The sequence below is a fragment of the Neolamprologus brichardi genome, chromosome 10 (genome assembly GCF_056152115.1).
Source record: "Neolamprologus brichardi isolate AB-2024 chromosome 10, ASM5615211v1, whole genome shotgun sequence".
NCBI lineage: Eukaryota > Metazoa > Chordata > Actinopteri > Cichliformes > Cichlidae > Neolamprologus > Neolamprologus brichardi.
In genome coordinates this window covers 19,192,983-19,337,161 of record NC_142113.1, presented here as the reverse complement: position 1 = coordinate 19,337,161, position 144,179 = coordinate 19,192,983, and the positions used below count along the sequence as shown (strand labels likewise).

The 144,179-nt window shown below is 38.9% G+C and overlaps 7 protein-coding genes across 12 annotated transcripts; 5 read left to right on the top strand and 2 right to left on the bottom strand.

The window, feature by feature from the left end:
* Positions 1-40,357: 40,357 nt before the first annotated feature.
* On the bottom strand, positions 40,358-85,908 carry LOC102785766 (replication protein A 70 kDa DNA-binding subunit-like). Its single transcript, XM_087847354.1, has 17 exons — positions 85,767-85,908; positions 85,249-85,296; positions 83,396-83,474; positions 83,120-83,228; positions 82,935-83,026; positions 82,742-82,843; positions 75,999-76,206; positions 72,149-72,251; positions 71,955-72,023; positions 66,292-66,484; positions 61,864-62,000; positions 61,125-61,273; positions 58,077-58,206; positions 48,913-49,089; positions 48,668-48,775; positions 48,464-48,550; positions 40,358-41,116 (listed from the first exon to the last, which is right to left on the bottom strand). The coding sequence occupies exons 1-17, from the start codon at positions 85,797-85,799 to the stop codon at positions 41,015-41,017; spliced, it is 1,926 nt and encodes a 641-aa protein (XP_087703480.1). The 5' UTR covers positions 85,800-85,908; the 3' UTR covers positions 40,358-41,014.
* Positions 85,415-93,983, top strand: smyd4 (SET and MYND domain containing 4). Of its 4 annotated transcripts, none has more exons than XM_035915785.2 (11): positions 85,415-85,652; positions 86,780-86,940; positions 87,149-87,293; positions 87,747-87,836; positions 90,105-91,074; positions 91,659-91,925; positions 92,028-92,215; positions 92,876-93,023; positions 93,122-93,238; positions 93,401-93,524; positions 93,792-93,983. In XM_035915785.2, the coding sequence occupies exons 2-11, from the start codon at positions 86,807-86,809 to the stop codon at positions 93,913-93,915; spliced, it is 2,307 nt and encodes a 768-aa protein (XP_035771678.2). In that variant the 5' UTR covers positions 85,415-85,652; positions 86,780-86,806; the 3' UTR covers positions 93,916-93,983. The 4 variants fall into 4 exon arrangements, with proteins under 4 accessions (XP_035771678.2, XP_006808733.2, XP_006808734.2 ...); XM_006808670.3 differs by having other exon boundaries at positions 86,777-86,940; XM_006808671.3 differs by lacking the exon at positions 85,415-85,652 and having other exon boundaries at positions 86,625-86,940; positions 90,105-90,463; positions 90,557-91,074.
* A 14,473-nt stretch (positions 93,984-108,456) lies between these two features.
* On the top strand, positions 108,457-110,395 carry tpbgl (trophoblast glycoprotein like). The gene has a single exon (XM_006808676.3). It carries the CDS (start codon positions 108,627-108,629, stop codon positions 109,686-109,688), a length of 1,062 nt encoding a protein of 353 aa, XP_006808739.2. The 5' UTR covers positions 108,457-108,626; the 3' UTR covers positions 109,689-110,395.
* A 14,101-nt stretch (positions 110,396-124,496) lies between these two features.
* On the top strand, positions 124,497-126,109 carry coa4 (cytochrome c oxidase assembly factor 4 homolog). 3 transcript variants are annotated; one of them, XM_006808673.3, is made up of 2 exons: positions 124,497-124,621; positions 125,206-126,107. In XM_006808673.3, the coding sequence occupies exon 2, from the start codon at positions 125,242-125,244 to the stop codon at positions 125,485-125,487; it is 246 nt and encodes an 81-aa protein (XP_006808736.1). In that variant the 5' UTR covers positions 124,497-124,621; positions 125,206-125,241; the 3' UTR covers positions 125,488-126,107. The 3 variants fall into 3 exon arrangements, with proteins under 3 accessions (XP_006808736.1, XP_006808737.1, XP_006808735.1); XM_006808674.3 differs by having other exon boundaries at positions 124,503-124,621; positions 125,241-126,109; XM_006808672.3 differs by having other exon boundaries at positions 124,503-124,621; positions 125,209-126,106.
* Positions 126,110-128,348: 2,239 nt separating this feature from the next.
* LOC148100915 (olfactory receptor 2AT4-like) lies at positions 128,349-129,494 on the top strand. Its single transcript, XM_087846868.1, has 2 exons — positions 128,349-128,372; positions 128,490-129,494. Exon 2 carries the CDS (start codon positions 128,532-128,534, stop codon positions 129,492-129,494), a length of 963 nt encoding a protein of 320 aa, XP_087702994.1. The 5' UTR covers positions 128,349-128,372; positions 128,490-128,531.
* Positions 129,495-133,241: 3,747 nt separating this feature from the next.
* On the top strand, positions 133,242-134,400 carry LOC148100914 (olfactory receptor 2AT4-like). The gene is made up of 2 exons (XM_087846964.1): positions 133,242-133,265; positions 133,378-134,400. Exon 2 carries the CDS (start codon positions 133,420-133,422, stop codon positions 134,398-134,400), a length of 981 nt encoding a protein of 326 aa, XP_087703090.1. The 5' UTR covers positions 133,242-133,265; positions 133,378-133,419.
* A 7,219-nt stretch (positions 134,401-141,619) lies between these two features.
* LOC102786335 (olfactory receptor 8G17-like) lies at positions 141,620-142,630 on the bottom strand. Its single transcript, XM_006808677.3, has one exon. The coding sequence runs from the start codon at positions 142,628-142,630 to the stop codon at positions 141,620-141,622; it is 1,011 nt and encodes a 336-aa protein (XP_006808740.3).
* Between the last annotated feature and the right edge of the window lie 1,549 nt (positions 142,631-144,179).

The following is a 144,179-nucleotide window of genomic DNA, read 5'->3' as shown; positions in this document are numbered from 1 at the left end:
GGTTATTGTCTCCCCAGAAACATTTCTGTTGTCTTTTTTCCTATTTCCGTTGTGCTTTGTTTGCTTTTGCAGAGTTTTTCTTTTTGCAGCGTTTTTCTTTTTGCAGCATTTTTCTTTTTGCAAGTGTTTTTCTTTTTGCAAGTGTTTTTCTTTTTGCAGTGTTTTTCTTTTTGCAGCATTTTTCTTTTTGCAGCATTTTTCTTTTTGCAAGTGTTTTTCATTTTGCAGCATTTTTCTTTTTGCAAGTGTTTTTCTTTTTGCAAGTGTTTTTCTTTTTGCAGTGTTTTTCTTTTTGCAGCATTTTTCTTTTTGCAGCGTTTTTCTTTTTGCAGCATTTTTCTTTTTGCAGCATTTTTCTTTTTCCAAGTGTTTTCTGAAGTTGCAGTCCGTTTGGCCTCTCAGGGCCACCGTACATTATCCCTTTGCACTGTGAAGCGCTGTCTGATCAGTTTTGCAGCATTTGGCTGTATCTTAACAGACAGTGTAGCCCTGCATGCTACACAGTTCATCCTGCGACTGCACAACCGGAATTTCTAAGTAGGTGCTTTCTATCTAACATTCACACTCCGATGGATGCTACTTGGGGTTATTATCTTGCCCAAGGATATTTGGCATGCAGAATAGGAGCAGGCAGGGATCGAACCACCGATCAGAAGATGACCTGCTCTACCTCCCGAGCTACAGACAACACCATTTCCATTCATTATAATGTCTCTTGACTCGAGACCTTTACAGTGATACTTCTGCTGCTTACAGAGTGTTTTGACTTGGTTATAAAACCCACATTTTAAACACAAATTCAGTGCTTAATGCCAGATTGGCTTAAATTGGCCACAAAACTGTTCATCTGTTAATTGTCCAAAAACTTTTAATCCTCTGAAAATGTTCATTGTAGTGACTAACAGAGGCAAAAAAGTATGGGTCATTGTCCAAAAGCTGCAGTTCACACAAAACTTTATGGTTATATAATCTTTCAGGCAATTAAATTGAGACTCAGTCGCTTTTGGTGGAGACATTTAGAGAAGAAAGTAATTCTTAAAAAGTGATCGACTCTAAGAATATTAGGGTCTTGTGTACTTTTCCAGATCAAGGGAACAGTGTATTTATCCACTTTAATCTAACTATACACATAGTTCACACCTCATAAAGCAGAGCATTTATTTTTTAATATAACCAATATTATAGATGATAGTGATAATCAAGGAGAAAACTAATCAGTGAGTGAAAACAAAGTAAAAAACAAATAAAGAAACTATTAGCTCACACAATATTACATTTAATTTTAACCAGTGTTTACAATCAGTTTCCCACCAGTAATTAATGTTGTGCATTTTTAAACTATGCAGAGTATTTAATTTAGGTTAACACAAATAGTTTCTATTATTTAACACAATCCTTTTACTCCATAACTGTTTTTTGTTTGTTTGTTTGTTTTGTTTGTTGGTGTGTATGTGTGAAACGTGGTGGTAGTTATGCAACACTCACAGGATTCACACTCACCAACTGTTTCTCCCAGCCGTTAGTGTTTGTTCATAAATGACAAAAAGAGTAAAATATAAATTACACAAGAACAACAATAAGAAAAATTGCAATAATATTATAGAAACAATATTTAAATAGACTGAAATGTAATTCTATTCATATAAATCATATAAATACATATAAAATATTTATATAAAATAACTTATATGCATGCGTTGTCCTTTTGAGTGAATATCTATTTTTAATTAAAATTAATTAATTTAAACAAAACAATGCAGTTTAACATATTTCCAATACAGAGCATGAAACTTACATGCTACTCATTGAGATTATAGCTGTTACTAATTTCCATCCCTTTCGCTTTCTTTGCTTTTACATTCACACTGGACAAACAAACTTTACAACATTCGATCACATAAAATTATAATACACTACAAATACAAAACTACAACATATACACTCGGTGTAAAATATATTGTAAGGATGACAGAGAAAAACTCAGATAGAGAAATTACAACCAAATTAAAATTCTTTCTGTCTGTGATGTAAGACTGTGAGTGAGGCTGCTGCTTCCTGCATTGAAGACCAAGCTTTCAAGGAGCTGAGGAGGAAATAAAAGCATAACAAGTTTGAACTTTGCCTTTGGTGGAACAAAAACCAAATATAGCACATAAAGCCCCAGAAGTGATGAACAGTGACTGAATCTTAAGCATACAGAGTTCAGTCTTGACCTTGGTATCGGCACGTGACTAATCTCAACCTTTGGTCTTATTTTGTGTTTTCATTATTTCCCCAGCTAGTAAGTGCATTGTGAGTCGGGATTATTTTGTCACACAGCCAACTGATTAGTTGTTGTGAGAGTGATTTATGACGGCTTGGAAGACAGCTAAAAGGGAGATGGCATCTGGAAATGCTCCAATGAAGCATTTTCAGAACAGTGACAAATTATCCATTTTGTCAGTTGACATCTGCACACTGAACAGCACAGGGTCAAAACCAACCGGGTGGTTGGTTCGATAGAGCAATTCAGACACAAAAATGGGTTAACTTGTTTCCAGCCTTGACAGCTCATCGTCTGAGTCTGCGTGTGTGTGTTTTTTCACGGCAAAATTTGGTCTACTGGCGTGTGAAGTACCACAAAGGTGGTTTATAGGAGTCTGGCAGGTGTTTAAATGACTGTGAACAGATTTTGTCAGCTGCTGGTGGCACAACTGTGCAAGATGCTGTGACAGAAATTCAGGTGTGCAGCTAACATCCAAATGAAAGCTGAGCTCAAATCTGGGAGTAGTCCAACAACTCACTGGCATCTCAGATGCTGTGATCTCGTCACAAGGCGGTCTAGTTTGACCTTTTGGTAAAACAGGATTATTCTGTCTTGTTTTCTGCAAATGATAAACATTATAACAGCAGGAACCATGGAAAATTACACTGCATCATACAGTCCATTGCAATGGTTTGTTTCTCTCTTGGTAAATATGCCCTGTAATATTAAGACAAATATTATGCATGACCAAACTAGTACTTAAAATCTGTATGAACTCATATTAGTTAATGGTCATTATGTTAACAAAACATTAAGTTCTAAATGAAGCTGAACTTGAGTTCAACCTTCATTCAAACAGTTACGCTCCCAGCAACAGCACATTCAAGGGGAACCTCACAGTTTAAGCTCCCCCGTGCTCCTTCTGTATGAATATAAATGTGAGTCATGCACAATTACATTCTTCCTGTACTGTGAGCAAAAGACTGACTTAATCACAGAGAAAGATTTTTTCCAAAAATAGCAGGAATTGCTCCATAACTTTCTTGTATATCATCAGAAACAAATGGAAGCTGTAAAGTGCTCTTAAAAACTCCCCCCTCCAAAAAAAGGCATCCAGTGTTGATTGTCACTGTTTCTTTCTAAAAACTGCTTCCAGCCCTTGAATATCTGAGGAGGGGAATAGAAATGAATTTTTTCCCCTTTTTTTTCCTCCACTGGACAGAGAAGCTGTCAGGAAATTATGTGGGAGGACAGCGAGTTGACAAGATTTGTCAGTTTTCACTCTTTTTCTCCCTCCCCCTCCTCTTGCTCACTTTCTGTCTCTCACACACACACAAACGCATACGCACGCTCGCTCCCACACAAGCAGGGGAAGCCTACTTCACTTAGAAGCACTAACCAAATGCATAAAAAAGCCATGAAGGAAGACATAAGGATAAACATACTTATTTGCATGTATTACACTCTATTTGCTTCTCGGTCCTTCCCCATCATCCCCACTCAATTGTGGTTTTTTGCTCTCTCCATCAAAGTGTCTCTGCTTCTCAGTTTCTCCATCATTCTGTCTACTTTTGTCTTACTCATCCACTCTCCAACTCTGTCACATCTCCTTATGTCTCACATCTCAGTCTCCACCTCCCTCTCCTTTTCTGCCAGATGCCTATGATTCACATTCGAAGTGTTTATACCTCCTGCTGCTCCTCTTTTTCCTCCCACCTTCACACTTGTACCTCATTCTCATGGTTTTTCCTTCTCTTTCAGTCACTTATGTCTTCTTCTTCTTCTTCTCCCACTGTTTTTCTGCCTCCCCCTGTGCCTCTTAGATAACTGTCTTCGCTGTTGACACTTTCATCACTCTGAGACCAATAGAAATGGAGGAGGGTGCAACACCCATCCATGTCACCCTGTCAGTCCTTCTTCATCCCTCCTTGTGGATTCCCCCCATATTTTCTCCCACAGAGCAGCTTTCTGAGATCCATCACTTCCCCCATCCTTGTCAAGTTAATCACCTCCTCCCCTCCCTGTTACTTTGTGAGACTTTTTCTTTGTTCTGCTGGGACAAAGTCACTATAAACTAGTCTCAAGTTGCTAGGAACCAATGTGATTGCGTATAAATAGCATGCTACTTCAGGCACATGCCATGTCTAAACATTTTAAATCTTTGTGTGTCATTTTATGGAGTTAAAAGTCTTGAGACACCCCTCATTTTTTATATTTTGCTTCAGAGGAGCCAAACTTGTACATTTTTGAAGTCCTTTTGAGCAAACATTTTTCAGGTGTTCTGAAGCTCTTTCAAAGTTTTTCTTTGGACATTGGCTGCTTTTTTTTTCATTTCAGTTAAGCGCATGTACCTGACCATTTTCAGTAGAATAAAATTCACTGTCATAAATTATTCAAGCATTTTCATGTGTTTGCAGGTAAAAGTTAACTTGGCAAAGAACCCATTTTAAATTGTTTCTTCAGGCACTTTTTGCTAGTTTGCTGTGGCAAAAGCATATAATTTAGTATTTAATATAGTTTAAAAAAAAAATTCTACAACAAATAACAAAACTAATGCTAATAGTATTTTAGCACTTGACTTGAAAACGTGGTATAGCTTGACATGGTGCCCTGCAAAAAAGAAGTGGCAGGACTAAAAAACTGCCTACAGCAGATGAAGAGGAAATAACCAAGTAAAGATCTGACAGAGGCCTGCAGCTGGCCCTAAAGATGATCCTTTAGCGTTCACTGAAGCCTCACCAGAAAGGGTCTCAGTGGAAGGATGGCTAAGAGGACATCAGCAGAGAGGTACAACAGTGAGTGTCTGCAGCCAACTGTGAAACACAGTGGAGGCTCTGTCATGATTTGGGACTGCATTTCAGTCAGTGGTTTTGGAAATATTGTTAAAACTGAGTTTATCTAGACAAACCTTTCCACAAACACGATCACACATACACCATCAATTAACATCAATATTTTTTAAAACTAAAACTCACAATTTTTTATATTTTCATATTCATCATCATTCCCTTGCAAATTCAATGTTACATTCTCCATTTGGGTATGTTTCACATGTCACGTCATATATAACAGACACCAAAATTTGTATGTAGAATGGATCATTTAAAAACATGCCTTATGGTCGGATTTTGCTAGTATAAAGAAATGAAGCGTGGCTCAAGACTTTTGCACACACATTGTATTCGATATGAAATGATTCGATTTGAAAAGTTAGGCAGCCAACTCTTCAACTTTTATTTTGCAACATGTCTTCCTTTTGAATTATCAACCCACAGTTGGAGCTTCTCTTCTTTTGCACTTCTGTTCAAGATTTGACGAAAAGAAATCAAGAAACCTTTTCCTAAAAGAAAAAAAAAAAACTTTCATGTTTGAGGTTTTATTCAAAGTACAATTTCCAGCTGCTAATAGTATGACTTTCCCATGGATATTTTAGATTAAAATTGAGGCTCATATAATCAGTCTACCAGTATTGTGAAGTAAGGAAACACAAGGAGCTTTTAGGAAACATGGGTCCATAATGACTACAAGAGAAAGCCACTTTCTGTGATTTGTGCTCTACTTTTTCTCCCATCCTCTGAAACCTCCCCTGATTTATTACCTTCATGGTTATGAACAGATGCTGAGTACGACGCTGAGGTCTGTGTATTTGTCACTGATTTAAATTTTTTTAAAAGAAGGTATCTTTAATTTTATCATTTTTTGATACCAGTTGATGCCTTGTATCATGTCATGGACTAACGGTAATTTATTTTGTATTGTTTACATTGAGTACTAAGGGTTATCAGCCATTTTTTCCCCACCCTAAAATTCAAACCAACCAAATACCGTCTTTTAACACAATCTCTTCTCTTTCGAATGATTCTTTTCAGAGTAAAAATAGTTGTTCTCGCTAACAGTCTTTGTTTTTAAGCTCTTCAGTCCTATGTAATGTTTGGCCTCACAGCAGGCAACGTATTACAGCATCCAACGGCCGCATTCAGAGTCTCCACAATCGCTTCATGCTATGCGACTGTGGTGTGGCTTTAGCTCACATTTTACAGAGAGCTTGCTTTTCATACAATTTCCTGCAATTCACAGTGAGTTCAGGCTTAAGTCACACAAACGAGCACACACAAGCGCACATACACGCACTTGGGTGACTCAGACAATGTGCTCTGGTGATACCAGATTGGAGGGTTTACAGCAGACAAATACAGCTGGCCATGCTTGCACACTCCACTAAACCATTTGTTCTGCAAGCACACACGTCAGTGCTGCAGACACAAAAACAAAGGCGCACATCCACACATGCCCACATGCACGTGAAGATGCTCACATAGGACCAAGTTTTCTCAAAAACAAAAAAATACAGCCGGGTCACAATCAGTTACATAACATCTTTCAAGGGTATTAGAATGTTTCGGGGCTTTTTTTTTTGTTCATGTTAGATGAGAGCTAAAATAAAGTAGAGTCAAGGTCAGACAGGTATTTGAATCGACAGCCATTTGTTAGTCTTTTTTTTTAATTTATTTTTTTTTACTTTTTTTCTGTCAAGAGTGATAAAACTGCCAAAATGACCAGGTGCAAAGCTGTCCCTTTGTGCTGGCTGCTAAACCATCCCTTTGCAAAGATATTCTGTTGTTCCAGATCAGCATTTTTAGCACTAATGAAAGTCCTCTATTTTGGGCATAAGGGACAACTGAGGGAAAACTGACCCAAAGCCCTCAGTTTTTTTCTTTCACATTACAAAAAGCTGTCTATTAGAAAGTCGACCAGAATCATGCTGTGTGAAGTGAAGCTCCATCTGGCTCCATCTTCAGTCCTCATTATTTTTGCCTGCCCACTGGCCCAGTACCACACAGGCAGCTATTTACTGATGACAACTAACTTACTGCACAGGCTGGCAAACTTTGGCTTGTGTTTTCTCTTCTGGGTAGCAGGGCCACACACATACATCCACATATATGCCTCAGAGAGACTACTCTTTAGGTTATGCACACACACAAATAGAAATACACACAAATGCAGACATTGTCTCTGGTGAGTTGTTCGAGACAGATAGTCCTGCTGCCTCATAAATGCTAACCTACATTATTTGTGCGTCCTACTTCTTCATGATAGTCTGTATAACTCCCTGCTACCACCACCCACCTAAATAACACACAGAAAATAATACTGTACTTCTAACTTTTGGATATAAAACATGTAACTTTGCAAATCCCTGGTGCCAGTAACCTATTTTTAACTTTCAATTTTATTTATAAATCACAAAGACAAAGTATTTGTGCACTCAGTTTAAATTCATTACAGATAAAACATCACAACTAAGTTAAACTGGACCTATCATGCTTTTTCTTATTTTCTGTCATATATAGAGAGGGTGCTTTATAGAGGGTGCTGCTCTTATTAACCATGGCCAAAGATTCAAATAAGGAGGTCAGCATATCTGCAGATAGTCTTAGTGCGTTTTCACACCTATAGTGCATTTACTCTGATCCAAATCAGTCGATAAGTTTGATAACTTGTAGCTTTTCCCTGTGTTTTGGTTTGTTTTCACCAAAGAAAACAAGTGAGGTCTAATCGAATCAAGACACATCACTACAAACTACATATGACTAGTCAGTGTGCAGACTGACAAAATGTGTCTGGGGTGCAAGTAACCAAAGTAAATACAGGTAGAGGGTGCTGTTATCTGGTCTTTTTGAGAAAGCATTTATGCTCATTTCACATATAGGTGCTAGCTCTTACAGACCTTTGTACATCTATAATACCTTACTTCACTCTAGAATACAAAGCATACATTGCTACAGGACGTTTTTTTGGGTGTTTTTGTTTAGCTCAAACTAACAAGCATACTTAGTGTTTGGGTGGGATTGAGGTTGGTTCTCATTCACACCACAGACGAGCCGTAGTTGTAGTTTTGTTCTGCACCCGGGTGGGTTTGCTGTGTTCTCATCTGCTTAAACAAACCGCACCAAACAGGAAATCAAACTAGAGTTCAATTTAAATGCACTAAAGTCAGCAGGTGTGAAAACACCCGTAGTCACGTGAAAAAGAAAGTATCAAGCATACAGGATGCGTGCAGTTTGTGAAAAACTACTCTCGTGCTGGTTCCATAGGAATCAAGAAAATAAGTAGGTGCCAAGTGCTGATAATCAAATGCATTTGATTAAATGATCTTCAGTCTGCGATCTGTTAAAGATGTTTTGAGCATTCTGGCGTGTGTTAACACAATGCAGCAAGTATCAGTGAGAAACAATTATTGTTGCTCATTAATCTGTAAAAGTTGTAAGGACATTTCTAAACTATTTGAAGTCCATCATTCTGCAGTTTCACAAATGGAAAACAGTCAAGGCAATCTTTCCAGAATGGTCTTCCTGCAAATCCACTGAAAGGTCAGACTGTGCAATGCTCAGAGAAACTGTGAAATGCCCAAAAGATATGTCTCAGAGTCTACAGGCATCAGTTAGCATGTTAAATGTTAAAGTTCATGACAGTACGTTTAGAAAAAAGACGGAACAAGTACGCCTTTGTTGGAAGAGTTGTCAAAAGATATCCTTGTTTCTCTAAAAACACAGACAGACAACATAGCTTAAGTTCCGAAAGTTCCAACTGGACAAACTACAAGACTTCTGGAACAAATTTCTTTGCACAGATGAGACCAGAGTGGAGATATTTGGCTATAATTCACAGGGCTGAATTTGGAGAAACCCAGACAAACCCCCCATAGCGAATGTCAACATGGAATAGTTCTTATATGGCACTTTAATCCTCTACTCAAGCATTCACACGACTTTTTTTTAGCATATTCACCCGAGCACTCTTCTAGCTAACACACTATTTAATTCATACGCCAGTGAATGCATTGGAGAGGGTTCAGTGTCCCGAGGATATTTGGCACACAGACTGGAGCAGCCAGTGATCGGACCACCAGCCTTCCGATTAGTTGACTTTACCCCTACTTTACCCCCTGAGCTACAGCCACTCCATAAATAGTGATTTAGGCATGTTTTGCAGCCATAGGACCTGGGCACTTTGTAGTCATTGGTAAACGATAAATGGACTGGTTCTTCTATAGTGCTTTTAAAATCTACTTAAGCACTCAAAATACTTTATACAACATGCCTCATTCACCCATTCATACAAGCACTTTTTTCTCCTAACAGACACACACTCTATCAGAAAGCAACTTGGGATTTAGTATCTTGCCCAAAGATACTCTGGTGTGCAAACTGGGGCAGGGATTGAACCACCGGTCTTTAACTCATCAACTCAAGTTGACTATGAACTGACTATTTTAGCCCTCGTGTGGCATTTGGGTTTTCAGTGTTTACCAAAAGGAAAACTTCTGGGATTTATTATTATTTCAACTGAAGCCTTCTTGCCTATGGCCCATTTTTTTGAAGAACATAAGAAACACACATTTACACATTTGTTGTTTGTGTCCTGTGTGTCATAAAAGTGTGAACGTGCTATGTCCCTCACCTTCATCCTCCTCCAATGTAGCCTGCTGTCAGTGTGTTTCTGTGCTCCTGTATATATGTGTCAGCCGGAGTGTGTTTTGTCTTTTTGCACCTGTTTTTTCCACACAAGGTTCAGACATCATTACACTTCAAGCACCTACACCTGGCTGTTCCCTCATTAGTTCACATTATAACCACTGACTTTCAGGAACTACTCTGTATTTTCTCATACTTTAGCCTAGCTGAAAATCAGGGGTGGAACACAACAAATAAATAGCTTTGCCTTTCTCGCTCCTTCTTGATCAATATGGTGAAATTCTCTGCTCAGAGAACCTTAGTGCTTTTTGAAGAGAGACAAGACATGGGAGATGATGAATAGGAATAGTTTTCAGAAAATTAGGGCTTTCCCCTTCCTTGGATAGGAGGGCAGGGGAAGAGTGAGGAGGAATGACACACAGCAAACTGTCTGGGTCACACTCAGACCCTCACAGCGTGCACTCTGGCCTTCAACACATGGGTCACCTGCTCAGCCAGGTGAGCTATAGCACCATCATCAATTCAGACTCTGACAGTGAGTTTGAAGATCAGGCAGCTCCAAAACAAGCTCATCAGCAGCCAGCAAGAGCCAAAATATGGATGTGAAAAAATTATGAAATTCTTGCCCAAAGAACAAGTCACACATGGCTGTCAGCATGGCACTTCTTCATATCAGGAGAAGTTCTCTGATCTAGTAACAACAAAAAGAAAAGCTGCAATATGTGTTTATCCAAGATGGCCAAGAAGACACAAAATACATGCCTAGGTTGTAGTTCTTGTAACAGGTGCAAGAAATTCATATGCAACACAGCAAAAATGCCCCTAGTATATTGAATAGACAGGCATGAATGGGCTTTTTGTTCAGTGGGACTGCTGTGTAGCATATGTTCAACTTCTAATTAAATTCAAAGAAGTAAATAATAGCAGTGATCAAAAACTTTATTTATATTCTGTGATAGATTTATCTGATTTTGTAACAAAAAAAGTAATATGGACTTTTATTTATACGTAAATAGCTTCTAACAGAGGTAAAATATTATCCAAATATTAACCATATATGTGCTCCGTATTACTTTGAATTGTTATGTACTTAGCAGCTGGTAAGTATTTTTTACATAACTTGTGGGTGTATTGATTTAATGAGCACATAATGCAGTGGGTTCACAAGACCCACCAGCATTGGCAGAGTAACAAAAATATGAACACCACACAAAGGCTAAATGTGTGTATCTGACACTGACCATAATAGATCCCCTTTTATTCATAGATAAAAGGTAGACTACAATAAATTCTGTGTTGGACTCCACATGAAGCAAAACACATCAAGATTGATATTTATTTCATATTTATGGAGAATATAACTGTGAACATAATTCCCATCAATCCATCAGGTCACCAGGTTTGCGTTCTCTTCCCAGAAGCGAACCTGAACATTTCTGGAGCCAATAGTACAGAAAAGAGGATATAGGCTTTAATTTGTTACCACATTTATTAAAGTCAGTGTGGGAGTATTATTAATACATTATTAATGTCTTGGGTGTCTTGCTACAGCACTTCAATTTAATTTATTCTTCTGTTTAATCTGTCTCAATCAAATTTGCTGTTTTTTTTGTTCTGCTTTTTTAATAACTGTGATTGTTTTATTTGTGATTGTTTTATTTTTAAAAATAATAATAAGAAAAATAATACATTTCTTTGAAGAAAATGGATAGATGGCATAACTCCAATCAATTAGTTTTTTAAAGGAAGACGGAAAAATGAATGAAATCATGTTTGACTTCTGTGTGGTAGATATAAACATGTTGATCTTAAAGCAGGACTTGAACTTCACATTCATACATGTTTAATGAGTGTCTTGCATAAATAAGGCATATAGTTTTAAACCCCGCATTTTAGTATATTTATTATTTTAGTATTTATTTTTCATTGTAAATGTACAGTAAGATGGAGCTACTTTCAGCTGCACCCTTATTCACAGAAGGTAGCTAAAGATGTGATGTCCTTCCTGGTGCAAACCCAAAGATTCATGTCTCTTCCCAGGATTAAATTGATGTTGATGTACAGTATTATTTTCTATCTTAAGAGTGGGCTCAAACGCTGGTGACACTGCAGAGCAGATTTACATGCTAACAACCTTTAGTCAATCAAAACATTGCCTCAGATTTTTTAACGAAGCGCTCGCACTTATTCAAACAGCCCACTCAACGTTAAGATCAATTGTAAACCAGAAACTGCATATCTCTACTGTTTTGTGCGTAACCTGGCACTCAGTGAACTCTTCATAATCACTTGATGTTAAGTAGTATCAGCATCTGACTCTCCACAAATTTCTAAATGTGTTGCATACTCCACAAATGATTCACATTTAGCTGATGGCTCCTATTGAGATGATGAATTGATTCACTTAAGACTGAAGCTACCGCTCCAATGCTGTGCAAGACATAAAAAAAAAAAGGGGGCATACTTTAGCAAAATAGATGATCAGTAAACGCTGCATGTTGATCTTATTTTTGAGTTTCTTGTTTATAAATAAAGAATTAGGGTAGTAGAGTACATCTTCCTCTGTCTGCTACATTGAATAAACATCTCGTTCTTATTCTTTACCTTTCTGTATTTTACAAACCCACATTTAGGAAAGGTATTTTGTGCCCCGGTAAAGCATATTCGCAACATGTTGCCCCCGGAGTCAATGTATTTGGAAACCCAACAGAGTCATAAAGTAGCCCATCATTTGACCTCCTGAATGCAGTACATAAAATGCATTATGTATGGTATGACCTCCACTTGCGCTCTCTGGGTCTCTTTTCTTCAGGAATGTGGTTGAAGGGATGGAGGGAAGAAACGATATCATTTGTGAGCAATGTCCACCCGTAGTCTTAAGACAACACAATAAGTCGCTATTCCCTTGAACATCCTCACTGCAAGACTTTCTGTAATGAAATATGTTATTCTAATGTGTAACACCTCTTTCAGCTTGCCATCCACAGCATGATAACCTTCAATCCAATTATGTCCAGAAACATGCTGGGAACAGAGAGTTCTTTGTGTTGAGGTAATACACTACGACTCTTGAACAGGCACAGAGTCAGCTGTACTTTTTTTAAGAGAAAGAGGGAGATGAATTTTTTTTAAAATGAAAACTCCTTGTGAATGATCTCAACATTTCATTAGTTTCTAAGTGAAATGGAATGCCTGATTAGGTTGAACTCATTAGCAGAAGGTGCAGGATAAATGGGAAGGCATAGAACTGAGGAGAGAGTGATTCTAATTAGACTGAAGACAAAACGACCAGAGAGAATCTCTGTTATGTTATTACAAAGAAGGCTAAATTTAAAAAGGAGAAAAATGAAAAAAGATGCTCACTTGCGGAAAATTAAGAACGCTGGTAGAGTTAGAGGGTAAATCCTCCCATTGAAGCAAATCCAAAGCTACTTTTACCTTTTAGAATAAGTGTTGACATCTAATTTTGTGGTAGACATTTTATTGCAAAAATATTTTTGCCACTTTTTGGCACGAGTTTTGATTAAATTGGTTTTGTAAGGTTTTTAAAGCAAAAAATGTCTAGGATAACAAAAAAAGTTCTTTTGTTTTGTTTTTTTCAATTTTTATAGCATTAAATCACAACTGTTGCCTCAAAGTGCTTTGTAAAGTAAAGACTCTAAAATATTAGAAAGAAGCACCAACAATCAAGCAACTCCCTATGAGATAGAACTTGGTGACTGTGGGAAGGAAAAACCTCCTTTTAACAGGAAGAAACCTTCAGCACCTGGGGTAGCCATATAGGGGCCACTAAAAATATTGGGGTGGCAACCCAAAAACAGAATTTCCAGTTTTATTATGCTGTTGTCAAATGTGGGTTACTTGAAAGAGAGTGCTAAGAAGAGAGAAAGAAAAGAATAACATGCCTAGTTAATTTGCAGCTATTAAAGTTTATATCACTGTAATTTAATTACAGTGATTTGAAAACCAAATAAGATTTTGAAATCCATAATAATCTGTTTTAAATAACAAGTTCACGTTTCAGCTCATTGAAGGGTGTCTTCCTCTCTCTTGTGCTCATATTTATTAAAATTATTACCAACACAGGACAATTTTTTTTTTTTTTATCTTTTTTTATTTAGTTATCCCTTGGTGGTGCCCCTGTCAGGCAGAATCCATTGACAGTCAATGGCAGAACCAGACTCAGAGAGGGGCACCTACTTTAATAGGAAACAAGTGTACTGTAGCCAATGTTCCCTCTAAGCTGCGCACATGCGCAATTGCGCACTGCTGGCATGGTCTCTGCGCACAGAAAAACTGTGTTGCGCACAAAAAAAAAATCTAACCTGAATTGAAATAAAAATAAATACGTTAACGATTCATTCTGTTTTGCAGTGTGAGTCAGTAAGTGACCGGTGACTGGCTGCTCCAGTCAATGATGCGATTCACATTCGTATGTACATGACAGCGTCCTTATGTGCCGACACCGGTGTTTTAGCTAGCAAAGCGGCGTGGCTGATATGGAGTGAAGCCACGTTAATGGTAACGTGTACAACCATTGGAGATGTGAGCAGGACAGACGGAACAATAGATGGAAAAAGTGTGGACTTTATACCAGTTTTTATACCATTGTGTTGATAGGCCATGTAAAACCAGAGTTATTTTAAAAAATATATGCAATGTTTGTTTGTTTTCCTGAATACTATCGTTGTTTATATTTACTGCGGGAAGAAATGGCATTTTATAAGGAAAACGCTCGAAAGCACTCTCTGCCTGTGAGCAAAACCAAAACCAAAAAAAACCCCACCCTTTCCTATAGGCGGAAAAATGTACCATGTCGACCAATCAAAAAATGATATGGCAAAATGGCATTTAGTTGTTTAGGAAGGGGGATGTTTTTGGAGTGACGGCGGTGTTTTGAGATGTGAGAGATTTGCGACGTTTAGCACAAATCTTGTGTAGTTAGTGTGTAGTGTAGTCAATAGTTTTGTTGTGTGTGTCAGAACAATGAGGCGACTGCTGAATGTTACAGGTGTTACAGCAGTGATACATCTCCTGCTGTCAGGCCTGCAGGTATCAGGCAAATTGGATGCAGAACAGCTGATTGTTCTGTAAATAGTTTGAAATGTTTATTTAAAAAAAACGCCTTGGCTGCATTTTTAGGTAAACAGCTGCAAAAAACTTTGTTGTTTGCAAAACTCAGTAACTTTTTTTTGAAGAAGTAACTATATAATTAACTGCCCAACATTGGTCACTACATACTGTATTTTGCAGACACTCTCTCCCAGACCACAGACTCATACTCATAATACAAGTCAGAGCTTTATATAAAAAAAAAAGAAAAAGAAAAAAAAAGTTTTGTTTTCAAAATTGGAGTTCAAGTTATTTTTACTTCCAATAGTGTTAACTATATAACACAGGTCATGAACAAGATTTTTTTTTAATTTTCACTGTAAGTGGGCTAAAGCACTTAATTAAAAGTAGTTTAACATAAATGCAAATGCTGTAATTTGATTATTTTAATAAACCATGTAACGTGGATGGATTCGATGCTGGCGTGACCACAGTGCACACGTCTACTGTTGCTCACAGTGGTCCAAGGGATCGCTCAGGGAGTTTGTGTGTTTGCTCAGACACATGAAAAATTAGAGGAAACATTGACTGTAGCTGAGCTAGCAGTTACTCTTTACCTAGTGGAAGTGCTCTGAGTGGTCTTAATAGTTTCTGTCATAATTTCTGACTTTCACATTTTGTATAAAAAAATATAGTCACTCTCAGTGTTCAGGGACATTTACCTTGTTGTAGAAATTCTGCTTCTCTGCGTTATGGAATAATTTTGTACAGTTTTCTGTCTGAGATTAAAATGCGAAAAAATGTGTGTGTGTAATACACAATACAGAAAAAAAATCACAACCTGCAACATGCAAGGGAGAAATGAGCAAGTGGTAACGCTGCCACTAAACCACCAAGGGTGAAGGGAGGCTGGCTCTCCATTCAAAGTTTAATGGAATCAATCACAAAAAGTAGAATTTTTCAGAAATGGTATGAAACTGAAAATTTAAATAGAAGCACACAGTGCACAGTTGTTTTCAGAAATGAATGGTCTGTCTACAGTTTTAAATTTGATTCTGGATTTAACAGGGAGCCAGTGAAGAGAAGCCTATATAGTTCCTATCAGTACTCACTGCATTTTGGATCACTTGAAGGCTTTCAGGGTTTTTTAGGACAACCCGATAACAATGAATTGCAATAGTCCAACCTAGAAGTAATAAATGCATGAACTAGTATTTCAGCATTACTCTGAGACAGTGATGATTATATACAGTGTCACTGGAGGCCAAGGTAATGCCATTCAGAGTAAGTATCTGGTTAGATGCCATATGTCTAAGATTTTTAGGGCTGAGTAAAATTTGATCTGTTTAGTAATTTATAAATAAATTCAGACAAAACTGAACCATTTAATGCCTATTTTAGTTTGACATTTTCACTCTGCAAATTTGCCATTAACTTTCACTGAGCTCACACTGGGATACACAACATCTGATGACTGTCACTACATATTAAAAGTCATTAATACGTAAAACTTACGCTGAAAATCTCCTTCAGGAAGGACCATGTTATTTGTGAGCAGCCAGAGCTCAGCATTGTTGTGTGTTTATAGAGATCACCTACTGAGAGAGACAGATTTAGGATGCAGAGCATATGACATAAGGATGTTGGGAACATGTGCTTATAAAATGACTTAAGCGCTGGTCTGAACCACAGTAGGGCTCCACTGATAATGCTGCATGTAACACTTGACTTGCAATAAAAAAAAGTATTTTTTCCATAATGAAGGGTGCAGATAAACAGCCCAGGAAGGAAAATGCATTTTTCTTAGAGGGGATATCACAGTCCTACAGCTTGTGTATACACAACAGATTGTTCAGCCAAATTTTCATGCATATCATTACGTGTGTGCCATAAATAGCACTACATGTGAATTTTTGGATTTTAAAAACTGCAAGTTGTGTTAAATAGACTCATTTTAAAGCAACAGATATGGTTCTTTCTAAAATCCTTGAGCCATTCCTTACAACCATTATGCACAACATCTTTCTAATTTGTACCTTCTTCAGAAGGATCATGCCTTGTTGCATTTAATTACAAGAAATACAAACAGAAAAGATTCAAGTCTTCAGCAGTACAGGTTGCAAAACTAGAGTTGATACATAAAATACTTTTTCATCGCTGTATTCTTTATTAATACTGCCAGGATATCATGAAAAAAAAAAAACAGTTATATAGGTCCATATTATATAGGTCTGGTTTATATATATAACATCTACCTGTGGGAAGAGGGAAAGAGCAGAAAGACAGTCACAGTCTAATGGAGCTGAAGTTGTTAAGCCGAGGAAATTACTGTTAATATGCAGCTTCATACAGAAAAGTGAGATTCCAGACCTTGCCAGTACAAACACCCATGCTCCAGCCTACGAGTTTGGAAGAGGAGGAGGTGACAAGAAGATAGATGAACGTCCATTTGTCATTTACAGGGCTTAATCATATACAGGTTTACTTTATTGGGAGTTTAGCAATAAAGCTAAGCTAAAGCTTTATTTATACAGCTTGAGGTATGGCATCTGGAGGCACCTACAGGATAGCTAGCTAGCTAGCTAGATAGATAGGCTGTATGTAAATGGTTTCTTCTAAATGGGTTTGTGTCAGCAGGTTTTCATATTCTCAGGAATCTTTTCACAATCCTTGTGCTGTGCCCAGTTTTTGTTTGCTGTTTGAAGTGAAACCAATACCACCATTGATGAGAAATGATAAGGTTTATAAAACACATTTCTCTCCTTTATGTCACACTTGTCACACATGTGACATACACTTGTTGTCTGTGTGAGTGTTTGCAAGTATTTCCCTCTTCACACCACAGAGTTTGTCCTCTGTGCCAACTGTGGATCAGCTGTGGATCATGCCACCACATGACATATGGACGCATTTCAGTATGCTCATATGGCCTCTTGTATGTGCGCGCGTGTTTGTGTGTGTGTTGTGTGAATAGCTAAGTGTTCCTTAACTATTCAACACTGATGGTGGTAATTTATGGCCTCACAGTGCCTTAGTTTTAACCTTTAAAGTAGCTGCAGCTGCCAAAATACTGTACTTGAGGAAGGAAACTTTAAGAAAGGAGACTCGATGTGTCCTTCAGTAAAGGTGACACTTTTTTTTTCCCTCTTCTTACAATATTGGGACGGTCAGCAGGATGGAGGGGCAGACTTAAGGATGTATGGGACAAAGAAAAGAGAGTAGTACTGTGACATGACACACCCATCTGTCTTTTTCCTTCTCTCTCTGTTGCATTGGTTTGACCAACACGTTGCTGTAACCTATTTTCGCATGAGCACTGTAATTGTTTTTCTATGACACAGACCAAATTTCCCCACAGAGACAATTGCTCTCCTCACCTCTTTAACGTGAGCTGAAAGGTTCGGCTCGAGCACTCTCAAACACAAAGAAGCGATTTTACACTTTACGTGCGGTGATGACAGCATTTTAATCTGAGCTAACAGGTTTAATTCTAATTCGATCACTCACTGTTGTTCCAGTTTCTATTTCTGTTGTCACTTATGTTTGTGTTTTTTGTGAAATTCATAAATGCCTCAGCACACACAAGACTTATAAATAATAATAATAGTTGCGCTGTTGAATAACAGATGGCTACATGTGTGAACAAATACATATGTTGGCAAAATTCATATCGATATAACAGAAGACAAGCATAAGATCATTTTTACATATTAACTCCATTCTGACAGCCTTTACTCTCCAACCCCCTATTTAATAACAGCTTTCTGCTTTTTTCCCCTCTTTAAAATCTAATTTAATAGAAGGTTGCAAAATCTTTCAGCTATCACCACCTCCTGAGGATGTGTGTTTAGGAACTGGGTCTGCAGCACTGTTTCTGGCTACCTCCTGCACTGATAATCGGGCTAAATAACTGAGCTTCAGACATGTGGTGCATCTGTGATTAGCTATTTCCCTCTGGGAGGGAGATTTATGAGCTTCAAGCTGCATTGTTTTATTCTAAGTCAGATACGAAGAATTAGAAGCTCACTAGAAAGGCAGCTATGTTGTGTTATTTTGGCCCTTTCAAAAGCCTCTTTTCTTTTTTTAATAATCCTGTTTTAAAGGGTATTTGACTGCTTAATTAAATATTAAACTGGGCAGAAAGCTTTAAGAGGATCCTCCCAACAACAATCCACTGATGTACCTGTGACGAATCCACAGATACGCACACACACTCACACACATGCATAGAGTACAGAGCTTCCACCCCACTTCCTTGAGTTTAGTGTGCACCACATACTCAACGTGTAACTTCTCATAGGGGTATAATTATGTTTGTGGTGTAAACTGGGTAATTAGCGGCATCACCACTTAGAGCAAGAAAAGCAGCAGACAGAAACATCACATCTGCTGACTCTGATTCTGCAGCAAGTTAATGCAGTTCCTAAACAAATCATTCACAACCACATGCCAGTGCAATGAAAATTATTCATATGTTTTCGTGTTTTGAAACATCCTCTGAGAAACCCTGTGTTTACTGAACAGTGACTGTATAAAAAGGGGTGTTAAATTCACTTTACATAGCGGGCCACATATAGTACAGCCCAGTTTAGTCTTCAGTTTGCCAGGCCAGTGAAACTTTTCTTTCAGTGTCAAGACATTTAAGTATACTTATGCGTCATAAGAGTCTAAAGAGGAAGAAGTGCAGTTTCAGAAATACTCTACATGTTTTTCTCCGTTATAAAGAAATGCTGTAAGTTGTAGAAAATCGAAGAACATTGCCAGCATTGCTCTCTGGGCTTACTTTTATGCAATTTTCTTTACGTTAAATAGGGAAAAAACATCCAACAAACTGATGCATCTTCATATAAACGCGTAATTCATGTATTAAATACATAGGAGTGAGTTTGCGGTTTATGGAAGCCGCAATGTTCTTTAAGCATATTTGAACATCTCAATACATCTCATTACTGCAGAGGCAGTAATGGTGTACTACGTATGTAGCAAGAGACTCCATATATACTATGTCAGAGATGTCGAAGAGAACTGACGGGTGTTTGCCTGCTGTGGAGATCATCACTATTTTTTATCATCAGACAAGGGGTTCCATTCACCAAAGAAATTAAAACATGAAGGGAAAGAGACAGCACCACTGGCATCTTAATAAAATATCTTCTTCCTCCTTGAGCCTCATCTCCTGAGTAAAGTCGGGGTTCTAACACATGAAAGCGTGCATAAAGGTGCTCATTTATTCACGATAGTGTCGCAATTATTATTGCAATCAGATTGGGCATGTGACCCTCCTGTCTCCAGAGAGCCAGCTAAACAACAGCAATGGCTGCTTAGAAGCTACCATTATGCCAGCTCCTCTGATAAACAGTTTTATTACATTGTCAAATCATATGTGAGTTTATTAAGTTTGAGGCACACAACAAAACTAACAAAGTTAAATCAACTTCAAAGATAGTTTCACTAATCCCTGCAAATAGCAGCTAACAGAGGTTAACAGTAGCTAACAGCTAACTCAACTCAGTACCTGGAGTAGCTGTCATTGGTCAGAAGTGTGCTTCTCTGACTCATTGACCTGTATCGAAGACCTTTCACAAAGTTTTACAGCCTCTTCCAGAGTAAATAAAAGTGGATGTTTCTCACCCAGCATTGACAGCTGCGGTAAACTGGGGACTGACAGCCGCACAGATAGAGAAAAACTCGGGATCTGGATCTGTTCCAGTGAGTAGTAGAAAAACACAATGTGGCTGCAGCCATTATGGGGTAGAGTCTAAATGTCATGGTTTTAACCTCTCTCCTGATTAATACATATTTGTCACATAGCAGACACTATAGCTAGGATTATGCACTTGCATTAGGAGGGGTAAGAAAATAAACCTCAGTTGACTGCAGTCTGCAATGTACTCATATCTAGTGGTGACAAAATTTACACGCTGTAACTTTAAGAAATAAATATGTTTCACTGCAGAAAATTCAGCTCTTTCTGTGGACTTTTATAACATTACATTGTTTTGTTAATTCACATAGCATGTCTTATTTATTTATTTTACTGGGAAACAACAGAAATTCATATAATAAATAGTGAGAAACAGAAATGTTTCCACTATAGTGCCATTTTTTTAATCACTTATTTACTTTGATGATGTCTTTCTATGTAATAAGGCTATAAAATTGAGAGAAATACAATTAAAAGTCTAAATTTGTCAACTCTAAATTTCACATTTTCTAAAGCCATCCTGTGGACCTTATTGGACCCTTTGGAAAACCTGTTTAACAAATCTAGTCTAAACTATTTACATATGAGGCAAGTACCTTGTATTTCACTTCTGTATCTTGTAATATTGTTAAGATTGAGGACGATTTTGAGTGTTAACTGATATAAACAGTTAACACTATGCACTAGTAGGCAGACAACATTTGAAAAGCATTTACAGCAGCGGTAGTGCTCATGGGCTGTTTAGAATGGTAACAGCAGAGGGCACAAGGGATTCAAGGAGTTGTAGTTATGGTTATGCACTCATCTTATAGGTCCTGGAGGTGCAGCTGGTTGTTTCCAAAGGTCTTGCTGACATTCTTGATCACATAGGTCAGCTTATTTTTGTGCTTACATACCAGAAAACAGTGTTAAGAAAACTGAAAACACATCCTGAACATCATTTTTGGTTGTGTTGAAGCTTCTACTTTTCCCAAGGAGAAAGAAAAGATGGCCAGGTTTTCTTTTAAATTCAGTGCAGTCTGCATTGATCTTAAAGGTGTGTTTATTGTCAAGGATGTTTCCCAAATACTTAAATTGAGTGATCGGGCTGACTTGCTGCTCTTTTAGGATAACTGGTTCGCAGACAGCTCCTTTGCTGCTTGCTCCTATCCTCCCTCCCAGCCTCAGCTCGTTGCTACCTGCTGACACTAAGTTCAAGGAAGCTGCTGTCAAACCAGGTGACAAGGTGGTTGATGTGCTAGGAGTAGGAAGGGCGGGTGACACTCACAGACTGGCAGCTACGGCCATTTCTTCCACATACTTTATGAGAAGGTAGTCTTGGTGTTACATTTTATCTTATCTGTATATATATGGAGTACAAACGGGGAGATGAAACACAGCCCTGTGGATCACCGGTGTTCAGGCCAAGGCAGCTGGAAGTATTATTGATACACGCCTGTGTGATTCTCTCTCTTAGCAAATTTGTGGTCTACTAATGACATTTATGTCACAGGCACCTTGGAAAAAGATGGGGCTTGAAGAAAATTAAAAGCAGGGAAGAACATAATAAAAAAAAGTTCAAAGTCATATATATTGGCCTTGTCCAAATATGCATAATCCCCAAGGAGCAATTAATGTTCTCCATATGTGTGGTAGGCAAACTGCATGAAATCATTAGTTTAACTTTGAACCTTTTATGCATTTTTTGAGAAGACTTGTGTGAGTGATGGGTCTATAATCATTATTTTTAAATTTTATAATTTTTGATTTTCTAGCCCTGGAGGACAATACTGGTGTTGGAAACCATCTGGAACAGCTGGGGAAAGGCATACACTTTCCAGACGCATCCTTGAGAACATGTCAGCAGGGAGCTCTGTGGAGCTGACTTGCTGCAAGAACAAAACAACTTCCTTTTCCTTTAAGGACAGGTGCCACTCCTGCAGAGACTTGCATATGTCACAGAAATCAATCGTATCTAGAGCTAAATCTTCAGTAAAGAAAAGGTTGTTGCATTTGGGCGCTGTTGTATTATTTTCCCCAGTGGGTTTAGCATTGTTAGCTGTTTGACAAGCATGCAGTATTCTCATGACTCTTGCTCCACACATGTTTTACTATCAGATGAAGGCTATTTGAGCCGTGGAAAACATGCTGCTCATTTATGAATTTATTATAAGATAAATGACAGCCATTTGTTGAGATATCGCTAAAAAGGCTCTCTCTTTTCTTCTTCTCTCCACCTAGTAATGAAAAAGTAGAGCTTCCCCAGTAGGTGGATTTAATCCTCTAGATAAGCAAAACAAACAAGTGGGAGTTATCCATATCGTATCTCAGTGATCAGATTCGAGGGTATGAAGATAGAGGCTTAAGACAGTTATCTACTGGCTCATCCAGCAGCACTACAGGCACACGTGGATGGCAGCCCCACCTGATGGGTGACTCAGCAGAGAAGAATAGAGAATAAATGTAAATTTGAAAAACATATTAAATGAAAATCTTCTTCTTGTACCATTGTCTTCTACATTGTTGAACAGAGTGGGGTATTAAAATTTTTGGTGTGGTTTGTTTTCCTAGCAGGACTCACAGAATAAAGAACAATCCAATGGAAACCTGACACCAGGAACCTTCATATAGAATACAAATCAGATGGTAGGTTGTAGTGGATGGGCAAACATGGACAAGTCAGGGTGGACAATAAAAAATACCAGCAACTGATATATATATATATACAGTGGGGCAAAAAAGTATTTAGTCAGCCACCGATTGTGCAAGTTCCCCCACTTAAAATGATGACAGAGGTCAGTAATTTGCACCAGAGGTACACTTCAACTGTGAGAGACAGAATGTGAAAAAAAAATCCATGAATTCACATGGTAGGATTTGTAAAGAATTTATTCGTAAATCAGGGTGGAAAATAAGTATTTGGTCAATAACAAAAATACAACTCAATACTTTGTAACATAACCTTTGTTGGCAATAACAGAGGTCAAACGTTTACTATAGGTCTTTACCAGGTTTGCACACACAGTAGCTGGTATTTTGGCCCATTCCTCCATGCAGATCTTCTCAAGAGCAGTGATGTTTTGGGGCTATCGCCGAGCAACACCGACTTTCAACTCCCGCCACAGATTTTCTATGGGGTTGAGGTCTGGAGACTGGCTAGGCCACTCCAGGACTTTCAAATGCTTCTTACGGAGCCACTCCTTTGTTGCCCGGGCGGTGTGTTTTGGATCATTGTCATGTTGGAAGACCCAGCCTCGTTTCATCTTCAAAGTTCTCACTGATGGAAGGAGGTTTTGGCTTAAAATCTCACGATACTTGGCCCCATTCATTCTGTCCTTAACACGGATCAGTCGTCCTGTCCCCTTGGCAGAAAAACAGCCCCATAGCATGATGTTTCCACCCCCATGCTTCACAGTAGGTATGGTGTTCTTGGGATGCAACTCAGTATTCTTCTTCCTCCAAACACGACGAGTTGAGTTTATACCAAAAAGTTCTACTTTGGTTTCATCTGACCACATGACATTCTCCCAATCCTCTGCTGTATCATCCATGTGCTCTCTGGCAAACTTCAGACGGGCCTGGACATGCACTGGCTTCAGCAGCGGAACACGTCTGGCACTGCGGGATTTGATTCCCTGCCGTTGTAGTGTGTTACTGATGGTGACCTTTGTTACTTTGGTCCCAGCTCTCTGCAGGTCATTCACCAGGTCCCCCCGTGTGGTTCTGGGATCTTTGCTCACCGTTCTCATGATCATTTTGACCCCACGGGATGAGATCTTGCGTGGAGCCCCAGATCGAGGGAGATTATCAGTGGTCTTGTATGTCTTCCATTTTCTGATGATTGCTCCCACAGTTGATTTTTTCACACCAAGCTGCTTGCCTATTGTAGATTCACTCTTCCCAGTCTGGTGCAGGTCTACAATTCTTTTCCTGGTGTCCTTCGAAAGCTCTTTGGTCTTGGCCATGGCGGAGTTTGGAGTCTGACTGGTTGAGGCTGTGGACAGGTGTCTTTTATACAGATGATGAGGTCAAACAGGTGCCATTCATACAGGTAACGAGTGGGGGACAGAAAAGCTTCTTACAGAAGACGTTACAGGTCTGTGAGAGCCAGGGATTTTCCTTGTTTGAGGTGACCAAATACTTATTTTCCACCCTGATTTACGAATAAATTCTTTACAAATCCTACCATGTGAATTCATGGATTTTTTTTTCACATTCTGTCTCTCACAGTTGAAGTGTACCTCTGGTGCAAATTACTGACATCTGTCATCATTTTAAGTGGGGGAACTTGCACAATCGGTGGCTGACTAAATACTTTTTTGCCCCACTGTTTATATATATATATATATATATATATATATATATATATATATATATATATATATATATATATATATATATACACACACACACATACACAACCAAGTTTTTTATAAGTAATAGAGAGGGAGAGACAGAGAGAGAGAGAGAGCTATAGAGCCTATACATATATACAGAGAGAGTGAGAGATACACATAGTAAAATGAAGTGCAAAAGGTGAGACAGGCTGCAGGTCACATGCACTGAGGCTGTTTAAACAGGGCTGCAGAGGCAGAACCACAAAGGAAGAGCCTGGTGGACAGGTGAGGAATCACATGTGAGAATAATATGGCAAAGGCTTATCCAGATTATTAAAATAAATGAAATATATTCTCATATAGTACCTACCTAGATTATTTGTATAAACCTAAAGGCTATGGTTCCACACACCAACATAAAACCATATCCTCATGAGGACATACATAGGATCTATCATTTAGGTTACACATATAAACACATAGCCGACAACACAATGTTTAAAACAAACCTAAAAAGACTTAAAAGCAATCACCAGAGTGATTCTACTGTAGAAACATAAGCAGATAGAAACCTACGGTGGCCCCTAGAGACAAAGCAGTGTTTGTAAGTGTTTTGGAGTTTGCTCATGTTTTGGATTTTGCATGTGTTTTGGATTTTGTACGCGTTTTGGAGTTTGCATGTGTTTTGGATTTTGTACGTGTTTTGGATTTTGTATGTTTTGGATTTTGCATGTGTTTTGGATTTTTTAAGTGTTTTGGAGTTTACATGTGTTTTGGAGTTTGTAAGTGTTTTGGAGTTTGTAAGTGTTTTGGAGTTTGTAAGTGTTTTGGATTTTGTACGTGTTTTGGATTTTGTATGTTTTGGATTTTGCATGTGTTTTGGATTTTGTAAGTGTTTTGGATTTTGTAAGTGTTTTGGAGTTTGTAAGTGTTTTGGAGTTTGTAAGTGTTTTGGATTTTGTAAGTGTTTTGGAGTTTGCATGTGTTATGGATTTTGTAAGTGTTTTGGATTTTGTAAGTGTTTTGGAGTTTGCATGTGTTTTGGAGTTTGCATGTGTTATGGATTTTGTAAGTGTTTTGGATTTTGTAAGTGTTTTGGAGTTTGTAAGTGTTTTGGATTTTGTACGTGTTTTGTATTTTGTAAGTGTTTTGGAGTTTGCATGTGTTTTGGAGTTTGCATGTGTTATGGATTTTGTAAGTGTTTTGGATTTTGTAAGTGTTTTGGAGTTTGCATGTGTTTTGGAGTTTGCATGTGTTATGGATTTTGTAAGTGTTTTGGATTTTGTAAGTGTTTTGGAGTTTGTAAGTGTTTTGGAGTTTGCATGTGTTATGGATTTTGTAAGTGTTTTGGATTTTGTAAGTGTTTTGGAGTTTGCATGTGTTTTGGAGTTTGCATGTGTTATGGATTTTGTAAGTGTTTTGGATTTTGTAAGTGTTTTGGAGTTTGCATGTTTTTTTGGATTTTGTACGTGTTTTGGATTTTGTATGTTTTGGATTTTGCATGTGTTTTGGATTTTTTAAGTGTTTTGGAGTTTACATGTGTTTTGGAGTTTGTAAGTGTTTTGGAGTTTGTAAGTGTTTTGGAGTTTGTAAGTGTTTTGGATTTTGTACGTGTTTTGTATTTTGTAAGTGTTTTGGAGTTTGTAAGTGTTTTGGAGTTTGTAAGTGTTTTGGAGTTTGCATGTGTTTTGGAGTTTGCATGTGTTATGGATTTTGTAAGTGTTTTGGATTTTGTAAGTGTTTTGGAGTTTGCATGTGTTTTGGATTTTGTACGTGTTTTGGATTTTGTACGTGTTTTTGAGTTTGCATGTGTTTTGGATTTTGTAAGTGTTTTGGATTTTGTACGTGTTTTGGATTTTGTAAGTGTTTTGGAGTTTGCATGTGTTTTGGATTTTGTACGTGTTTTGGATTTTGTACGTGTTTTGGAATTTGTAAGTGTTTTGGATTTTGTAAGTGTTTTAGAGTTTGCATGTGTTTTGGAGGTTGTACGTGCTTTGTCTCTAGGGGCCACCGTAGGAAACCGAGGCTATAATGCTGCAAGCCTGACTGGTCATCACTGCCTTTGTTACCGGTTGAAGTTCATGCTCTGGCTGTGGACACCCAGCTTTACCATCACTCTTGGTTCTTCAGTAGCTCTCTATTAGCATGCTGTCTGTGCAAATGGTGGCAGAAAGTGTTAGCAGCATTATGGAATAAAAATAAAAGTAATGTCCATATTGCCTCTCCACAAATGCTGTAGACTGCCTGACACACAAACTGATATCAGCTGATTGAGTGCGGGGGAAGAAGAAGGTATGTTTGTTTGAATTTTTTTTGTATCTTCCCAGCCTCCAGATAACCAAAGAATCGCTGTGATGCAAGTAAGGACATATTATAATTATAAAGTAATTACTGAATTTAGTACAATAGCATTTTTAAAAAGTGCAACGTGATTACAGTAACATGGAACACAGTAGCCACAATGCTAGCCTAAAAGCATTTTTTTGTACCAGGCATTAAACATGTCTGTTTCTTCTGAAGAGTTGGACAAGTTGTTAGTATTGACTTGTTTTTAGAGTCAACCTGAAGTTTAGAAATTGCAGTTCTTGGCACATCCATGTTTTATTTGGGGGGATTTATCTAATTAAATAATTGTATTCAGTATTGTTATTAATATCATTATTATTTATGTAGTAACTTAAACAAAAGTAAGATGTTACTGATTAGCCCAATTAGCAGGTGTCCCAATGGAGCATTATTGAATGGCCATATACATCCCTCATGTACAGTATATGTTCAACAAGTAGGAGGAAGCAGCTTTTGTAGTAAGACAGTCTGTATTTGATGCCAGTAAAGTGACATTTTCTTTAGCTGTACACAGTTTCTTTTCCCACCCACTGATATTTTGCAGAATTACTTTGAACTTGGCTGCAGCTTAAGCGAGAAGAGGTGGCTGAATAGCTGTGGCGGTGGCAATCATGAGAAGCAGCGCAATTTGGATGCCATGCATCACAGGTGTTAGTGCTCATGCCACCCACCTTTCACACAGTAGCACAGCATGCGGTTTTGTTTTGATCTTTTTTTGTGAGGGGGGGGAGCGGTTCACGGACATGCTTCAGTGGAACTTAGCACTCTTACAGGCCCCGAAGTGGAGGGAACATCTGCATTAGTGTTTCCAGGATGAAGGGCACATCCTGTCAAACATCTCCTGGAGGTATTCGTCTGAATTCAGGCGTGGTGATAAAAGTCATAGGTCATAGGAGTCACCTAATTTTCATACCCATGTATTATTGTTTAGTAAGATAACACAGTGTTCACTCCTTGGTGCACTGGTATTCTGCACTGCTTAATGGTAGGTGTAAATCAGCAGAGCACATTTCTGATCAAATGCATTCTGTGCCAAAATGTAGTCAAAATTAAAACTGAAACTCTGAACTCTGAAACCTTTCAATTTAATTATTAGGACTATTTAAGCCTTAATCCAACAAAGAACAAACAAACAAACCCTGTGTTTCTTAGTTTGTTTGTCAGTCAGAATGTTTAAGCTTAACTGACTGAATGATGCCTGTGCCCACATATCCATATTCACTCTCGAGGATTGTAATGGTCCAATGTCTAACAGCTCCAGACCATATATACTAATGACTGACTTTTCATGAAAAGAATTAGTGAAAAGAAATGTGCATTTTACGTTTTATATCATACACTTTTAAAAGCATTAGCTGTTGAATAAACATATGAACCAATGTGTTATTCAAAAGAAGAATATTTTACTGTGTCTTCAAAAAAAAACCTCGAGGGGATGTTTAATTTTTCAGGACTGAAAAGCAAAATGGCACACAAATTTTTCCAGAGAGATTGCTTATTTGTTTTGCATCTAAACTAAATGGCTCTTTAATAAATAACTAGCAGTTTGTTGGTACATTAACCCTATAAGGTAAAAACTGGCTTTTCTTTTATTATTTTTTCTTCTGTAACACTTCATAATAATTCATAATTTATAAAGGATTCCTCCTCCTTAGTATAAAATTTATATTTAATTCTTGATTAATAAGCTCATTTATAACATGTTCATGGTATCATTTATAAAGTTTAAGTAGGTAATTAAAACAGTATTTAGTTGCATATTTATTTATGTAATGAGCTTATTGATCGTGAGTGTGTTAATATTTTATAATTACTTATTTCATTGCAAATTCTAATTCGATAATACTTACAGGTGCACACTGCAGTCTTTCTCTCATGGCCTCTGCACTACATATTTTTCCTTATTTGCACCACATCACTCCTATGTTGTTTTGCTATTTTCAGATTCCCTCATGATCATTCAAAGACCAGCATGTGCCTGTCCTTGCAGGAACCTGGCCAAATGTGGTAGGAGCACAGACAGGTCTCATGACAGTGTCAAAGTCCCCCTTGAACTCTGTCACCACTGTCCCATAAAAAATACACACAGACCTGTCATGTATAGCTTCACAGTTTCAAGATTCCTCAAAACCCCACTTTTTCTTGGTTTGATGGATCTAAAATCCATCAGTCAACAGATGTGGGTCTAATTTGACCCAGAACAACCTACTGTATAAAAAGTTGTAGCATCTGTACAATAGTGTAAAACTTTAAGATATTTGAATTTTTGTGTATTTTGGGTCGCTTTACAAAAATAATCAAATTTCAGCCCAAAACAATGCCATTTAGGGTATTTATACTGCCATCAAGTTTCACAACAGATCAAAAATGGACAAAAAACAGTATGAGAGGGTTTAATCATGCACCCCACTGAAGCTTGCTCTGTGGGCGCAGCGCACTCAACTCCACCACAGTAACTCAGAGAACTTATTTGTAATGGACATCCATCTGCCATAAGTGCTCTGTCCTGTGGTCCTAGCACATTGCTAAGTGAAAAGGTTATCTGCAAACAGTGCTGGCGTAAGAATTAATCTACCTGACACTACTCCCTGAATGGCTGCCCCACCTCTCCACCTGCACTGTGCACTGTTAAAAAACTGGGCTAGGGTAAAGGAACGCTTTTTAATCAGAGTACAGCATCAAGTCAGTTAAATTTCTGGTATATTGATCTGGTCAGTTAAGTAGCAGAGATGGTTGTTAATCACTTTCAACTCTTTTGGTTATAATGAAATTAAAAACAGGTGCACTGGGGTAGGGTCAGTGTCACTACTGGCAGCATGAGGCGATACCTGGATCCCACAGAGCTTGCACAGACAGTCCAACTCCTTCTGAATGGTACATCATTACGTGCCATTGCTGGAAGGCATCCAGGCGCAATAATTTTTCCAGTTTTTGCCAATCACATATGCAATGTTGACAACATCATGAGTTAACCATTGGAGCGTGTTTTTGATCTTCCAAAAATCTCAAATATCATGAGACATCTTCTTAAAAGAGATATTCAGGAATAGAACATTTTTATATTTTCTAAGCTAATTAAATTTAATGTGTCGCATATTCACTCACAGCAGTTCTGCACCTCCCACACAAGCACATCAGTCTCCTCTTGAGAGAAACTTTTGCTGTGAATCCACTCCTGACTGTTCTCTGTGCCACAGACTTGAGCTCCATGAAGCAGAGACCAAGCCTCTAGAAATGAAAGGCAAAAGGCAAATTTGATTGACTGAAGTGAGTCTCTACCACATCCTGATAATCACGCCCTGTTTCCAACTGCACTTCAATGGTACCACATGCCTCCAGCAATAAAATATCAAAAAAGTCCACCACCACAGCATGAATGCAGCACTCTGCACCACTGACTCTTTAGAGCAGAGCCCAGAGACACCAATTTGTCCATCAACAGCAGCCACAACAGACCAAACTACAATGCAGTGTTTTGAGTAATGTGTACCATTCACACATTTTTCTTATTCTGCTACACATAAATTTCTAATTCTTCTGCTCTCCCTCTCTTTCTCTCTCTCCTGCTGTCATTGCTCTTCTTCTACATAAAAAAGTGCAACAGCTTGTCAAGTCTGAAGGGTTCTGAAATGTATTCATTACACTGTTAACCAAAAAGGAAGCGGTCTACACTCAGTTATATAAACTATAACTCTATAACACTCTATAACCGTACAGCTGAGCAGGTTGTTGGCAATAATTTCAGTAAGAAAGATTGTATTTTGTCATGTTCTACTGTCACTGCGCTGCTATGTAAAATGTGTGTAAAAAGCACAAAAAGTCCTTCAGACTAAATTTGATTGGCTCATTCAATCCACAACATGTAAGCATTTCTAATAAAAGAAATACGTATCGTTGCTTTAGTTAGCCCTCATCACAAAACAATTAATGCTAGTTTTGGGGATTCTTTTGCCTTATTTTTGCAGTAGTAAAAGTCTTGCCTTCTGTTAACTAAGTAAACTGAGGTTATTTTATTTGCCCCTAAGAATGTTAGAAACGTGGTGGCTAACCAGATATTAACATGGTATTTATTAACTTGGCCTCCAGTGATGTGAGAAAAATCTTGGAGTCATTTTGTCCTTCAGTGTGGATATTAAGTAAATATGTAGGACTTTTCTTGCATTTGCGCAATATCTTTTAAATTAGAAACATCCTGTTTTAGAGTGATGCTGATAAGATAGTTCATGCATTTATTACTTCTAGGTTGGACTGTGTAATTCACTATTATCAGGTTGTTCCTAAACCTCCTTGTAAAGTCTTTAGTTGACCCAGAACACTGCAGCAACCATATTTCTCCAAAATTAGCTTCTCTTCATTGTTTCCACGTTAAATTTAAAACTAAATTTGATATCCTGTTCACATAAAAGGTCTTGACATATCAGTAATGTTTTTGGTCTTACAACACAAATGGGAAAGTAAATTGCTCTCCCATTTGAACATATGTCCAGTATACATTATGTACTGCTCACAAAAAGTTAGGCAAGACTGGGATAACACATCAGATCTGGATGAATAAAATATTCAACTTCTTTGAATTAAATGTTGTAATTTATTGAAAATAAAGTCACATAACAATGAGAAATGTAAACTAAAATTAACAACCCTCTGAGGCCTGGATGGTAGTTTACACAGAGGCTACAATTCACAGATGATGATCATTGTTAATATACATTGCCTGGTCTGATGAGTCTCGCTGTCTGCAGCAACATTCAGAGGCAGAATCTGGTGTAAAACATGCATCCAGCCTGCTTTGTGTCGACAGTTCAGGTTGGACCGTTTTCTTGGAACGGTTTGGACCCCTTAGTACCAACTGAGCACTGTTTAGACACCACAGGCTACTTCCCTTTATGACAAAACTGTACCCATCTTCTGATGGTTGCTTCCAGCATGGTAAAGCACCATGTCACAAAGCTCAGATCCTCTCAAAATGGTTTCTTGAACATAACAATGAGTTTACTGTTGCCTCCACAGTCACCAGATCTCAGTCCAACAGAGCACCTTTGGAATGTGGTGGAACAGGAGAGTCACATCATGGATATGAAGCTGACAAATCTGCATCAATTGTGTGATGCTGTCCTTTCAACATGGACCATCATGTCTGAGGAATGTTTCCAACACCTTGTTGAATCCATGCCACAAAAAATGAAGGCAGTTCTAGCAAGTTGTACTTAATACTGTGTCCAGTGGGTGTGTACACTGAGATGAATGTGCAATGAAACAAATTTATTTCCAAAACAGATCAGAAAGATGAGTCATATGAAGAAAGACATTCTCTAAATCAAAACCAGAATACACCTGATACAGTCATACACGTATATTTGCCCTACTCAATTTTCGAAATGCTGTATAAATGCATTATAATTGGATAACAGGTCTCAATGTAACAAGTGCTTGATTTAAAGTCTGTGTCACTTCATCTGATGTTATCTTATAAATTCCTCAACTGATCAGGTATGCACACCATATAAACATGTCAGTGTCGTTTCAGTTTTTTCTTACCTACTGGGATTAACCAACAATAGGCACCTAAAACTTTATATCATCACTGCACCCAGTGATTTAAGTTATGATCCATCAAATTCCTTGATTAATGTTGTTCACAGAGTCGTAAACATGCTCATGCTGGCAATTTAAAATCTTTCCATCTCTGAAGAGTTACCATGCATAAGTACGGACACACCGTGCTTGCTGGCCTTGGTGTTGATATGGCCTCTGGCTCCTCAAGAGGAGCAGAAAAAAAACATAGATGCCCTCAGGCCAAATCTGTTTATGATAGTGAGAGAGGGCAATAGGCAAGGTTTATTTAAGTGGTGGTGGGTAGGAGAGAAACAAAGACAGGAGAAGATGAGAGGCAGCGCAGAGTGAAAAAAAGAAATCGATGAGGAGCTCAGAGAGAAATGATGATGGTTCTGTAGAAATTGTATAAAAAACAACGGATACTGTAGGTGGACAGGAAGGCAGAAGAAAAGACTGATGAGGAGAATAATGGAATGAGTAGGGAGCTGAAGGGGGATTGAGTAATTTATGTAAAGAGTGGAAGGAGGCATGAAGGGAAGACTGAATAAAACAAAGAATGGCCTCCTACAATAGAAAAAAGTTGACACCGTTAATGAGAAATCTGGATCTACAGCTCCCTTAAACGAACATATAGCATGAATGGTGAGACAGTAGAGCAGAATACCTGTGCCGCTGCCTCTGGAGCTCCATTTGACTGGGATAACTGAGATCATGCATTCATGCTTCAACACACACACACACACACACACACAGAGCAGAGCCTATAAATACCCTCGCGAGCATGAAGTGTCCTTGATAACACTGTGAAATCCTTGAACAGAAACAGGCAGTCAAACTGTCTATTAAAATGTTCTGTAAGCTCTGCAAAGAATTAGTTGGCAAACCAAAGGGGAACGTTCGCAGAGCTTCGGAGGGGGAAAAAAATCTTCTTCCTGCCAGCGGACGCATGTTGTGGATTAATCAAAGAAATTTTAAGTTATTCACATCAAAGCACAACATGTAGATAGTTGATGGGGTTCTGTGTGCAGGCTGCTTTTATATTCTTTATTTTTTTTTTAAATCACATAATCAATCAAACATCCATAAACATTCTATGAACCAAGTATGTGAAATTAAAAGTTCATTCTTTTTTTGGCAGAGACAAAGAAATGCCTGGTTCACTCTTATTGTGTCACCACAGCTTTCAGGTACAGACTGTCCAGCCGATTTAAACATAAAGACTTTCATTCTAGAGATAAAAGTGTTCTGATTGTTGACTCGGACACATATTTTACCTGGCATGCTCTGACATTTTGGTTCTGTGTTTTGTAAATACTCTTCATAGAGTGTATATTTTTGTCTTTGCAAATGGTAATAAGATATTCACTCAGTTTCAAAGAGACAATGGTACTGCCAGTTACGGGTTAGGAAAGTTATTATTAACCTAACTGGAGACTGGAGGAATCCAGCCATATGCAACTACCATACTAAGCCTCCTAGGTGTACTAGTAATCAGTATGTGGTAGCAACATATATGCCCACAGCAGCACACCATCATTGAAACCAGTGATGGACTGTAACTAAGGTTACTCAAATAAACTGCTGGTCAACCAGAAATACTTGCATACATGCTTTGAGTTTTTCAGTTTTATACCCTAGAGCAGGAGTCCCCAATCCCAGTCCACGAGTGCTGGTGTCCCGGCAGGTTTTAGATGTGTCCTTGATCCATCAAAGCTGATTTAAATGGATAAATTACCTCCTCAACATGTCTTGAAGTTCTTCAGAGGCCTGGTAATGAACTAATCATGTGATTCAGGTGTGTTGACCCAGGGTGAGATCTAAAAAAACCTACAGGGACACCGGCCCTCGCGGACTGGGATTGGGGACCCCTGCCCTAGAGGAATATGCAGTTAGACCAATTACTTAATTACTTAATAATTCACAAATGTCCAAATTTAATTGATTTGAAGTTTTTGATAAACAGGAAGACTGAGCTCTTGAGGTAGATGTAAAATCCATTGTCAGAGAACAGAAACCAGGGCTGTTATAGAGAGACTTGGTTTTCAAAGAGTAGCAATGATACAAATATAGTCTATGTTCATCACACAGATGTTGTATGAGTATAAAGTATAATACAACACTGAGGATTAAACTATCCAATGCTTTAGTAGTTAAACATAGATCAATATATACAGCAGAAACTTCAATATGCATTTTTTGTTTGTTTTGTTTTTTCCTAATGTTGCCTCTGTACACCACTACAATGAATTTTAAACCAAACAGTCAAGATGTGATTGATGTGCAGCGTTTCCGCTTTCATTCAAGGAGATTAATAAAGTTGTTGCATTAACTGTTTGGCCAGCGCCCCATTTTAGGGGCAAAATATGGCTACAAAGACTCCTATAGAGAGATCTGACCCTTCAGGTGCTCCAGCTACTCTTCACTGGGGCCTCATAATAAATGACCTCAGTTTAAGGGTGACTTTGAACAAGAAATTCTTAAGGAAGGGTAACAATGAGGGCATCTGAGGTATACCAAATTACTCAAGAACTGTAAAGAAGTCAGGAGAGAGGTACAGCAGTGAGTGTCTACAGCCAGAAAAGACAGTGCTGGAGACACAGTGTCAAAACTGATGGAGTGATGAACACATAAAAGTACTAACAGGTTTTGAAACATCACGCAGTACCATCTGAAAAGCATCTGATTGGCAGCAGCTTCTTTTTTCATCATGACAATGATCCCAGACACACAAGCAATGCAATTCAAATGTACCTAGGTAGAAAAAGACACAGTCAAACACTGTGAGTCATGGATTGGCTTCCCCAGAGCCCAGACATCAACACTGAAGTATGCTTGGATCATCAGGACAGAGAACAAAACAAAAAACAGCCAATATCCAAAGAAGAGCTTTGAAACTTCATTCGTGAAGCCTGGAGAATTATTCCTGAAGTCTATATTACAATGGAGCTCAGGCTGAGTTGAAGAAAAAAGATGGTCATAAAAACCTTGACTCTTTTTCCTTTTTTCCTAGCAAAAATATTTTTAAAAATGAGAGGTGCCTCAGGACTTTTGATCAGTATTTACTTTACCAGGACTGTCCTGCAGCAGGTCAGGAGACTTCCTCAAACATTTAAGAACAGTCCATTATTTGCCTTAGGTAAGTTCTTAGGTTACTTTCCTGGAATGTTTTGCATCACCGTCTGTCTGCAATGCAACATTTGTCCTTGACTGAAGCAAAAAATATCTCCGTACACAACAGAATTCATCCCTGCTACTTTAGTCAGCCCTCGCACTGTCAAAAAACACCAGTGACACATTCGACTGGTCCCAGTTAATTAGCTGATTTTAGAGGTTGTTCTTTTGTTTTAGTAATTATGCAAGTTTTTGATGTACTTCATTGTAAAGGGTTACTCGTACAATATTTGGTATTCAGCCCAGTAATAAAAAAATAATTTGTTAAACACTTATTCTGCAACTTAGACAAATAGGTAAACATGTCTCTCTACAGAAAAGGGAAACAAAGGAGGAGGAGGCTGGAGCAAACACAGTTAGAGGTGCATTATTGAATGATGGGTTGTAAGCAAATTAATGCACAATATACTTGAACTGATCAGATTAGAGGGCTTCATTCCAGTTCCTGTTTTTATATTGCAAGATAGACTGCCGTAGAATGAATGACAATTGTGTTGCATGATCTATTAAACCTTTACTACTGTGAATTTCATGAATCCAACGATATTTGACAATCTTGTCACACAAGTCCCAATGAGTTTTCCTTTAGGCATCAGATGAACCTGAAGAAGACAGGGGGAATTCTGAGTTTTCTTTAAGGATGTCGGACTAACAAACATGTTGTGTCACTTCACATTTACTGTATCAAATTGTGGCTAATTGACAGCAAATTCCAGGGCTGCTTTTGTTGTTGTTGTTGTTGTTGTTGTTTTTCCAAAATTGGAGTCCTGTCTATCTCTGCATGTGTCTATGTGTGTATACACACACACTCAGATTCATAAGGAGAGAACTGAGCCAACACGCTTTCATTTACTGCGGCTGGTAATTGCTGCTGTCATTCTGTCTGTCTTATTAAAATGACAAGAAACTGTGCCTTGAGTTTAACACATACACTCGTGCAGACTGCACACAGAGCTGTGGCTGACTTGTTTTTACAAGACATGATAACATAGCTGGTATTTTTTCACCTTGTGTGTGTGTGTGTGTGTGTGTGTGTGTGTGTGTGTGTGTGCGTGTGTGTGTGTGTTTTGGAAAAATTGTCATCTAGGAGATGCCTACAGCATGCCAACACAAAGGAGGCTTTGAGTACTGTGGACAGATTTGTCTATATAATAGAGTCACAACAGCACAGATAGATACAGTCATGAACATTCAGAGGTGTGTAAGGTGAAATCAAAATGATAGGTGGGTGTGGTCCAAGTAATGAGAACTCCTGTAATTGTTTAATTGTCATTTAGTTATCTCTACATAGTAATCATGGGTTGGAAGCCACAGGTTTACAGGTATCAGTGATGTGATCTTGATGTGTTCGTCTTCGTGAAATTAGTTGTTCTTTTTTTCTAGCTAGCTAGATGTTCCTTTCAGCAGGTATCTATATCTCAAGAGCTGTCCACTTCTAATTTCAGCCCCACGAGCCTGCTCAGTGTTTGTTGTCGTGCTTATTCCCCATTATTTTTATTATCAGTAGTCCATGCTACCGTATTGTTTGGCCAGTTTATGCTGTTGGCAAATTGTTCATAATCATACTGAGAAAAGTAAAAACAAATAAAAAACAAAAATAGGAGTGGTGGATGTTTATATGCTTAAAATGGGTAATTTCAGCCTGTTGCTAGGTAGTTGCTAGGCAGGTGAAATTAAACTTTAATGGATATAAATGAGGTATTATTGTTGTGAAATTAAAATGGCAGGAAGACTTCATGAGGTGGTAGAGGTGCATAAAGGCTAAAACCAAGTCATTTTATCCTGTTGCCAGGCAACGTGATAGCGTCATAATACATCATGTGTAATACTAATTTTGTGGATATAAATGAGATGCTGTTGGGATAGGATGTTTTTATAAGGTATTACAGGTGCCTAAATGCTAAATATTGTCATTTTAGCCCATTGCTATTTGGTTGCAAGGCAACATAGTGACATCATATTATCTCATTTAGTGGAGGATTTTCAAGGGTCTAAGTTGTACCAAAACCATTGAATGGAAGAGTTGTGTCTTTTTCACAGCAATGGCTGCTCATGGAGCCTCACAACAGATCCCAAAGGAAGCGTCATAAACTAAGTGCGCCATAGAGATATAGCAGCACAGTCTGAGATTCATTTTTAAAATATAGGAAGTTAAAAAACAAGTCTGTATGTTCTTAGCACACATTTCAAATGCCCTTTAAGCAGTTGGAAGAACTATTTGAAGGCTACATGACCCACATTATGACCCCAAATTGGGAACCCCCACTGATAGGACTCCGACTTATTCAAGGACTCTGAATTGTACATGTGTGCTCAGCTCCTGGTGGTTCAGAAGGAGTTGGAGGACAAAGACACAAACAAACACGCAGATGGAGATTGTAAGATTACTGCTATTAAACCAATAAGTATATTTGTTATTATGGTCGTCATCATCAGTATGGCAACCAGTTTGACACCTTTTGAATTGAAAGCTGTTCCAGGTGTCTCCCAGATCCTAATATATTCTCTCTTTGCTATTCTTTTCCATCCAGCCATTCAAGGCAGACAGCTGCTTATCCTGGAGCTGGTTGTCTTGGAGGTTTCCTTTCAGTACAAAGAGAGCTTTACTCCTCAAGGATGAACTGCCGGCTTTCTCTCTTGGTACTGTAAGGTGTTGACCTCTGTTTGTAAAGTGTATTGAGATGAAAAACTGCATGTCAGGATTTGAAGAAAAACTAAAGTGAACAAGCTGCAGAAATAAGGAATTGTTTTTCAATGACATCTGTGGCTCATACCAAAGGTCTTCATGTCGTAACAACGAACACTAATAATGAGAAAAGTTTAGCCCACAACAGCTGAATGAATATCTTTTTTCAAATGCCACAAGTACAGTATTATAGACAAGCATGTGATGTAGAATATGTAGATGCACATGAAATATTCATGTGCAAATATTCCCCATTCTAACACCCCACCTTCCCTCCCCACTTCACACACATATCCGCAGAGACAGGATGGCCTGTGGACAGATTGACTGTGATCAGGACTTTGACCTCCGTGATAACCGCAGCTCATTTCCATTTGCTGTCCTTGTTGCCTCACACACCTCGCGCAGATAGAGAGACAGACTGTGTATTCACCGGACTGAAACTCCCACATTCCCACAAAGAAGATATGCCAGCCTCACTGGCAATTCAGTTCACTACTTCTTCGCACGTCACATTCAGATAAAGTTCTCAAAGGATAATAAAAATTCTCCTAATCTCTTTGCTGTGTCCTCCTCTGTCCCACAATGCCTTGGGGCTGGCTAAGGCTGCAGATTGACATGTCTCCATCTTAAGTCTCAATCATCAGCAAGGCTTTAAGTTGGAAATGACTTTCTGATCTCATGGACTCCTTTTTAGATTTACTGAGCAGAACAGAGGGTTACACTTACTCTACCGACTTAATCTAGCAAAAAATAAAATACTTAAAAAAAAAGTCTTGATTTGATTTGACCTGGAAGAGTTTGGGAGTAAAGTGAACCTCAAAAGCTGGAGTCACTTCTGCTGTAAGTGGTTTGGCCAGCATGGGACTATTTATGTTTGTTAAAAAAGTAGTATGACTCAAAGTCAACCTTTAATCACTCATGTAAATCCCTTCACGCTTTGGCTTTAAAATGCTTTCTGTGTTAGTAAATGTTAGTAAATGTCACTACATTCAATGTACGCTGTCTAATTTTTATGTCTTTAGGAAGTGATTATTAGAGAGTGACGCATCAGAGCACTGAACAAAAACAACAAAAAACTCATATAGAGATAATGGAATAAGTTGGGCAAGAGTTGACACATGGATAAAAAGATTACTGTGTGCATTATAATCTCCCAAATCTCCACACATGGCAGGCAGCAGGCGGGAGATGTTACTGCTGGTGCTTGGGAGAGGAGGGAGCAGGCAGCATGCTGCCAACATAAATCAGTGTCATGGCCTTGAGCCACACCTTACTGGAGGAATGCCACTGAAGCACTTCCCTTGCTTTCTAGTGTCTTAATGCATACTCAGTGAGCAAAAAGGACTCTCTAATATTGATAGAGACATTTAATTTGAAAGTAATTTCGAACTGAAATGCCTGATTTATCAGTGAACCGAGTGTGACTTTTAATCACTGCATTCACCCACCTGTCTCATGGCCACGCCAGTCACAGTATGAGAGTATTTTTCCTAAACTGTCAGGCAAAATATTGTATATATATAATATTTCCAGTGCCCTTTTTGGTTCTTGAGATAAAACGCCACAGAAAAATGTCCGTCTCCTTCCTAAAACTTTTAGCTTTCAATTTGATTATTTACAAAGCACGCCAGCTGCCTCAGGTCACCTTATCCTGTGAGGTGAAAACCTTACAATATTTCAGAAAGAAATCCAGGTGTTTAATATCTCTAAAAAATATAATATTTTCTGATCTCCCAGCAAATGCAATTTTCCGTTTTATAAGCCTACCTGTTTAGACAACACAGATAAAGACAAAGACACTTTCTATTTTAATGTCCTTTTAATGCCTGTTTTTTTCTTGTCTGACATTTCTTGGAAGCACAAAAGGAAACCAAACACAAACGCACACGCACACACACCCAAGTTATCTTTTAAGAACAAGGCGCACGCTGTGAATGCAGCTTAAGCACGTGCATCCCCCACGCATTTTTTCCAAGACTCTGTTTGAAGAAAAAAAACAAAAAACAAAGATTAAATAAATGTGACTCATCTACGTCTTACTCAACTAACACTGAGCATCACCAGTACAAAACCGAAGAAATAAGTCACGTTGATGAAGAAAAAAGAAAACACTACGATCATAGTATTTACATGATGCGTAAGACGTGAAAATGTAAGCAGGACACGGTAAAAATTCTTTAAACTGAAAACACAAAGTTAAATTGCCATTAAAATAAAGCTGGAAGTCACTTCCATCAGATCTTTTTGCCTTTTTTCCCTCCGCTCTGTGAAGGAAGTCATTTGCTAAATATCAGTCTTTTGTTTGGCTGCCATTTAGATGAATCACTGGCCGCCCCCTCTCCTGTCTCAGCCTGATATGCTGTTATCTCGCAGGTGGGAAAAAGTCGGACACTGGTCGCAGAATGGCGAAAGATGCGTTTAATGACCAGACAGACATTTGAATGGGTGGGACTAAGTTCATCTAGCCAATTTGTAGATGTTTTGCAGGAGTCTCCGGCTGTATTCTCTGTGGTCGACCGGCTGGACTTCCATTACAGTTACCTTCACTCGACTCTCATCCTGTGGAGGAAACAGAGAGTTTGAGTTCAGTGCACAGCATCGGGTAAGGAAACAACAACTTTAACCTCTGTGATCAGCACGATTCAAGACTGCACATAATCATTAATCTACTGAACCAATTAAGACCCAAGCGGTGGAAAGTCTGCTTTAGGACTGAAACTTCCTGCTATTGACAGAGCTTTGCTGTCAGCTCAGACTTGTACCAACAACCTTCTTCTCAAAATCTATGCAAAAAGCCGCAAGGCCAGTAGATTTTATTGTATGGTCTAATTTCAGATCCTTTGGCAAGTGTGAGCCATGATGTCGTTAGTCATCTCGAGCTGAGCTGCATAATTTACATGGTATTTAATATGTTGATTTTAATTTGCATTGCCTGCTTCTTCTGTTTTGATACGTTGGAAAATCTCACAAATGTAAGAAAACGAGAGCGGCTTTTTTCCCCCCATGATGTAAGCAAATCTTGTCATCAAAGCGCTCTCTTTGGGAACCAGACACCTCTGATGATGAATTTAAGCATTTCACCTCAAACGGTGTAAATTCAGTAAGTCAGACTGAGTCCTGACTGTCGCAAGACTAAAAAAAATAAAAAATAAAAGGCTTCCAACATAAACAAGAACACAAACACTGGCTACTGCACGATCACTTCAGCAATATTTAGCAAAAACTCGTGTGATTACTCAAACCCAATGTACTGTGTGATTATAAAATGACCCTATGTGGCCCCAAGGCGGGAAGCAGAGCAGGAAAGGTGACACTTTCCATGTCATTTACAAAAGTAAGCAAAAAGAAGGATGTTCCACCTGTTCCCTTCATATTAATAAAAATGATATCCATAAAAACATATTCTAATCTGCCATATTATACAGAGCTACAGTGTTTAGTGCCTCGTAGCTTGAGGCTTCCTGGATCCACAGGCCAGCTTCTGTGTGAAGTTTGCATGTTCTCGGTGTGCCTGCGTGGGTTTCCTCCTCCCACAGATCAAAGACATGCTGGTTAGGTTAACTGGAGATTCTAAATTACCCATCGGTGTGAATGCGTGTTTGTACTTTCACAAACACAACAACAATTGAGATCGATAATTGTGTACGCAGATGTAAGTTGTCTCAACTGTTTGCAGTAAGAGTCACCATCAGTAAGTCAGATTCTGTACCATCAAACAATGGCATGATTTCCAGTGAAAGCATAAAGTCAAAAGCTCTTTTCTATCATAATCAGTGACAATTATTAAAGGGATTAATCCAGAGACAATTAGCAATTCACTTAGGATAAGCAGCATCTAGGATTGAACATTTGTTCACACGTTGATTCCACACTTCTACTCGTATTTTCAATTTGCATCTACCTCAGGCAAATTAAACAATACGTGGGGGGAAGGGGGGTTTGAATCGGAGGTTCCACTTGACAAAAGGTGACAACTTATTTAAAAATAATGGTTTTCCAAATGGTAGGGTACTGAGAGGAAGAAGGCTTGGTAATTTAATATGCGCAGACTAATACTGCAATCGCATCTGGAGAAAACAATTACTTCGTAGCCAAACATTCACCCTTGTTCTCTAACTCAATTTCAGGCGGTGCGCTGAAGTGGGGTTCTTCCCTGAAGGAATAAATACCAGCACTTCTGGATGTGTAGACAAAAAGAAAAAAACAGAACACACACACATGCAAAAGTACAGCGCACAACTAGCCAATAAACATTTACACTTACTGATGCTACATCTTCAAAGAGAATAATTAAGATGCTGTACTGTACTGAGCAAAAAAATAACCCAAAACTACCTGCAGAGAAATATTATTCATTAACAATCCAGCACTTAGGTCAAGAATATCTTAACACATTCACACAATAGGTTTTATGGAACTGAAATGAATAGGATAAATCCTGGTACCATTTTTTCTCCCATATATCCAGTAAAATGTATATGCAAGGCAACCTTGATAAAGGATTCTTAAAACTTGTCTGAAAGTGAATTAAGCCTCTGACAAGGTCACCAACCACCTTCTGTTAAATTCTACTGTAGGACTTTTGGGTCAAAAGGACTATTTTGGCCTATTTGCAAGAAAACACTGGAAAACTATTGCCCAGGAACACAAGTGTCTAGAAAGTCTGGCTCCTTGGAAACAATCTCTCTCTCTCTCTCTTTCAGAATTTTCTGAAAACTTTTTCCACACTCAAGGACAGCAAAAAGGTCTGAGTGTAATGTGGTGTGAATGCTGTGTTAAGAGTGTACTTGGCTCTGAATGGCCTGTCTGTTAAAACAGGGAAAGAAAAACAGATCTCCAATGACACTAATAGATTCAATGAGACACAATCAATGTATTCACTTCAGACTGATGCACTTGGACTCTGACACAAGCACAGATATATGTGCACTAATACAGCAACACATATTTAAGATGAATAATCAGCCAGCCTGGAACAGATTCAAAGACTAAGACTTGAACTTAATTATCACATCTGAGTACTGGTTTGAAATCAGATACACATTTCTTTGGATTGTCTTTTAAACAAATGCAAATTAAAAGATTATGTGTAAACAGCGCTCTTTAGTGCTCCGTAAATCCAATTCACCATGTTGTGAATTGTGTGTGTGTAGGAGAGGAAGATGAGCCTCTACTGCACTCAGTTCTGGAGCACTAGTTTCTGATTCACTGCACATGCTCCTGCCTTTGTAAGGCACCACCTTAATGAAAGTCGGCAGACAGTTAAGACAGAACTTTATTTAAATACAGCATTTACATTTTTATTTACGTCTGTTGCCAGCTGCGTTGGACTTTTTCATCGTGTGAAGGATTTGCAAATTTGTTTACCTGGTTGTGAATATAGACCAGATGTTGTGATGATAAATGCACATTTATCATCACAACATCTGTATAAGAGTCTCCCACTTTTATACCTGTCGTAAAGTATAAAAGCAGGCCAATTTTATCAGTTACTGCTTTGCTTCTTGTACTTTCTGTTTTCAGAGCTCACTTGAGCAAAGTAATCTATTCTTAATATAATATTTGTTAAATGCCAAATGTGAAAAACCTGGCAAACCCCAAAGCTTTCAGAGACTACACCCCCAACAGAGGGGTATGTCAAGTTGCCTTAAGCAATTTCTGCAATTTTTGAAAAAAACAAAACAAAATGTCAATCACGTCTTCCTCATGTAGAGATTAGCCAGGTAAGAAGGGGGACAGAGGGAGTCTGACCTTCATTCTTAAACTCTCAATTATCATTCTTCACACAGCTGTCACCTTTAAAGCAGAGCTAAAAGAGACTGATGCTCTTCAGCACCGTCATCACCATATTTAAACAATTATTGTGGCTTCTCTGTAATTCTCATTAATCACAAAAAAACTTACATATACAAAAGTTAGCAATTGGAATGCTTATGTGTGAATAATATTTGTTTACTTACAAAAACATATACATTACGGTCCTGGGATTAAAGAGTCAGTTTGCTGGATTTGAAAATCAGAGCACTTTGGCCACATCGTGACGGCTGCCACAGCCCTAAAACTAACCTTACCCATCGTCACGCAACAAAAGAAGCCTTAAACAAACTGAAAGGAGGTCATCTGGTCTGATGAGTCCTGTTTTCCTTTAAATCCCTCGTGTGCTATTTACTTTGGGAAATAACGTCAGTGCTGGTGTTTGCTTTTGGTGAGTGTGTTGCTCTGGTGAATGCTCTGAGCATTCCACATGGGTCCATAACACTGCTATAGACCAGGTACAACTCAGTGATTTCCCCCATCAGGAAAAACTGGCTATGCCACACTGCCCGTTGTTCAAGAACTGATTGAAGAACACAATGGACTCAAGGTTCTTTGAAACGTTACCTTCAATTTTCTCAAATCTCTAGAAAACGTAGACACAACTACACAAATTATAGGCCTTCAGAGGTTGATAATGTTAGGGTGACTTATATGCTTAAGAAATCTGATATTAAAACATATCAAACATTTTTTTCTTCCACATGAAATAAACAGATTTAGCTAAGATGTGTAGCTTTTTATTTACATGCTTACATTCTTCAGGACTGCCCCCTGGTGGTCAAACTAAGTAGTGCCAAGACTCATGAGATGGTTTTAAGGGTCTCCTTTTTACTTCTAGATCTCATTTCTTGGCCAATATATATATGCTTTTACTGGCCGGGACCTTTTTTAAAATAGTATTTTCCTAAAATAGGCGATTATATAATATGAATTACCTTTGTGAGAGAAAGAAAAGAATTTATCATAACCTTGTCTAAACAGGATAATGGTCTAAATAGGAAGAGTGACTGATAGATAGATAGTACACTGGTAGAGTTGATGACTGAACAAAAACATGTGAGCACATTGTGCTTGTTAAGTCAAAAACCTGGTAGTTTGTCATCTCGCTTCTGTTCCTAAAAATAAGACAAACCTTAAAATATGATCCTAAGCCAGGTCGTTCTCTCTCTGCGTGTCTCTGTTATGACAAGTGACAAAGCACACACTTTACAACTTCATTAATCTTATTAGGTTCTGACATTTCATTGCGTTGTTCTATTTTTGTGAAAACAATGCGGTAGGACTTTTTGCCTTGTGTCACACAAGTGTGTAAGAATGAAGGCTTCGGTAGAAAGACAAAGTGAACAGCTCGTGTTTCGAAATCGCAGGCTGTGCCAAATGCAGACGGAAAAAATGTCTGAATACAGTGATAAGCCTTATGTAGAACACGTTTCTATTCTGAGCTCATTATATCTACTTTGTTGAAAACTGAAACGATCAAAAAAGTGCTCCTATTTGTCTTGAACTCTTCCTGACACATCCTGCAATAGAAAAATAAGTATTTACCTAAAAAGTTTAAAAAAAAATGTATTTGTGGTCTTGAAAAAACATGTTGTGAAAATGCTCTATGTCTCTCCACAGTATCACCTTTGATGCATAATTAACAGGTGATCAATGATTTTCTTTTTATTAAGTGCAAACTGCAATTCATTTATTTTTAATATTGTTGAATTAACTGAATAACCAGAGCACTGAATTACATGAATAAATCTGTATCAGTCTCTGCCTCAAACACAGACATGCATGGCAAAATAGCGCCTGTAATGACAAGCGCTTACTGTGCCTGCATTTGCGTTCAGGGTGAAAAAAAAACCCTGATTGCTCAGTTAGCTGTTCTGAAAGCTGCTTAGTTGTTCAGTAGATCATTTAAACTGTGTCTAAAACACTGTTGACATGTTTTCAATTTTTCATTTCCATTTGCTGCCAGCCAGGGCCCTCTGAACTGCGATGACTCCCCTTTTCTCTGTCTCACAATTTGAGCCCAGATTACCTTGAAATTTCCTTTGGACATTGATGGTTCTCAGTGGATAATTTACACAAAATGTTCATACTCCCAAGGTGAAGTAGTGTTTGTTTTGAAAAACTATGACTCCTTCTGTAATGCAGCCCTGAGGATGGCATTTTAAGCCCCACCGGTGGTAGGGCTGTAAGAAAAGCAAAATCATCAAAATGCCATTTGTTCTGACCAAAGCGTCTGCATTGTTCAATATAATGGAAACTGCAGCCTCCAGCATTTGCTCCTCTAACTTCAGGCTGGCAAGTAGACGTGATATGCTGACATTTAGCATAAACAGTTGCCTCCGCTTTCCACATAAAGAGCACTCTTTACTGAAATAAACATTATTGTTGGTGAAGTTAGACTTTCCTCACTTTATGGTTTATGGTTTATGAACTCTGCATAGTTTTCCTTGTAGATTTTCTCGAGGTCAGGACACAGACCATTCAGAGCTCATCCTACATCTCAATCATTCCACTCAGACTCTCGGTATGTGCCCCCAGCAGCAAATTAGACTCTGAATAATTACGCTAATTAGGCTTAGAAAGACAATAGCTAAATGCTAATTAGCGACTAATTAAGAGAAATGAATTCACAGCTGTATTTGTTTTCTGTTATCCAAAGTGCACTGGCTATAAAACAACTCCCCTGTCACTCTTATACTAATTGAAATGAGTTCGGATTCATGTTACGTGACTGACAGCATGTCGTGATTATACTGCTGTGGTGGGGCGTGGTCTGCGGTGCCGTGCAGGGAGGGCGGACGCACCTGCGCGGCATTCTTAAACACGCCTGCCTAGTTAAAAACACGGGGACTCAGGGGTTGGCGGGTATTGTGGTGTGACAAATATTGAATAAAATGGCTCAAACCTATGATCCCTGGACCCGCCGTGTCTCATTCACACCACAACTGCATATGTAGCCTTACATGCTTGGGTCTGCAGTGCAACCGAGTGGAAGACAATATCTGATGATGAGTGCTTTAACAAACTCATGAATGGCATGCAGATCATTCATTAATGCACTGCAATAGGTTATTATTGACAAAAATAATGCATGTTCCCTCAATCTAAGAAGAAATATTTTTTTCTGTTATATGTCTTTACATTAATGAGAATTTGAAAATTTGTTCATTTCTACGTGACTTCATAAAGAAAAGTGCCAATTATGCTTGGGTAAATGAAGCCTCTGTTAACACAGCTGGTTAAATTGTGGTTTATGTCAGCACTAACACTTCATATCGCCTCTTTTAATTTCATCCTTAAGGATCCTGCTGATCAGTAAATACCTTCCATTGCTAAAACTACAAGCTTTTCCTTATATCATATATATATATAACAATTAGGCTTTATACAAGTATCGAAGCACCAAAGACACTTCGACATGCAGACTGGAGGGGTTTGGATTCAAACCAAAGGCCTCCTGGTTAGTATGAGACCTGTAAGGGAGTGCTGGGATCTAACAAAGAGACTCAGCTGTGGCTACAACTGTAGCTTGCCTCCACCAGTGTGTGAATGTGAGAGTGAATGAATAGTGGAATTGTACAGCGCTTTGAGGTTCTCGAAAAGCGCTATATAAATGCAATCCATTATTATTATTATTATCATGTGTGGCTGTGGAGTTGATAAGCAGCAAATGTTGTAATTTCCCAAAACAATTACGTAATTGTAATTGGTCGCTGTCATATAAAAGAAACAGCTCGCACAAACACATCTGTGTATTGTAGCTGCTTTTTATTGTGAAACTGACCTGGAATTAAACCATTTACTAACTTCTACAACAATGTGACTTGTGTGCAAACCTTTTGTGTATTTTAAAAGCCTATTATTGCCGTATTGGGGAAATAAGATGCTTGCTGGTGTATTTGTTGAATATAGCGATAATACGGCTGTTTGTGACACTAGCCAATCAGGGTTGAATATTTCTCCAGGATCACTGAAAGAATGCTTATAGGACAATGATGAGCACTAGTGTGTACCAGTATATTCTGCTCTGCTGCTAAATTGTATTGCACTGTACCACTTTATATTGCACAGCAGTTTTTAGCCACTTACGTTGTAGGTCTCTAGCTTGACTCTGTTTTTAAAGATGTGAGTTGTGAAGTTGGCTTTCTGGAAGACTTCATCGAAGGCAGCTTCATCCTTAGAAACAAAAAACAAGGGAAATACAACATCACGAAGCACAGGAAGAAGTCTTTTACAGTTAGACCTTCTGGTAAAATTGCAAAGGCAATTTTCTTGTCTGCCTATGTGTCTTACTGTGTCTCTGAGATGTCCGAGAGTTTCTGCGCTGTGACCCAACAGGGCCTCAGCTGTCTCCTGGAAGCACGTCACCCACTGGTTATCCCCGAAGTCAGCTAAGTTGGCCTGAGAGAGGAACAGGCCGAGATGATGAGTGGGCGACAGATCATTTATATGTGTATGTGTGGTCATGCATATTCACGTAGGTTACAATAATTCTCATCACAGTATGTATAACAACCACTATTGATGTGCACACTTACAGAAAGTAAGAGTCTGTATTTAAAGTTGGGGAACTCTTTGTTACACTTTTCGCAGCGGTACAGCCCGTTCTGCTGGTCGATGACCTTCTTGTTGCAGTCTGCAGATGGACAAGCTTGGTACAGACAATTCTCCTTACGAATGTACAGCACTGTCGCCACGCAGCTGAAATACTGTGCCTGAAAATGGAACACAAAAACATATTTATCTTATTACAGGGGTTGAGCTCGATTGCTATAAACACCAAATCATATTGCTGCAATCGGATTGTCTCGGAAGCTGCGGTTAATCTGAAGGTGCTGTGCTAACCAGCAGCAGTTTAATTGCATTTTGTCTATTATATTTTTCAGTCTATTACTCTTCCATATTAAATGTGAATGTGGCAAATCAACCAAATCACCCGAGACTTGTTTTAAGAACTTTGCATTTAATGTGCAATTTTTGCAACAGTCAAACTATTCCTGCTGGAACCGGGAGACAATCTAGCATTGTTTCACCAGCTAATTAACACCAGTCCTCAAAAGCATAATTTAAGTCGGTGTCAGTAAAAATATGGCAAATTGACAGCATACAGCTGGAGGAGAAAGGAACTCATGGCAGAATAATAGTCAGTGCCCGTGTTATGGATCATTTAGTTTTCCTGTTTAACTGGCAGCGTTCTCCTTTGAATGTTTGCAGAGCTGGCAGATGTTAAAACAAGAAATTAACTGTAGCCGTCCTTGTAGCTGGCTCATATTTGCCTCCTTTCATTCAAGCTTTCAGAGCAAAGCCATCTGATTGCTTTTTTTTTTTTTTTTTGGAGTTCTAGAGTTGAATAAAACCGTTACATCATCTTGTAGACTCTTGAGCCAAGATTAAAGTTAAAGGTATGCGTATGAACACTGAAAAAAAAAACCCAGATCTGTACAAAAGTTTGAAACAAAAGTCTAAACAAATAATTGTAAATATAAATGCACTGTTCTTTAATAAAGTTATAAAAATAGTCCTGACTCAACAGGACTTATAAGACAGGTCAACAGTAATCATTACAAACTGACAGCTGATGACATTTCCAGTGCTTTGTCATTCTATAATTCTTTACATTTTGTGGTAGCAATTAACAACTGCAGGCTGCTTTAAGGCAGCTGACAAAAGATCTAAAACTGAAGCTAACCACAAAAGACAAACAAACCTCCCATATCACTACAAAAGAGCTTGAGGAAGGTTTAGCTGACAGCGAAGAGGTGATGCACCTTTCCCTTGTGCAGTGTTGATGCGTAAACAAGACTTACACAAAACAAGTTATCAGTAGGAAACATGGACTGCTACGTCATTCGGGAACTGAACATGTAATCTTTCAAAAAAAAGGAGCAGCATTTAAAAAAAAAAAAAACGACAAACAAACAAAAAACAACAGAACACAGGAGTGGAATAATTCAACAAATACCAAAATCTGTATGCAAATATCACGCAGTCAATCAAGAGAGTGAAGCTAAAAATAAGTTAGCTTCTATAAAGCAGCACTGATGCACAATCACTTTTACTGTTTGTGATTTTTAAACTGATAAAGAAAAAAGGAGTGCACTAATATTAGCGTATAAATTTGAAGTTTGCTGCAGGAGCTCTGTTTACTTCTTTTCACTTCAAAATATGTGATGTGTCCAAACCCGTGCATAGAAAAGTGACACAGCAAAATGAAGGTTTGACTTCTCAATTCATTCACTTGCAACAGATAACCGAGGAGCTCTTAGCTTAGGAAGCTGCATTAATATATTTACAAAGACAGACAACCTTTACTGTAGACATTACAACTTTTCTATTGAATGAGGCTGCTTAGAACTTTGGAATGTTTTAAAACTTTTCTTTTATATTGAGCGGCACATTAAAAGAAACATTCATCAGCGGTCCAGGTGAATAACCCTCAGTGGATGTGTTGTTTTCATCGAAATATTGTAAGTATTCTTTTGTGTTCAAGTGATGAAATTAAACGATAAAATCCAAAAGAAATGTGAGATCGAGAGGAATAAAAGTGGACCTTTCAGAGCGGACAGTTGTAAAGAGGGTGAAAGAGAAATACTAAATAAAATAAAAATACTCAGATCAAATTTGGCATCAACTGTAAAACTGTTGCCAACAAGTTGGCCCAGCTGGTAGATGCATGCTGTTTACACATCTCTATTTGACTTCCAAACAATCTTGGAACTGTTTAAAAAGAGAGCAGAGGGAGTTTGAGAATTCTTTGCATAATAAATGCAAGATGAGACGGATCTCTTTCTCTCTTCCTCTCTAGTTTTGAAATAGTGCTAATGTGCTAATGTATGCGCGCGCACAAGCATGCTGACATATACACACGGCTGCGGTGCAAGGTTATATGCAAAGACCCAAACTTGTGCATTTGCAATACACATACAATGAGCCGAACTTCCTTCTGTTAGGAATTTAAATTAAAGTGTACACAGTCAAACAGCATCAAATTAAAATGCAGCGATATTGCTGTAATTTAAACAGATATTAGCTCCTTAGGCAGCAGAACTCACACTGGTAAAATCAACAGCTAAAAAGGAAAGAAATGCTAATTCTATGGGGGGAAAAGGCTATTCTCTCATCCTGTGGAGACGCTCGGCATTTGATTTCCATAAATATAAATATAAAGAATGCACACAGCACAGGAACTGCATCTCGTTGGGAAAAGGCACGCACGTGGACGTGCCTGCATGCAAACATACGCGCGGTTAAGCACGGGGTGATGAATGTGATATACCTGCACATGCTTGGAAAAACCACAGAAATTTTTTTTTTCCTTGATTCACCAGAGGGTATTTCTTCTATCAGGAGAACAGGTCTTAAACAAGATGTTGGAATTGAAGCCAGAATTTAAAATGAAATGCTTTAAAATGCATTCTAAACAACAACTACAAGCTAGAGCTGGGCCAGACTCATTACTAATGTTGGCCTAAATGAGTCTATCAAAGACTCTTTCTAGGATGCTGGCCAAATTCGCGCGAGCACACACACACACACACACACACACACACACACACACACACACACACACACACACACACACACACACACACACACACACACACACGCTGACAGAGCAATGCTGTTCCTTCGTTATACAGCCCACACTCGCTGTAAAGTGTTTAGTAAGAGCATGGAATGTGAAAAGGCCGTTGTGTTCACAGCGTCGCTCATGAGAGGGTTGATGATGTCCTCTGTCCTCATGACCTCTACAGATACTGCCAGTCAGACTTAGAGCTCTTTGACACTTTTTCCCCCTCTAGCTAACACTGACTCACAGCCTCATAATCTGTCCACCCATCCATCTACCCAGTACACATGCCACACGGCAAGAACCCCTCTTGAACACTTAGTAAGGCTTTTTTTTTTTTTTTAATTAGGAGAATTCCTCCCGTTAGCAACACCGCTCTCCCCCTCAACACTCCACTCCCATTTTCCGCCTGCCTCATCACGTTTTGCAGACTTGGGCAGATTGGAGCGCTGGAAGGCTGGAGAGGTGGAAAGGCGATGAGTGGGGAAGGTGGTAGAAGGGTGGACGTAACAAGAGAAGAGAAAACAGGATGCTTTTTGAGAGCACGGGGTTGTTGAGGACTCCTAATGTTGGCAGATGCTACAGACAATGAGCGGACAGAGGTCATCGCGATCTGAACCATAGTGATTCCCACAAAACTAGACCACTCTAAATAAATCCCACTGCATTTGTCATCATCTTTCCGGTTCTCCCTTTGTGTTTTATTCTCTCCCTCAGTATTCCAGTGCATACACAAAAGCCTTAGGGCAAAGTCTTAACCTTAAGCACACTGAGGAGCGCCTGGAAGAGTAGCATGACTAACGCTGCACATAAAAACAGACACACTACAACGCAAAAATATGTGTGCACACTTACCTAAAGATTCAGAAACATTAACACACACACACACATAGCTCTGAAAATAGTTTTCATTCTTATCACACCAAATCCCTGTGTCACCTTCTGGCACCTAAATGCAATTAAAATTTGTATGTGGAAGGGCAACCAAGTGAAAATCTACTTCACATAATTGACGTGGCTGCACATGCCAACTTTAATGCTTGTCCCCAAACCCCAACACACACATTGCTACATTAATTAGAAATAGCTTGTATGCTTGCATCCGTGCGCACGCGCACACACACACACACACACACACACACACACACACACACACACACACACACACACTTACATGGAGGAAAACAGGTAGAATGTCAAATTAGATTCCTTCAAACTATAAGCTAATGATTTGAATTCCATTATTATAACCAAAGCCGCAGCCTCAGAGTGCACGAGAGACAAGCTTCTTAAAGCCTTTCAATTACAGAAACGGTAGGTGGTACGCAGGGCAGACAGCTAAGAAGACAGAAAAGAGGACAGGACAGAGGATAAGAAGAGGGGAAAAAATAAGAAAAACAAGAAAAAGAAGGATTTCTCACCTTTCAACCCTCATCCTGACTTTACCTTTTCTTAATAACCCTTGTCACTTCTATCCAGTCCACTCTTCACTACTTTCTTTACACCTTCTTCTGTGGCCTTGGTCCCCGCCCTCCCCCGAGAAAAAAACATCCCTCAGTGCAGCTTTGTAAGTGACATGTAGCTTGAGTGGCTCTGCCTGCCTTTTTCCACTCATCAGCTCTCAGTCTCCCACATTTTCTATCTGCGCCACTTCCCTTCTGGTAATGTTATGCCCTATAGGCTTCCCACACCTCCAAAAACATAATTAGAAATTTTTATTAGAAGCGACATTGATCTTGAAGCTACCCGTAAGTGGCTTCCAATTAAATGCGAGGAATGAAGCAGACTAGTCTGAACTAAATCTCATTAATTAGAAATTTTAGGAGTGGCGCATCACATTTAGATGCACTCTGCTTTTGGTCAAAAGGTTGATAATTCTGTGCAATGACACCTCTTAAAATGGCACACATTCAATTTGAAGGTTCTTGCATGCTCATCCAATGGCGTTTGGCTTTACTGCTAATACGTAAGCATCGCTATCTCCCTCCCACAGCTAAAACAAGAGAAGCATGACTCTAATCCATGAAGTCATAGCAAGGCACAGCCTACAGCTGCTCTGTTTACAATGAATGGAAGACTGACTGTGGATTTGTGTTTGTCTAAATGCTTACATTTAAATGAGGCTGAGCAGCAGTCAGGTCTAAAAATCACTGGAACCATGTCTGATTACAGAAAATCTTCTTTGATAGTTTTTAATAAGAAGCCTTCAATCACATTATGATCCTGTGATGTTTAGCAGTAAGGATTGCTTTCATCGTGCATTTTGTGGGTTCAGTTCAGTGATAATGGCTTTACTGGCATGGCCATATTCAGACTCGGCCATGCTGTGTATGAATTCTGACATGAATTTAATAAGAAATTCTGGTTATTTTCTTACAGGACAGGAAAATACAGCCTTTTTGTTTATAGAATTAAATGTAACTTTTCTTTTCTAACTCCCTGTCAGTTATTTGTACTTTGTGATTTCCTGATTTTTCAGCAATTTCCCTTTCATATAGCGTATTACATTGCATATTAATTACATACAAAGTGAAATATTTCAAGCCTTTTTTTTAATTTAATTTTGAAGATGATGGCTTGCAGCTCTTAATGCTCAGAAATCCAGTATCTCAGATTATTATTCCACGATTAGATAAAAAATGTTGGGGCTCCTTTTACTGCATTGGAGTGGCGCTTGTGGCAAAGCTGAGGTGTTACTAAATTCCAGATCGCTTGCTGCCTTCAGCTCATCTGGATTTTGGGATTTTCCTCATCTTCCTCTTGAAAATACCCCATAGATTCTCTGTGTGGTTCAGGTCAGGCGAGTTGGCTGGTCAGTGAAGCACAGTAATAACATGGTCAGCAAAGCTTTTGGCAAAGTATGACGTACTTCAAAATGTCCTGTTTTACGCCCGCATTGACTTTGGACTTTGATTAAACACACCTGACCAACCTCCACCAAAACCAGCAGATGACACGGCACCCAAATTATCACAGACTGTGGAAACTTCACACTGGACTTCAAACACCTTGGACTCTGTGCCTCCTTACTCTTCAAGTAGACTCTTTGACCTTGATTTACAAATGAAATGCAAAATGTACTTTCAACTAAAAAGAGGACTTTGAACCACTCCAGTTCCTTTTCCTTAGTACACTAAGACCCTTCTGACACCATCTCTGGTTTAGTAGTGGCTTTACATCACTGATATTAGCAATGCAACAGTTGTACCTCCTTTCCTGAAGACATCTGCGTGATGAGTAGGGCTGCCACAAACGATTATTTTGATAGTCGACTAGTCACCGATTATTTTTGCGATTAGTCGACTAATCAGATCATGCATCCATTGGACGTAAAATGTACAGCTTATTGCACCAGCATGCATCTGCTCTTATATAACTATCATTAGCTTACAGCTTTAAGTGTTTAAGGTATGTGCTAACTAAAAATAAAGTTTCAGTGAAGTTTAATAAGTTAGGGAGAGTTTAATAAACTCCTTGCTATCTAAAATATAGTATATTCTCGAGCATCTCACACTTCTGATAATCAGTTGTCTGCTTGACGTTTATTCAGCTGTGTAAAAACTGTAACTTTAATCTCAGCCAAACCGATTTACTCAGGAACAAATAAAATACTAAAAAAAAGCCAAACAATAACATTTTGAAGTTATCTAAGTGACTTATATATATTTAACCTGAGTAGCGAAAGACGGCGGTGGGTTTGAAAACGATTTGCCGGGAGTCCGGTGTTCTCACGGGCTCTAGTGAGCCTTGCCCCCGGCTAGCTATCGAGCTAGTGGGTTACAGACGTCTCTGAAAACATCGGAGCGCTTTTGAAAATATGTGGTGTCTTGATAAACTGAGCAGATATTTGAGGTTTATACAGCTACATTCTCGCCTGAAAATATGTTAAACGTTTATTTTGTGACCCAGAAAGAATAATAAGAGTAATATTAAAACTAACTAGCTGCCGCCATTGTTGGAAACTGAGCTGGGCTGTGCTATGAATTCTGGGACCAGTGTTGCCAACTCCTCAGTAAGAAAAATCGCTATTGGTTGTCCTAAAAGTCGCTAGAAGTCGCTAAATGACGTCATCACCTAATTTGCATAATTGGTCATGCTACTGTAACGCTTTTATTTTTATTTTAGTGGACACTCAATACATTAGACAGCTACTGGGGTTTGGGGTTTGTTTAACCTGAGTAGCGAAAAGACCGCGGGGGGGGGGTTGAAAACGATGTGCCGGGAGTCCGCTGTTCTCGCCGGCTGTAATAATCCTCGACCTCGCTGTCTGCTATGGAGCTGGCGGGTCACAGACGTCTCCGAAAACATCGGAGCTCGTTTGGAAATATATGATATCTTGATAAATCGAGCAGATATTTGAAGTTTACACAACTACATTCTCGCTTGAAAAGAACTTAAAAGTTTATTTTGTGACCCAGAAAGAGTAATATTTAAAGGTTTTTAGTCCCGCTTGTCCGCCATTGCCACATTTGAGTTTTGGACGAAATGCATTCTGGGATATTTAGCTGTACCAAGTCCACACAAGTCACCGCCGATGCATGCTCGATAAAACGGGCGGAGCGAGAACACATCCGGGACTTTTTCGCGTTCTCGGCTTGATGCGTACTTGGAATTGGAACAGTACTTGGTCTCCGACTGATGACGTAACACGAGTACACGAGAACGCAAGTACGCACAAGTACGCATATTGAGAAAGGCCCTGGGACACAGATTCTTCTTCTCCAGGGTTTAACGGCAGCTGGCATCCTTGTACATGCAGTGCTGCCATCTTCTGTTTCAGTCCGTTATTACACTCTTAAATCCTACTACTTATTCGTGCGTCTTTTGGGATCTTACAAAGCTTCAAACGACGCGTCGACTTAATCGTGACTAGTCGACTAATCGTGGCAGCCCTAGTGGTGAGATTGACAACAGCCTGAGACTACTCTTTGTGACTATTCATGAAGGCTATGGTCATCCCATTCCAGTGAACTTTTCACTAATACGGTTTGGTACACCACTCTGCAAACAGCCAGCTTTTTCAGCAGTAACCTTATGTAGCTTACTCTCGTTGTGAAGGGTCAAGCATTGTCATCTGGAAAACTGCTAAGTCAGCAGTTTTCCAAGTGACTGCAGTTGAATGTACTACACTACACCAAAGGATACACTTTCTGTAATGCTGCATTTTGGATTTTCGTGACCTAAAAACTGTAATCGCCCAAATAAACATATCACTATATTTATTTCAATTCATGTGTAATGAATACAGAATATATGAAACAAAACACAATCTTTTTTTGCAATATTCTAATTTCTCCAGACGCAGCTGTATACGTAATTCAAGAAAGCCCAATCCACACTGTGAAGGTAACAAGAGCAAGCAAGTTAAAGTTAAGAAATAAAAAATGTAAAAACAGCATTACACTCCTGACGTCAAAGTCCGTCAACATGATGGATTTGTCCCTGTGTGACTGGAAACTTTCAAAGCATTAAAGCTTTAACTCTTTGATTTTTGGGGGCTGGTGCCAAAACTCAATGTTTACAGTGCTTGTCTTACAACGCTGGAATGATTTTCTGTTATCAACCTTGGCTGTACTGTAGCTATGCTGATGTTACATCATCTGCACAGGGTCTCTTTCATTCCTCTTCAAACAGTAGCCAGCTGCCTGAGTGAGAGAAGGATTTTCTGACTCACATATCAATCTGCTTCCTACCAAGATTTTCATAAAGAACTGACTCAGAAATCAAACTAAAACTACAACACAAACATCAAGATTTACCCTTTTGCTGTTTAACACCTTGTGGTTTAATTTTGATCAGATTCACTGCAGATCTCACACTGTGCATTCAATGTAGCAAGCACTATAGCTGCTTGTGGTTCATAAAACAATTAATAAAACATAAAACAATCAAAGACTGTAAAACAAAGTCACCTAATCCTAACTGTAAAGAACATTTTAATGGCGTCCATGGATCTTACTTTAGTCTCGTCCACCCCATTCCTGAAATTTATTCTGATATTGGCTGCTATTTGGGTAAAGTAAACCTTCAGTGATCTTTATTTTATTTCCCTTTTAAATCTAAATGCATAATGTCTTTGGAAATAAGGTAATGCAATGTGTATGTAAGTATGTTTGCATGTGTTGACGTCACCTTCTCTCCATGGCCCATGTCTTCATTCTTAATGTCGCTCAGTGTTTTCCAGTTCATGTTTAATCCTGTGCCTGCTGACCTGGTCTCTGTCAGCGACTGGCTGTTGACTGCAAAGCCTTCCCGGTCATACCTATAGAGATGACACATACATGAATAAATATGCGTCGATTAGGCATAGCATTATAAGCACTGACAGGTGAAGTGAATAATACTGATTCTCTCTTCATCATGGCGTCTGTTAGTGGGCTGGATATATTAGGGAGCGATTGAACATTTTGTCCTCAAAGTTGATGCGTTAGAAGCAGGATAAATGGACATGTTTAAGGATTTGAGTGAGTTTGACAAGGGCCAAATTATGATGGCTAGATGACTGGGTCAGCGGGGTGTTCACAGTCACAATCTATTAATAGCAGCCCAAGGAAGGAACACTGGTGAACCAGTGACAGGGTCATTATCGGCCAAGGTTCACTAATGCATGTGGAGAGCGAACGGATGAGCTATTGTAGCCCAAATTGCCGAAAACGTTTATGCGAATTTCTGATTAAAAAGTGTCCAAATACACAGTGCATCACAGTTTCTTGTGTACGGGGCTGTATAGCTGCAAAACAGTCAGGGTGATTATGGCCCCTCTTCACCACTGAAAGTGAGGATCAGAACTGGAGCAGAGAGCAATGGAAGAAGGTGGCCTGGTCTGATGAGTCACATTTTCTTTCACAACATGTGGATGGCCAACTTTGTGTGCATTGATTACCCACAAAACACCTGGCACCAGGATGCACTATGAGAATAAGGCGAGTCGGCAGTGGCAGGGTGATGCTTTGGGCAATGTTCTGCTGGGAAACCTTGGATCCATCCATGTGGATGTTACCTTTCCATGTAGCAGCTACCTAGACACTGTTGCAGACCATGTACACCCTTTCAGTGAAATGGCATTCCTTGAGCTCACACACTGAGGTTAATCTGCAGGACATTGCACCCTGCCACAAAGCGAAAATGGTTCAGGAATGGTGCATGAGGTATTTACTTGGTCTCCAAATTTCAAAGCCCTCAATCCAATCAAGCATTTGTGGGATGATCAAACAAGCCTGATCCATGGAGGCTAATATCTTGGTCCAGATACCACAGCATACCTTCAGGGATCCAGTGGAATCCATGACAAGTCAGGGCTACATGGCAGCAAAAAGGGTACCAACACAATATTAAAGAGGTGGTCATAATGTTATGCCTGATGGGTGTATGTCCAGGCATGCCTATGAACCAAAACACATTGGTATATTCTTTTTAAATTGTCATGCACATTATACAGAGAGCCGGGAAAAGAAATACAGATTTGATAAGTCAAAAGAAAGCACACCGTATGCTTGAGGACACAAGTAAAGATCCCTGGATACTGAAAATATTAAACTGCACTAGATGTTCCATAAACACTGGACCTGAATATGTTCAGCAGTGTATCTATTTGTGAAAAAGAAACTGTCAAAGCAAATGTGTGTATATTTTTTTACATGTTTGTTCTATGGCATTTTCTTGAGGAGTAACTAAACTCAATCACTAACTGCACTGTATCAATTATAATCCAAATAAGCATCTTCAGACATGTCTGAATCGCTCTTGTAACTGATTTCCAGACACGACATCCTGCAATATATCTGATCTGACATATGGCTGCCAAATGCATTAACAGACCATTTATCATTTTTTCTCTGCATACATTAGCATCCGCATACACAGTTCATTCACCAAGTGAAAAATACAAATAAATAAAACCTCTCGAGTATTGTCTATGCATGCCTTTCATTAATTTATCTACCTTTTTAATATACCATCTAAAATCTTCATGGATCAGTGTGACTCCTGCTCAGCAGTCTAACTAAGCAGTGCAATCTAATCAACTCATCATCCAAATTCATCAGCTTCCTTGAATTATGCAAAGAAGTCTGGTCCAAACAATCCCACATAGCACCGCATCGCCACAGGAAGTAGAGTCAGACAGACCTCCTTTGTCTTTCTAAAGGACAGACCTAAATATAAAAAAGAAGTGGATAACTGTCTAGTACTTGACTAACTTCATTGTCATTCATTGACTGCTGCCAGCATGTAAACTTGAATAAGCACCAAACAGCAGCTGAGATCGAGAGGAAAAGCTGCGGATTAGAGGAGAATGGAAGGAGTGATGAAAGGAAGGAGGGTGCTGTTCTTTTACTTATTTAGCCCTTTAAATATCAACACCAGAGACCAATAAGACCAAGATTAAAGCTAGAGCAATGCAGCCTACCCCTTCACTTTCTCCTGCACACATAAGTAACTGGCATAACTAATATAACGTAAAAGTGGCCAAAATGATCAATCATGGAACAATTAGCAGAATTCATAATGCAGTCATTAACAATTTAAAAGTGTGAACAGAACCATGCCTTCGGGAACACGCCTGAAATTACTGTATTTACACTTTGAAGGTATGAGTGCTGTTTGACGCAATTTAGTGCCTACGAATAGATTTCAAGAGTAGCACACAGGCAATCATATGCACACAGAAGGATTGTTATATACACACAAACACACACACATAGAGGGAGGAAAAAGGAAAAGTGTTTTTGTTTCAACAGTGTCCAGACTTGGGAACAGCCTTAATGAGTGAATGAGTCATAATTCAAAATCCCTCCACAGGAACTGCTAATAAGAATCCAGTTTGATGCTGCTCACCACGTTCCCATCTTTGTGAGCAAGTACAAAAGCAGTTAGGAGCTGGAAAACACAAATACCTGTGCTTTGTTTCTGTGGTGCTCCCTCCTTCCGCCCTTCTGTCTACATCCTGTCTCGAGTCCTGCTGGGACTGAGGGGGCACATGCCACCAGTCTCCAGCCAAGTAATCACTGGGGCTTTGCATTTATATTCATGTGTGAGACGCCTGGTGGAATTTACCATACTTCATTTCATTTGTATGAGCAATGCAGTAGGGTATATTTTTTTCTACAAAGAACTTCTTGATGTGATTATCAGTGCAAGTGTATAATTGTTGGTGTATGGCTGCACATCAGAGTGACTCACCAGGCTCTCAGTCTAAAGGCCTGTGGTATATCTGGGTTGACCATGACTGTTGAACTGAACAATGCAGAGAGAGATCTTCCCCCAAAATCAGACAATCGAGCTCCTTTGATGGCAACCACTGGCTGTGTAGAGCCATCAAAATTTTCTGCCTGGAGAAAGAAAAAAAAGAAGAAAAAAAAGAGAGTGTCTAAGAAAGTAATTCAGGAGACAGAATGCGAGGCTGCAAAAGCAGTTGTATTATTGTCTCTTACTTGTTTAGTCTGTGTCTGCAGCTTGAAGACACCAGAAAGTAATATTTGGTATGGTTTGCTTTCATAATTGGACAACCTACAAGTTAATTTGAAAGTCATTTTTGGATTTCTGCAAAGAGGAGGGGATTAGCTCTTGCAGATCGAATGAGCTTAGAGAAGAATAGTGCTATTTCATGCACATTCGAGAGTTATTTAGCCTTCTGTCTCAAATAGGAGACTCTCGTTCAAAACATCCCTGAAGGTCACAGGAATGATTTGACCGATCCAAATTTTACAGCCCAGAAAACCTAATCAGAGGTTTTTTGTACTCGAGAGCACCCAAAGAGAGATGTGTGACTACACATGCATGGCTGTGTGCACACATACATACATGGGCACCTACATAAACACGTTCAATTAAAGAGTGTTCAACACTTTTTAATGTCAAATTGGAAATCAATCCATGGATACAAAAAGACAGAGATTGAGAGAGAGATTACAGTTATTACCTCTTCGCCCCACAGTGTGACTGTCACGACTTTGCCTGTTTCGTCGATTATGCTGAGAGCCCTCTTGGAGACTTCTCTGCTGTTCTTAGTGGTGATACGTGATACATCCTCAGCACTCTTACATATTCCAATCACATCTAGAGGTAGAGAAAATCATTTTACAACTCCATCTCTTGATAACAGGAAGACAATATCCTTACAGTTGGGTATGAAAAAGGGTGTTATGTGAAGAGTACCTCCTGAGATGTCTCTACACAGTGTAGAATTTAAAAATGCCCCCTGGATATACTCTACATAATGTGAAGTGTTATCACATCATAAGCAGTAAAGGCCCAACAGAGCACAGAGCTGACACCCCTCTGATATTGCCAAGTTACAGCAGAGTGACATAAATGTCATACCAGGCTGGCTAACACCCAGCACCACTTTCCAAATGACAACAAACACACTCATCCCTCTTTCAAGTTTCTTGTCATGTTCAAGGCCTAAACACTTCATTCAGGATTACTGCACCGAGGAGCAATGAGGAGCTCTAAGATAATAAAGAAAAAATGATAAAAACAAAATATTCAAATACAGATTTCAGTTCGACTTGAGTCAACAATTGCGATGTTCCTTTACAAGGTGGAATCAAAATGGTATGACTCCACCCATAAAAAGCATAAAGAAAACATGACTGAATATGGCAGATTTCTCCATCTAGGTAGTCTTCTTAAGAAGCTCATCACAATTTCCTCCTGCTATAACTGGATCACTCCCTGTAAGCTGTCTGTTTCAAAGTGCTGTAAACAGCCACATGATGGCATTCACCGTGGCATTCAGATCATTTGTTCCCTCAGATACATCAGAAAATGACAGAATTGTGCACAGATAGTCTAACCATGGAGGACAAACTGGCAGTGCACAAACATACTCCTGCTAATACACCTGAAGTTAAATCTGAAGTACCTGTACCTGAAGTGTACCATTTTCTGGTTGTGGCTAATGAAGCTGTTTGGCTTCTGGGTCAAAACTCAGCTCTCATCAACATGTAAATCAGGTACTATTTTGTGTTTTGCGGTCATTGTCTCCAGCAGTGTATTTCATAAAGTAATTATCGTCTCACTGTGAAGAAACTGCTTGGTACCAGCATCTGCTGAGGTGTGTAGTCTGCTACATGTGCTGCAAACAGTACTGTAGTATTATAGAAATGCTGCCAAATATCTTTTCCATGCATTCTGTAAAAACAACAAGCTGTCATATTAACAAGATCAGACATTTACATCATATCTCTGATGGGTGATTATAGGTATCAGACAGGCGTTGACTACCTGTCATAAGAAAGCACAAATATTTATTTATTAAGCAGATAACAAACTAAATAAATGTTTTATACCAAAATCTAGACAAGTCAGAAATTAATCAAGTATGACATCCATCCATTTAAACTATTTTTATATCCAGGAAAACAAGGAAATAACAGTCATTTGGCATTTTAATCAAAAAATAATCCTGTGTACAATGGGTTTTTTTGTTTTTTATAAAAAAGCAAATGTGAAAATGCACAGATAACAACAATAATTATATTTTAGCATTAAAAACAACATTTGAATTAAAACATTTGTGCATAAAGGTGGATTAACCATTACTGAAAGATAAGGAATGATTTTTGGTACAAAATACTGTTACAAATACTGTTTTTACTATTTTACTATTACTATTTTGAATATTGCCATCTCTGAAAAGCCTCATAGCAGGTGACTGTAGCCATTTCACTCGAGATAAATGATGTTTATAACATTATTTATCTCCTTGTGTACGTGAAATAAAACACACAAAAAAATCCACGGGGGGGATCTGTAGCACGTTTCATGGTGTCCTGAGGATTTACACATTTGTGTTCATGTATTTGACAAAATAACTAGACTGAATAACAACACCTTTTTTTCAGATCACTCATCTGGCCTTTCTGCCTTCTCTGCTAGCCTTTTTCTAAACTCTCCCCTTCCTCCCCATCCTCCCGGTATTTCTGTCAGTGCTCTCTCAGCCCTCCTTAATTCCATTATGATTGAGACGTCATCCACCTCTGAACTCCATTATCACCACAGGAACAGCCTGACAGTTCTCATTACCATGTTATAATCCCCTATTTAACAAAGGAGTAGAGTGAGAGGCAGTCGAGGGAGAGAGCGAATAGAGAGTCAACAGATGACACACAGGACATGTAACACTGCCCCTCTGTGACCAACGCAAACGCACTCCTACAGCGAAACTGCTCAGAGCATCTCTAAACTATTTAGTGTGGTGCTGTGCTGGTAGTTTGCAATAATGTAACCATGTAATATAACTGTTCAGGATGTAAACCTACATGGAGCTTTCAATTGGTAGGGTACAACCAGTTGCTTATATTTCTTTCTGACCATTAATTTCTTTTATTGTGTGTCCAGCACTTAAAAGATTCAACATGCCTGCTTCTGTGCTATAAGTTTTCTTACTTGCTCGTTTAGCCCATGACGCTACAACACTGGATTACTGTGCAATGCAAAAATCAAATCTCACACAGCGCACAGCTCTAGCATAAGACAAACGCAACAGACCTGAACTTTTCAACCCACAGAGGCCAGCAGAATAGGTTTCATCCAAACAGGATTTAGTGTAAAATTCCTCTTTAATCTTGTTTTAAAAAGCTGTTTGTTTTTAGCTTGCACAAAAAATGTATTGGAATAAATAAAGAACAACTAAGCAACAAAAACAACATATTCCTGTGAGAATTACATCAAAAATCACAAACTAAAGTGAAGTCAGGCCAATAAAAATCAAAAGAGAAAACTGATTTAAATTTGACAAATCTCCCCTTCAAGGTAGTGTCCTTGCACGTTTCTGGACTCCTTCCAGTCTGACTGCTATTTGGTTTTATTGTTAACTGAAGGCCCTTGTTTGTACTTGTGCAGACTATAAACATCAACTTCTGTGACGCTTTCACATTCAGAGCTCAGTCTCGGGGTACAAGTCGCAGATTAAACAAATGTTATGCATTGTTTTTTTTTTTATAGTTATTAGTCTAGAGGGCATTCAGAGAAAATAAAGCCTGGAAAACAGTATATTTTTCCAGTATATATATGTATATATATATATATATATATATATATATATATATATTTTTTTTTTTTTTTTTTTTTTTTTTTCTCCCTTTATGGGTGGAGAAGCAGATCTCTAAAACTGCAGGATTTAACGTGCATAGCGCCTAGGAAAAGTTTTTTTTTTTAAATCTCTATTACCCTAACTATAAAAATGTCACTCATACCTGTACATCGTCTCACTAATAAAAAGGAAAACACTACCAAATTACTGTCTCTCAAACCTAATCTTCATTTGGATCATCCCAATTTATCTGCCATGAAGATAAAACTTACCTGTCACGCACACTGTATCCAGGAGCCACAACAAAACTTAATAAAAACAGCAGAATAAACGTAATCGTCTTCCTATGACTTCTCTTACAGTATGCCTGAATTAACCTTGATTTTGATCCTGCCATAACAAATTTTCCCAGAAAATCTGGCTTACAACTGACACGACCGTGCCTGTCAAATAGATTTGTTTTTTGTAGCATCTACACCTATGGCCTAATTGCCTAAACAGTAGAAGCAGAAAATCATGTCTTGTCATGTCAACAACAGCCCATTTCTAAAAACCATAAACCATTCTAATTTCACAAGTAATTTAAATTCACTTGTGACATACAGCAATTTCTCTTTCAAATTAAAAGTATAAACAAAATGGGTGGGCCAGACCAGTTTAAATTGCAATCAGATAGTATGATACTCCATGGGCAAAATATTCATAAGGTTTTCCTGTTAATGGAGTCAGTCTAATGTGGTCTACAAGATAACATCACAGAGAAAAAAAAGGTAACAGATATTTTGTTTTAGGTAAAAATATATAAAAATATTCTTTTATGGGTGAGAAATGTGTTGTATTCTTTGAATGGATTGACTCACACAACAGTCACTGGTATGTTTTTTGTTTTGGCTTCTGATTTGTAAAACATGCACACGCACAACACAGTTGCTGAATCACACTAAAGTTTCTATCTTTAACACTCTGTTTAAGCAGTTGTTCCACAAAGTTTGAAGAGGCTGTGAGTCAAGTCGTCATCAGAACACTCACTGCAGTCTGCCGATTGGTGTGACAAATTCCCATCTGGATGAGTTCATTAGTAATGTTTCTGAGCTGTGATTGCAAAAACTGAGCTTGTCAGATGCAGTTTGGTTTTGTGAGGCTTAAAAAAAAAAGAAAAAGAAGCAAGTAGTCACGTCTCCTGCTTTTGCCTTTTTTCTAACCATCCTTGACACTGAAGCTCTACCTGCTCACTCACTGTTAAGTTTTTCTTTTATCAGTTAAATTGGAGAAATGTATAAATAAAGTGTGATGAATGTTGTCTCCTACCTATGATAGCATCTTTGTCTCGATTTTCCAGCTCTGCGATGGGCACAAAGTCACAGTGCACTGTGGGGATGCTCTGATTGTCATCACATGGCACGATGGATGAGTGAGCGTGGAGGGTTATCTCGTAGTCGTTCTTCAGCGTGGTGTACTGTTTGTTGGCCGGCTTGAGTGTAGCCTTGGAGATGTAGTACACCTACCGAGAACATTAGATCAAAGTTGTTGACATCATAAAAATTTGACTTGAAAATCTGCAGTTTCCTGTACATTTAATGCGACTGATTGAGTGGGTCACCAATTTATTGATCGTGCAAAAGGAAATAATTATTAAAAGGCTGCTTGTGTTCAACCAAAACCTAATAAGAGTTGAAAACCTTCAGGTCCAACTAAAATGTGGTGTCATATCAGCCCCATCAGTCCTCTAATTCACCAGAAAATGAGAAGCAGCTGAGAGCGAGGCTGCTAAACAGCATAATTTAAACTCAATCTGCGAGGCTCACTTCTTCATTTACTCTCCCAAGTCTCCGATATCCCCCCTCTCTTTCCGCCTCCCAGTTTGTCTCTGTGACTCTCTTCTTTTTCCTTCATTCTTCCCTCTCTGATTTGCCCCACACAGAGATGGGAGCATGAAACCAATGTGATAAGCATTCTGGCTGCTCAGAGCCAGTCACACCCACTCACTGCTCTGTCAATACCCAGATCACGAAGAGACGATGGATTCGTTCCTTTATCTTTGGAGGGCAGAGGACACAAATTGGATATGAGCCTGTGTTGGGAGTCACTGCCAGTGGCTGATACCTGAGCCAATGTGACTACCAAAATGATAGCGAGGGTTAATTGAGTTATTAAGCTCTGTGGGCGGGACTAAAATACGCAAGCACTTTACCATGTGTTCTACCTGTCAGGTAATCGGACACGTAGATAAGACAGGAACAGGTGGCTGAGATGATTTCGACTGGTGTTTACTTAATCTTTCTAGAAAATAAATATTGTCAGTGATTATAGAAAGAAGGAATCTATGTGCAGCAGATTTATTTTTACTTGATTAAAAATGTACTCAGTTCTTTGACGTTTCTTCTAAAAAACAAAAAATTAAATTATATTTATATTACTTGCCAAAATGATTTGTATTCTTGAGACAGAATGAATGTCTTCAATTATTTTTTTTACCCACAAAACATTTACAGGGCTGACATTTTTCTTTTTTGAAAGCGCAAAAATGTTTCCTTCTGTATTAAGTAGTGGGTTAAACAGAATTTTGTTGCAGATAAAATTCTTGGTGACTCCTTTGTTCTGTAACGTACACTGAACGTAATAAATCAAACACACGCAAACGGAGGAGGTAACATCACATTTGCAGGGTGGTGATACAATGAATATAATATATACATGGAAATCAAAAGAATTAGGATTTATAATATGCTACGATCATTATAGAAAGATTTATCATTACAATGCAGCAGACACGTTTAACAGGACAAGGAAATCATTCACAGGTGGAGATAAACATCAAAATATCCAAAAATTGGTACACAGATTCCTATAAGTGCTTTTTTGATAAAGCCCATTGGTTATTTGAAAACTCAAGATGGTAGACAATTTCATGTTAGCTGTCAAAAAAGGCAAGAAAATATAATAATTTTCCAAAGTAAACTAGAAATCCAAGAATGTGTCACGGTTCTGGGTCATGTTGACCCAGCTTTCTGTTTCTCATGTTTTGCTGTTTTTTTAGATTATGATTTATGATTTGATTAATCAGTGATACTGTTTTGATTATGATTAATATTTAGTAGGTTTTGGTCAGTGTCAAGTCTGTCTCTCTCTGTCTAGTCCGTGTCTTAGTAAAGTGTGTTTTGCTTCCTGTTTTACTTTGAAGGTTCTTGTTCCTGTCTGATGTCAGTGTTCCAGCTTTGCTCTCCCTGTCTCGTTAGGCCTTATTCCTCCCAGCTGTGTTCCCCTTCTGTCTCTAATTCCTTGATGACTCCCTCAGTGTATTTAAGCCCAGTGTGTCTTTGTGTCAGTGTCGCGTCGTTAACGTCTTCTACTCTCATGTTAATTGTGTGTTCTGTCTGCTCGCCTGCCTGCCTAGCTAGTTCTGTTTTTGTATTCCCAGTTTAGTGAGGTTCCTGTTCTGTTGCTATCAGCAATAAACTGAGTCTTTTGAGTTTATGTCTGCCTCCGAGTCCTGCATTTTGGGTCCTTTCTCTCCGTCTGCCTGCACACGGCCATGACAGAATGATCTTGATGTCAAATCATACACAACTGAACACATAAAAGTCAACTATAGAAGGCTGAAATTACTCAGAATTGTTTTTTTTTTGTTTGTTTGTTTTTTAATTTGCAAATATGGGTGTAGTAATAAACATCTCCTGCATGGACCTTTACACTCCTCACTGGTTACTCAATTCTCACCTACTACTAGGGCTGTTCGATATAACGATATATATCGGATGACGATATAAAAACGTCTATCGTTTCATTTTACGCTATTGTTTATTTCGTGGTGTCGCAAAATAAACTGTTTTCGGCAATATTTTTTCATAGCTTTGATGGTCACAGTAGTAGCTATATTAATTTCTTAAAGTTCTCTCTTTCTCTTATATTTAATATAACCACACTACAGATGGAGAAGCGCCTGTTTTTATGCAATGTGGTTAGCAAAAACGACAGTAACAGTATCACGTGTCCGCTTGTTTATTTTCCACAAACCTTTCACAATAAAGCTCAAGATCCTGTTGAGACTTTTCAAAATAAATTGAATCACGTGAAAGAGCAGTAATAAATACAAAGAAAACGACAGCCGTTACAACTTATGTCTAAAAATGTATAGTTTCATGCATCGGTTAAAACACTCGACTCCAGGTACATGACGCGTAGCTGGAAACGCTTCCCGCAAGTCGAGCTGCCCGAGATTCACAGAATTTACAGAAAATGTTACATTTTTGTGATTTATATTGTTATCGGGACGATAGAGGTTTTATATCGGGATATGAGATTTTGGTCATATCACACAGCCCTACCTACTACCACTAACAATCATGTTGTTTATAGTGCCTCGGGATTGAATAAGATAGAGAATGGATTGGTATATCCTTACCTATCCATTCTGGATTGCATGTGAGTGTTAAAAATGTGTCTGTAGGTGCATATTTAAAAGTGCTTGGGCGCTAGGTGAGTGTAATCTACAGTCATTCCCCATGAACTAAACTAGGAGACATTAGAAGATGAACTAACATTAAATCTTGACAGTGTATTTTAACTACTTACATTAGTTAACCAAAGAAACAAACAGCTAGGCAGCACAGTGTTACATTAGTTGCCTCACAGTAAGGTTTTAGGTTTGAATCTATCCAAAGAGCTGTAGTTCACTGAAAGTGGCTTTTGGTGTGATGGTAAAAGGTTATCTCTGTGTTAGCATGTTACAAAATAAATTATTAAGAAAATTGACGGCAGGGTGTGTGAGCATGAGAGCTGAGCAAAGGGTAAAGAAGCCTTCATGCATTGAACACATGAAATTCATTGAATCATAAATTAAAAATAAATCAAGAATAAATTGGCACCGGATGACTGTTAAATGTCTGAACCTAGTCGTAAACATGCTATCAAAGAGGTAAAAGAGTAATCCCTCTGCTTGCACAGCACAGTGCAATTTTTATTGGCCCACTGGAGCTTCACTGTCAATGTCTCATTGCAATTATTTTGTTTAACATTTGACAAAAAAAGGCCTGAAGAAGTTTATTGAAGTACAGAGCTTATAAATCAAGACTAAAACCTCAGAAATGTATTGGCTGAAATTGTGTAGTAATAGTAATAGAAATAATAGCCAAACTGGAAATTTTAAAATTCGTAAAATTGAAGTGGCTAATGGGATTTCTCAGATTAATGGCTGCATAGAGACAAACATGCAAATTTTGGCATTTGTATCCACTTTTGAAAGATTGTTTTACTTATCTGCAGCACTATTACATGAATCTGTCTCACTGATTGTGTTTTTATGAATGTAGCCACTTGAAAGCAAGATGCAATGATTTAATAAAATTTTTATAATTAATAAATAATTATTCCTTACTATCATTTAGAATTTTTATAACCATACTTAAATTTGATCAAATATCTTGTATGATTTGCAGCCCTGCAGTAAGCCCAAGGATCAGTGTCTTTGTCAGTTATGTGAGTGCAGCTGGAGCTTGTAGGCGTAGCATTTATTTCTAATATGGATACTTTATGACACGGGGTTTGAACCAGGGCCCTCTGGTCAAAAGATGATCCTATTACCACACGATATTTCCAAGATTCTTTAAGACCATCTGGTTTGGCAGAGACACGCATAAGCATCAGTGCTCGACTTTCTAGTATTCAATCATACATGCCCATTTGCACATTGAGGGGGGTTACTGGTCATTTTAATCATGCTCACCCTCTAAACTTGAAGCGAAAAGAGACATTGCTTGTAGTGCAATGAAACTCAGTGTGACGAAAGCCTCTTTTATACCTAAATTACCACAGGATTTATCCACTAGACTGAATCTTTAAATAAAGGGTAAACCTTTGGGTATGTATTCGAGTAACTGTAGCCAAGTCAGTTTTTCAGAAGCATGGATGAATAAGACAAAAGACTACACAAATCGTAAGCAACATGGGAACAAATAGATAAAGAAACATCTAGCAATCTAGCAACATCTAGATTATTCATCTGCAGGTAAATGTACACAAATATTTAGCAGCCCATAAGATTTTCTTGAAATATGTCAGCTTCATGGGTATCTTTCATATATTTATAGTATTCATGGGAGACAGACAACTATTTCTGATTATTAGAAAAAAAGATACAGTGATAAATTGAAGAATGCTGATCAATCATATTAGCTTTTCACCAAAATAAATCCTGTTTTACTCCCAGTGTCGTACAGTCGTACTCTCTTTATAAGAAGAGAAATAATGATTATGGTCACCAACAAAATTCCTGTACTAATACAGGCATTTAGGTACTGTATAAAGATGGATAAAAATTCATACCAGTCCTTTAATAATTTACAAGAACACACTTAAATCTGTAATGCCTGTGTCAATTCCTTAAGCTCTGAGTGACAGACACTGATGTCAGCCTTAAGGCCTCTGGCTAAGAACATCAACAGCCAGGCTAGCAGTTATTTCTGACACAATAATGGTAATAAGACACCCAAACCACAGCCAAACAATATCACAATGTCGCATTTTAAATTTTCTTACAAACATTTCCAGCCTTACATATCCACATTGCTCAATATCTCTCAAACACACAGGTATATATTTTAGTAAAAATGACTTAATGAGTCTCCCCTATAAAATCGAAAAGTCCTCCAGACATAAGAAGATTTTACAGAAGGATTTTATTAGGCAGTATTTCACCGATGTTGTTTGAGGAGCTGTGTGTGCATACAAAATAAATACCTGAGACTCCGCAAGCAGTGTGTCAATTTTTACAGCCTCTAAGATCGTCTTTCTTTTGTCAAAATGAGTATTCAGTCAGATTCATTGGCTCGAATGCAAGCGCCAAACTTTCTTTACACTCTTGAGTCATAAAACTCAGTGTAAACACATGTAAAACGTAATTTTTGCCTGAAATTTCCAAGGAAGCACTTATCGCTTCAAGTGTGGATGGATACAGATGACTGGGATCTGCTCACCTTGCCTTGCTCCACTAGAGAGAAAAACTTGTCCACTTCCTTGTTGAAAGCAGTGATCCTGATTTCACCCTGTTGACAAGCACGTTTCCATTTAACACCATTTCATTGCACATAGAAGGCAAAAATCAGCCACGTGTGACCATATTAAGATGCAACAGTCAGATTTAATAAGACCTCTCTACTCCTCTACTTACACTCTCATCCACTATCTCAAAGGAGAAGAGCTTGCCCTCTCCTTTGGAGTTACTCCACGTGCGAATGCTCGACTTGTTGGTGACTCTGGCTCTGATAGTCCACCTATGGAAAAAAAATAAAAATGAATCTGTATTAATCAGTGACTGATAAATCACTAATCATTCAAGACCTCCTAGAGCAATTTTGTTCTGTGACTATAAAACACAATTAACATTATTGTATATTATAAAAAGACTGATTGCTAGATAATTTTGTCTTTAGCAGTGATTGTATTAAAGCCCATTCGTCCATCCATCCAATTTTGAGTCACTGGGGGGCTGGAGCCTGTCATAGCTCACATAGAGCGAGCGGCAGGGTACACCCTGGACAGGATGCCAGTCGTATGTCAAAAATATATCCTCTTAACACTACATCAAAGTTATTTTAGATGACAAACCATAGAAAAACTGACTTGTTGAGAACTCACTGGCCTTGGCACACTAACTACTTACCAAAGTATTGTCAATTGTTTGGTCAATATGCTCTCATCTGGCCCGATAATTGGTCACTAAATCACCGGTGCTACTTTCATAAGGCAAAAAAGCATCTATACCATACAGAGCTGATCCATTTAAGTTAAGCTACTGTAACTAGCCTGCATTATGATGTTCCACCAACTTTAATCTTTGATGCTTTAGGCTACAGCTACAGCTTCACTGGCTCCAGTGTCTGCTGGTAGCAGACTAGGTCTAGGTTCACCTAGACCAAGCTCGATGTGAAACTTCCTCTTTTGTATGAATGGAAAAATTGCTCAGTCTGCTGGTATGATTTCACTTTAAAAAAAAAGAAGCACTCTTGTTTTAAGCACACAAACCTCCACCAAGGTAGCTCAGTTTCTGGGCAGTATTTACTTTTAACCTACTGTTGTAGGTTGCTCCTAATGCACTCATTAGACTGTGAATGTTAGATAGAAAGCACTTGTATAAAAAGTGCTTGTATGAATGAATGAGACGTTATAAGTGGAGAATTTTTGTCAAATAAAAATCCTTGGTTCATTAAAGCCCTGCACCTTGTAAATACACGAATCCCTTCCACCGTGTTCCATCATCAGATATTCATTATGCAAATGCAAACAGGACATTTAATATAAATACTTTGTTAAAAATAACAAATTACTGCAAATAAGTTGTCTTTAACAGCACAGCTGTGTGAAGCTTAACTAAAGGAATAAGTCTAAAGGTCAAACAGTAAATAATACTGCAGACTAGGGCTGTGCGATATGACCAAAATCTTATATCCTGATATAAAACCTCTATCGTCCCAATAACGATATAAATCACAAAAAAATTAATATTTTCTGTAAATTCTGTGAATCTCGGGTAGGTGAAGTGTTTCCAGCTGGGCGTCGTGTACCTGGAGTCGAGTGTTTTAACCGATGCATGAAACTATACATTTTTAGACATAGGTTGTAACGGCTGCCGTTTTATTACACGGCGTGCTGCGGGGATAAGCCTGTTCTAACGTTTGAGTCTAAGGTTTATTTTTTAGCACGTGACGACTCTTTTTTTGCTTCTCAACCGTCAATACTCTGCATACTTTTTCATGTGATTCCGTTTATTTTAAAAAGTCTCAATAGGATCTTGAGCTTTATTGTGAAAGGTTTATGTGGAACATAAACAAGCGGACATGCGATGGTTTTACCGCCGTTGTTGCTAACGACAACCCATAAAAACAGGCGCTTGTCCGTCCGTAGTGTGGTTATATTAAATATATGAGAAAGAGAGAACTTTAAGAAATTAATATAGCCACTACAGTGACCATCAAAACGATGAAGAAAATATTGCCGTAAACAGTTTATTTTGTGACACCACGAAACAAACGATAGCGTAAAATGAAACGATAGACGTTTTTATATCGTCCTCCGATACATATCGTTATATCGAACAGCCCTACTGCAGACACTTTAAAAAGCCTCCTTTTTTGTTAATGAGCATTCCAGCTCAGCACACATCAGTCACCAATGTGTAACACAACTGCACAAAAAGAACAATTTCCTAGGAAATTGAATGAGTGGCTCACAGTCTTTTTAAAGTTCAGTGAGAGGGAAAAATAAAGCATATCACAACTTTCTTTTCAAAGAATGAACTGGTTGTTGTACATCTGCCAAGTCCTGGATGTGCTTCTTGTTCTGTTTTTAACAACAGCCAGCCATGCTCTGCGCTTTATGAAGCAGGATTCTTTTTGACTGCATTGATAATTTTGCAGTGGAGGATATTCTTACTATAACTTTGCCTGCAATTAAATCCCCTATCATAAGAGCAGCTGCTGGCCTCGAGTGAACCCTATTTCCTGCTCAGTATGGATAAGACTGCTACACCAAGGTTTATGACAGTCAAAAGCCAATTATAGTCTGCTCTAGATGCTTTTACTTAACAACACCAGAATGGGATGGGGGAAGCCATGCGAACAGCCATAAAAGACCTTGCACACATAGAAAGCATCACTATATAATCCACTGCATGTAACACTGTGTCACACAACGACAACAAACCTCCATTTTTAATCTCACCCAAATGTTCATAGAAGGACTACATCTGCTGAAGTCATCTGTTTTACTCACTGTAGGTACTCCCCAACTTCAAAGTAGGAACAGTCATCAGTTTATTACAACACCTAGAGGCACAGTTATCTTTACAGCCTGCAATTTCAAACAGTGCTACGTTATCAGTGCCCAAACACAGAGAGAGTTGACAGGGTGCCTTCACTACAACTAGAGCTTGTTATGCTGTGCTCTTGTCTTTTTGTAGCTAACTTTAAGGTCAGAGACAGAGACTTATGCCTAATGAAACGATAAGAAACATGAGGGTGGGGGGGAGGGTGCAGTAAAAGGGAACCCTGGAGGTGAAACTGTAAGAGGGAAGGAAAGGGGAAAAAACGTGGTTAGCCAAATCCCCACCGGGCCAAATAACAAAATCAAAACCTCAGCAGCAGACCATAAAGACCCAGCAGTACCTGCTGCAAAAGTGTCCGTTTCCAAGGCAATATCGGTCATTTCATTTCATTTCCATGCAAATGGGTTGTATAACATATGCACACTCAAGTTCACACAGCCACACACATTGTGAGCAAAAAAAAAAAAAAGAATGCTCATACATGCATGCGTCAACACATGCCCCAAAGTGCTACCAAGAAATGGTAGCAAGCGGGGAAGCAGAGTCGCAGCGTGAGAGAAAGTAGTTTAGCTGATGAGCAGAAAAGCAACAAAATCAAAGTGAAATCATAAACATATACAGCTTAAAGTTTGTTTGGATATTAGGAAGAAATATGGGTCAGATTCAACTTCACAACTTTACAATGATCTGCTACAGAACTTAACTCACACACAGTACATGCATGTGAAGGGTGTCTAATGTAAGGTACAAGTGGCCACTAAAAGGTCCAATCCTGCCCACAGCAAAATGTCCAAATTGTTCATTTTTTTTTACCCAGATGTTTGATTTATCTATTTTATATTCTTCTGAGATATGACAACACTATCTACCGCCCGCCATAATACACCAAAGTAAGATGGTTAAGCTACAGAGACATGTCAGCACGTCTCTTCGTTCCAACAGTTCTGTTTCTTTGTAATGACACACGACTGAATGTGGAAATAAATACTGGACAGTTAAAATTGAATGCCTCACAATCTAAGTGTTCGTCTTTACACTAAAATAATTAGAAAACATTTGGTTGTCTTTATTGTTTTATAGTCACTGTCTCCTAGGTCTGACCAACTTAAAATACATTTGAGCTGCATGCTAAAATCAGTCTTAGACCCCTGATGTATATAAAAGTGAGCAAATTTAGACCGAGATCACTTCCACTTACTTGCTTTGGTAGGGGTTGAGGCTTGCAATAGGATTCACTTTTGCTGAAGAACCTGGAGAAGCGCTGTTGGCCTTCATGGGCGAAGCTTTCATGGGTGAAACCTTCATAGTTAAGCCCTTACTGGGTGATGCTTTCATAGCTGAGGCCTTCATGGGAGAAGCTTTCATGGGTGTTTTTCCCGTAAAACTTCCTCCTCTGCCTCTGGGAGCTGAAACACAAAAAAGATACTTAAAAGAGTGTTGCACATTAACAACATGGTAATTTAATATTGCTGAAAGAGATCATCAACAATCTTGAAAATGGATTCACCACAAAAGCCATTTTCAAACTGAAATGCCAAACATTGGCTGGTTCAAACTTCTGAAATGAGAAGACTTGCTGATTTTCTCAGTGTTATTTTACTAATGATTTATAGGTTTGAGACTTGGACTATTAACGTATGTAGCACGATCCCACATCCGGTGAGACTACCAAACATTAGTTTCCATTCTTTTTAATACCTGCATAAGTTATGTCTCTTATGTTGCAAAAGTAGCTTGTTAATAGTTTTTCATTAACTCTATCGAAGCTCCAACCACTGTGAGGTATTTATTAGCCCAACTACAGTGGTAGAGCACCTGCCAGTTTGCTATTAGGCAATACAATCTGAAACACGCTGCCAAAAATTTCAGCTGGTATTAAACATTAGTGGTAGTATTATCATCTGATCTGTGAGCAGCTGCCAAAATAAGAAAACGCCTGAAAAAGTTAAATTCTCCTAACAGAGATGCATGCTCAGAGTTACTTAATTCCCTGTTAACATCGGTTTGTGCCAATTAATAAAAATGTTTTTCTTCTTCGGGTAAGGCTGCCAATCAATTATTCATTTCAATTTTCAATTACTATATCTGTACGTGCCTTTCAGTCATAGGAGAAAGAATAATTTGAATTAGTTATCAGACTATCGGTCTCATGGCCAAGAAAGCGAACATACTTGCCTTAATTATGTTCATGCGCCATAACTATTTTTTAACTTAGACTGAGTCAAAGACAGAGCAGTTATTCTAGATCAGTAGGAGAGAATATGGGAGGTTAATAATCAATGATTGCATATTTCTCGTCCTGTGTAATGCTCAACAGAACATAAAATGTATCTACTTCAACCACTAAATGCTAAAATTGTCAGAAAATATCAATATGAAGGCTAATGTGTAATTACTCAAGCTGAGAGTGATTCAATAGCATAATATGTAATTTATGGAATTTAATTTTGCAGTGTTGATCTTATTTCTGTCTTTGTTGCATACTCAACTCAGGACTAATTTAACTACTTCACATAGAAATAAATCAACACAACTGTATTTTTTTAAGTTAAGACGAAGTTTTCTTTGTATAAAATTAAAAAAAAAACTCCACAAGTTTTGTGTTCTTCTTTGCAAGATACAACAGTTTGGACCAACCCACAGACTCATAAGGTGCTATCTCACCTCCCACAATGAAGTAGCATCAGCCCCATCAGTATGATTCAACCCAAACACTTATCTGCTGACACAATATTTTTTATGCAATTGCTTCTTTTGGCAGGAATAACATGCCATATTGAGCAGCAGTATTTTTTGGAAAGGAGGGTGTGCGGGGATTTTCAGGGATAAAGCGAATCAGGTCCACCGAGACCACTCCCTCTGATTTAAGCTCCGGTTGTAAAGCACAACAAATATGCACCTCGATGATACCCTCCTTTCTGTGTGTGTGTGCACCTCATGATCAAATTCCTTGGGGAAATTCACAGATTGAACAGCTATTTTCAGCCGAGGGGTAATTAACATCAATATTCATACACACGCTATCTGGATGGAGAGTTAGGAAGAGGGAACTGGTGGCGAAAGAGAAGATGAGGAGATGATAGGTGGTGGGAATCGGGAATGGACTGAAAAACAGCAAAGAGGGGGCAGAGCTTTATCAAGGATGCTCGTTTTCTGTGGCTTAGATCAATGCAGGCTTCTAATATGTATGCCAATACCATATTCGACAGTTCCTGTTGTTAAAGAGCGGACTGTGATGAGTATACACTAAGAGGGGAATATACAGTATGGATGAAAAGGAAATAATAATAACAAAAAAAGAGAACGTGAATGAGAAAGAATGAAAATGTGTGTGTGTGTGTGTGTGTGTGTTCATCAGAGTGAGGGCAAAAGGGAAAGAGTTGTGTGGGGGAAAAAAGAAACCTACAGAGAATGGTTAGTGATGAATTATGGATATTATTTTAACCGCACTTTAGTGAGTGCAGATATCTTTTTGGAATTTAAATATCATCTACGAAGCAGTTTGAGAAGACTCTATTTCAATAGATAGCTGCTGATGAATATTTAAATGGGAGCACAGAACTACCTGTAACAAATGTGTCGTGGCCTCTGACTTCACACCTACTGCTGTTTTTTTTGTTTTTTTTTCTGTTCTGTTCTGTTTAAGTGAGAGAGGACTGCGAACCTAAGAGGTGCTCTCAAACAACTAGACGCTCAAAACACTTAAAATAAATGCCACAAAATCTTCAACAGGAAAAGTCTTTCTAACAGCATCCTCCTACTCCCAAGGTGTCAAAGGTCAGGAGTCTCTACAGAGCACAATGCCTACAGCAGCTTTCCATTCAGCCAATTACTGTACGCTTCCTCCACTTTCTCACTCCTCTGTCCTCTCTGTCCTCTGGTCTGTGATTTTAGAACTGATCTTAGGTTTGCATCATCAAATATGTTCCAGTTCTTAAATGGATAACATGTATGTTAAGTTTTTGTATTTGGGCTCATTCAGGAGAAATGTATGTCGTATAAAGCTGCACGTTGAATTATTGTTTGGCCCAACCATTAATAAACTTCACTGTGACATCCTTTTCTATTGTTTTAGTAATGGGTTTTGTTTCATTATGTACTAATGCAGTGGTGCCAGAATTGTCCCACCAAAGACTTCTGGCCCACATGAAAGGTGTCCTCTATCAACTAAAGAAATTTCCTTTTTTTTAGTGGGTCCACAGTAAAGACATTTTCTGAGAATTAAGAAAACCAGTCTAGGCATGGAGCTACTAGAACTTTTTCTGTAATTTTAACAATTTATCATGTCGTTTCACTGGTTAAGTGTTCAAAGTGTAGTGTATGTGGCCCAAAATGTAAAGAGAGTCTGACATCCCTCCTCTAATGTATGAATATATCTACATATGTATCTACATAAAGCACCGGAGCAGCAGTCGTAGAGTTTCAGTTAATACCTCTAAAATGTTTATTTTAATATTTCTTAACCTTACTTCTACATGGGTGATAGCCATCTCGTGAAAATGGTGTAAGAGTTAAAGAGGATGTGCTGTTTGGTAAATACATATCCTACATCTTTGTGTCTCTTCCCTGCATCTTAGGCTTCTCTGCCAATAGGATCCCTGCTGCACGGAGCTACAGTACAAGAAAGAGACATAATTGAAAGAAGTAATGAGCCAAGTTAGCCAAATGGAAGCACCCAGGGAGTCAGTATGTTGCTCAAAGACTGGGACGTCTGCACAGAGGTTTGAATCAAAACCCTCAAATACAACAACAGCCCCCTGAGCCATTACATAACCCAAAGCTCAATGGAAATGCTTGATTTGTGGCATTTAGCAGTCTTGGAAAAGCTCAAAAATGCATCGACTTAGTAAGAATGCAATTTAGAAAAATAATGAAACAATCAATCACTAAGTCGCATTCAAAAGGAGAAAAGGCTTGAGACTTTATGCACAAGACCCCTTCATCAACAGAACAATTAAATAGAGGAGCAGTTTTCATCTATCAGGTTGAATCTTTGAAGCAACGCAGATCAAAGGATGTAATGAGGAAAGGAGTCTGATGAACTAGTTAATGCGGAGCCTCGTCTTTGCTGAGTCAAATTAGTTGACTTCTCTCTCAACCCCCCCGCGCCGATTCTCCGTGAGCACTGCTACAACAGGATTCAGTCCACAACACAATATTCATGAAGCCATGAACTGGAGGAGCCACCGGCCTACACAAGCTCCCTCAGTCACAACACGAGCACACAGACACACACCTACACATGCACAAACACGCGCAATATACTAAGCACTCATTATCCACCCACATGCCTACACCCTCCACCGGGGAGGACTATCGGGTATGTTTCTGCCACATAACAAAATCAATGTCAATGCTAAGCGTAGTTGGTGGTGGTATAAAACAACTGAGTGAAACAAAGGCTAAGCTAATAAAAGCAGATCCAATAAAACGCAGACTACTTTAGGCATGATACATGGCAACAGCTACTGTGGCAGGAAAGCGAATATCATTTGGGGCTCCTAAAATGTTAGAAAACTCTGGTTGGTGGTAAAATAGAGGAAGAAGTGAGTTATGGACTCCCCCAGTGGCCAGTGGGCAACAAGATAGTTTGCCGCTCTGATGGCTGAGCTGTAAATATGATTTAAGTACCCAACGTGTTATGAAAAAAGGTACTTAGACTAAAGCGACTTCAGTCTACCATTCATTTAGCATTTCCTGTGGCTACCACAGTGTGCTTTATGATCCTGCTTTATCTAGTTCTTAACCCACCCCCAGACTACAGCCTTTGAACACCGAACTGCTATGAATATCAAAGGGATGGACATCAGGATGTACTGTTTGGTTAGCAATGTCTTTCCAAGTCTGTTCTCCACCAAATTATAGCTGCAGTTTGGGGTGAAAACAGTGAGAAGACTGCAAATCAACTGTCAGCAGCATTTGCTTAAAGGGTGCTTGGCTCCCTCTGTTGGCAAGATTAGGTTTTATTAAGAAATAATATTCTAATTGTCCCTGAAATAACTGGACCAAATATTGTATGTTTAAGCTAAAACAAAACCCTCCTTTGTTCCCTGTTAATATTATACACACATGATTAGGTGCTCTATACCACTACAATATATGAATTGTAGATGACAAAAATGATTTGTAGCTCATTAAAGACCTTGTGGTAAGTACGGCTAAATTAGGACTTGTTTTAAATCAGTGAGGTAATTAAATACTGTAATCTGCAAAGCAAGTAATGATATCCATAATCCAAGAGCAGGAAAACCTCAGGCCTTGGCACACTTTGACACCACCTACATATATAATGTTAGAGACCAAGCACAATCCCTCTTATGGCAGTGGCCTCCTCCAGCCAGACAATGCACCCCACTGCTCGGTACTGACACCAGGAACACTGAAAAGGGCCTAAGGCATTAACCAATCATGTTGAGCAATTGCTGGATTCACCAGAACAAGCCCAAACCACAAAGGCCCCAAACCACAACCCAGTGGTGTCCTACCAAACACCACATGATGACACCAGAGCTTTTTACACAGCATGACGGGATCATACACTATATATAGCAGGCCGTCTTAATGTTGCAGCTTGTTGGATCATGTTTTTGGCCTTACTATTAATAGCTTCATCCTGATCATTCTGAAAGCAAAGCTTTTACTGCTGTTGTTTCCCGAATGTGTGAGCAGTACACACACACACAGCAGATCGAGTCACTTTGAGGGGGGAAATAGATAGCAAATAGCGATAAAGTTAAACATGGCTGTACAGTACTGTGCAAAAGTCTTGAGTCACTCCTCATTTCTTTATATTCTGCTAGGAAAATGGGACATAGCTGCAGTAAATTTTTTGAAAGATGTGCAAACTCACTTAATTCTGTTTTTTCGAGAGTTAACGGACAGAGTTCTCACATCTTTTAAAACATGTTAAATCTTTGGCAAGTTTTCTCATAATTCCTTTAAGAAGTCTTCAGGAATAGTTCTTCAGGCTTCTTAAAGGAATATTCAAAGGACTCATTTGGATGATAGAGCCGCCATTGTGTTTTACAGATGGCTGTAGACACTCTCTGTTGTACCTTTCTTCTGACCTCTTCCATAAATATTGACCAAAAATGTCCCATTTGTATTCCATAAGATCTGTTGGCATATATTTTCAGTCCAGTTCTTATTTAATTTAGCACACCTCAGCCTATTCTCCCTGTTTACCTTCCTTAAGAATGGCTTCTTGACAGCCACCCTTCCACTGAGACCATTTCTGATGAGGCTTCAGTGAATAGTAGATGGTTCAAATGAAGGGCCAGATGCAACTTTTGGATCCTGCGTCTACTTATGCAAAACTACCACTTTATGCATCTCAAATTTTGGCTTGTTTTTTTGGGGGATTCAACTACAAATACTAATTAAAATTATTTCTTTGCTAAGTTGCCTGTCATGTGCAGATGCAAAACTGGTTCATATATTGAGCTAAGTTGCTGTTTTATGCATGAATGATCGATAGGTCTGTGTAAGTGGCTCAAAAAAAACATTCCTCTAAAAATGCTCAGCTACAAGGACTGACTGAAAAAATATAGAAAATGCAGACAACACCCAAAGGAAAAAAAACACGAGAACTATTGCTCAAGACCACCTTAAAAACCTAAAAGAAAATCTGGCTGCTTGGAGGCAAAATATGAGGAGATGAGGGGTTCCTCAAAGCATCTGCACAGTGCTGCATATCATATAATTGATGGCACATATTGTAAATGAATAAGTACACTCACTTTTTCTTCAGGTTCTCAAAAGACATTGTTTTGCACTATAAGTGATTTATTCTGATACAGTGAGATATAAAGTAGTGCTGATGTCAACACAATGAAAAGGTGCTTCTGCCACACAAGTGACTAAATAACAAGCAGGAAATGGCAGCAGTATTATCTTATATTACCATGATTCATATACAAAGTGTTTGACAAAAAAACTCACAGCTGTAGTTCCTATAGGAGGGTCCAGGCATGGCAGCAGACGGAGGGGACTCTGGAACATAGTGGGTATTTGATGACACCTTTTGTGGAGATGAAGTCTTACCTAAAAGTGGAACAAACACCATGAGGGGCTTCCAGAGGCTTTTTATTATAGTTTCTTACCTTCATCCATGCACACTTTAAAAGTACTATACCATCTGTATTATAAGGAGTGGGATTTCCAATCTTCCCCCCAGTTTCCTTTGCTGACTTTAATATATCCATGTCCATAACAACAACCACACGCCTGGAACAAAAAAAAGGAGCAAAGTGAAAATTATACCAAATGGGAAAACATGAGTAAACAAAAGAAGAAAGGAAATAAAGAGTCAACACATACCTGCCATCAGCCAAAGTGTTGTTGATGGTCTTTTTCAACAAACACACACAGTTTGGTACCAGGAGGTTCTCTTCAGATAAATAGTTTAACTGGGTAGCAAGCAGGCAAGCTAGACACAAAAATACACAGAAACTTTCATATATAATTTATAGAAAAAGAAATATCACAGTTTAACTGGCTATATCTCAGTATTTAAGACCTGCACATTATCTTTGACTTTTATTTCTGGTGTCACTTCCAAATTTAAAAGTTGTTGTACTACTGGAGGACACTCACAAGTCAGAGAGTGCTGGCCATCACTCATCATAAGTCGGAACCTGGGAGGGCTTGAGGCATTACTGATCTGACGGATGTTCTGACAAACAGAGAGGGAAGGAAAGATGTCAAAATCAAAACAACAAAAGGTCCCAAGATATATTAATAGAAATCATTAAACCGCTCTGTTTACACATGACAGCAAAGAAGCAATAAAATCAATTATAACAAGCAGGCATTTATTTACACAGCCCTTTGCCTCGAACATCTCCACAGAGATAGCAGATGAGTCAGGACCTAAGGGCGCCACTGCCTCATCTGTAAGCTCTGGGTGGTAAAGAAGGGAAACGTTTAACTAGCTAGCCTAGCTGAGAAGTTATCAAACGTTCTAATCACAAAACAGGTACAGTGGACACCTGTGTTTGATGTGTGTTTGTTTAACACACAAGTACAGGCATAACACAGACTAATGAAAAAAAAGGCATTTTGTCTGCATGTGCTGACTGTGCTGTTTTAGTGAGTAGGAGAGATGAGAGGAGGAGAGAACAGGAGAGAGCAGAGGACAGATGAGATGCTAAACGATCTACTGTAGAGGTGATGAAGAGGAGATTATCACATGAGACAGAGTTAACACTCTTTGCCTCAGCTCAAAATGAGCCCGTCATACAATGAAATCAGAAGATGAGATGCGAGCTCATTCATTTTACAAATTTAACAAAGAATTGAAAAAATACAGAGCGTAACAAAAAGAATCATCTGATTTTTAATCAGGTAATGAAAATAGAAGCTTGCAGTAACAAAAAAAATCCATGGATTGTACATAAAATTTTACATACAAAACTTTCACTGTTGACAAGTTCTCAATGTGTCCCCCTCTATATGTAACATGTCCATACAACATATTCCTTGCCGAGTTAAACTTGTCTCATACTTTTGTGAGCATGTCTGTAGTCACTGCTACCTACCAGCAACCACATGAAACTCACAAATCTCCTCTTTCTAACAGTATGTGGCTGTGGAATTAAAGCATTTTGAAATCAGATGGTTCTTGTTGATACATCGTGTACAATCTCTATTATGTCTCCATCTGCAATGGCAAAGGTGTTTCAAGTTCACAATGACATCACTGGATCATTCAATCTCCAAACACCGTGAGCCTTCTGCTTGACTATGTCAGATTTGCATAAAGATTTTATGATCAGACATTTGGAAATTTATAATGATTACAGAGATATTTTACCTTCAAATACTTTTCAAGATAATGAAAATGGTCTGTTGATCCATTTGCAGCATGCATTTTGGCAACTGAGTAAATGTTTGAACATGAAGATCTCAACAACTATTAAAGATAAAACCACAAAATTTTCACTGGCATACTCGCCATAAAACTGGATCAGACTAATCTTGTTGTAATTTGGTGCTATATAAATTACATTTAATTGAACTGAATAAATCATGAAATGTCCCACTATTGGCTTGTTAATATAAAAAAGAAATTAAAAAAAATCCCACACACTAACAAGAAATGTTTGCATTGAAAAAACAATTAGTGACAATTTCTGAATGATATATAGTTGTATTTAAACATAATGCAAAATAATACACGTAGAATACTTGTATTAAACCTTTACTCACAAAATTGAAAAAAAAAATGCTGTCTTTATTCTGTGTTTGTGCTTGAATGTTAAGTCAAGTTGCACTGCAAAAAAAAAATATAAGTAGTCGAAAAATAGAACTAAATTCTTTAGTTTCCAGATGGTATTGTAATTATAACTCATATATACTCACATATACTCTGTACTTATGCTATAATAGAGCCTTCTATGCATATCATGTAATCTGAAATACAAGTGGGTTTCCACAGAGCCACTCACCAGCAGCTGCAGCACGGGCTTGTCCACATCTAAGCCTTTGCAGAGGGCCTGGACATCAATAATAACACACATGGCCATCGTTAGTTCCAACTGCCTGTTTGTCCTCATTACATATTACAGTGTTGCTAAGGCAAAGTTACAGTGTAACAACCATTGAACAAACTGCCATCTATTCTGTTTCTCGTGTGGATAGTGACAAACACTTTCTCTAGACGTCAAATATGATCGAAAAACTGTCGAGAGCTATAATGTCATTATAGCCCAAAAATAGATTGTTCTGTTCATTGTTTTTGCTCTTCATCACAAATATTGCTCTTAGAGCTTTTTTTAAATCAACCGGTAACAAAGTTTATTTTTTTAACTGATCTGGTAATGCTACCGCTGATGAACCATTAGGACCAAAGGTAAACATTAGCGCACAGTGCTAGCAGCCTGAAGTTACACCACACCACAATCAAGCTTGAGACACGGAGTCAAAGAGAATACAGCAGCTCAGTCAGTTTAAGGTTTATGCTTACTTCAACCGCCCCTTTTGTAAGAGGTACGTTCATGTCTCTCGTGTGAAGCTTATCTCAAAGCTTGCAGAGTTTAGCTTTTCTGGTACGTAGCTCCAAAAAAAGCCATGACACTTATCGCGATAGGAGAGAGGCAAACGATACTTTGCCGAGACGTTAAAAGACCGGAAATGTCACATTTACGCCTTCAAAATAAACGATATGCTAGGCTGTTACATTATATTAATTTGACAGTTTCAGTCTGCAGCTACTGCACTGGTCTGAAAACTAAACATACTACATACATACTACTACATCTGCAGCATTTACCTAAATTGCATTTAAATAATATTGCATAATAACAACGCAACACCCCTTTTACTAAAAATACTTAGATAAATAAAACCTATTATTTGTATTTATACAACAAACAGATTCAACAAAGCTGTGACCACCACTATGTGTGTATTTGTATAATAGCCAGAAATGAATAAAACAAAACTTCAAAGGCGAGGGGCAACAACACTGAATAACATCAAAGGTAATCCAACTTGTATGGAGAGTTATGTTACTACTTTTAAACAGATGTTTCCAAAACTTACTTATTTAAATACTGCCCTCACACAGAATTACTACAAATATCAAAAGCATTTGAATATTGTTTCATATGGCACATCGGATTCCGGTGCAAAATGTGAAAAGCGCCTTGAAAATAGTCACGAAAAGCAATTTTATAACCTCTAAAATGAAACCTAGCTTCAGAATTATTTTTGGATACTACCGAAAAATATTGTTTTACGACAATGTGATTAGTTTGAATTGTGTCATTAACCTAATAAGGAGAATATTTTTTCAATTTTCACATACAGGATGGTCTTTGAACAGCCACGGGTTTGCAGTTTTGATTTTATTGTGAAAGATATTGCCGGGAACTGTAGTTTGGTCCACTCTAACGTGACAGCTGTGCTGAGAGCGCTGAGAGCTCATGTGAAACTGATTCAAAACAAACCCAAACTACTCTCCGGTCCTGTCAGCAGGGTGACGCGGTTCTGTTGTAATCCATAATGAATCTGCCGTGCGTTCAGTGGCAAGATCACGTGGCACAGAAGTGGCGCGCTCTCGAGCCCAAACTAAAGGAACAGTTTACGTCCCTGCTTGAAATAGATGACGTTTTCAGATGTGGTCTAAGTCTCGTGAGGTAAGCACCCAGTTCAGCTCATGTAGTACCAATGAATTTAAGACTACGAACCAATTTTATTAACCTTACACTGACTGGTAGTTCTGCGGCGGCTGCAACAGCTTGGACCACTTGAACAGGACTTTAGTCCAGGAAAAGTTTTTGAACAGTGCTCTGCACCTATTTTGTGTTTCTGTGTATTATTAAAGGGTTCTTTTTGTTTTTGCAGACAAGATGATCTGGACTTCTTGCAGCAAGTATCTGCACTATATTCAGTACAGAAGGATGCAGAGCTAGCAGCCAAATGCAGGGTGAGGGGAAACTCCAGCTTCAAGACTAAAAACTACACTGCAGCTGCTCTGCACTATTCAAAGGTAAATTTGAAACAATATTATATCTTACTCTGGGACTGTAGGCACCCTAGATACTTTAATTCAGTTTAAAAAAATCCTTTCTTTTAGCAGGAAGAAACATCCAGCAGAACCAAGCTCAGTAAGAGAGTGGCTATATGCTGCAATGGGTTGGAGTGATTGGGGGGAAGACAGGACAAAAGACACACTGTGGAATAAAGCCAGAGATTAATAATAACCAATGATTAAATGCAGAGTGGTGTGTAAACACTGACAGAGTGAAACAATGTGAAACACTAGCTCTGATGTAAGTTAAGTAAGAAATACTACGCTGGTGACTATCGCTGTTACATCTGAGGTGTATCTGGATTTTATTTTGACTCTAAAAGTGTAAGCATGCCTTTGATATTAAGCACCTTAAACATGAAAACACTGCCCACCATAAACCCCTACCTCCACTGTCTCCTGTTATTACAGGGCATCTGTTTTGCTCCCAGTACTTCGGAGCAGCTGTCTCTGTGCTACGCCAACCGCTCTGCTACGCTCTACCATCTGCAGCACTACCAGGTGAGTCTGTGCCACCTTCACCATTAAAACCAGCTGTGTTCAGTGGTTGGCTAGTGTTGTCATGGTGTGATCTACAATTGCCTGTAGGAAGCTTGCAGAGAAAAATGTGCTGGTTCAAATCCTCATGCAAATGGTTGATGATCTGCACACAAGACTGCATAAGTGTTCTTTTTTTTTAACAATGCTGAAGACTTTCTTGCTGTGGCCAACAGGAAGGATACTCATGTTCCTCACATCACACCTGTTTCCATCACAGAAGCTTTACCTGGAACCATTTATAAGTCACTGTACCTCTGTGGGTGCTTTGCAACCAGGAACTCATCTTCTATAATGATTTTTTTATGATTCATTAAATAAAAAAATATCGGGCATTATAATATTTTTTAATACCCTATTTCTCAAACTTGTGCCAGGCACTAGGATTAAGTCAAAACTGTACAGGGCATTCATTTATCCTACTTACTTTTGAAGCTGTTATAAAACACCTTTGACTGCTAATTCCACACTGTTCTCCCCTCACAAGTCAGGTAAGAGTTTTGAAGCACAAGCTGAGTCCACAGTAACAACCCTGCTCTCCATTACTTGATGTATAATAAGCCTGTATTGTTAGGAAGTGTGTGTGGGAGGACATTAATCTGCCAAAAAACAGGAATAAAAAGATTTTTAAAAAGTTAAACTGAGCGAAGTTAAAAAGCAGTAATTCCTGCAGTTTCTCATGTTTAAGCCTAACATGTCAAATAAGTTATTATCAGTTTATTAAATTTTTAACACCTTCAAATGGGAAGCGTGAATTCGATATTCTAGTTTATGAAGTTGTGCATGTTTAGCAAAATCTTGATAACTGTCTAAACCTAACCCCATCTGGTTTGGCTTTAACTCTTTTCTCTAATAAAGATGACATTTAACAACCTCCCCGGTATCCTTAATGAGGAGTTTTGACACCTCTATATATGTCAATAAAGACGTGGTTTGACGACTATTAGAATAGTTTTCAGGTTTTTCCAAGCGTAGCTCTATAAGTAGAGACCACCCTCACTAATATCTGGTGCAAACACAGTCATTTTGTTCTATAAGCAGACCTGACATATGAGAGGAACCACTCAGTTCAGAAAGGGTCCTTCTAATGGATTAAGAAAGAGTTAAAACAAAACTAGTTAATTATCCTAACCTTAATCACCGGGATTATAGGTCTAAACCCGCAGTGGCTTTTAATGTTTGTGCCATGAGTCAACAGTAAACCTATCCAGCAAGGAAAGAATGCACTACTGCATATTTAATTCATCCAAGGTTCAGATCGCAGAACAAAATGAACTCTTTTGTTTTTTTTCTTGAACTTCTCTTCTTGGAATCATAGCAGAGTCTTTTTCTTCTCCTTCCTCTGCTTCTACTCCTCCTTCCTTTAGGGGTTGCTGCAGCAGATCATCTGTCTCCATCTCAGCCTTTCCCTGACATCCTTTTTCTATCATACCAACCCTCTAAACATCCTTCTTCAGTGCAGTCCATGAATCTTCACTGTGGTCTTCCACCTTTTTCCTTCTGCGTGCACCATCTTAAACATCCTTATTCCAGTATATGTACACTATCTCTCCAATATATACTCGGTCCCTTGACTAAACAAACTATTTTTGAATCACATTGACTGTCAATCTCGGGTTTAAGTGTGTGGTACAAACTCTCAACATCAGACTTAAAGCAAATCTAATCACAACCACCACACCAACTCAAATGCTGTCCTCACACTAAAATTCTCTCAAATTCATGTTGGCCTAAATATAAACTGCTCTTTTCCAAGTCCTCTGCATAGACAACAGCAGGTTTGATGAGAACAGAGAGCTGTGAATTATGTGTGTGTCAGTACATTGACTAGACCTTCTTTGACCCCCCTAATTCAGCTGCCTATTCGACAGACAGTGCACAGACCATCATTATGATAGCTAGGCTACCTAACCATAGCCAGAGCTGTAACTGGCAGAATCATACTTCATATGTAAAACCTTGCAACAGCTTAGCAGGCGTGTGAAATGGGTCAGAATGATAAAAGTGCTTATTTGTGTACAATCTGTATGTAGCATTCACAGCACTGCTTACTGTCCTTAAAAAATGCCTCCAGTATTCCTTTTCTCAGTCTTCTTATGACAGGTTTCTAAGCCTTACCCCTCTGGTTCAGTGCAGAATTCATGAGTTAGTAAAAAGTCTGTCATCTCTATGTTTTGCTCACAGTCTTTGATTTTGTGATGGTTTACGCTCCAGCTTTTCTGTTTTCCTCAGGAATGCCTTGATGACATTGACAGAGCCGTGAAGAATGGCTATCCCTCTCATCTTTTACACAAACTGGAGGACCGCCGCACTCTGTGCTTTAAACATCACTCTGTACATGAAAAGGGAAGGGAGGATGATCAAAACCCTGCCTCAAACGATTGTAAAGGTTCAGACACAGCAAATTCACCATCTGTTGGGCCTCTCACAGTTGGGATTTGTCCTCAAGTTGTTGTTGACTCCACTGTGGAGAAAGGTCGACACCTGGTGGCTGTAAATAGAATAGCCGCCGGGGAGGTGATTCTCACTGAGAGGCCGTACAGCTGTGTCCTCCTACCAGGAATGGAGGAGGTGAAAGGGAAGGTGGGACGGTACGGCAGAGAGAGAGAAGTGTTGTTTGGAGTGGAGGACAGGCGTTGCCATAGGTGTTTGACTGAAACGCTGATTCTTGTACCATGTGACAGGTGTAGCTACAGTCGATACTGTTCAACTGGTTGTCAGCAAGAAGCCTGGGAAGAACATCATCGCTGGGAGTGTGCGCTGGGAGCAGATCTGATGGCGATGGGCGTTATGTCACAGCTCGCCCTGAGGGTAGCTCTCAAGGCAGGGTTAAAAAACTTTCTACTAGCAAGGGAGCCAATCAGAGACGAGCACAAAGAGTGTTTTAATAATCACTCGAGTGATCCTTCTACGTCATCCTGCGGGGGCTCTTACCTGAATGTGTATAACTTGCTGCACCACCTGAATCATCACAGCCCTGCTCTGCGTTTCATGTGTGCGGTCACCGCAGCAACACTCTACCTGAAGCTCAGCAAGGCAGGACCACCACCTGTATCATGGAGCCATACCCCACACGGACCAAACAAGGAGGGAGGAGACGCTGATTGGAATGCAGAGCTATGGATGCTGGGAAGTGCAGTTCTACAGCACATCCTACAGCTGAGGTGTAACGCCCAGGCAATAGTCGTGCTGCAAGACACAGGTGACTGCAGGTGCAAAATGTGTTGTTAAGTTGGCTCAGATTGAGTGTAGTTAGAATAAACAGCTGCAGCTGCGTGTCAGAGGCAGAAAAATGAGAAAGAAAATCGTGTTCCCTCTTTGATGAAATTGATGGTTGACACAACTAAAAACGATTCCACTGGCATAAAAGTCGTTTTTTAGCTGCTTCAGGTGTGACGGCACAGCAGACGTTTTCAGAGGAAGATTTACAGTGCGCTCACTTTGCTTTTTTTTTCTAACTCAGTGGAACGAAGACAGTAATAAAAAAATGTGGGTGAGAATGAAGTTAAAGATGAACTCAATTTAAACATGCTTGGATGATGGGACATGTTTACACTGCTCGTTGGGTCATAAATTCAATTTCAGGTTATCATAGAAGACCACAGAGGTTTACTTTTAGGATGTCACAACCAGAAAATTTAGGAGATTTTTGCTTCAAAAGGATTTTAAGGATATATATAAAACTTTTCTTATTGATTTTTGCAACTGTGAATACTCTGTAGTGTCGACTACGCACGAGGTCCCTTTTTATAATTGCATTTTGTTTTGGCTTTTTGCATCTCACAGGAGCAACAAACTCACCGGTGCAGTCCAACAGGGAAATTCGCATTGCTACTGCAGTATTCCCGACTCTTAGTCTTCTCAATCACTCTTGCTGCCCCAACACCAGCCTGGTGTTCAGCACTGGAGGCATTATTGAGCCTTCTGGTTCAGCTCTGTCTGCAGACTTCAGTGGGGGTGAAGCTGAATGGAGGCACAAGGCGCAGGGAGTCAATGTAACAGTCAGAGCAGCCAAACTCATCACTCCTGGACAAGAGATCCTGCACTGCTATGGTATGATGTACGATGGAACATTTAGATAGATTAGAATCAATATGGTATCATAACCTTGTGTATAAAAGCAATTTTTCAACATTCATTTTATTTTCCCTTCAGGTCCTCATAGCAGCAGGATGGTGACCCAGGAACGCCGTCGTCTTCTGCAAGAGCAGTACTACTTCTTGTGTCAGTGTGAGGCCTGTAGCCAACAGCAGCAGGACATGGAGGAGCCCAGACAGCAGGAGCCAGGCACTGAGGGCAGAGATCTTGGACTCCTGTGCATCAAGTGCAAAGGATCTCTCAAAGTATGAGATCATTATTTACTTTTTTCAGGATTAATGGGGGGCACAGTGTTGCAATTGAAAACATGCTGGTTAGTTAATTGTTAATTCTAATTCTCGACGTACGTTTAAATGTCAGATTGTGTGGTTGTGTGTCTCTCCGTGTTAGCCCTGTGATAGACTGGCAACCTGTCTAGGGTGCACCCCTTCTTTCATCCTATGAAAGCTTGAATAGACTCCAGCCCCCTCTGTGACCCTAAATTCAATAAGTGCAGTGGTTTGCCTCACAGCTCACAAGGGTTTGAATCCACTTGCCGACTGGAGGCTTTTTGTGTGGCATGTCTTTGTGGGTCTTCTCTGGGCACTCTGAATTGCTCCCACAGTCCAAAAACATGTACGGGATTATTTTGATTTGTGATGTTAAATTGACCATATGTGTGAATGTGAGTGTGAATTGTGGTCTATTTCTCCCCTGTGACCAAATGACGACTTGTCCAGCGTATGCCAAGCCTCTCGCCCTACGACTGCTGATATCCAGCCCTCCATGAGCCTGAATTAGATACGAGGGGGAAAAAAATGAAAGAATTTTAAAGGAAACCGATCCGTCAATTCTTCTGGCCATTTGCCCAATGTCTGTTGACATTTCCATGTTAATCATTTAAAAATACTGTAAATACTTTTCAGAAAAGGAGTGAGGACAGAGAAGCCGGATTTGTATGTTCACGCTCATCCTGCAGTCATTGTATGTCCTCATCTGACGTGAACAACAGTCTGCAGGAGATCAGGGTTAACTTGGAGAAGGCTGTGGAACTCATGGAGACAGACAGGCCAGGTGCTTGTAAAAAAATAAATAAAAAATAAACATCCAAATCTAGTCAAATATAGAAATACATCACTGTCATGTGATTCTTCTCTTCTACCCTCCCCCAGGTGAGGCCCTAAGACTGCTAAAAAAGACTCTGTGTCAGTCTGGTCTCATCCTTGCAGAGGCACACCCACTACAGGGGGAGCTAGCTGATGCCACAGCCAGAGCTTATGCTTCTATGGGTACGCATAATAATGATGTGGAGTATTTGCATATGAGCTGTGTGGTTAATGGTGTTTGTGTTTTTAACACCCTGAGGAGTTAAAAAAAAACCTCCAAAAAGCATCTGTGCATATTCTTTGCAGTCTTCTTACTGCTTTGTTTGTGTTCTGCTGTTTCTGTAGGTGACTGGAATAGTGCAGCATCCCATCTGGAGCGAAGCGCTGTAGCCATTGCCTCCCAGTTTGGAAAAGAAAGCGTCGAACTGGGTCGACAACTCTTCAAATTAGCACAGCTACACTTCAATGGGTGAGAAAAGTTATGCAGAGAGTGGGCAGAAAAAAATTTCAGGTTGCGTTCCTTCTTTTTTAGTGTCTAGTGCTAAATGTGCAGTCACACTGCAGCTGTCAGAGTAATTGCCTAAACTTAGAATACTTCGTTTAATAAGATGACAAACCGTACCTGAGCCAAGTGCCTAAAGCTTCACAGTCTCATAGCTTCTACCACGTTCTGTTTTTGACTGTCTTTATTTGTAGAAATAACAACCTTTGCGTCATTTTCCTCTCCTTCTCCCAGTGGTTCCAGAGGGGCAGCTCTCTCCGTCATCCCCAAGGTCAGGCGACTTCTCTGCCTTCACTGCGGTCCACACTGCCATGAATTACAGGAGCTGAAGGCCATGGAGGACTGCTTACAAGGGTAGTTTTCAAAAAAAGCAAACTATAATTAATTTTGTACTTTGTGAAGCTCATTAAAATATGAGAAATTTCATGATTGCAGGCATTGTTTGTTTTGTGTCTTTAAAAAGCTGTTACATTACAGGTAACATATAGTCTTTTTATAAGTTCTTGTTTTTACAAGAAGAAATTATATTATAGCACTATAGTGCTGTACATACCCTCAGCTATGCTATAAATATAGGTAACCGTCTGACCTTTAGATGGCAGCAATTGTCCAGTGACTAATTCAATTTCATGCTTGAATGACTGGAAAGTAAGATGTAGCTTCTACTCCTGAACCTACAGTACATGGCCCATGTCCTCCAAGACCTTCGGCTTAAAAGTCTTTATAGGACCATTAAGGCGTGATGTTCAGGTGTTGGAGCATTTTTCCTCTTTCAGTCAGTAATCGATTAAAAGCCTCGCATGTAAGTGATGAAGTACAAAGACTAGTGTACCACAACAGTGAAGAAATAAGGGTTCAGGTCACAGTAAGCTCTGATGTAAAGGTTCATTAGCTTTTAGAAAGGAGTGGAAGCTCATGTTGGGCAAAGACAATAAAATCATGATCACAGCTGGAAGTCCCGAGGCATGTGCCAGTTAAAACCTTGCAAGTGTCTGGAGGGCAGCCAATCTGACAGATGTGAAGATGTGCGTACAAGTCAAGGTCAAGACAAAACTTTGGTGAGGCAGCTGGTGAAAGAAGCTGAGGAGCAGTGACTCCTCAGTGAACTCAGAATGGTCAATGGGGCAGATTCCTGCTGATGATTGTGGGAAGAAGGTTGCAAGTTAAGTCTGAATAACGTCTTCATTCAGGTAGACTTTTAATTCTCTCTAAAAACTGTAGAAAACTGAGACTGTAGATGAAATTCTTTTCAACATCTATTAATGTGCTGATTTAAAAAAAAAATCAGATCTGTATTCTATAACACATTAGAAAGTGGTTAGAAATTTCTTATCACAATATTCCAGAATGAAAAATGTCCATCAGGATATCACAGAGCACAAAGTAACATTAATAATATTGAGCTGTCCAAATCCACTAGATGTTTAATTTACTGGAAAGTAAACCTTTATGTCTGACAACCATCAGAAACGTCAGTGACTAAAGCTGTAACTTCCTGAAAGGAGCCGAAAGATTCACTCTACTTATTAAATTCAAATATACTGGTCAACAGAAAATCAGTGTTGCAAACAGAAACCGGTGTCTGCAAAATCAATTTTGATGGCTTTTCTTATTTTTTTTGTTATAAATGATGTCACACAGCAGCCAATCTGAAAGATGTTATCATACAACAGAAGTCTAGACTTCCTGGCCTTAATGAGTGAATGAAATATTAAGCCACATCTGTACAGTGCCCTTATGTGAACCAAAATTTCAGGAGCGGGACCACGTCTCCAAACATGCGCCTTCCGGTTCTTATCTATATATGTTCCCCCAGTTCTACAAGCTCTTCATTCTGGTTTACGTGCCCCACCCACCTTCCCCTTTCCAATTCTTCTTCACTTCAATTTAGCACATGGGAATCTGCTAGGCCTGGGAGCCACCGCCAGTCCCTTTGGAGGCCTTCCCCAAACCGCAGCTTAATTCATGTCATTCATTATCTACTAAAATGCTGTCAAACCTAAAATGAGGACGTGGGCCCAGCTAGCATGAACTAAAATCTAACTGAGATGCTTTGGCATGACCTTAAATCTGCAAAAAAAGACTTTTGGGTGTTATGCCAGTCACATCTATACATCTATCCACATCTATGCTAAACAGTCAAAAACATTTGGTGATGTATGTTCTATAAGAAGAAACCTTTTGACAAAATAATCATGAGATCTTTAGTCATGCTAAATTTCAGTGTTTAGCCAATCAAGCGGCAATTATTTGAATCGCTTATTTTTAAATGAAATTAATTTAGTATTCTCACTCTTTGGTCAAATGTCTCGAAAAACATGTCTCTTTGTATGTTTTGTCCTCTTATAAGCTAATGTAAACTGAGATATTGTTAAAAGGCAAATATGCAAGTGATTGTAGCTTTAATACAGCTTATAGGCTTGAGAAAAGAAGCTGATGGAGTGCATAATAGGAGATTTACACTAATGCAGCTTGAAATCCCCTACATCAGAGATAACAGAGTTTTCATAATAATCCTACATATAATTCAGCTATGCATCTTGAATAGTAAAATCTAGAGATAGTCTTCTTTGTTACCCAAAGAAAGACGTATCAAAAGAGCCAAATTTGTCTTATTTGTAACTAATCATCAAATACCTCAGGTCCCCATTGTTGCATCTGTGTTTACATTTCCAAATGGGAAATTCTTTGAATTTGTTTGCTTCTTCTTCTGCATTTGTAAGATAAGTTGTGTGTACATCACTCTCAATAGGAGCTGAGAGAGACATGCAAGCCCATGTCCAAAACGAATCACACGAGCTAGGTAAATATTTTTGAGGTAGGGGGTGAAAAGGAGCAGAAAGACAAACACAATCAGCATGAAAAGGTCTGCAGATGTCTGCCGGCTGTTGCAGTATCAGATAGTGGATTTGTTATTTTCACTGTGCAGTGCCATTTGAGCCCATTTCCACAGGCTGCGATCTTATCAGATGTTTTCCTACATAATGCAATCAAAAATGGACAGACCACAAACAAAAAGCTGTGGCGTGCATATTCGGTGATATCTCTAACAGTCTGACAGAGCCACTACCAGCTGAGACGCCTGACTCATCTCTCCAAATTACAACCATGCAGCTTTACAGTTGTAGGCAGAGGTTTACATACACTCACATGTAGATCAACCACTCTTCTTGGAAGAATAAAGTGGTTGGTTTCCTGGCATGGACCTGGCTATTAAGCATAATCCACAAATTTTCAATACAGTTGATGTCAAGGCTTTGGGAAAACCATTCCATAAGTTTAATGCTAGACTGATTTATTCATTCCAAAACTAGTTTTGATTAACATGTTTGTGATCATTTCCTGTTTGAACACTCAACTCTGTACCTGTTTTAACTGTCTAGCTATTCATTTGAGATTAATTTGAAGAGATTGTAATCCTCCTCCTTCATTGTTCCATCTACTTTGAGCAATGTAGTAGTACCACTGACAGCAAAACAGACCCAGAACATGATGCTACCACCACCACCGTGCTTGACAGCTGGTACTGTGTTTTTAGGTTTGAAATCGTCACCTTTATGCTTCTAAACATACATCTTGGCATTAGGGCAGATAGCTTAATCTTTGTCCTGCTGGACCATAAAACTTGTCTCTGGAAGGAATTGGCTTTTCCACGTTCACCGCTGCAAATGTCTGTGAGCTTGAAGGTGTTGATTTTGGAGCAAAAGCTATTTTTTTCATCTGTACCCTCTCAGGCCATGGCGATGTAAAACTCTCTTCACTGTGGACAGTGACGCTGGTGTTCCAGCAGTTTCCAGTTTATGACAGACTTGAACCCTGGTAGTTCCTGGGTTGTTTTTTAACATCTGTATAAATTTTCTCTTATCTGAGGGTTGCTGTTTGATCTAATGATCTTGGAATCTGCAGTTGTTAAGAAATGCCTCTAAGAGACTTTTTAAGAGATCTGTCTCTTTCTCCTGTCAGGTTTACTGTTTTCCCCCTCATAAAATCCAGCAATTGGTATGATCACAAGCCAGACAGCAGGCTAATGCAACTGCCCAAGCATAAAAAGAGCACAATAGACTGGGACCATGCTCAAAATCATAGTAGCAGGAGTATTTCAACTGTTTTATATATTCTATAAATTATCATAAAAAGAGTATGTAATAGTCCAAAACCATTGGAGCACTGTGGTGATTTGAATTACAGTGTGGGAAAGCAGAAGCACCAAAAACAAAAATCACATGCAGGCCCATGAGTGAACTTGACGCTTCATTCTCAGCTTCAGTCTCTGGGGTTATTTTTTTCAGACATTACGTAGCCTCCCCTGAACCGTAGCAAATGCTCTAATTTGAGTTTGCAGTGTTTACCCTTCCAAAAGCAGGGCCGATGCCCAAAAAAATCCCATTAATCCAGCCAATGTCAGCCTGTCCCAACAGACACCGGATGAGAGGCGGGGCACTTTCTGGACAGATAGGCATTCCATTACAGAGTCAGTACTGAAATATTTTTGAGTTGGTTTGAAGTTTGTGATCATTATGGATGTGAATAATCCAATCAACCCCGCCTACCCACTTATTCATCAGCCTTCAGTTTTAACCTGCTGATGCTGGCCCCTTTGGAGAGCCTGATGTTCAAACTGTCACATCCTGACACGAGCCCTCACTCTGAAACGCCGAACCTCTCCAGTGTCTCTGTCTGCCTTTAAGCTGGTTTGTTCCTTCAGTCTTCAATGCTCCATCTATCATTCTCTCTCTACAGCAGAGGAAATTTGATACATGATGCAGATGATGGTAATTTGGCTGGGCTCATGTAAAAATAAAATTTCCATCACTCTCTCAAGGTTATTATCAACTAATATGAAAATCGCTGACAGTAAATCATAGTCTCGATCAAGACTGAATGTTAAGTACGATGATGATGCATTGGAACCAGTTCTGTTGGGCCAAAAATAGAAACATTCATTAGTTATTGCTTGTTTTGCAGGCTACCATCTCAGCATCCAAATCATTGTTAGATGTAGAGAGAGAGCGAGAGCGAGCGCTTGTGGGCTGAATAAGAATCACGAGCTGTGGATAGAGGAGAGGCTAAATTTGGCACATGTGCATTAGAGGTGTTCACACTACAGGACAAGGTGAAGGTGAGCTTAGCCAGCAGACCCACCGGCAATCGCTCTCCCAAACAGCCTGTTCACCTTGCCGGAACTCACACACTTATGAGTAAGCAGCTCGACACATACAAAGTTAGGTTTTGATTGACACTTCAATCTGCAGGCTGTATGACTCTGGGGATGTCAGTGTTGGTCTGTAAATGAACTGCTTTGGTCCTGCTTAAGATCACCATTATTAAACTGTTATCATAATATCATTGCTCCAAGCACAGCCTCACAGAGCTGCACACATGGATGAAGACTCTTGTCACTGCTTCTTATTTTCAACATTTCTGGAAGTAAAATGTACCTTCTGGCTGCTTCTGAGTTCCTAAACAGGTGATAATCTAATATTTACACCTGTAAAGTATTATTTAGTACAATTTGGGTTTCACTGCCATCGCATTATCCTAATAAGAGGAGCTGCTGTTGACGAACTTCATGATTGAAGGCTTTTTTCCCGTCCCCCGACTGCTGTCTGCTCTCTTGTTATGATGTTCCCAGATATGAAAGCTGAATATTGCTGACATTATTCATCCACCTCCAGGGAACAATAAGGCGTGCGACATACTTCGAACCTCAAAAAGCAAATAAAAAATATTGAGGAGAAAGTCGCCCTTGGGGAAATTTATTTATTTACTTAGTTTATATTCTGTGGTGTCAGCATATTCCTCTGCCACCTGGGGCTCTAAATATGTTAAGTGAAAAATATAGGGCCATCAACTCTTTTTTTTTTTTTCCTCCCCCTGATTTTTTTTTTATAACTGCCATAAAAGTATATTCATCTGACAAGCCAAGAAGGTTTATTTCTCTTTTGCGTGTGTTTGATGAAACTGAAGTTTGGCAGAGTCAGCTTGGTGTTCTGAAACTTTCTCACATAAAACTGTAATCTATCTTGTCATAGGGGTAAAAAGCTAAGAATAGGTCCCCTCTCTCTTCCCGCCAGATAAAAGTAATGACCTCTCCTTTTTAATTTGCCTCACTATAATAAATGTAAAATAATCTCCCCCTCCCCCTTGTCAGCCTCCTTTTTTTTCTTTCTTGTGAACGTCCCGCTCTGTTCCCGGCTGTAATGGCATGAGTATTTTCAGCACTGTGGAGGAGCATGAATGGATGATGAAGCCATTTACCTCAGTGACTGCTCATGCTCCTCATTCATCAGTCTACCCTTCTTGTAATGTAAAGCGATCTGTTATTGCACATGATAGGGAAATTTCCTTTCCATTTTTCTCCCTTCACAAGATGAGAATGGGGTCAGAGAAGGTAGAAATTTGGTGTCATGTTCAAGGGCACCCAACTTCAGAGGGAAAAATATAACTGGTCACTATGCTGTAATTATTCCTAAATTATCCCCACCCCCCCCCCCCACCCCCCCCCCAAAAAAAACCAAAAAACCAAAAAAACTAAAACAAAACAGATTTCATTGCTTGACTGATTAAATACCAACGAAACAGTGTTGTCCAGTAAAATGCTTTGATTCAGAGAGAAAGCACAAAGTGTACTCAAAATATCAAGAAACTTTAAGCAGCTGGACACAGTGGTTATTGCAACTTAATCAACATTGGGCAAGTCGACTTCTAAGGGGACACAAGCCCTTAAATCAGTGTCTTGATGATAGGGTGGAAAGAGTATGGCACGATATATAGCAATGTGGAAAACTTTTGAGTCACCCACTAAAGGCAAAACAAATTTTTTTTCAATTCTAAGCCAAGCCTGAAACTTAATATTTGATATGACAACCTTTATTCTTCAACATAGCCTGAACTTTCTTAGGCATTGTTTCTTGTACTTTTTTAAGTAGTCTTTAGGAATAGTTTTTCAGGCTTCCCTGACAGAGCCTCCACTGTGAGCCTTCACAGATGTAGATGCTCACTGTTGTACCGCTCTCATGACCTCCTCTATACATTTGAACCAAATTTGAATTTGAACCAATTTGAACCAAAACATCAAATCTAGATTCATCACTCTTTTTATGGTTGAATGCTTCATGGGTAAGTGTGGCTTAAAAATGAGAGATGACTCAAGAGTTTTTACTGTTCATCTTTCTTTAAAATGAAACTTGAGTGAAACAAAAACACAAAAAGATAAGTCCTCTGCAGAATATTAGGTGGCATAAAATATAAATAAATAATGTCTCCCTGAATGTACAGTATTTGAATAAATGTCCTTTTGTGTATATTAACTTTTGCTGAACACCACACCCTCATCATCCAGGAGACCTCACGTCTCACTACCTATACGAACATTAATTATTGAATAAATGAGAGGCCAGAGCGCTGGCGGTGATCCTGCTGTCCAGAGTGCACAGCAGCACAGCAGCTATTTGCCCCTGGAAAGTTTGTGGACAGAAGTGATGAGCAGCACTGCTGATGGATTGAGGGTACTGTGAGTGTGACTGAACAGTCCTGCCAAGCATAAATATTGTCTCTGACTTTGCCCCTTGAGGACAGCCCAATGACAGGAATTGTTTTATCGAGAGATGTTGAAAGAGCGATGCCAACCCACACTCATTACATAAACTTGCACTCTAAATGACAGCTCTAGTAGCTCTTTATTAGCACATTTTACCACATTTGGAAAACCCAGTGTAAGTATGTAAAGATGAAGTAATGAACACATGTCGCTCGATTGACCAATAACCTTTGAGAAGTCTAGACACTTGAACGCTTAACTTTAACCAAACCCTAACCTTGTTAATCCTGACCTCAAGGATTAAAGATAAACTCGTTTAACATTTAATACTTAAACTCTTATCGCAGTGTTGGATAATCTCAGAGGAACAGCCACATGGCTACAAGTTGCACTATTGTATCTGAAATAGGAGGAGAAAAAAATGAATAAACGTAGAACACAGAAGAATAAAAACACAAAGCTCAGCATTGTTCTGAAACAGGATCAACAAGCACTTTGACTGATTAACCCCGTCTAACAAGACTGGCAGCACCCTGGTGTCATGCCCTGACTGGGGCAGCTCATTCACTTTCCAAGGTGTCCTGATACACTTTGCCCCTCAGGAGGAGTGTCTGAATTGCTTCGAGGGCCTCAGTATCATCGTTCAACAGCCAGAAGGACAAACAGCGGTCACCTGAACATCAGATATCAAGCGTTTTGTAATTCAATCTAAACAGAGGCAATGCAAGCAAAGTATCCATATCATTTGTTTGTTATGTGATCTTGGGAAACTCACTGTTCATTATGGACCAGGAAGATGTGTAAACTAATCCTAAACCCAACCAGGTGCTGACGAAGTTATTATTCTGTAATAATTTTTGAATGATTTTGGGTTGAACATATATAAGAGCATTATGAAAGTTACAGATGATTTATTACTTCATATAACACCAGATAACCTGCTGCTATTTTTGTTTTTTTGCATTCAGGGCCACAGACATTGTGTAATGCCATAATAACCCCAGAGGGCTCTTGGGTGTCTCTAATGCACTTTGCAATTTAATCTTAATATGTTCTTGAGAGGTCAAGTATCTGCATCAGTTGTTACTTGATCGTTGAGAAATCAGTGTTCGTGAGCTTGAAAGAGTCTGATCGTAGGCACTCCCTGTTTAATTTCCAGATCATATTGCCTTCACACTACAAATCTTGAAGTGCAGAGTTAATGTGATACCTCACATGAAAGTAAATACTTTCAGAGAGCACAGTGATGTGAATAATGTGGATCCCTGAGCTTTATTAAGATTCTTTACATGCAAACTTGAAATGGAATAATTCACCTTTCACTCTAAATATCTGCTGAGATAGTAATTTTGTAAATTAAATATAATGTCTTCTGAAAAAAATAGTGCCCTATGGCAGCTGGAATAGGCTCTAACCACCTCGTGACCCTGAATTGGATTAGCAGAAGAGAATGGATTCAAATATTGCATGATGTAATTCAAGTAAAAAACAAATAAATAAAACAAATTACAAGTGTCATTACCTTCACATTTATCTAACTTTTAATATTATACCTTACATTGTTTTTCATTTTTTCTCACTATTAGTGTGTTTACCTTCCCAAGATGAATGTTTTTTATGCTCCTTTCATGAACCCCTTTCATTTTCTGCTGCTTTTATGTTGCCCTGTATTATTCTAAGCGTAAAGTAATACTGTTCTCATATAAATGACCCTACATACTTTACTTAATGTATTTGTAAAGTCCCATAAATCAACAAGGAGACCCTGTCTGTATGTATTATACATATCTAATATGAACTTAGTGTTCATTGGACACGCAGTGTTATCACCACCCACAGCTCACTCCTCAGCCCAAGTGACTAACTTTGTTTGGCCGATTGTGCCTGTCTGGCTACAGCTCGCTCCATTACAAGTCTAAATGACTAATTAATGGTCCTGGGACAGGTGACACCAGCTCCTCAAGATCCATTTACACTCCCATCGCCTCAGGGTTCTCACTGGATGCCGCTGCACTTCTTCGCTTCTCCCTTCCATCCATCTTCTCCTCCTCCCCCCTAGCCCTCTGCTCATCTCTTATTCATCCAGAGGTGGAGTACTGTTTAAGGAGCAGGTCTGCGGAGAGACTGATGGACAGATTAAGAGGCAGGTGGAACACAGAAAGAGAGGTGCAGACTCCATGTGAGATGGGAGGGAGAGCGAGATAGAAAGAAAAAAAGCGAGGTGGGTGATATGTGACTATCTTCACAGGAGGGGAGATAGATTAACCCTGAACTCCACCTGCCTCCGGGCGCAGCAGAGTTTTGTGTTGGGTCAGACAGATAGTATAAAACCCTGTGTGTGGGTTTAAACTGCATTATTCACAGTTGCTACAAAGTCCTTCAACTTCTTGCCCCAGCTGCTTTTTAAAGTGATGGACAATATCAAGCGTCCACGCTACAGGGCAAGGACAAAGATTAAATAAGATTTTAAATGGAACTGCCATCACCCAGGAGCATTGTAGTTGTACCACAGTACATAATCTGGCACCCGCATCTGTGGGCTGCAGCAGTGCAAAGCAGTAAATGCTCATAGTCAGTAATGATCTTGTACAGCAGTGTGCAAACCTCCCTGTGCTCCTCACTTTCATAGCTAACAGAGTTAGGCCTATAAGATAAAGGCTGTATATACTGGTTTGTCATTTTCATGCTAACTTACTAATGAACATCCATCAAAGAGAGAAGGAATAAGAAGAGAAGCTGCACACTGTGAAAGAGAAAAGCCATTTAGTGAATAAACACGTCTTATTAAAGGTTATAATTTAATAAGATCCTAAAAATGCAACATTTAAGTGGGAGAAGTTGGAAAAAGGGATATTTTGGATAAAATTATTTTTGATGCAACAAAAAGAAATCTAAGAGAGAGCAATATGATTGTTGTTTTATTAACAAACACATACTAGACAAGCAGTGTTGGGAAGGTTACTTTTAAAATGTATTCCATTACAGAATACAGAATACATGCCCCAAAATGTATTCTGTAACGTATTTCGTTACGTTACTCAATGAGAGTAACGTATTCTGAATACTTTGGATTACTTAATATATTATCATGCTGTTTACAACTAAGTGAATGTACTATTGCTGTGATTTATTACTGTTACTGAAGGTCCGCGGCTCCGAACCGTAGTAAAGGGACCTCTGGCTAATACAGTGTTTTCTGTGTCGGGCTCGTAGCCGAAAAATAGCTTTACTTTGTTGTCTGGGTCAACTTTGTTTGCGAGAAACAGAGAGGCGTTGAAAGGCTGCTCCAACGGAACTTATTGTTTCGGAGGAAAACACGAACATGGTGTACTGTCGAGTCTTAATAGCTTACTTACAACTGGGCTCCTCAGGCACTCTTCTTGGCTGCAGTGGTTATTATTATATTTGCATGCTTCCAGCTCCCGTTTTTGCTCGATGACAGCTCATACTTTTCCTTTTTCTCCCTCCCTCGCTCACAGACACATAACGAGTATGGCAGTCCATTCTCCCTGCAGCACGGACTACACTGCCTATGATGCTACATTCTTTAGAGCTATACCTGTAGCATTCTGCCTATTAGCTTAGCACAACAACAACAAAAAGGCCTCTCTCAACCAGGAAACATGCAGAGAGAGAGAGAGCGTCACCCTGTAACCATGGCAACCGTAACGCTGCCGCCTGGAACAACAGAACGTAGCTGTCAAACAAAACCCAAACAGTCCTGACCCGCCACAATATGAAACAAGGAAGTACCGCTGTGTAATCCATTTATTTCAACAAAGTAACTGTATTCTAAATACTACCATTTTAAACGGTAACTGTAACGGAATACAGCTACTCATATTTTGTATTTTAAATACGTAACGGCGGTACATGTATTCCGTTACTCCCCAACACTGTAGACAAGACAATGCCTAGACTTTTGTAAGAAATAAGTCAACACAGACAAGGTGACGATTTGGTTTGGACACTCTATGTGGGCTGATTGTATTTACTCTCACAAAGGCCAGTTTTGAACCAGGAGATTTTAAGCAACATAATAGTTTTATAGTTGCATCTTCTCACAGTGTCCTCTCTCTGTGTGTTGCCAGAGAGATGATCAAGGTGCAGGTAATGTCTTTGATGTGATGAGATGCTGTGTTGAGTCATGATAGGAAATCTAAGCACCAAAAAACCAACTGACACCCTCAGACTTAGTGGACTGTTTTTACAGTGCTCACCTGCTTTAGATACACACACTTGTGTCCTTTACTTGGCTTGTTTGGATAATATGTAATTATGAGTAAGTGCGGCATGTGTCAGTCATGTGCCAGCTGGAGGATGAAGGAAAGATCAGGTTGGCTCTTAACTCAAGGTTAATGAATGACGGATGATGCAGGTGGGATGAAGGAGAAATCCAAAATGAGAAAGTAAATGCAGAAACCGTTTGAAGCGAATAAACAGAGCAATTCAAGATCATAAAAAGTATCCAGCCACCAATGCATGTGATCAAATGTAATTGCAGCATGTGCAATGGTTTGCATAATGCATACACAGGACAGCAGTAAGCTTCTGCTAATTTAGCATGTGTGCCGGGCCTGTCAGAAATAATGACACACCTGAGGATTAGACCAAAACTGGTCACTCACTCTCAAGTTTACAGATACACACACACACACATACTCTCTTACTGTAGTCAGGAGATAGGGATGGGCAGCCTTGAGAAAATCAATTACGAGGTTCAGTGTCAAATTAAAGAGCATGGTGAGGGCACCGTATCCCAGCAGCAGCCTGTGAACAGCAGCCACCACTAAATCAGCTCTCAGCTCTGGCAGATAGAGTGGACACCCAGGTGGTGGAGGAAGCAAAGAGGTCTTGAGAGGATAAGAGGAGGATTGAACAGATGTCCTTGTGTGTTTGGAGGAAATACTGTCTGCTATGTTTTAAAAAAACAACCTGACATTAATTTCTGCTTATCAGCAGCAACAGCAGTAAGACCATTTTCCAACATTTGTTATCTCGTTGTGCCCTGTTGTTTCTGTGTCTCGGTTTCTTGTTCTCCCTCTCCCTCTGTCTATATTTACATCCCCACCATAACCAGTTGTGTCCATTTGTTGCTGATGGAGTGCTCTTGAGAATGACAGCGCACTGCAATCAGCTCCAGACTCCCCTCCGGTGCTGTGGTCTCTGTGATAAGCACCAGTCTTCCAACTGTCCTTAAATGAATAATTTGTAATTTAGTGAAATCACAAATTGAGAATCTAATTTTCTTGCCAGGTTTGAGGAAAGATCAATACCAATATTATACCGAATTTTATTTACTTAGGGGAAAAAAATCAATCATAATCAATAGATTGTATTTACACTAACACAATTTCTATGCAGATGCTTTTGCTCAGATAATCTAATTTACTTTTAAACTGGAGTTTGTTTGTTTTTTTCTACACTTATTTCCATTTTATGTAAAATTCTATATCAAAGTGCATAGTGTTGTTTTGGGCAAGAGTGTGGTTTCAACTATGCGTCAGTTTGGAGAAAGAGTCAAACCAAGTCCACGAAGAACTGGCTTTCTAAGACTGGTGTGAAAGATTCTAGTCATGTATAGCCCTGCTGTCAGTCTCATCCAGTGGCTTGAGATGAACTGATGAGCAGTGAACACACATCACCGCAGCCAGAGTCCAAATGTTAGGATAAGACTACAATCAAAATGAGATTACAGATACATGTTTTGCTGTATAAGAACAGAAACACACACACAAAGAAAAAGAAAGCCAAAGTTTGATTTAAACTTTTATGTTGTTGATAGGCTGTTGTTGTAAATTTGTGACGGATGTAATGAACATTAGAAACAGCAGCAGGTGGGAGAGTGAATGCTACTAGAGTTTCTTTCTTTCTCTGCCCTAGTTTGTCATTTTTCTGTTTCTTTTGCTCTCCAGTTCTTTCTTCTTCTTCTTTTTTTCCTGCCCTCACTTTCCTTCTTTGTTTGTGACCACAGAACTTACTGCAGTGCTCTGCTGTATGGAGGCATCCATGCTACTGACCCCTGGGCAGTCTCTGACTTTCCCCTTTTCCTCATCTTTAGATCTTTAGTTTCTTAACATTTAAAATTGAATAAACCTCTTTCCTCCTCTGTTCTCTCCTTCCTTTGATCATTTCAACGTAGGCTACATCCTTTTGAACACAGAACAACACAATATCCCTTAGAGTCAAGTATTGCTCTGTGGAGCTGTCCAGGGTGCTGAAGCTGTAGTTTGTTTATTAACTCTAGAAACACAGAGACTAACCTTTTGACCAACACATAATTATGACTGAAGAATAAATACTCCTGGCACAGTTGCACAGTTTCTGCTTAATATAGAAGCTACATTGAACAATGTACTCTGCCATGGTACCCTAGGACTAATGTTTCCAGATTCCTTACTGCGTAATTAGAGTATAATTCACTTCATCCTCATTAGTCCCAGAAATAAATGTAAACAGCAGTTGTTTCATCCTCTGGTTTCTGAGTAAGTAATGAGACAAAATGACCGATCAGTCCCGCATGTCACTCCAGCATCACAGGCCAATGCCAAACTCTGATTTAGGAGCTGCTTATTTATTCAGGCTTATTGATTTGTTTGCCAACTCTGTACTGTAGACGTGGGGAGCGTGACCAACTCTCCAAAAGTGAGTTTTCTTTTGTGGAAAATTGATTAATTGGAAGGAACTGACCAAGGCCCCATTAAACATTCTGCACTACCCAGGCATAATTACAGCAACTCATTTGCAATGAACGCAAAATGTAATTCAAGCCTATAATGATGTAATAATGGAAACAGCATGAACGGGGAGGGGAAAATAACCAATAGCCTTGGAGATAAATGACTGTACAGCTATCCAGTAATGGTAAACAGTGCCCCATTTAAAATTTGTAGAATGAGCTTCATGGATTCAATGAACAGTTCTGATTATTACTGTTATGAACATTAATATTTTGTTTTTGGTATTGAGGATTTTTCACTGGTGATCATTTAAGAGAGTATTTCTTCAGGAAGAAAAGCTAACATTAACATTAAAGTCCATCCTTCCGATGATGCCAACCATTTTCAGGGACTCGTGATCTATTCTTCTTCATATTCCCTTTTTAGCAATACAATAAATTCTGAAGGAAGAGGGCTCAGAAGAACATTAAGCTTGCCGTGCATCTCTCTCTCTCTCTCTTCCCCTCTACCCCCCCCCCCCCCCCCCCCCCCCCTCTCTGTGACAGACGTCAAAAATACCACCAAGGGAGCGCGGATCAGAAGCTTTCCACGCAGCCACACTTCACACTTGGCCGTCTTCAGCCGTTCTCATGCGTGCAAATCTCAAACAAAACTCATCTTTACTGCAGAAAAACACGACTCCAAGGTGACAATGAAGAAAGCCGTTTATTTCTATCCCGTCTGCTCCAAGTAAAGGCAATACGTCGGACTGACACGACTTTACACGCCTGTGAGAGGATCGGTCACCTTCTTTGCAACACCCATCGGCATATTCCTGCTTTGAGAGGAGGGGGGGGAAAGAGGGAGAAGATGTGGATCTTTTACAGTTCGGACGATTCAAAGTGTATCTTTTCTATTTGGAACCAGTGGTGTTTGTATTACGCAGCAGTGTTGTGTTTGTTGTTTTCGCCCGTAAGGATGGACGACGCGTGCCCATCGTCCTGCATCTGTACCAGGGGCTTGAGGACGGTGACCTGCCGTGACGGGGACTACACCGAGGTACCCAGAGACATGCCAAAGTGGACGTCCACCTTGACACTTACGGGGAGTAACATCTCAACTTTACAGCGTGATGCGTTCATGACCAACGGCACGGAGTTGGAAATGACAACACTCTCTCTGTCCTATAACGGGATACAGGCTATTGAACCTTACGCCTTCCTGGGGCTTTCCCGGTTACATTCGTTGGATCTTAGCCACAATCAGTTGGAGTTTATCTCATCCAGGGCTTTCCATGGATTACCCGAGCTGCGCTCTCTTAACCTGAATTACTCCGTTTCTCCTGCGGCCACCGCGCAGCTCTCAGATGCGCTCAACACACAAAGTTTGCGCAACCTGCACAGACTGGAGTTGGCGGGAAACAAGCTGACGTCTATCCCCCTCGAGAGATTAGATGTCTTTAACCTCCACGAGTTGGTGCTGATTAATAACTCAATAGAGATCATCGGGGAGGAAAATGTAACCAGTTTGTACCAGCAAAGGCGCATACGCGTCTACTTGTCTTTAAATCCGTTTCGGTGCAGCTGTGAACTGGAGGCGTTTTACTACTGGCTGAAGAACTCGTCCCAGTGCCTGGATGCAGGGCGTCTCCTGTGCAGCGAGCCAGAGGCTAAGAGGGGGATTCCCGTGGAAAATCTCCGGGGAGAGGAGGTTGATTGTATGAACGAGAACCTGGAGGCGGTGTCATATGTTTTCCTTGGTATAGTGTTGGCTCTCATCGGGGTGGTGTTCCTGATGGTGCTCTATCTCAACCGGGGAGGCATCAAACGGTGGCTCAACAACATCAGAGAGGCCTGCCGTGACCAGATGGAGGTATATCATTACCGCTATGAGCAGGACTCTGACCCCAGACTGGCCAACGTGGCTGTTTAACCAGTCAAAACATCAATCCAGTGCTACATAGTGTGAGGACAGACGATATTACCAGGAGAACTTATTTATCAAAGACTGTGGCCATGACCTGTCACAACTACAACTGATGGTTTTTTAAAGCTAGTTTCATCACGTTCAGCCCATGAATTCACTCTGGGATATGCACAGAGCCAAAGGCAGTTAAATCTAAGTAACTGTTCGTCCAGCACAACTAAATACTTCAATCTTCTCAGCAGTGTTGTACATATTGTATATAAGTATCTCCTCATAGCAGAAATGCTTTCCATCCGTCGTGTTATCTTACACAGCCCCACTTGTTTAGTATTTACCCTTAGTAACCAAGTCCAAAGCGCACAGTAAAGGTCCATCAAATTTCCAATTTGAAAAGCTGAGTCAGCGTTATTACCCAAAGCTGCGGCCCCTGCTTAATATTTTACATTCAGGAAAACCTGCACAGAGAACAAGACTGCTTAATCTACCAGGGAGTGCATATTGTCAGAAAACTGTCAGAGAAGGAAACTCATTTGGCATTTTTTTTAATGGAGTGCCATGTTTGTGGAATATGTTACACACCATGTTTTCACGAAGACCCTTTTATCTCAGAGAAGAACGTCTGTCATTTGACACCAGATCAGCTTATCAGTAAAACTGTGGAAAAAGTGAAAGAGAGATTGATTTTAACCGTGCATGTGATTCCTGTAGGCATAGAAAACCAACCAAAACATTAATAAAAAGCCAAACAAAAAAAGAAAAATCATGAGTTTGCAGTGTGTCTGTACATTTTATCATCACTGTCAGGGAATGTAGACTTCATGCAGCACTGTGTCAGACATTAAATGTATTTTTTTCCTGCTGTGTTTCTGAATGAGTGTGCAAGCTCCTGGTGAAATTTACAGAACGTGTGACTTCACAAACTAAAGTGAGGTGTCACATTGTCATCGGGGTTCAAGGACTAGAGGGAAAGACTGGAGAGATATAGCATAAAAGCGCAGTCATGTTAATCACATCAGGACTGTGACTAATAACCTGTAAAGACTGATCATGGTAGTCGGTATCTTTACGGCTCACGGCTGATCGACCTTCTTAGCTAAAGGTCTCCATTACAGTCAAGGTCAATTACTAAAGAAAAACAAACTAGAGGGAGGGCCCAGGTGGATCACTGTGTGTATATGAAATGAAAGCAAACTATAGCTATGGATTTCTAAACAAGCAGTAGGTTATTTTCCATTGTCAGATCATTAGTGGAAGGTAAGAGAGTGAGTAAATCAACGTACTGGGCATACCAACTAACCAAGGAATCAGTGTAGCAGCTGTTCCTCCCTCATAAATCATAACAAATGTGATTAATACACCTGATTAAAGACAATGAGGCGAGAAAATTAGAATCATCCACACTGCACTGGATGAACAGTTCTAACAAAAGGAGCGAGGTGATGATTAGCACTTTCCGGTGGAGAGAGGGATCAAGCAGTGACAGATCACTGTGATACAGATGGCCCCCTCTCTAGACAAGCTACAGTTATTTATGTCTTCATCTACAGATTAAAATATTACAATATCTGCATGTTTAACTTAAACTTCCAGTTAAGGGATTAGATAATGAATACATGGACAGATTTTTTTAAAGCCATTTTATTATGTCAGCAGGAGGACGCACCTTTACGTAACAAAAGACTGTGACACCGTGCCACTTCGTGACATGCCACTGTACCATACGCTGTCATGTTGCATATGAAGTCTGAGGTGACAAAGCTAATCACCAGGACAGCAGTGTTCAAGGATAAAAGCTTTTGTGTGCTGTATATGCATGTTCCACGTCTGCAGCCATGCCAGCAGCTCTGCGAGGCTGCACTGAAACACATTGGCGCTTTGAGCTCAAAGCTACCAACAGTTCACATGTTCTCTGTTATGATGCTGATGTCAAGCGCGTATAATTTACAATATTTACAAACCTTAGTTTAGTGCGTTAGCATTTATCAGAGTTCACAAAAATGAAGATGGTAACCATGTAGATTTGATTGCTTACATGTATATCGAGTCATGAAAGGACAAACTGGACTTATGAACATTTTAAGATCTTTGGCATTAGATAAAAAGTTGGAGGATGGTGACCAAGAATGTTTTATTGCTCTCCAGCATTTCAGTCTGTGGGAAAGTGGTGGGGCAGGCCATCCCCGGAGTAACATTACCACTGTGCCTGAAAATGAAGAATCCAGACTTAATTCAAAGTGAGCACTGTTGACAAGAAACAACCTATAAAAGTCCATAATTTGAAATGTGTGTTGTTATTCTGTCAAAACCAATTTTTTTAGTTGTTCTTAGAGATTCGGGTTAATCTCATAACAATGCGCTAAATAATGAAATGCAAGATTGCTGAAAGCACACTGTTTGAATTTTTTCAGGCCTTTGTGGTGTTACTACGAGGTCCAGAATATGAATAATGGATGTGTGGATTTTAAGCCATTGTTTACAAATGCAAATAAATGTGAAAAAGCTAATGAAATGCTAAATCATCCCCAGACTAATGGTTCGGGGGGTTGCCTTTGGGCAAACTAATTCTGTTCTTAGACATTAAAGAACACAAAGCATTTGATAACAACAACAACAATAATGAAGGATGACTGATGAATATAGGGGATAATGTTATAATGAGACAAAACTGAGTTTCTTAACTTATTGTATGTGCTTCTGGTTTCAGTTTAAATGCTGGGCTTGTGTGCCTTTAAAATCCAGAAGTACAAACCCACACAAACTTGACTAGAGCCAGTTGGGATCATATATTTCTGTGATATTCACAGTTATATCCCCCATGATCAGTCCTGCTACTTCATTTAGTCAAAATGTAATCTACTTTGCAATTAATTTTATTCCAAACTGAAATCAACATAAATCAATGATCTTCCTAATTTCTGTTTAATCCCGACTTTGACTATGTCTCCTTTATCTTTCTTCTGCGTGTTCTCTGCCTCTTTGACCATCACCTTTTTCTATTTTCTGGAGTCCTGGGCCATAAATAAACAGGTGGGAACAACAAACATCTTATTTTGTCTTATTAAAGTATCCAGACTTGCTTCACAGCTCAGCACTCTCAGTTTTCTTTACCTGTCATTTCTCCTCTTTTTGGTTTCTTCATTTTTCTACATTCTGCTTACAATATCAGACCTCCTCTGTACCTTGTACCCCCACCCTTCCCCGCTCTCTGCCTATTCGCTCCCTCCGCTCCTCTTCATTCAGGTAAATGACTTTATCCAGTTGAGTGACTTTGTAAGGATGCAGAGACAGGGTTTAAGCTGAGCCCAGCAAAAGGGAGGGACAGAAGAAGAAAGATAAAGAAAAGGGGAACAGAGAAAAGATTCATTAGAGTTCTACTGTCCAGGCTACAAATGCCCTTGCCTTATGCAAAACGATGACTCATCGCCTTGCTCTATATATAAATGTCTGGGAAGCCAAACACAACTGCTGTCTAAGAGAGACCAAACAGCAAAAATGTTATCTTTGAATATTATTTAACTCAATCATGAGCACCTAAACCTTTTTAAATGACCTCTGTCTTTCTTTCATAGGAGCATTTGGATGTCTCACTTTGCATATACATCACTAGATGTGACAAAATCAAGATGCAATGAGTCACAATCAAATAAGATGTTTGCACCCTGTCTCTGTATAACTGGTTTCCTGGTCTGCTGAGTGTGTATGGAGATGAGTCTGCCAGTTTGTATTCTGTTGATTACTGGTTATTGATTGCTTCTGTTTGAATATAAGAGAAACAGTTTGGCTTTGTAGGATTGTAGAATATGGGAAGGAGCAATGTTGCTGCAGACTGGGGTAGACTGTAAACACAAGTGAGTTGAACTTATTATAATGTCCAGCAGCTAAAGGGGGTTTTCAGTGGTAATGTGTTTAATGAGTGCTGAATGGCAGTTGTCCTCATGTGGAATAATGACTGAACAGAAAAAACTGACATGCTGTTACCTGTTTCTGAGTTTTATACATGCTATCTACTCAAACCCATAGGTAGCGTTTTTTAGTACACCCAGGCTTTGTTCACTTTGTCTTTAGAATGACCGTAATTCCCGGTGGCAGAAATTCCTGCATCCATGATGTGAATCTCCTTTTCAACAACATCCCAAAGGTGCGATATCTGTTGACTGTGGAAGACATTTGAGGATAATGAACGTACTTTCACCCTGAAGACATCATTTTATTTGAGCTTTGTGACATGGCATTGAAATGTGCTCAGTTGAAACTAAGGGACCCAAAGTGTGCAAAGAAAATTTCCCCACACCATTGTTACACCATTGCCACCAACATGAACCACTGACAGATCCATCATGGCGGGATGGAGCCATGCTTTAATGTTGTTCATGTCAAATCTGACCCTGCCATCCAAATGTTGCGACAGAAATTGAGTCTCTTCAGACAAGACAACATTTTTCCAATCTATTGTTAAATTTTTGTGACTCCGTGTGAATTGTAGCTTCCACATTTTATGGCCACAAATGATTAACCTCAAATTGTTTCTTCAATTTGAGAGTCATAACTTTGATTTAGTAGGATTTCAGAAATTTTTATTTTAGTCCCTCTGTTTTGTATTGAACAGCAGGACTTACTGCTTCACTTTTTCAACCATGTCCATACTGCAAGAATCAGAGGACAGGATGAGGCAGAAAGGATTTTCCTCCAAACTATGGAAAGGGAGTGAATTTTACTGCTGTCTAGGGGTGAGGTGGAGGAAGGTCAAACATCAGAACAGGAAAGTGAAAACTCTGAGCAGGGACAGTGTGACACACATAATGGTCACACGCAAACACACACGCATTTCTTCTTTTATCCTTTCAATTTATTTAATTGATAATATATATGCTAAAAATGCATTAAACTGTATAACTCTCTCTTTTTCAGGCCATTATCTGTAAACTCTAGAGATGCTTGTGAGAAAAAAAACCCCAGTAGTAGTAGTTTCTGCTATTCCAGATCAGGCCATCTGCCACCAACCGATCAAAGCCACTTCAACTTTCATCGCACACTACACATTTCTCCCTCGTTCTGATGCTCAGTTTGAGCTTCATGCTTATGCCCATGTTTACATGGCTAAATGTACTGGGTTACTGCCATGTTATTGGGTGATAACATTAAAAGTTTGCAAGAACAAGCAGGTGAATAGTTTTATCTAAAGAAGTGGTTGGTAAGTGTATATCTTAATTCATGTGATGCAATTAAGTTGTATGGAAATACCTGACTGACTGATAGCATGTCACTTCAGTCACTACTTTGGGGGTCAATATCTGCTGCATTTTTTTCAGCATTAATGATAATGACATGCACAAGGTTTAGGATTAGAACAACAGCAAAGCACAGATGTGCTGTGACAATAGGTATAATTCAAATGAGGAGATTACTCAATATTCTCGTGCCATACTGGTGCTTGATGAATCTGTTACATTTCATTGTTAGCAGAATTGGTTAAAGATTAGTCATAAGCTTCTAATCAACCTAGTTTGGGATACCTGAACTGTTATTTTATGCTGTTAATTCCACTGTAAGATACATAAACCATATGTGCTTTTTTAGCAAGAAGGTAAAATTCATTAAATTTTGCTCAAAAAATAGAACGAGATTAAAATGTTGCACATTTTATTCTGTTTTTTAAATAAATACAAATCAAACACATTAATTTAGGATGCTTTCTTTCTTTTAGACAAACATCTGCTTAATGCCTTTTAACAGGACTGAGACTGCCATATCTTCTTGATCCTAGTGTGGAAAGCTTTTATTTCACTCGGTATTCAGCGGTAGAAAAGATGCAGCGAAAGGTTTCATTATTCACTCAGAGCAAGTGTGCGCTTCTATCTGTCATCTCTTTTAGTTTTCAAGGTCCACATGAAATGTGACTCCAGATTTTAGAGTAAAATACACTTTTAATATGTATAATTAGCCTTTAAAAAATGGCTATGTTTACTTTAAATGACCACTTTTTAATGGCACATCATTAGTGGCCTTCCCAAATATTTCCTTCCAGTTTTAATTGTTAGAGAGCAGGTTTGGGAATCCTAACAGGTTCTTATGAGATTAATTAAGGCAAAGTTTAGACAGCAAAAGGTTTGTTTGTTACAGGCAAGGTCATTAGGCAGCATCATGTAGTAATGTCATCACAAATGGAGCTCATTAGGGAAAATCCCAGGAGTCAGAGAAGCAGAAGCGATTTTTTTGGTCCAGGGTCACTGTGTCCTGTTTGATTTTTTTATGCACTCACAGGGAATTCAGTGCATCTCGTATCCCATTGAATTACTTACTTTGTATATATAAACCTAATGTACAGTAAAATGTGATTAGTATGAGACACAATTAATATGCATACAGTATATCTCAGATAATTATTAAACAATCCAATAATCCCACCTTAAACACACCACAGCTATCTTTTTTAAATTTCCTGAACACACTGCATTATATTTACAAACCATTGGAAACACTTAGGTGAGATAAAAGTCGACTGGTGTTTGATCAAGAGAACAAATTCTTTCTTAACAAGCTGTACAGCTGTCAGATCTTTACACCAGTTAAGACCATACATATTTGATACTTACTTAATATTTAACAATAAATAGTCAGCAATGTGGGCACCACAATGGTTAGCACAATTGATTTGCAGCAAGAAATCCTTGATTTCTCCTTTTATCCTTCCAAATTTCAGTCCTGGCTTTAAAAAAAAAAAGCAAGCACAGGGAATTTCTGTGTGCTTTTTGAACGTGTCCCCCAGCTTCTCTCTGTGAGCTCTAGCTTCCTACCACAGTCCAAAGACATGCGTGGGTTAAGGTTTATTGGTGATTCTAAATTTGCTGTTGATGGGAACAGTTGTTTGTCTCATAAGCTCTGTGACACACTGGCAACCTGTCCAGGGTCTACCTTGCCTTTTGCCCAATTACATCCAGCCCTCCTGCAATCCTGAATTGGATAAGTGAAAAAATGGATTGGATGTATTGAGTGAGCTCAGGAGGAAAGGTTTTGACCTTACTGTAGGGCAAACCTTAATTCCTCAGATTTCACGCTTTAATTTCAATCAATTTCTTTCCAGCGGGGGCACAGGTGGTCACTTCAGAGTCAATAATTTGGTTAACAAGGACCACCAACATCTTTCACATCTCAAAAATGGTGGAAAATGCTCTAGTCACCACTAGAGCTTAAAAATGGGTGGTTCGCATAAAAATTGGGCTTAAAAAATAAAACTCCCAATTCAGATTATATAGAAAATTGATTATATAGAAATCACATAGTTTTCAGTTATGCCATTGATTGCTTAGTAGAATTTTTTTTGTGGATTCGAACTCAAACTGTTTTGAGTTTGAATCCACCAGCTGACTTTTTGTGTGGAGTTTGCACGTTCTCCTTGTCCCTGCATGGGTCCTGTCTAGCACTCTCCCACAGTCCAGTGACATAATTGTGAGTTAATTAGTGTTTCTAAACTGGCTGTAGGTGTGAATAGTGTGTCACTGTGTGTTGTAGCAGTGATAGACTGCCTTTCACCTTCACATGACCCTCAATAGGACAAATAGTTAAAGGCCTTCTTAGTGAAATTCACTAGTTACGTAAGCTTCACCGTGATGTAAAAAAAATAAAAAATAACAATTTTGTGTAAAGTCCTGACTTCATCAGACAAACAACTTGATGTATTTTTTTAATTCTCCTGCTTAATGTGGCAGAATTCACCATTGTTGCTTTGGTTTAATTTCAGCAAGTCACAATAATATTTATGTTTTTCATCAGTGAGGCACTGAAAAGAAAGCATTTAACTCCTACTATATAAAAAATTATTCATCCTAATTACTTGGAAGTGAGTGCTGATCGCTCATTAAATTGCATTTCAATTCACACAAGCATCTACAGTAGCTCTGCTAATTAGCTGTCAGTGTACGTGTGTGTGCGCATATGTGTGTGTGTTTCTTATTCAAATGCTTGCGTAAAAGAAAAAAAAAAGCAGTCTCAGCAGTGTGAATATTTCATGCTGTCCTTCACTCAGGAGAAGCTGCTGATCCTCTGACCAGTCATAACGGTGCGTGGTGCGTTAGCGGACAGACTGAGACTGCATCGGCTCTGACAGCCTGTCAATCAAGGTTTTTGATGTATTAAAGCTCTTTGATTTCAGTAGAGGCTCAACTCAACTATCACAACATGAATTTCAGCTACAACCACTGTACATGCCTTTACAGTATAATGGATTTGTATGCATTTACATATATATTAAAAAAAAAAAAAATTAAAAAATGAAAGTTGTGCAAGTTAAGAGCCAGTTTCATTCAAGTAGCCTTGAGCAAACACTGAATGTTAAATATGGTGTGTTTCAACAATAACAACATACTGGTCATTCAGAATCTTATAATACAGACACAAAAAGCATTTAGGACTGCAACGATCTGTCTCGATCCTTCAGACTCAGCAGTCCCTTTCTTCAGACATTAAACTGTTAATTAGCATCCTCATGTGGCCAGCTGGACAAAATGCACCTGCACAAAGTCAAATGTAATGCTTAAAATATCGTAAAGTTCAAACATTTAAAGATGCGAAGGAGAGATTTAAGGAAGAAATATGTTTTGCTATAAACTTCTTCAGTCGAGATAAGAAGCTGTAGCTTAATTTAACTAGCTATGTGTTAACCACTAACAGCTACATCCCACCAATGCTCTACAGAAGAAACTGGACTAAAATTAAGATTTATTTTCTTAACATCAAAGAAAATATAAAGAATGATTCTCATAACTTAATTGTATTTGGTTAATTGTGAATAGTCTACTGCTGTTTTTCTTTTCTTTGCGCTTGACTCTTGGTTACATGTGGAAAATGTCTATATGTGTGGTACTCGTCAGTGATATAGTCCAAGTTTCTACCCTTCATTTCCCAAACAATGCATTGAAGTAAACTTTTGTTGTAAGTGTTGATTTCAGCAGAGTTAGAAGGAATGTGTGGGCCCAATACGGGTGAGTTACACCTGTGCTGACTGTTATCCCCCCAAGTGAAAGTTAATTATTTTTGAGCTTCATGCTTCAGTTTCATTTAATCTTTGTGCTCATTTTATACCAGGTCTCCTGGAGTGAAAAGAATCATAAATCAACGTCAGGATTAGAGAAATTAGAGAAGTGTCTGCCATAAATCATAGATTATGCTAGTTAGAACCACAAAAAATGAAAAATACTCACTTTATAATACTTAAGCTATTGATAGCGTTTTAAACTTTTTTGACATTAGTATGTCTTTCATTTTGACAACACATGGCCCACGGCCATCTGGCTCGTGTTATTGATTGTTCTAAAGCAGGGGTAGGCAATCTCAGTCCACGAGGGCCGGTGTCCCTGCAGGTTTTGGATGTGTCCTCGAACCAACACAGCTGATTTAAATGGCTAAATTAGCTCCTCAACATGTCTTGAATGCTGTGTCCCAATTCAGGGTATGCACGCTTGAAGTACACATTTTAAGTGCGATTACGTCACCGCCACGCGACGACGGCTGTTCCAATTCGAAGTGTACTTCAAATGCGTACTCCAAATGCGCCGTCGATTTCCCCAAATATCAAGCGTGGTCCGGTGCACGCTTCGTGGTCCCATATATCCCACAATTCATAGCGCGGTGGTGAGTGTGGATAATTTTGCCGCAAAATACGGTAGAAGGGAGCGGCCAAGAGTGAACTGTCAAAAGTAAGTACTGAACATGACGTCACTTATTCATGTGCGAATGTTTAATAACGAAGAACATTAAAACATTGCTGTTGGCCACATGTCAGCAAAGTTATGTGACATTAGTAATGTTTGTACTTTCTGCCTCTCTCTCTCTCTCTCTCTCTCTCTCTCTCTCTCTCTCTCTCTCTCTATATATATATATATATATATATATATATATATATATATATCATAATAATCTGACAATACTATAATATTGTCCATATTATATTTACATTACCACAGTGAGATGATTTTAGTCTTATGAACAACAAGAGCTAATTGTTATTTACTCACTACTCTTGTAATAACTGTTCAGTACAGAAATGAAGCCCAACAATCATGTTTTACAGTCCTGTGGTCTCAGCCTCAGATACTCAACTAATCAAAGGGATGTCATGACAAAAATGAATGACCAACAAAACATTTTTCTCCTTCATTTATGTCACACAATCTCGCGTTTCTCGCGGTTAGTATAATGGTTGCTAGGCAACCTGAACAGCGCGACGAAGGCTAGACCGTCCCATTTCACAAGCCTCTCACTTCCTCACTTCTCGTACTTATAGTACGCACCGTACGTAGTACGCGTAGTGCGCGTACTTCAAGCGTGCAGACCCTGAAATGGGACACAGCCGAAGTTCTCCAGAGGCCTGGTAACGAACTAATCATGTGATTCAGGTGTGTTGACCCAAGGTGAGATCTAAAACCTGCAGGGACACCGGCCCTCGTGGACTGAGATTGTCCACCCCTGTTCTAAAGTGTTCCCATACATGGGTTGGACCTCTCCTCTGTGGCAGTGTTAATTGGGGAGCAATGTCTCTGATCAGGAGATGTACTCATCTGTTTTTACCAATTAACCTACTTAAATCAAAGCCCAACATCATTGCTTGAATTAGGATTATCCACAGTTTTATTGCATAAATTAGCTAAGGTCAGTTCACTAGTCAAAGACTGAGCTGCCCTGCCTCTGATCCACCTGTGTTTACTTGAGTCTGACACTTTCATAAGATGATCATTTACAACAGAATCATTTCATCATCAGTGATTAAATGAGGAAAAATGAAAAAGGACTGTGTCTCTTTAACTCCTAAGAGTCTTTCTAATGAGTCCCCCTTCTTTTAACATCACTGGGGAATGAAGCTTAAAGGCCAGACTGGAAACAAACACTGTAGTCTAATTAATCTCTCTGTAGTTCATTAGAAGTGGCAGGGGATATGGGAATGCAAGTATTTCAAAGAGACAGACTTGGAAACATCAACACTGTTTAATAAACCCTCGACATTTGAAGGTAATAATTACAGCATCCCGTAATAACAGAGTACGAATGATAAACAATACAAAATATAAACAATAGAAATTGTAGTTCGGCACCAATCCTTTACTTATTGTGAGTTTCACATTAGATTTTAGGAAAATTTTAGCATTTTTTTTTATTTTTCCTGTTGTCAAATGCACCTTAATCCTCACCAAACATTTGTGAATTGTCAGTATAAATGATCATCATTATCATTTTTGTGATTATAGAATTTATTTTACTGTCACAATGGGGTTCTCAAATCCCATTAGTCACACCTTATATTTGTATTTATGTAATTGAAAACTAACTGTTGGTTCACAGCAAGAAGGTCATGAGTTCGACTCTACTTCTGGCCTTTCTGTGTAGAGTTAGTTTTTTTCTCTCTTGGTTGCGCGAGTGTTCTCCAGGTCCTCTAGCTTCCTCCCACAGTTCAAACACATGATTAGGTTAATTGATCATTTTAAATTGCCCATAGGTGTGAATGTTTGTCTCTCTGTGTTAGCCCTCCATCAGACTGATGATCTGTCCAGGTTGCACCCTACCTCTCACCCTATAGTACCTGGGATAGGCTCCAGCTTCCCCACAACCCTGAGAAGGATAAAAGGACGAGAATGGATGGATGGAAAACTAAGTACATATTTATTTCATTGGAATTAAGATGATAAGTAGCAGCAAGGAGCTGCTAATCATAGAAGGGTAGGCATTCGGAATCCTCTTTTTTCAAAAAGGCACAAACCATAACACTTCTGGAATGTCCTTTGGACAGATGAGGCCAAACAGATGTTTGGCTACAGCACAACATTTGAAAAATCTCAAATACAACATATCAGCACAAACACCTGTTACGACCCTCCCACACTCATTAAAGCCATGGTCTGCTGTTTGGCCACCATGGCAGCTTTGCTGGCACTGGGTCATGATCTCAGCACAGCAGCAAGTCTGCAACAGGATGGCTGAAAAAGAAAAGAATAAAACTGTTGCAATGGTCTGGTCAAAGTCCAGACCTCAGCCTGAAATACTTGACCTTAAGAGCTCAGGATAATTGGATGCTCCCAAACTCCAATGAACTGAAAGAACTGTGCAGCACAATTCTTCCACAACAAGAGACTGACAAAGTCAAACAGAAAACAACCACTTCAGCTTATTGCTTCCAAAGGTGGCTCTACAAGCTCTTGAATCATGGGGTGTACTTTGTTTTTCTGCTGCTTTCACTGCTTCTGCATTTTGGCTTAATTTTTGTAACCCATCATTAATGTAAGTTGCTGTTAGTATTTGCCTAATTTTAAGAACTGCTAAGGATCAGGTGATATTTTTAATCTAGTGACAGGTAAAACCTAGAATTGAAAGATAGTTTGCTTTCTTTTTCACATGACTGTAATTAATCTCAGTTATATGTATAATTCTCAAACTTGTAGGGAAATTGGTTTAAAATTGAGGCCCGAGCACACTGAGAAATATAATATTATGTCATTTTTATTTTTGCATAACTAATACAAACACAGTAATTTTGCCCAAACATAAACGTCTGTATGAAATGACAAAATGGCTAAACCTGATAAAACTAACAATGAATGCAGATCCATTGAGACAGAGTTTCTCGTGGACTAGGATTTCTGCACCCACGAGAAACTCTGTCTCAAGACAAAAATGATCCTCTCCAGCTTCCTCCACTCCTGGGAGCCCCACTAATGAGTCCTTATTTGTGATGTCATTTCCAGAGGATGCTGGCTAATGACCTTGCCTGTAACAAACAAAGCTTTTACTGTTCAAGCTTAGGCCTAATTAATCTCATCTGCATCCATTAGAAGGTTTTGCTCTCATGTAATTAAAGCTGCAGTGTAATGGGAAAGGATGTAGAGTGATATTAATGACTCATTAGTGTTCTTGAAAAGCTCAAGTAAACCTCTAATTGTCTAATACTCATCTCGTCTTTTAAGAGCTGTAGAAGATAAGCCTGTAATCTCAGTTGCTGCACACAATGACCCGCTTTCTCAAGTCACACTTTTTATAATGTCTTTATAATGTCTGTGAAAAATAATAGGTGCAAAAGATTACATTGTGCTCACACTTACCTGCTGTGGTGGCAATTGGCATAAATCATGTGCTGCAGACAGAATTTACAAGAAAGTGATAACTTTGCTAGAAATTTGAGTTTTGTTTTTGTTTTTCATAATTTGAGGGCAGATCAGAAAATTCACAATTTTATAATCACTCATAAAATGTTATATGCTATCAGGAAATGTACCACCCAATCCTGGAGTACAGTAATGTACAGAACTCTGTCCAGTTCTGTAACAAACTAAGTACACCTGATGAGTCAGTAACTTCAATATAACCACGTTTAGAAGCAATAACTTAAAGTAATCATTTTTTGTATGATTTTATCAGTTCATGGTCAACTCCTCTGTGTACCCAGAGACATCAGGTTGCCTGTGGCTGCAAAACAAGACCAAATCATTCACCAAATCTTCACCACCGTGCTGATAGTTAGTATGAGGTTGTTTGTGCTAATATGCTGTGGTTTTTTTTTTTGTTTGTTTGGGGTTTTTTTGCTGAGATGTTCACTCCTTGGAAGTTTGTGGGTTGTGTTAACACACAGACCAGGCCGATGTCTGCTTTTATAGAGGTGCTCGCACTTCCTGACGACCAGTTTTTCAAGTCTATTTTAGCAGCTCCTGACTGCTATACCTGCTCTCTTGATTACTTATATGTGATTTGTTTTCCCCTTACCTGCACATGCACAGTCATGTGAATACTTTTATAAGTAATTTTGAAATGTCCTTGAGACCACCCCCAAATATTAATACATTATTAATAATATAAAAATATATGATTAAATTTTTTTTCTAATTATACTGTCATCAGCTTTAAGATTGACATGTTACCTGAGGCCTGTAGAGTCTGCAGTATTGCTCTTTTTTTTTTTTCTTTTTCTTTGAACTCAAGTTGCTGGAACATCCACTCCTGGGAGGACTGGTAGCTGTGTTGGATGTTTTCTACTTGAATAATATCTGTCATTTCAAATGACTCTAAATTGTTTGGAAATGTCCTTATAACCCTTTTCACTTGCTTATCTAGGATCATTGTTGGTTACTGCTCCTCCTTGGTATGATGAACATACCTGAACATTCTTACAAGAATGCTTTTACAAGCATGTCAACCAACAGGCTATAAACTGTTAGGCTTAAAACTTTCCATTTTGACAACACATATAGTTAGGGCTGGCTCAAGTGACCCTGAACCCTCCCTTAGTTATGCTGCAATAGGTCAAGGCTGCTGAGGGCTTCCCATGAGTGTTTCTTATTCACTTGCCATTTTCCCTTGGGGTCTTCCGTGTCTTTGAGACATATATCAACAATATACATTATCTCTCCAGCATTTGTCTTTTTTGTTACACTAATTGGCAACATCATAGCAAACAGGATAACCCCTTTTGTGTTCTCTATCTCCTCCTAGACAAGGGCACTGATCTTGACTTTGCATAAACATTGGCAACAATTGTACATATCTGTACAGCTGACATTTCAACTAAACGCTGAATGGAATTTCACTTAGAAATTAATTAATGTATCAGTAACATTAATCAATGTATCATTAATTATGCATTTTAATTTGAATTAGAATGGTGTGTCATAATATAATATATTAGCATTTCTACGCTGACCCTGAAAACAGACCCCTTTTTTTTGCATTATCACTAATTATTAGTATTAATATTTATTAGTGATAGAAACCAATGACGTGCACGTTCTCGCTGCTCAGCGGAACCAAAGTCACCAGCGACGGAAGTACTTTACGGATACACTTTCGTCCGTCACTGAAATGTTACCCCTGCAGCGTCCGTGCAGGTTGGTTGTAAAAAGCCTGAAGTTATGAAGATTAGGACAAAAGTGCCTCGATAGAGACATTCGCCGAGAGACAATTAATAGGTAGGAACAAGGGGTAGTTTCTTTATCCTCACAGGTGTTTAACAGGTGTCGTCCAGGAACACGAAACGACGGCACGGCTGTGTTGTAACATCAGTGTAGCTAAACGTCCAGGGTAGCCTGACACTGACGAGTGTCAACGTTGCTTAACTAATTTAAAGTTGGAAGAGTTCAGTGTTATAATCAAAGTTTTGTGTTTTGTATTTACTCGTGTTATCTTTCTTTCAAAGTTTGTTTGATGATCTGAAACTTGTGACAAGATGCAAAAATACTTTTTCTCAGCACTGTAAATATTGAATTGATATTTCACAACTCGGGTCGAAACACTGAATTCTGAAACAAAAAAGCATTTGTATAGGTTACAAAGGAGCATTAGAAAGAGCGGATGTATAAAAGTAACCACAATAGTTCATAAAAATGACAAAAACTAACAATAAAACTATATTATTAGATAAAACTCCTAAGATACAGATCTCTGTTTACTGTCTTCAGCAGATCTCTCACAGTACAGATTTTAAGATGCCTACAGGCCTGAGCAGCAGCTCTTTTGTGTTCTCATTATTAATAACAGTCTGTGTTCTTGTCAGCAGTGTCACTGAGTCAGGACGTTGTATTCACACAGGATGGCGTCACCTCATGACCGCAGTCGGAAAGATGACGAGGATGACCCTGTTGAACAGATGATATCGCGCACTGGCTGCGCTGAGCTTCACCACGCCATCCAGGAATGCATGGCTGAACATCAGGACTGGCGAGCATGTCAAAACCAAGTTCAGACGTTCAAAGACTGCATGATGAATTTCCAAAAGGCCCGAAAAGAACAGCTGAGGCAGCAGCAGCTGCCCTCCACCAAGTCTGCGGCCAGCTGAATACAGAACATCTTGCAAATACATACAGTGCTGTGTTTGGGACTTGACTGACGACCTTAAATTGCAAAGACTGTACCTAATTTAATCATTAGAATTGAAAATAAAGCTCTAGCAGTATCATAAAATCCCTACTTACAGTCTCAAGTGTGTGATTAAGAGCCTGACTGATAATTGGGATTTAACAGGCAATATGAAATATCACTTAACTTCAGTTAGCTTGTGTTTAAGTGTGTATGTATGTAAAGAAATGCCATACTATGTGATTTGTGAATCAAAGTGCATTTGAAAGTTATCTTTTCAGGTAAAACGCTTTATTTTTGGTCCGTAATGTATTTTCTTTAAATAAAAATGAAAAGATTGTTTTTTTAGGGGAAAATCTGAAACTTTGGGATTTTTCATGACTTCAAGCCAAAGCAATAAAACACCCCTGGAATCTTTGGTGTTTAGCTTTAGGTAGATACAAAACTGTGCAAGCCACAGATACGAATAATGGTCTGTAAACTCTTTGAAATGAAAATATTTCCTCTATGAAATCACTGTCTAAGCATAACTAGCAAAACATTAATTCAAGCCATGGGTGTAAACCAGGCAGAGAAATTTGCCTGTTACAAATGTGTACAGCATGATCCACAAGCACAAACTAAGATTTACAAATGTGTGCAGTAATTTGTGTGTAACTTTTGAGGATTCACAAATGCGTGCTGCAATTCATCACACAAATACAAAGCAATTTGAACACATAAAACTATTTTACAAATGCGTGCATCAAAGCCTGTAAGAAAAAAGGATCATTTTTCACAATTTATTGATTTCGGCTTCACGAGTCTGTCAAAAACACTTCTGTGCATGTCCTACATGCAATGTGAGTTTTGAGACAAATTTCACACAAATCGTAAATATGTGATCAACTGTGTACAGATCTGTGCACGAATCCAAAAATGTAAGCTGTATTCGTACAGTCCCTATCAAAAGTTTAAGACCGCTTAAAAAATACAGCTGATCAAAAGTTTAGGAACGCGTGCCTTTAAAATGCCAAGTCTGTGCAAAAATGTGGATTCATTGTCATTTTCTGTCAGGTAGTCACACTGTCATGATGTTCTGATGGCAAAGGCAAAAAAAAATGTTCCCTTTTTGAACTTGGTCGGGTTGTTGAAATGCATAAGTAGGGTATCTTGCAGCGTGCCATCACTATTGAGGGGGGATGCAGTAAGACAGTCATTTGGAACTTCTTAAATGATCGTAAGGGGTATGGAACAAAAAAGTCAAGTGGAAGAACCAAAAATTTCACCAGTACTGAGCCAGAGGATCGAATTGGCTGTTCGTCAAGACACTGGACGATCCTTGACCCAAATTAAGGCCGTTACCTGTGCCAACTGCACCCCAATAACTATCAGATGGCATCTGAGACTGAAGGGCTTCAAAAACAAAAAAACATCTTGCAAAGGCCTCGTCTCTTTGAACGCCACAGAACTGACTGTTTGGACTTTGTAAGAGAGCACCAAACATGGGACATTGAAAAGTGGAAGAAAGTTTTATTTCACCTTGATGGTCCTGATGGTTTCCAGCGTTACTGCCATGACAAGCAGGTCCCACCTGAGATGTTTTCTACGCATCACAGTGAAGGGGGGGGGGGGGGGGGGTGGTGGGCATAATGGTCTGGGGTGCTTTTTCCTTCAGTCAAAAAGTAAAGCTTCAGGAAGTGCAGGGGCGTCAAACGGCTGCTGGCTATGTCCAGATGTTGCAGAGAGAATCTCTCATGACTGAGGGCCCTCATCTGTGTGGTAACGACTGGACTTTTCAACAGGACATTGTACAATACACAATGCCTGCAGAACAAGGGACTTCTTCCAGGAGAATAACATCACTCATTTGGACCATCCTGCTTGTTCCCCTATTCTAAATTCAATTCAGAACCTTTGAGGATGGATGGCAAGGGAAGTTTACTAAAATGAACAGCAGTTCCAGACAGCACATGCCCTTCGTGTCGTCTTCACCACTCGGAGAAATGTTCCCACTCACCTGCTCACCTCATGGAAATGCTTGCAACAAGCACACCACAACTCATTTTTGAAGTGATCAGCTACTGTGGAGCTACTTATTGCTGAGTTCACGTTTGGAACTTTGATTTCTGTTTTTAGTTTTGTTATGTTGTTGTTGTTTTTTTCTTGTTGTTTTTTTGTTTTGTTTTGGGGGGGGGGGTCCCTTTGGACGTGTGGTCGTAAAATTTTGATCAGCCTGTTTCGATTTAAGCGTTGTTTTCAATAAATTGCATGCTCAAATAAATGTTTCGTCTCACTCACATTTCTTCTTGTTGTATGTTGAAGCTCTACTTGGAACCTTGTTAAGATCCAACCATGCAAAATATGATATATATCTTTTTTCAATTTTTCAAGTAGTCTTAAAGTTTTGATAGCGACTATATCTGGGCTTCCTCTGTATTCTCTTCATGGAGTTCTCTCTGTAGCTTCCAGCAAAATCCAGCTGCATCCGAAAAGAAGAGGTTGAACTACAAATGTGCTAAAAGCTTTAATGGGCCAGTAGAACTGTTGTTGGAAAAAAAAAGTGTAGGAAAAGCCACAGTCGGACACAGCTTTTTAAATGAGTCCTGTGAGATGCTTCAACTTAGAAAACATTAAAACATTAATTGGAATTAGTTTATTTTAAGGACAGGAAAAGTCTGATGATCAAAGTAAGCAACAATTCTGCTCTCTATGGATCCAATTACTGCAAATAATTGGATATTGTTTAATGTTTTTCTCATTATATTGTAAGCATCACCTCATGAGATCAGTATAGGTAAACTGTATATATTTTGCTGTAAAGAGGTCAAACATGCAGCCACATGCTTGCAGCCTGTGCTGTCCAATCCTTTCAGAAAACATCAGGTGAGCTGCATTCACTCCTTTAACACAAGCATGACTTCAAATGTGCTCATTAAACTGCCATGTGAATTGTACCTGTATTGTAATGCCTCTGTAACAATATGATTTTCTGTTCCTTAGACTAATAAGGTAGTCCTCAAACACAGGTGGTGGAGCTCAACTATGATTTTTCAAAGGACTGTTTTAAACAGCTCTGCTATTATTCATCCTCCAGGTTTCTATATCATTGGATTTGAGATATTTCCTTTCATCAGTGTCTACTTTATCTTCCTGGCGTTTCTTTATGGTGTTACAGTGCTGTTTAACATTTTGGTGATTTATGTGATTACTTCTACTCGTCGTTTGCACACTCCAAAATTTTTGGCTGTTGTCAACCTTGCAGTTATTGATCTGTTTCTTAACACTTGTACCATTCCCAGCATGGTGAAAATATTTCTCATCAAAAACAACTTCATTCCATTTAACTTGTGTTTGCTACAGATGTATGTTTATTATGTGTTTGTATCTTTGGAGTCATTTGCTCTTGCTATACTTGCCTATGACCGGTTAATTGCAATATGTTTCCCTCTGCGTCATAACTCCATCAATACTGTCAGAAGCATGTGTTGTATTGTCAGTATAACATGGTTTCTTGTTATGGGAGTAATTGCATTTACAACAGGTATAATGACTCGACTCTCTTTTTGCAGGTCTGTCAAAGTGTTCAGCTATTTCTGTGACTATGCACCTGTGTTTCGGCTTGCCTGTAATAATAACACAATGCAGTGGTTTGCAGCTTCCTTTCTAAGTGTTTTGTTACTTTTTGTCCCTTTTACTTTCATTTTTCTGTCTTATGTCAGCATCCTGGTGACAGTGTTCAGGATGAAATCTGTGGACAGTCGGGTGAAAGCTTTGGCCACATGTGCTGAGCATCTCATTCTTGTTGCTATATTTTACATTCCTCTTACTGTCATTTTCACAATTGGTTTTTTTCTGGGTGTTGTTAATCCAGATCAGCGAGTTCTGAGTCTGTCGCTGGCCTCATGCATCCCACCTTGTATCAATCCTATTGTATATTCTTTGAAAACCAAAGATATTAAAACCAGAGCACTGAAACTGTTCAGAAAAACTAAAGTTAATGCATAACATAATAAATAGACTGAAATAGTTTGAAATGTCAAACTGATTTCACGTCATGGGACACATACAGCCCACTTTGTTCTTAAATGGGCTAGATGAATGAAACTGTCCTTTATTTCAGTGTATAAAGTTTTAAATACAAGAAAACAAGGTGGTATTTTAGCTGTATGTCTTGGTTTTCTACATGTGTAGAGTTAAAGAAAAAGTTCTGGTACCTTATTGTCCAGACTGTCCTGTATTTATAAAACAAAGGTTATCTATAGGTGGTGAAAAACAGGAACTTTTCTGTCATTTAATCATTTATCTATTACTTCTTCTGGTTTACCATGATTGGTAATAGGGGAGGGGTTTTTTTTTAATAGGAAAAGCTGTTAATCATATGAAAATAATGTTTTCCCTTCCTTCACATGTTCTAGCCTGGCTGGATTATGCTGTTTTGTGCCCCCATGCTTTATATTTGAAACCTTTAGTTTAGAGAATCAGTGTCAAGAAGGCTGACAACAGGGTAATGTGCTGTAAACCTGAGTCTATAATGTTTACATCATTCAAGAAGAGGAGCGACAAAGTTTGTGATGTTTTTACTCTTAAACTACTTAAAGTACTGCTTAAGAAATTCATCTATCTCACTATTCTGTTAGTTATGTTTTCATATTATTAATTTGGTGGCTTGTGTGAATTTTTTTCATAATACTTACACCATTTTTATGAGGTAATAAGTAGCATTGTGATAAATTATGGAACTTTTAATGTGAATATTGAAGTTTTAAAATTTGGATTAATTGGAAAGGTTTTTTTATGAACCTAAACTAAACTAACTGTCACATCATAAGTAACACTCCATATGTATACAATGGTTAAAATAAGTATTGAACATGTCACCATTTTCTAAATATATTTCTAAATATATTTATTTATTTATTGACATAACATTCTCAGCAGATGTCGGTAAAAACCCATCCAGTCCACACATGCAAATTAATTAAACCACAGATGTCCATAAAATATGTGTAATTAGTTAGAAATGACACAGTACTGACGAAAGGGAGGTGCAAAAAAACCTGACACCAGCTGTAATCTATCAGTGATTAGTAAGCAATCCTGCCACTTTGTGCAAATTAATGTCAGCTGGTTCAGTCCCAACTGATGCTACACAAGAAACATCTCATCATGGGTAAAACCAATGAGTCCTTGACCCTTGCAATTTCTCCATAAACCAGCCACGACCAAGTGCTCACCGCAAGATTTCACACAGAGGAGTGAAAAAAATCAGCAGGTACAATTGTGTCAAAGAAAATAATGGCCTATATGCACACTCATGACACAAGATTCCATTACTAAAGAAAAAGCATGTTGCAGGTGCTTTTTCAGTATGCTAAACAACATTTGGACAAGCCTGTAAAAGAATTGGAGGATATAGTCTGGTCAGATTAAAAAAAAATTGAACTCTTTGGATGCCATAATAAACACTGTGTTGGGTGGAGAAAAAGCACCACATATCACCCCAAAAACATCATACTAATTGTGAAGTTTGAAGGTGAAATTTGGAGGTGGGAAAATCATGGTGTTGGGCTGTGGCACTGGAACACCACACATTACTGAAGGAAGGATGAATGGAAAAATGTAACAAGACATTCTTAATAAAAATCTGCTGCCTTCTATCAGGATGATTAAGATGAAACATAAGTGGAAGCTTCAGCAAGACAATGAACCTAAGCGGACAGCCAGGGGACGTCTCTGTTTGTTTTAGAGACAGAAAACAAATCTGCTAGAATGGCCAAGCCAATCACCTGACCTGAATTCAACTGAAAATCTATGGAGAGAACTAAAGGTCAGAGTTCTTAGGAGGCAACCTTCAGGATTTGAAGACTGTTTGTGTAGAAGAATGGGCCAAAATCACAGCCGAGCAATGCATGGGACTAGTTTCTCCATACAGAAGGCGTCTAAAAGCTGTCATTGTCCACAAAGGCTTCTCTATGACTAATTAAAGAAATTTCAGTTAGCGTGTTCAGTACATTTTCCCTTTGTCATTATTCATTATTACATATAATTTAAGGAAATCTATGGTTTTTGTTGCTTTGCATGTGTGGATTGGATGAGTTGTTACTGACATCTGCTGAGAATTCCATGTCAACAGCACCTTTAGCAATATATTTACTTGGAAAATTGTTGATGTATATATATTTCGCCAATCTCCAAGCTTCTCTGGGTTCTGGAATATTTATATATTCAGAGAGCACTTAACCGTTTTTATTTGCCAAACAATCTGCGCAATTAAAGTTTGGTTTAATTTTTAATAAAATTGGGACCTGCATTTTAATTGCGTGCCTTGTTTTTAAATATGAGTAGTAAGCAAATTTGAGTTATATTTACTTCATGTCCTATTTAGGTGAAGTATTATTCAGTTTTGACATTAAATGAACAACAGCTCTGAGTTAGGTGAAGGTGGAGGAGGTGGTTGAAGAGTACAGGTCGAAGAAGAGCTTGTTGATGAAAAAAGATTAAATTTTGTGAGTAAATCAGTGTGTTCGGTCAGAAGGCTGAGTGTACGGTGCTTTAGTGCTAAAGTCACTGGAAATACTGGCTGAAATACAGAGACCCCATGAGTTCTTTTAACTTTGGCCAGGCCTGGCAGTTGAACAGGCCACAGGGAGTGTAGCTTTACATAGTTCTTCTTTTCACATGTTTTTTTTTAAAAGACTAATAAACTGAATTTCTTTCAGCATCCCATTTGGACATATATTTTTTACACTTCACTCAGTAATTCATACAAACTAAGTTGCTCTCCACTGGTTTGTATCCTGCTCCACTGCAGTATGAATGTGTGTGAATGTTAGATAGAAAACACTTACATAGGAAAAGAACAGAAAAAAAATGCTTGTATGAATTGGTGAATGAGACAACTTGTATAAAATCGCTCTTAGTGCTCAGTTAGAGTAGAAAGAACCAGCATAAGAACCAGTCTATTTATCAAGTTTATAAAAAGGAAATTCAGATTTCATTCCACATATTCCTTATTTAGCACTCCTAAAGATTCAATACATACAGACTTCTATGATTTTATCATCTCTAGTACCGTACTGAACCCTGTTACTAGTATTAGCATTTTCCATAGAATTATGTCTTAATTACTTAGAAAAACTGCTTCCCTGTAGACTTATTCATAGTGCTATTTCTCATAGAGCGACATCACATATATAATATTATACTATAGTATATAGTAAAATATTACATACATATATAAACACAGGATAGTGCAAGAGCCTCCTTAACATCAGTTTTCATTCAATATACTTTCATTCTATATATACGTATATTATATTCCTCGTCAAACAAGAGGAGAAAAGCAACAAATAGTTTGTCCATTTTGTAAAACTCTGACATTTGTTACATAAACAAGGTTGTTTGGACTAATGTTAAGAAACTTTCCTTGGCTTTTTTGTCAAAGAAACATTATTCCCATGTTTACAACCTCAATAATATTTCAGCAACTCCCCAACTTGGTCAGACACATTTTAAAATGAGTCCTGTGAGACGCTTCAACTTAGAAAACATTAAAACATTAATTGGAATGAGTTTGTTTTGAGGAAAAGAAAAGTTGGTGATCAAAGTAAGCCACAGTTCTCTCTCTATGGATCAAGTTAGTGCAAATAATTGGGTACAGTTGCATCACCTCATGAGATCTGTGTAGAAATACTGTATATATTTCGCTGTAAAGAGGTCAGACATGCAGCCACATGCTTGCAGCCTGTGCTGTCCAATCCTTTCAGAAAACATCAGGTGAGCTGCATTCACTCCTTTTGCCACATGCATGACTTCAAATGTGCTCATTAAACTGCCATGTGAATTGTACCTGTAATTTAACGTAACAATATGATTTTCTGTTCCTTAGACTAATAAGGTAGTCCTCAAACACAGGTGGTGGAGCTCAACTATGATTTTTCAAAGGACTGTTTTAAACAGCTTTGCTATCATTCATCCTCCAGGTTTCTATATCATTGGATTTGAGACATTTCCTTTCATCAGTGTCTACTTTATCTTCCTGGCATTTCTTTATGGTGTTACAGTGCTGTTTAACATTTTGGTGATTTATGTGATTACTTCTACTCGTCATTTGCACACTCCAAAATTTTTGGCTGTTGTCAACCTTGCAGTTATTGATCTGTTTCTTAACACTTGTACCATTCCCAGCATGATGAAAATATTTCTCATCCAGGATAACTTCATTCCATTTAACTTGTGTTTGCTACAGATGTATGTTTATTATGTGTTTGTATCTTTGGAGTCATTTGCTCTTGCTATACTTGCCTATGACCGGTTAATTGCAATATGTTTCCCTCTGCGTCATAACTCCATCAACACTGTCAGAAGCATGTGTTGTATTGTCAGCGTATCGTGGATTATTAATATGGGAATAACGGCTTTTTCAACAGGTATAATGACTCGACTCTCTTTTTGCAGGTCTGTCAGAGTGTTCAGCTATTTCTGTGACTATGCACCTGTGTTTCGGCTTGCCTGTAATGATAACACAATGCAGTGGTTTGCAGCTTCCATTTTCAGTATTTTGTTACTTTTTGTCCCCTTTACGTTTGTTTTTCTGTCTTATGTCAGCATCCTGGTGACAGTGTTCAGGATGAAATCTGTGGACAGTCGGGTGAAAGCTTTGGCCACATGTGCTGAGCATCTCATTCTTGTTGCTATATTTTACATTCCTCTTATTGTTATTTTCACAGTTGGTTTTTTTCTGGGTGTTGTTAATCCAGATCAGCGAGTTCTGAGTCTGTCGCTGGCCTCATGCATCCCACCTTGTATCAATCCTATTGTATATTCTTTGAAAACCAAAGATATTAAAACCAGAGCACTGACACTGTTCAGAACTAAAGTTAAAACTAAACTAACTAAAGTTAATGCATAAAATAACAATCAATTCTAAATCAGTCTTTGTAGAGCTAGGAAAACAGAGAAGCAAATAATGAATGATGACCAAAAGACAAGGTGCCAAGCATCTGGGCACAGGTCTGCTGTTGCTGGATATTAGCTCTGCCTTCACTTTAGTAGATTATAGGATTCTGCAATGATGGTCTGCTTTCAAGTCCTTTTTCCCGTGAGTCTTCAAAATCCGCCATAACAACAATATGTCTCAAACATGTGCTTTGTTTTCTTCTGCAGGAGACATGTTACAGATGTATATGATATAAAATTAAAACATTTTAAATACTACAGTAGTTATAATAGTTGAAATAGTTGAAAATAAATATCCTACAATTGTAAATGTGCACAAATTATAGTATGTAAACTTACTCCGCATTGAAAAAAAAAAAAATGTACACTTCTCCCCAATTCATCTAACTAAGCATCATTGTCCAAATTAATCAGTCATTAACACATGATCTGTTTCAGTGTTACTGAAAACACATTACTTCAAAAGTTGCTTTAAATTGTAAATTGAGTATCATTCTACAGATGTCTTTGGCTAGAGTTTAGGGTGGCCTTGTATACATTACACAGCACAGTGGTGGACTGTATCTTTGCTTTGTGTTAATTATCATTTTTCGTCCCCTTTCTTTTATTATGCTAGGTTCATGGTGAAATATTTGGACAGACAAGTGAAGCGTCTTGATGCATTCTCAATCATCCAGGAAAGTAAATCTCCAAAAGTTGATTCTGTTCATCTGGACGTAGCGTTTTGTGGGAGAAACGTTTCTTCACTCATCCAAGTGACGTCTTCAGTATCAGCTGACTGCAGGTTTCCCCAAATCTTATAAACAGTACATTTGCATAATGACTGAAACCAGCCCACTGAAGGAACAATGGGCTGGGAGGTCAGTTCCTTAATCATAATTATGCAAATTCTCATGACCATTGATCAACAACCACTGACCAAAACCCACTGATCAAAGCCCACTGATTAATGGCCATGAGTACCATCCACAGAGAGTTGGGGAAAGGCTGCAATCACAGCATTGTAAGAAGGCGAAAGATGTACCCCCTCCTCGATTCAGAGATGGTCTTTCCCTTTTCATGTAAATGGCCTCCTTGACTCCGTGCTCAAACCAGCGTTCCTCCCTGTCCAAGATGTGTACATCCTCATCATTGAAAGAGTGTTCACTGGCCTGTAGGTGTAAATAGACTGCAGAGTCCTGGCCTGATGAGGTAGCTCTTCTGTGTTGTGCCATCCGCTTCGCCAGAGGTTGTTTGGTTTCCCCGATGTATAAATCCTGGCAATCCTCCTAGCACTTAACAGCATACACTATGTTACTCTGTTTGTGTCGGGGAACCCGATCCTTGGGGTGGACAAATTTTTGGCACAGCGTGTTTTGGGTTTTTTTTAAAGCCACAGAGACCCGGTGTTTAGAAAAAATGCGTCTCAACTGCTTCGATACTCCTGACACATACGGGATCACTACAGGTTTTCGCTTGGGCAGTGGTTGTCCTTCTCTCCTGGATCGGCTGGAGCATTCTTTAGGTGCCTTTCCAGCTTTGACAAAAGTCCAGCTGGGATAAGCACATTTACTCAGGGCCTTTTTGATGTACTGTTCTTCTGCCTCCCTGGCTGCTGTGTCAGTGGGGATGGTGTTCGCTCTGTGTTGTAGCGTCCTAATGACACCCAGTTTGTGCTCCAGTGGATAATGAGAGTCAAACCTTAAATACTGATCCGTATGTGTAGGTTTACGGTACACATCAGCTTTTAGCTGTCCCCCATTACTGATGGAAATCTCACAGTCTAAGAAGGCTAACCTGCCACTTTTCATATCCTCCCTGGTGAATTTGATGTGTCGGTCCACCGAGTTAAAGTGATCCGTGAAATGTAGTACTTCCTGAGATTTGATTTTCACCCAGGAGAATGAAGAAGTCACTTGGATGAGTGACAAACATTTCTCCCACAAAACGCTACGTCCAGATGAACAGAATCAACTTTTGGAGAGAGACAAGTGAAACCTTTGGATACATTTATTCTCACATTTTGAGAGTCTTTAACAAGATTAACAAGCTAAAAGCTGGGACTGTGACAGGTTGAGAAATATTCCCAAAAGGGACATGTGCGCAACCACTGTGAATATGGGATGAGTCAAAAGTAGCATAGATGGTAAGAGGATTAAGTTTTACTTTCAATAAATCATAAGTAATCATGTCTTAGGTAAAACAGGGCAGGATAATTTGTGAGGATAGGTCTTTTTCCTCTTAAAATGTGTCATGTAAAATCTAGTGTACAATCTTCCTACCCTCTTATACATGATTTAAAAATTCATTTATGAACTCTAAAAAGAGCCGTTTGATATCATTTGGCATAAACACTCATTATGAGAGAATTCTAGTCCTGGATTAAACTGTCCCGTGCCACACTGTGAACTCATGGTATTACAAATTGGACCCATTACACAATTTTTATTTGCTAATATATATATATATATAAATCTACACTCATTATGTAATATTAGCATATCATTCTGTAATGTCTGTCACCATTTTTTTCAGGTCATCAGGAATAACTTAAACATGGGTATCAAAACATACACTTCAAACAGTGTGCCATTTGTTCTGTATATAATTATATCAGCACATTATGCTGTAGTTCACGATTCACATGATGCAGTAAAAGACAGTGATACTGGTATTATGATGAGAGCGTGCCCTCTACTGGATTTATGTGTACAGTGCAGGGTTTCATGAGTTACGCTGGTAAATTTGACAACAATCCCTGAAACGTAAGTTATGTATCAATATTTTATGTATCAATAAACTTCTTTTAAAATTTAGATTCATTAGCAGATTGCTGACCGATCTACAATAGAGTCTACAAAGTAGAGTCTTTATTTAGAATTTTACAGATTATGCACTTCACATATTGCATTTAGTTTCCTGTGAAAGAACAGCACCACAGTGTTGATGTGATGGACAAAAAATGTGACAGAATATGCCAATCAGTAGAGGTTTACCATAGAAGACCACTAAATGCACAGACCAAGAACTAAAGGCAAGCTTCCTACAAATTTATTTTAAGTAGAGAGAAAGAATTCAATATTAAAAATGTGTTTGAGGTTTTTTTTTAATTTTTAATACAGTTAAGTACAATTTCAAACCACTAGATGGTGGCAGACAGTGAAACAGTGAACAGCTGATTGTAAGTAGAACAGTCAAAGTTTATTATTGCACCCACACTGCTACTTCTCAGTCCGCACCTTAACCTTGTCAGATCTCCTGCTGAAGCCCGAATGGTGGTTGGTTTGCTGCTATGCTCTAGATTTACCTCTTTATTTGCTCTGATTAGTTTTCCACACCACTCGTGGTGAGCAACTTGTCTGGTCTGTCTTGTCTGTCCCCACACACACCAAACTTCAATATTTTGTGAATGAACCCATTTTAGAAACATTTATGAAATATGAAACAATGGGATACTTAGAGTCACTGCAAGGTTTTCCAACAACAATAATGCATTCAGGAGTCAGCAGAGAAGAAGCCATTCCCCCAAACAGTCACAATACAGAGACAACACAGGAAGACATAATTATATATATATCTATATATATATATATAGATATATAGATATATTAGGGGTGCAACGATACTCGTATCGATATTGAACCGTTCGATACAGTGCTTTCGGTTCGGTACGCATATGTATCGAACAATACAACATTTTTAATTTATTTTATCAACTTTCCTTCTGACGGTGTTGTCTGTGTTGAGCGCTCAGTGGATCCGCGCTCGACAGTGCAGCCTAGGCGGAGTAGTCGAACACAGATTCACTGAGTGCAGGGCAAGCTAGCGAGACAGAAGTTAAGCTCTCCTTGCAACATGGCAAATTGAACCTCCCCCACCCACATTCAGATGTGGCGTTTGGAACTATTTTGGTTTTCATGTGACGTATGACCCTGAAGGTAAGCGTGCCATGGACTAAAGTAAAACAGTATGTTGGATGTGCCAGCAATGCTCAATTACATGGGTGGGAACTAGTGTGTTAGCGCAGTTAGCTCGTTAACGTGTTGGCCGTCCAGCCCCAGGCAAGGGGCGATCCGCGGTAGCTCGTTAACTGAGATTTGCCGTGTTGTGGCGTTAACGTCATTTCAGATAAATGCTGACAGCACTAGTGGGAACACAACGAATATGACTGCACAGAAGCAGAGAAAAACAACAAGCAGGCATGCTACAAACTTTACCCAAGTCATTTAGACAGCCATTAGCACATGATTCTCCTTATGGGGACCTGATATGTTTAATATGCTGCTGAGAATATAGCCCAGAAGAAGCGTACAGTATAGTTTTTATTTTGGAAAGAGACATTTCTCTGTAATAAACTCTCTTTTCCAAAGATGAGTGATTCCTCAATCAGAGCAGGGCTCGCAAAATCGCTAGCCCGACGTCTTGGGGCTAGCAATTTTTCCAGTCGGGCTCTGCCCGCCGGCCTATCGTAGGAAGGAAAAATATATGTCAATGCTTTTGCATTCTTTCGGAAATGTAACTGGGTAATTATGTCATTGGCATCGGTGAGCCACTGTCAATATGTGACATATTGAAATCGCGTTTGAATTTGCGCTTGTTTTTTGCTTTCACTTTGCAATCGCACGAACTGTGTATAGAGAGTGACAGCACTGATTGGTGAGTGATGATAATTTGCGCACCAATTCCTCTGACATCGTCTTATCAATCGTTAGCTTACTATGCAAACATGACAAGTGAAATCTCCCGCAGCTTAAACATGTGAGAGGTTGATCACGCATAAGAATCGCTGAGCGTTATGTGAGTGCGTGTGTAAAAGCAGCAGGATATATATTTTAGTTCTGCTCAGCCAAATAAGACAGGTCAGGGTGAAGAAGTGACAGCCAAAGAAAAGCTTACCACAAAACGGAAAAGTTATGACAAATCAGACTATAAGGCAAAAAGAAAGTGCAGCTTTATGGTTTCATGGACAAAAGAATTTCTGTGGCTGCAATATGACGAGCTAAATAACCAGGGCTGCACATAAGTCGTCCGCAGGTGCGCATTCGCTGTCAAAATAAAAAACGCGCACAAGATAAGAAGTTGCAATGCGTGTTTGCATACATAAGATTTTCTGGAGGAGGACAGACATTTGTTTAGAACTCTTAAAGATGTCGAAGAAGCTCCTTTAAGCAATTACTGTGATGTTCCTCCACCTCCAAAGAAATGTCAGAAGGAGTCCGAACCACAAAAGAAGCACGTATTCTCAGAAAAGTGGTTGCAGGAGGTGAGCTGGCTTCAAACAAATGATGAACGCACGGAGATGTGGTGCAAAATGAGCCGTGAAAATTTAATAAATGACAAATTAATAAAGAGGCATGAACACTTTTTTGTATCGAAAAAATATCGAACCGTGACACCAAAGTATCGAACCGAACCGAACCGTGAATTTTGTGTATCGTTGCACCCCTAATATATATATATATATATATATATACACATGTATGTATGTATATATGTGTGGGTGGGTGTGTGTGTGTGTGTGTGTGTAGAGAGAGAGAGAGAGAGAGAGAGGAAATATATACAATACGTATAATAATAATACTCAAGTTTTCAAGACATTTTATTTCAAATTCAAATTCAAATTCAAATTTTATTTGTCACACACACACAACCATACACAGTATGACATGGGGGTGAAATGCTTGTAGCTGCGCAATGCCCAACCATTAAAGGACAGAAAAAAAGTTTTACAGTATTACAGTATTTACAATTTACTACAAAATTTACAATTTAACTTAGGAATTTACAGTAAAAATAAAAATAAAAATAAATAAAAATGTGCAAACAGCAGAGAGAGATTATAAAGATTATAAATTATAGGAAATTATAGGAAATGTGTGGTGGTGCGTGTGGTGATGTGATGTGTGTGAGAGTCCAGTCTTATAGTGATGTGTGTGGGAGAGTCCAGTCCTACACCTGGTTCAGGGCCCGAATAGCCTGGGGGAAGAAGCTCCTCCTCATTCTCTCTGTTTTGGCCTTAAGGGAGCAGAAGCGCTTCCCAGACCTCAACAGTGAGAAGAGTCCATTGTTGGGATGGGAGAGGTCCATCATAATCTTCCTAGCTTTGGTCTTGCACCGCTTGGTGTAGATGGACAGCAGGTCAGGGAGCTCTGATTGAATGATGCGTTCGGCTGAGCGCACCACTCTTTGCAGATCTCGTCTGTCCTGCTTGGTGCTGTTCCCAAACCAGGTGCAGATGTTTGCCGTCAGGACGCTCTCGATGGTGCAGCAGTAGAAGTTCTTGAGCACCTTCAGTGGCAGATGGAAGTCTCTAAGTCTTCTGAGGAAGAAGAGACACTGACGGGCTTTCTTAACCTGGGTGTTGATGTGGCAGGACCATGACAGGTCCTGAGTGATGTGGACACCTAGGTATCGGAAACTGTCCACTCTCTCCACTGGCGTGCCACTGATGATGAGGGGTTTGTAATTCCTCGCCTGCTTTGTGGTGAAGTCCACGATCAGCTCCTTAGTCTTGCTGATGTTTAGGAGGAGGTTATTCTCCTGGCACCAGGTCTCCAGGTTCCTAATCTCCTCCAGGTAGGCCGTCTCGATGTTGTCGGAGATCAGGCCTATTTCTATCCCGTACTCTCCACTGATGTAACATAACTACTCCTCCTGCATAATCCTGATTAAAATCTGTTGTAGCCTTTCCTCTTGCTGCAGTGCCCCAGTTTTTAGATCAAAATATTTTCAGTTCCCCACTACAACTTTCCTTCTCCCCATACACCTACATAATGACACTTAAACACTTCTTCTTCTTCTCCTTTAAATGTTTTATTTTAAAAACTTTAATCAATGCTAAAATACAACCTCACGTCAAGAATGTTACAAAAATATTTTCTGTATTTTAAAACAACTTTTGTGTTCTAAAGTATTTTCAGTATACATGTTCATGTAGTCACATAAAAAATAAGCAGGTAATCTGTTGGAGACAGTCAAATAAGTTTTTATTGATTTTTTTTTCCTATTCTTTAATACAAAGGCCATAGAATGAGAGCTGCAAAGGTTTCTCATAGTTTTCCATATTTAAATTGTATTTACAATGGAGTACGCAACAACTGGAATAATGTATGACTATTCCATTGTGTTTTTTTATGAGTACTTTAACTGTAATATGTTTTGAACACAATACTTTATTCTACTCTAACAATCTTTTATGATTTAATACAGCAGTGATTACAAGGTCTTGTTTTTGCTTTCATGCAATTGAGATAAGTTCTTTTGCAAAGCTTCTTGACTGCATTCATCACTTCTTCTGTCTTCAGAGCATATATAATAGGATCAAGCAAAGCTGGTATGGTGTGTGTCAATACAGAATTTATCATTCTGGCATTAGGATCAATGTAGGAGGCCATTGCAGCTATGTTAGTGATTCCAATTGGCAAGAAGAACATGACCACAAGGATCAGGTGAGAAGTACAAGTTTTTAATGCTCTGATTCGTTCCTTTTTTGACGTAGTCCTGCTCAGTGCTATGAAAATACAGACATATGTGGCTATAATGAATATAAGAGGAATGATGATGAGTATAGTGATAAGTGCAGATGCCATGTTGTAATTTAAAGATGTATCATTACAAGCCAGACGATAAACTGGTCCATGATCACAGAAAAAGCTGTTAACCACCAAAGATCTACAGAATGAGACACGATTAACAAGCCCAACCATGGTTGCTATTACACTTACTAAAAAAATCCATACAAACAGCAGAATTGCAGCAACTGATGTTTCTGTCACAATACTATGATACCTTAAAGGGAAACAAATGGCTATAAGTCTGTCATATGCCATAGTGACAAGTGTCCATGACTGCACACTTGCAAAGAACATAACAAAGAACATATAACTTAAACAGGCGTCATAGAGGATGTATCTCCTGTCAAACAGAAAAGTATCTAAGAGTTTGGGGATGAGAGCTGTGCTCCCACACAAATCTGTCAAAGCCATGTTGAACACAATCATGTATTTAGGAGTATGAAGAGTCTTCACCAGCGAAATAAGTGAGAGAAGAAAACCATTACCCAAAACAGTCATGATGTAGACAAAACACAGGAAGGCATAGAAATATCTAATATGAGGGATGTTGGAAAACCCACTGAGATAAAACTTTTCAGGCCGAACAAATGTGTTATTAAACATCCTAGTGGCTTTATCTTCTGTTCCCATTGCAAATACTTCTTTCCCTAAACATAAAAAGAGCAGAATATAACAAACCATAATGAGTTACTTCACTGTTGCTGTGGAAAAAACTAAACTCACCCGAGACTCTGTCAAGTGTGTAGTGCAATAAAGTAGATTGTACTGTGAGAGATGTGTTATTTATATTTCACCTCTATCACAGCGTGGAAGTAGAAATTCAGGTGGGTGTGTCACATTCTCATGAATTAATTTGGAATATTCTTCGGTGTGAACTTGTAAGAATTTATGTCATTTAATTGTTAATTATTGTAAATAGAGCAGTGAATCATTAATGAAAAATGATTCAAATTTTTAAAAATAACACAACTAAACACTGTAAATAGTAGATACATTTAAGTCACTTAAAACTGCGATGTCATTTTTCTAAAAAAGCTAACTTTGAGTTGAAGCTACTAGAGTTGTTAATATTTTTTATTATTATAGAATAATATACAGATTTAAATTCCAAGGCAGACTAAGATTTACATGTTTACTTCACATGTTTTTGTATATTTGTATACTCCAACTAAATACTTGAGTAGGGAACATTTTTCAAAAGAAAGGAACTGTGAAACTACATATTAAAGAAATAGAAATACATACACACATATGTACTCATATTTACTGTATCAAATCAAATCAAAACAATTTTCTATAGCACATTTTAAAAACAACAGTGTTGACCAAAATGCTTCACAATCAGCCAAAAAGAGAATGAAAAGTTAAAAAACAAAGCATTTACAAACTAAACAGACCAACAAACAACACAAGTGACAAACATAAAAAGCAAAAGGATGCTTAGAACTCAAGTTACACTGCTGGAAATAGTTTATTTTGATGCACATGCTGGGTTTTTTTTTTCATTTTTTTTTTCTTTTTTAAGAAAGACAATTATGAAGACACTCAAAATAAGTTTCCTGTAGTTGGAAACTATTTTGTGCAACTTTTTTTGTATATTTACAGTTTTGAGGGATAAACCTCTTAAATTTCTCTAACTAGAAATATATGTAAAAGACAAAACAAAAATGATTTTCAATTTTTTTTGTAGTTTATTGCACTTTTTTGCAATTTATGTAATTACTATGGACTAATTGCATACATATTATTAAAATCTGGGCTATAACGTTGTTTTGATATGTAGCAACTTGAAATGCTCCTAAAAAAAGAACTACAGCATGTAAAAATATATAGATAAGCTCTGGCGGACTTGGTTCTATGGTAAGTCTTAAAGGGTTAATCAACTAAAGACCAAGAAAGACTTTTAATTTATTTGAAACCCTGATGCTTAGCCTTGTCTGATTTTGTGAGTTTTTTATATTTAAGTCATTTTTTGCATTTTTTGCACATACGGTACCTTCCCCAATAAATCTGCAGCTGTGGTTTGGAAAGGACTCATCCTGCCCCCTGTGTACAGTCCCAGCCACACTCAAGCACATCTTGGTTTCTTTTGTCTGGTTGGGAGCTGACACAGTCTCTAAGGTGATGGGGTTTTGGGGAGGTAATGTGAGAAGAGAAGGTGCAGAGAGGCGTGTAAGAC

Bases quoted from the DNA above. Each gene is read 5' to 3' on its own strand.
- LOC148100915 (XM_087846868.1), top strand. From the start codon at position 128,532: ATGATTTTTCAAAGGACTGTTTTAAACAGCTCTGCTATTATTCATCCT.
- LOC102785766 (XM_087847354.1), bottom strand. From the start codon at position 85,799: ATGAACGTACCTCTTACAAAAGGGGCGGTTGAA. The intron at 66,485-71,954 runs GTGAGCAGATCC...TGTTCTCGGTAG, and splicing joins CTCTAGTGGAGCAAGGCAAG to GTGTACTACATCTCCAAGGC. The intron at 62,001-66,291 runs GTAGGAGACAAC...CTCTACCTCTAG, and splicing joins AGACAAAGATGCTATCATAG to ATGTGATTGGAATATGTAAG.
- tpbgl (XM_006808676.3), top strand. From the start codon at position 108,627: ATGTGGATCTTTTACAGTTCGGACGATTCAAAGTGTATCTTTTCTATT.
- LOC148100914 (XM_087846964.1), top strand. From the start codon at position 133,420: ATGATTTTTCAAAGGACTGTTTTAAACAGCTTTGCTATCATTCATCCT.
- smyd4 (XM_035915785.2), top strand. From the start codon at position 86,807: ATGAATCTGCCGTGCGTTCAGTGGCAAGATCACGTGGCACAGAAGTGG. The intron at 87,837-90,104 runs GTGAGTCTGTGC...TGTTTTCCTCAG, and splicing joins ACCATCTGCAGCACTACCAG to GAATGCCTTGATGACATTGA. The intron at 93,239-93,400 runs GTACGCATAATA...CTGTTTCTGTAG, and splicing joins CAGAGCTTATGCTTCTATGG to GTGACTGGAATAGTGCAGCA.
- coa4 (XM_006808674.3), top strand. From the start codon at position 125,242: ATGGCGTCACCTCATGACCGCAGTCGGAAAGATGACGAGGATGACCCT.
- LOC102786335 (XM_006808677.3), bottom strand. From the start codon at position 142,630: ATGGGAACAGAAGATAAAGCCACTAGGATGTTTAATAACACATTTGTT.